The 144179-nt window shown below is 44.0% G+C and overlaps 4 protein-coding genes across 15 annotated transcripts; 2 read left to right on the top strand and 2 right to left on the bottom strand.

Annotated features, from left to right (window-relative positions):
* The first annotated feature begins 51057 nt into the window (after positions 1-51057).
* Positions 51058-62348, top strand: GNPDA1 (glucosamine-6-phosphate deaminase 1). Of its 2 annotated transcripts, XM_043913087.1 has the most exons (7): positions 51058-51211; positions 52078-52207; positions 55444-55545; positions 57071-57253; positions 58234-58418; positions 60057-60231; positions 60915-62348. In XM_043913087.1, the coding sequence occupies exons 2-7, from the start codon at positions 52084-52086 to the stop codon at positions 61013-61015; spliced, it is 870 nt and encodes a 289-aa protein (XP_043769022.1). In that variant the 5' UTR covers positions 51058-51211; positions 52078-52083; the 3' UTR covers positions 61016-62348. The 2 variants fall into 2 exon arrangements, with proteins under 2 accessions (XP_043769022.1, XP_043769023.1); XM_043913088.1 differs by lacking the exon at positions 52078-52207 and having other exon boundaries at positions 51083-51211.
* Positions 62349-74242: 11894 nt separating this feature from the next.
* On the bottom strand, positions 74243-92048 carry RNF14 (ring finger protein 14). 10 transcript variants are annotated; one of them, XM_043913079.1, is made up of 9 exons: positions 91904-92048; positions 89361-89536; positions 87993-88162; positions 86829-86980; positions 83568-84095; positions 82382-82610; positions 78390-78562; positions 77319-77449; positions 74243-75671 (listed from the first exon to the last, which is right to left on the bottom strand). In XM_043913079.1, the coding sequence occupies exons 3-9, from the start codon at positions 88144-88146 to the stop codon at positions 75614-75616; spliced, it is 1425 nt and encodes a 474-aa protein (XP_043769014.1). In that variant the 5' UTR covers positions 88147-88162; positions 89361-89536; positions 91904-92048; the 3' UTR covers positions 74243-75613. The 10 variants fall into 10 exon arrangements, with proteins under 10 accessions (XP_043769014.1, XP_043769011.1, XP_043769013.1 ...); XM_043913076.1 differs by having other exon boundaries at positions 91837-91935; XM_043913078.1 differs by lacking the exon at positions 91904-92048 and adding an exon at positions 91584-91830.
* Positions 92049-101964: 9916 nt separating this feature from the next.
* Positions 101965-114977, top strand: PCDH12 (protocadherin 12). The gene is made up of 4 exons (XM_043913073.1): positions 101965-105416; positions 108418-108515; positions 110615-110766; positions 114128-114977. The coding sequence occupies exons 1-4, from the start codon at positions 102537-102539 to the stop codon at positions 114592-114594; spliced, it is 3597 nt and encodes a 1198-aa protein (XP_043769008.1). The 5' UTR covers positions 101965-102536; the 3' UTR covers positions 114595-114977.
* Positions 114978-119783: 4806 nt separating this feature from the next.
* DELE1 (DAP3 binding cell death enhancer 1) lies at positions 119784-134994 on the bottom strand. 2 transcript variants are annotated; one of them, XM_043913074.1, is made up of 14 exons: positions 134062-134994; positions 133276-133390; positions 133062-133185; positions 131426-131573; positions 129769-129930; positions 129431-129519; positions 129236-129329; positions 126330-126472; positions 125024-125182; positions 124838-124930; positions 122313-122472; positions 121697-121783; positions 121122-121364; positions 119784-120360 (listed from the first exon to the last, which is right to left on the bottom strand). In XM_043913074.1, the coding sequence occupies exons 1-13, from the start codon at positions 134090-134092 to the stop codon at positions 121123-121125; spliced, it is 1647 nt and encodes a 548-aa protein (XP_043769009.1). In that variant the 5' UTR covers positions 134093-134994; the 3' UTR covers positions 119784-120360; position 121122. The 2 variants fall into 2 exon arrangements, with proteins under 2 accessions (XP_043769009.1, XP_043769010.1); XM_043913075.1 differs by lacking the exon at positions 121697-121783.
* Positions 134995-144179: the final 9185 nt, after the last annotated feature.

Genomic DNA, 144179 nt, shown 5'->3' with positions numbered 1-144179 from the left:
TACTGGAGTGGGTTGCCATGCCCTCCTCCAGGGGATTTTCCCAACCCAGAGATCAAACCCAGGTCTCCCAAACTGCAGGCAGATTCTTTACCATCTGAGCAACCAGGGAAGGAGGAAGGAAATCTGTCTGAAGAGATTTTTTAAAAATAAGTTTGAATAGTTTTTAAGCATGGAGAAGTGTAGAGGAGAAGACATTTAATGGCCCCTATTCTCACTGTCTAGATCACTCCTATTGATATTAGATAATTATTATAATATTGGACTAGTAATACATGTATAAGGTTTAAGATTGTAAATATTAAAGTATAAAATAATATAAAAGTATGAAAATATAAAATAAAGTATAGAATAACAAGTGATAACTTCTGTTCAGTTTTTCTAATGGTAACAACTATTAGCTATTAATAATTTTTATGTGTCCTTTCAGAAAAAGTCTATATATGTATACACACATTTTTAAAAACTTACCAAAAAAAAGGAGAGAAATAATGCTCTATGTTATGTTCTGCACCTTGTTTTTTTTCCTTCTTACTAAATAATACATCTTGGCATTCTTTCCTGATTCACCCCATTTGTTTTATCAGCATATGGTTTCCCAACATATGGACATGTCATAATTTAATCAGTACCCTATTAATGTCAAAACATCTTTTAATGACTTCAGTGGGCCTCTTGGCATTTGATAAAGCTATTCAGCAAAAAGAGCGGAGGGACCCTTATTTCATTCATTCACTCAAACTCCTACAGATCCAAAGATTATTTCAGCATGGTCCAGAACATCTGGCAAATACAACTAGAAAGCAAAGCATCAGCAGAACTAGGGGTGGGGGAATGGTATGAAAAAAACCATCTGTAATGCACCAGAGTGAAGATGACGTGCAAAGATCATAAGCAGGTAATGTTGACAGTCCTAGAAGACTCAGTCACCTGATGGGGCCAGGTGGGGTCACTCTGAGTGCAGCACCGCTTCACACAGACTTCTGATTAACATGTCTCAGAAGTCTCTGGCACTGAAAATGCTTTAGTTTATTCATAATGAGTTATTCATGACAACTGCTGAGTCTACTGAGCCACCTGTACTTTCCTATCACCAAGGTGTCTTGATAGTATGCCAATCTATCTATTATCTATCTATCTATATTTTTTAAACTATTCAGGCAAAGAGACTTTTGCTTTGTCCAATTCTAATTCTGCCAGGGATTTGGGATTCTGCCAGGGATTTGGGGTGGTTGTTTCAGGTAAAACTGAAACTAGTCTTATTTTACCACTTTCTAACTGTGTGTCCTGGGCCTATCCTAAGCCTATGAAATGGAAATAATAATACCTAACCCATCAGTTCAGTTCCGTTCAGTCACTCAGTCGTGTCTGACTCCTTGCAACCCTGTGGACTGCAGCACACCAGGCTTCCCTGTCCATCACCAACTCCCAGAGCTTGCTCAAACTTATGTCCATCGAGCCAGTGATGCCATCCAACTATCCCATCCTCTGTCATCCCCTTCTCCTCCTGCCTTCAATCTTTCCCAGCATCAGGGTCTTTTCCAATGAGTTAATTCTTCACATCAGGTGGCCAAATTATCGGAGCTTCAGCTTCAATCCTTCCAATGAATATTCAGGACTGATTTCCTTTAGGATGGACTGATTTGATCTCCTTGCAGTCCAAGGGACTCTCAAGAGTCTTCTCCAACACCACAGTTCAAAAGTATCAATTCTTCGGCGCTCAGCTTTCTTTAAGGTCCAACTCTCACATCCATACATGACCACTGGAAAAACCATAGCTTTGACTACAGGTTGTTGGAATGATCAACTGGGACAATTTATGTCTATAGGAAGACACATGGTCTGCTCCCACTCATGTATTTAAACACACATCTAATATGTGAATCTGCAAAGAGAGATGTCTGGGAAGATGTTTACCAAAATGCTAATCTTGGTTTCCTCTGGGGTTGAGATTTCTTTTTCTTTCTTTTTCACATTTATTTATTTGGTTGCACCAGATTTTAGCTGTGGCATGTGGGATCTTTATTAGCAGCATGTGGGATCTAGTTCCCTGACCAGGGATCAAACCCCAACACCCTACATTGGGAGAGTGGAGTCTTAGCCACTTGACCAACAGGGAAGTCCTGGGGTGGGATTTCTTAAGATATTTTTCCCTTTATTTTTCTCCATACTGCTTGGGTAGCTTGTTTTGGGGAGTTAAGGGGCTTTTTTTGTGTGTATTACTTCATTTTTTACAACAATTAAGAATACTTATTAAAAAACATAAAGCCATTTTCAAAATGAGATAATGCATTTAAAAATCATATATAGTAAGTGCTTAATCAATGATAAATGTTTTACTGTGAAAATCTATCTTGAAAAGATAGCTTTTTCAATTCCAGAAAAATCACAATTTAACTATATTTAAATCTCAGAAAGCCTAATTTTTAAGAAATTAGGAATTAGTCAGTGCTGGGTTTAAATCTTAGTTCTACGTCTCTTTTTTCTCCTTTCAATCTTTTTAGATGCTATATCTTAAGCAAAACACTTTGCCACTTATAACCTTGGTTTCTCCATCTGTAAAATAAAATGCTTCTTCCCTAATCCAATCACCCAAAGTTCTACACAAACTTCAGAACATTTTGTGTTTCCATTTACCTTGAACACACAGAATACCTAGAGTACTTGTGACTGTCACTCTTTAGAGCATATAATAATGGAACCTTGCCATGCCAACACAACTAATTCACTACATAATATCTATACTTCCTTTTCTCTTTACCAGCAGAACTTGGATTTTACCCAGGGCAGCAATGCGCCCAATTAAAAATGCTCACCTCGGACTTCACTGGTGGTCTAGTGGTTGAGAATCCATCTGCCAATGCAAGGGATGTGGGTTTGATCCCTGGTCCAGGAATATTCCACAGGCTGCGGGACAACTAAGGCAAAGCACCACTCCTACTGAAGCCTGCGTGCCCTAAAGCCCATGCTCTGCAACAAGAGAAGTGACCTCAATGAGAAACCCATGCATAGCAACTAGAGAGTAGCCCCCACTCACTGAAACTAGAGAAAGCCTGTGCACAGCAATGAAGACCCAGCACAGTAAAAAAAAAATTAACTTCTCAGATTTCCTTGCAGTTAGGGGTAGCCAAGTGACCCAGTTTGACCAAAGAGATGTAAGCAGTACTCATATTTTTCTTATATAAGGAACTTCTAAGAAAATTGGCATATACCTGATCAAAAGGGAGATACTCATCTGATATATACTCTCTGCCCTTAAATCTTCCCTCTGTTCCCACCTAAAGCATGGAAATGACATTTAGAGGAGCCGTAGCCATCTTTCCAGCTACAAGAGCCACACATTAAGAATGACAGAGCCAGAAAGCAGAAGAAACCAGATCCTTGATGACTTCATAGAGATGCTGTCCTAATCCTGGACCTCATACTCTAAATTTCATGTTGCATTAGAAAAACAAATCTTTAGCAGGTTAAGCCACCGTTGTTGGGATTTAGGTATATGTAACCAAATTGTCAGTTCAGTTCAGTTCAGTTCAGTTCAGTCACTCAGTCGTGTCCGACTCTTTGCAACCCCATGAATCGCAGCACGCCAGGCCTCCCTGTCCATCACCAACTCCCAGAGTTAACTCAAACTCATGCCCATCGAGTCCGTGATGCCATCCAGCCATCTCATCCTCTGTCGTCCCCTTCTCCTCCTGCCCCCAATCCCTCCCAGCATCAGTCATGAGTCAACTCTTCGCATGAGGTGGCCAAAGTATTGGAATTTCAGCTTCAGCATCAGTCCTTCCAATGGACACCCAGGACTGCAGTCCAAGGGACTCTCAAGAGTCTTCTCCAACACCACAGTTCAAATGCATCAATTTTTCAGTGCTCAGCTTTCTTCATAGTCCAACTCTCACATCCATACATGACCACTGGAAAAACCATAGCCTTGACCAGACGGACCTTTGTTGGCAAAGTAATGTCTCTGCTTTTTAATATGCTGTCTAGGTTGGTCATAACTTTCCTTCCAAGGAGTAAGCGTCTTTTAATTTCATGGCTGCAGTCACCATCCGCAGTGATTTTGGAGCCCAAAAAAATAAAGTCTGACACTGTTTCTACTGTCTCCCCATCTATTTCCCATGAGGTGATGGGACCAGATGCCATGATCTTAGTTTTCTGAATGTTAAGCTTTAAGCCAACTTTTTCACTCTCCTCTTTCACTTTCATCAAGAGGCTTTTCAGTTCCTCTTCATTCTTTGCCATAAGGGTGGTGTCATCTGCATATCTGAGGTTATTGATATTTCTCCCGGAAATCTTGATTCCAGCTTGTGCTTCTTCCAGCCCAGCAATTCTCATAATGCACTCTGCATATAAGTTAAATAAGCAGGATGACAAGATACAGCCTTGATGTACTCCTTTTCCTATTTGGAACCAAATTGTAGTCTCAAGCAAATATACCATCTTATAGGGTTACTATGAGAAGTCAAACAAGATACTGTTTGTCAAGTACTCAGCCCGGTGCCTGAAACATGGGCATAACTTGATATTTATTGAAGAGTTCCAATCTTCTTCCTAGTAAGACGGAACTGGAAACTTTCAGAGAGCATGAATTCATAACAGAAAGCTAAGAACTTTATTTGTTCATTTGTAAAGTTCTTAGTGGGCTTCCCTGGTGGCCCAGTGGTAAAGAATCCACCTGCCAAGCAGGAGATGAAAGTTCAGTCTCTGGATTGGGAACATCCCCTGGAGAAGGAAATAGCAATCCACTCCCATCTTCTTGTCTGAGAAATCCCATGGAGAGAGGAGCCTGGTGGGCTACAGTCCACGGAGTCGCAAAAGAGACGGACATGTTAGCGACTAAAACAACAGCAACAAAGCTCTTAGAATGATGCCTGTCACATAAGAAGCACTTTATAAATATTTGATTAAAAAATACAATCCTAAAAAATGATTACTGAATGCCTACAATGTACCAGGCACTATTGTAGATGCTTGGAAATACAGACATGAAGACAACGTTCCTGCTCTTAGGGTACCTTCATTTTAGAAGGAGCAGCAGGAGAGGAACAATATAGAAGAAATGGTCATGAAAATAAAGAGGATGATGTGATAGAGTCACAAGATCTCCTAAGGTGGGGTATACAGGGAAGGCCTCTTATAGGTGGTGACCTTGAAAGTAAAATCTGATCTGTAAGGAGGCAACTCTGTAGAGATCTGGGGGGGAAACATTTCTGACAGAGGGAGGTTTATCAAAAGCTCTAAGGTAGTTATTATGAGTCTGGCATTATGGAGAAAAAGTCAAATGAACTTATCTATGAAACAGATTCAGGCTCACATAGAGAACAGACCACTCTGCTGTAGAGCAGTAATTAACATAACATTGTAAATCAACTACACTGCAATAAAAAACAATAAAATTAAATTTTAAGAAAAAGTAGATTGAAGTATAGCTTATTCAGACTCTTTTGGTAGTCAGAAGCCTACTGAGTTAGAAGGGGTGAAAAAAGTTGACATTTATGCTAAGAATCCAGGATGACAGGACCCAAGGATGAACATCTAGCTGGACCAAATCTGTACTGCATCCAGAGACTTAAATACCAGTAGGACTCCTCATGCTTCATTTACCTCTCTAGCATGGACACGTATTTCATTCTTACCTTCCTCCTGGAAGATCAGCTCCATCTGCTCTTCTGAACCATAGGGCAGAAAACCATGACCACTCATGTTACATGGTATAGCTCCAATCATGAACTCCTCGTTCAGCTTCCCAGGGAAGCTCTCTGATTGACAGACTTGAGTCAGGTCCAGAAACAGCACCAGGGCTTCTGGGAGGCCACTGAACCCTGAGGTCAAGACAAAGGTAGTCACTTGGAAAAAGGGAATCGTTGTGAGCCAGGGACAAACCCAAGAGGTATCTGCCTCACCTCTAGAGCAGCAGTGCCCAAGACAAATACAATACCAGACACAAAGGTAAACCACACACGCTATGTAAAATTTTCTAGCAGACACATTAAAGAAGTACAAAGAAGCGGGTGAGCTTAATTTTAATAATATAGTGACTTAATCCAACACACCCCAAATATGATTACTTTAACATACACAATACGAAGATATTTACATTCTTTTTAACATACTAAGTCTTTGAATCCAGGGCCTATTTTACAATTGAGGCACGTCTCAATTCACATCAGCCACAATTCAAGTGCTAAACAGCCACACCTGGCTGGTGGCTAGTGCAGTGGACGTGTGGGTCCAGATGTCTTGGCTGAGATCTGGTGGAGGCTGCTACCCATGTCCATCCAGCAGGCCCAAGGCTGTAATGATCAAGCACAACCTTCTCTTGCCTTCTGCAGTTGTCATGATTGCGTGTCTGCTCTTGGGCTCAGATAAATGTGCAGGATTAATCATCACTGGCTTTTAGAGTGCACACAGCACAAGCACATTTTGCTGCCAAGTTGCAATTACAGAGTTCTTTCTCTGATGGATTCAGAGTTAATGTCTTTGCACTTCCTTTATTCCAGAAATGAAATTAAAGCCACTCAAACACACACACACAAAAGGCCCACAGCAACCTGCAGCTCCATCAGCAAATTGTTCAGCCTTGGTAGGAAGGTCATTAGACTGGCTTTAGATAGAACCCATAAAGCATCAGGAAAACAGATAAATGTCAAAATACTGATCACTCAGCTATACTTCAGCTTAGCCTACCCAAAGGTAATAAATGCATCTCTCCAAAGGGGGTCTGCTTTCTCTTCACTTTGCTGTATCTACGTACTATAATACCCCTCTTTCATTACATACATGTCTCGCCCAAGTGTTAGGCAACACATATGTAAACAGGTCAGATCTGCTCCATGTCACTTTGATAGGTTGGTTTCTCTTCTATTGATAGATTTTTCAGGTGCATTTTGTTGAAAAGACTGGATGTGACTGATTTAGAAGTCTTTTATTTCTCTGTCTGGAGGCAACTTGTAATGGTGGCCTCATAATTTGGTAGCTATTACACATCAAGCCGATATGAACTTGGGCAAACTTTGGGAGATGGTGAGGGACAGGAAGGCCTGGCATGGTGCAGTCCATGGTGTTGCAAAGAGTTGAACATGACTGAGCAACTGAGAAACAACAATACATCGAGCACTTATCATATACCAAGCAACGTGCTAAATGCTTACACACACGATGTCATTTCATTTTTGCAATGTCATCATACCTATGTAATATTATTAACACACCCCCACTTTCCAGCGAAGGAAAGTGAGGTTTGTGAAAGGTTAAGCATATTATTTGAAGTCATATGACTACAAAGTAATGCAGCCAAGATTTGAACCCAAGTTACCTGATTCCAAGGCTTTAGCTGTTGATGTCTGCACATGAATTTGGCATGGTTTTTGAGATAGAAGGCCATCAAGTCTTGCTTTCAAGGGCAAGCACTTTTTACCAAAAGGCATTTTTGAGGCAGGGTATTCAAGAAGCGAGGACGATTGGAGTGAGGTCACCAGTGGACAGGGCTTGAAGGTAGCAAAAGGAAGCTCCTCTTCTGTGGGAAAAAAAAAGACAGACGTGCCAATGACTTTGAGTGCATTGGGAGAGTGCAGTTGACCAATTTTGGCAAAGAAGAGCTGAACTCCAGGCCTCCTCCATGGTAAACCAGCTCTGACCTTACTCTCTGCAGCCTCAAGCAAAGCCACGTGGCTCCCAGAGATGTAAAGATAATGATTCTGCCAGGCCTCCCAGAGGACCGATTTGGATTAACTAGTTAATGGTTATACACTAGTTTGAACAGGCGAAGGGCCCAATAAAATCTCTACTCAGGCCTTTTTAGCACAGTACTGAGCCCCTGTTGATGACAAATATTAAAGTCAGATTAAGCTCTCTTTAGTTTTATGGCTTAAATTGAACCATTTGGCAGTACTAGGCCAGACAAGCAAAAAACAGCATGCCCACATTAAACAGCCAACTTAACTCTGAGAGACAGCACCAGTAATGTTCTCAGATCTTGAATTTTTAAAAATTTATTTATTTATGGCTGTGCTGGGTCTTGTTGCTGCTAAGACTTTCTCTAGTTGCCGCGAGTTGGGGGCTACTCTTCGTTGTGGTAGGCAGGCTTCTCGTTGAGGTGGTTTCTTTTGTTGCGGATCATGGGCTTTAAGGCGTGTGGGCTTCAGTAGTTGCAGTTCCCAGGCTCTAGAGCACAGGCTCAATACTGTGGTGAGCGGGCTTAGTTGCTCTTTGGCATGTGGGAGCTTCCAGGTTCAGGGATCTCCTGCATTGGCAGGCATATTCTTCACCACTGAGCCACCAGGGAAGCCCAGATCCTGAATTTAATGTTGGTAATTTCCAGTGGAGGGCAGGAAGCAGATCAACATCTGTCGAATGACTAAATACAAAGATTTGATGTTTACTCAAGCACCTACGATGTGCCAGACAGTGGATTACATTTCTCTGATCAATATTTTGCCTGGACATTGGAAATGCTGCCACATCAGGCTGAACATGGATTTTTCCAACAGTAAGTGCAAAACGAGCAGTAAAGCAAATCAGCAAACCATCAATCTTGCTCGATAGCAAACTATCAATTTCATAGAGCAAAAGAGAAACTGAAAATCCAATAGTTGCTCTCTTGAAAGGATGACCCTGGAAGATGGAAATCTTCATTTGCCAAACATAGGGTAAGTAACAGAATTTTTAGGAGCTATTTTGATAAATATAAATTGAAAAAATACAGAATATTTTCATCCTTTAAAAGGACCACATCTACTCAGATTTCTACAAGGCAAGAATAAGTAACTTCCAGTTAGAGATGGAAGTCACATGTCAATAACCTCTCCTTCCCACAACTCTTTTTTTTTAAAGTGAAGGCAAGTTTATCTAGAGAGAGACACATTTCATAGGCAGAATGCAGTCCATCTCAGAAGACAGGAGTGGCCCTCCAACTCTTAACTGAAAAAATGTGAAATGTGCAAGTTTCTGTACAAATAACCAGGCAATTGTCCAACTGGTCTCAAAAGGGGCTAGACCTTGTTAATCATCTAACACCTTACTTCAAGTGAGATAAACACAAGAGAAGTCATTGTCAGTATTGTCTCAAACCATGTTTTATTTATTCATTCATTCTTTTATTCATTTAACTAAAATATATTGAGGGTCTACTGTATGCCAGTACTGTTCTAGACATCAGTGAAGAATGAACAAAACAAAGATCACTTGTCTTCCTGGAATTTACATTTTAGCAACTTCTTTCAATTCACCAACAGAACCCAAGGACACTTCAGTTTGTGGTTTAACAAAATGAAATAGCCTTTTAGGTAGTATTCAGATTTTTTTACATTGATAACGTTCTTTCAGCAAATATTTACTAGGTTACTGGGCTACTCTGGAGCAATACAAATGTGAATGAAGGTAGCACTCTCTGTCTAGATGGGAATATACAGCATTTATAGAAAAAAATTAAGGAATGAAACACCATGAACAAAGCAGAAGGAATGCTGTGGTAAAATCAGAGAAGAATATTCAGCTTCATGGGGGAGGTAACTAGATGGCATTTGAATTAAGATTTAAAGGATGAGTATGATTTGCACATGTAAAATGAGAGGAGGGTTCAACGTACTGGGGTGGAGGGCAGTCTGTAACTGACCAAAAGTAACTGACCTTATCTTCTAATATACATTGTGGTAAAACAAAGTCCAAAAGCTGCTACAGACTGAATGCTTCTGTCCCCCCTAAATTCATATGTTAAAGCTCTAATCCTCAATGAGATGGGGGTTGTGGGAAGTAATGAGGTCCCGGGGGTGGAGCCCTCATGATGGGATCAGTGCCCTTATAAGAAGAATCATGAGAGGTATTATTCTCTGCCGTATGAGAAGACAGCAAGAAGGCGCCATCTGTAAGCCAAGACGAGAGCCCTCGCCAAAACCAAACCATGCTGGAACCCTGGTCTCAGACTTACAGCCTCCAGAACTGAGAAATCTTTGTTGTTTAAGCCACCCAGCCTATGGCCTCTTGTTCAGTTTGACTAAGCAGCAATATAGCAGTCTAAACTGCCTAAGACAAAACCAAAGATTTCAAAGAAGTTTTAAACTTCTTTATCCAAATGAAGTTTTAGAGCATCTGGTGTCCTCAATTCACCTGAACACTCAAGGTCTATCTACAATGAAGTCAAAAGAGTGGAAAATTGATTTTATCTCATATGCCCACTGTGGAACTGGCTGCTAGAAGTGTTATGTTATAAATAATCCTGAGGCTTTATTAAGGTTCAGCAGGAAAGGGCCTGTGATTGATTAGTGATGTCTGCCTCAGGCACAGGATTCAGACATGGTTGTTGACTTGCTTGCCATCCCTGGGTTCAGGTCAGACACCTGAATTACCCAGTGAGGAAAGCTCTGTAATAAAGATTTTGAAGCTGTTTTAGCAGCAGAACTCTTTGCGAAGATGAACTCTTACTCAGTGTTCCAACTTTTTTAATCTTTTTTTGTTTTTTTGACTGCACCTCATGGCATGTGGGATCTTAGTTCCCCAGCCAGGGGTCAAACCTGTGCCCCCTGAAAACAGGAAGTCTTAACCACTTAACCAGCCTTAACAGCCACCCGCCAGGGAAGTCTCGATATTCCAATATTTTGGAATGGGGCTGCCCTCCCTGAAACAGGGAAGGGAGTAGTCTAGAGCCCCACGCACTCACCCTCCTTATCACTCATCAGAGAGGTACTAGGAGCACAGCCTGAACCAATCACCACTTCATGGGATTGTGGCTTTCTGTGTTACCAGAGAGCATTTAGTAATTTGTTCATATGAAATTCCACAAGAGGCATGATCATCATCATTTTATAGATGCTGAGGCCCAAAGAGGTGAAGGGGTAAGCCCCAGGATCCTCCCTCTTATTTAGGCTGGGGTCTCATACGTCTCTCACTCTGCAGCTCCATTACAGCTTGTCTTCTGAAGAAGAGAGCTGAGTTGAACTGAAATAAATGCAAGGAAAAGGGGGATGATCCTGCCCCTCTGTGTCAAATTCTGTCTCACTCTGCCTTCACTGTGTATCAATTCCACAAGCCCCTTCATCAGTGACACATTAGAGGTCTGCAATCTGGAGCCACTCGGGCTCTAGCATGACTCACATTTCCTCCTCACTGCAAGAGCTGAGGCAACCTGAGCACACCCTTCCTCCCCTCTCCTTGGCTGTTCCAAAGAGAACCTGTCATCTCTACCTGGACAAGAGTGTGGGGTGGAGCTGCAAAGGGCTGAAACGGTGGTCAAGGTGAGTTCCCATGTAAGGTGTTTACAAATGACAGCACATTTGTTATCTCACCATGCTCACACATCATCCCCACCAACACTTCCATCCTGGACCGCAGCAGTACCTACCCTCCCACCTCTTCTCCCCTCCTACCTTTTCTCCCCTCACCCACGCTGGCCTCTCTGTAACCCCGTCCATTTTCTGACCTGCAAGCTGAGATCTTTTTTTAACATACGTCTGACTGGGTCACTCCTTTGCTCAAAACCCTTTAACAGCTTCCTGTTGTCCTTGGTACCTGATGAAAAGAGTGCTTACTTGTGAGAGTGTGTGGAAGTGTGTGCATGCATGTATACACACACACTCCTGCAAGGGAGGATGGCTTATGATACTTAAACTGGGACATTACAATAGTATAGGCTCCATTTGATACACAGTAGGGTATATGTCTTGTTCATGTATATGTAGGTCCTGACTCACTCCACTGAGGGACTGGAGCAGCTGGGTATTCAGTGTGCTTCCTGGGCAGGCAACAATGGGAAGCATTCTCAGCTATGCTTTGAAAACTTCAATCCTGTTATATAAACCAACTACAATGCAAAATAATAATAAATGAGCATTTTATTATCCCAAAAACTTCAACAGTAAACTAAAAAATGACCTGCCTGAAGAGGTGCTCTATCACAACCTCCAGAAGATTCCTGGATCAATGAAAGAGTATTCTGAGGCGCACTGGGAGAAACTGAGTCATTACCTAAAGCAGTCAGTGCCAGCCCTCCTCTTCATGTTACTCAGGGACACTTGTTTATTTTTAGAAATCTTCATCATTTTCAATTACACAGGAACTATACCACTGGGGAGCGGGAAATTTCTCCTTTTACCCCTCTTGAGTTCTTGTGGCTGGACTAAAAATAAAATTCACAAGAGATATTATGGGAGAAGAAGAATAAAATTTCATGCACATGGAGGTCCCATAGAAATGGGACCTGAGAAGTGGCCAAAGCAAGCAGCTTTTATAGATTTTACACAAAGAAACAATAATGTGCAAGGAACAAACAGGACAAAGAAAGTAGGTTTGGGGTGATCAATTAGTGAAGAATCTAAAGAGCCAGTTTGGACTTGGGGCAGTAAAGGAGTAACACGGTTTGTATACACAGGCTTCTTGGCCTGACCTCCTATCTTTGGTGATAAGGGCGTTCTTCTACCTCCAGATGCAGGGAGGGCACCTTTCATGTGAGATGGATTTCCTGCTTCCAGGGAGACAAAAAGGAAGTCAGGGTGTCCCTCTTGCATTGACAGTGAAAGTTGCTCAGTTGTGTCTGACTCTTTGCAACCCCATGGACTATACAGTCCATGGAATTCTCCAGGCCAGAATACTGGAATGGGTAGCCTTTCCCTTCTCCAGGAGATCTTCCCAACCCAGGGATCAAATCCAGGTCTCCTGCATTGCAGGCAAATTCTTTACCAGCTGAGCCACAAGGGAAGCCCAAGAATATTGGAGTGGGTAGTCTATCCGTTCGCCAGCGGATCTTCCTGACCCAGGAATTGAACCAGGGTCTCCTGCATTGCAGGTGGATTCTTCACCAACTGAGCTATCATGGAAGCCCCTCTTGCACTGGCTGTTTCTAACGTAATTTTAATTCAAAAGAATCAATATGTCATAGAGGCACATTTGGGGGTGGCCTTCTCTGGACCGCAAAAACATGAATATATTTTTTGCTAGAAAAAATGTTAAACAATATCCACTCTCTACTCAGAAGTACCCACTGTAGCCATTTGGTATTTTGTGTCTTTTGTTTTGTGGGGAAGTTGTTTTTGCTGTTTTCCTACAGGGGATGTATTCTCTTTACTCTACAACCTGCTTTACTCATTTGACATTTTGTCTTGGCCTATTTCCCTTTCCGGGTATGCAGATCTACATTGTTCTCTGTAATCACCACATTCTGATTCCACTGAATGGGTGTACCATACTTTATGGATGGGTTTTCCTCTGAATGATCATTTAGGCTGATTTTCTGATCTTTTGTTATTACACCCAATGCTGTATGTGAAAATTATGCACAGGTAAAGACAAATTCTCTAAAACAGAGAAGAGGAATTTTTGAGGTAAAGCATATATATACACATTTAAAATTTTAAGAGATACTCCCAAATTACCCTCCAAGAGGAAAGTTCAGGGATCTCCACGAGGCAGTGACGCGCTTACACAGGACTGCTGTATACGTACTCTTGGAGACTGTGTGGCCTAAAACTGCAAAGAGTCGGACACAACTGAACTCAACTGAACTGAAAACTGATATAATGTTCACAAGCAAAAAGAGGCATGCAAATTCATATACTAATACAAACTCTAAAAAATGAAGCGCCATTTTCACTGTCATCAGGGATTGGGGGTAGAGAATGGGGAGCATAAAGGATTTGTCAGAAGAGCAACCCCTTCCTCCCCTTTTCCTCCACCAGGCTGTGTTCCTGTTCCTTCCCATTATCTGATTGAATAAAGTAATATGAAGGGAGAGGGAAAGCGGGGTTTCAGACAGGGCAATTGAGAGCAAAAATTGACATGTGCTATTTGACGTTGGGGCTTCCCTGGTGGCTCAGTGGTAAAGACTCTGCTTGCCAATGCAGGAGATGCAGGTTTGACCCCTGGGTCCGGAAGATTTCCTGGAGAAGGAAATGGCAATCTACTCCCATATTCTTGTTTGGAGAATTCCATGGACAGAGGAGCCTGGCATGTTGCGGTCCATAGGATCACAAAGAGTTGGACATGATTGAACAACTAAACAACTAACACTGATTTCAAGAGGCTGCCATCACCAGACTCTGTGAGCAAACTGCCAGTGGCTGGTTGTACTGACCCAGATGGAAGTTTGCATGCCACGGGCTTCTCTCTGGAGATGCTCTGCTCCTCAGCTTGTGATGTAATAAAATCATGAGCATCCTGATTTCCCCAAGTCTTCTAGCCTTCAGACATTACCTTTTCATTCAATAACCAATAAAAATGACTGCTTTCCCTATTTCACATCCTGTGGCAAAGACACCTCCCTTCTCATGATCTCTATGGGTTCCAGGGTTGCTTATGTGTCCCTGGTTACTTCCTGTCCCTGTCCTGTTCCTGAAGCTGCTCCTGGCCTCTCAGCTCTCATACCTCTCTCCATGCTCATCATTGCTGCTATTCCTTCTTTAGTTTTCCCAAATACTGACGTTCTTCTGAAGTTTGTGGGTAAAGGAGAAGGGTCACAACACAATGTCAAACAGAAAACATTACAACAAATACCAGGCACCACTCTTCTGAACAACTCCTTGACCACTGTTCCCTGGGGGAGCTGCTGACTGAACTTCTCAGGCCCTGGCCTCATGGCAACTTGCCAGGTCACTGCCTCTCTCCGAAGGCCCTCTGCCATCTCCCCAGATTTCTTTCAATTGCACCATCCAGGGAACAGCTTCTCAACTCCTACTGCTTTCTTCTTATTCAGCCCCGTAGTGGACTTCTCCTGGTCTTATGGAGTGGTTGACAGGTCCTATCTGTTCACATCCAGGCCCTGCTACCACTGCCTACGTGGCCTTTGGCATGGTACTCAGCCTCTCTCAGCTCCAGTTTCTTAGTATGTGACAGGGATTGCACCAAAGTGTATTTGAAGTGCTTAGCACAGTCCCTGGTACATTAGATCTAGGCATCCATCATGACACCCTCTCTCATGCTGGGAAATGATGCATTGAGGCCTTTACCGCTCAGAAGAGCTGTTACTGCCCTGAGTTCTGCCTCCACCCTGGGACACATGCTGTGCTGTGCTTAGTCACTCAGATGTGTCTGACTCTTTGCAACCCCATGGACTGTAGCCCGCCAGGCTCCTCTGTCCATGGGGACTCTCCAGGCAAGAATACTGGAGTGGGTTGCCATGCCCTCCTCCAGGGGACCTTCCCAACCCAGGGATCGACTAGCAGCTGGCTTTTTAAATATTACTTTCTTTCCTATTAGTGTGTCGTAGAAAAGCTTCCTTCAGTTTAACTCCTTAGGGATGTTGCTTGTGAAATGCACTAGTTCTCAGGGGTTTCATGAGGAATGGTAAAAGAGGTACTTGGGCAACTTAAATGCTCTTCCTCCAGGCCACAAGGCAGAGATTCAGTACAACCTTCCCCCTCTTTGCCCTATGCTACCCATCACTTCATGGACGGCACCTGCACCCATCCAGGGGTTCAAGGCCTGGGAGTCATCCGTGAGTTCACCTTTCCCTTATCTCCTCTCCCCACCCCCATCAGACCCCCAGCAAGCCTTCTTGAGGTTACAAGCAAATTCTCTATACATACCCCTCCCCCAGGCCAGCCCCATGCACCAAGGCCACTGCAGCCAATCCTTGCTGGACCCCTGGCTTCTGCTCTTGCCTTCCTGCATTCCATCGTCTAGCAGGCTAGCAAAGCCATTTGAAAATCTAAGTCAGATCACTTCCCTCTCTTACTTAAAACCCATCAGAGCTTCCTGTTGTTCTCAGAGTACAATCCACGCTCTGGGGAGAGGCTGTGATCTTGCAGCTGCCTCTCAAGCTCCATCCCCCGCTGCTCTCACAACTCACTTCCTTTCTCCTCCTCTAAAACCCTGGAACATTCCTCATACCCTGTGACAACTCCATGGCTCCTTCTCAGCTTGACAATTTCTGCTCAGAAAAACCTTCCTCAACCACCCACTCTAGCTCAGCCGACCCCCTCCAATTTCTCTGTATCATCTTGCCCTGTTTACCACCTTCCAAATCTCTCTGTATTCATTTGTCACTGTATTCCCCCCACAAAACTGTGAACTCCCTGAGGGCAGGTGCTCTGTCTTGTTCACTGTTTTGCCCCCTTCCCCTGGCAGGGTAGGCACAAAATATATACTTATTGAGTGAATGAACAAACATTGATGGACAGATCAACCAGGAAAATGAGGAGGAAATTTCCAGGAGAACATGTGGTCTGTGGAGACACACCGAGGGTGGGGTCCCTAGGGAGCTCTGTCTCCTACTGGAGCCCAGTTCCTCCCTGTGAGACAGGTGTAGATGGGAGCCAGGAGTGACAGCCCTGAACTCTCGGGGGCCTCCGGCGGCTTCCGGAGAGGGCAGAGGGAATGGCTCCCCATCACTCAGAAACGCCTCGACTGCCTCAGGGAAAGGGCAGAGCTGCTGTCTCCAATGCTGATTACCACACAGCGGCTGCCTTCCTCCACCCACCAGAGAGCCCACTGAGTTGCCATAGCAACAGAGGACTGTGCCAGAGTCCAAACAGGGATGTCTGCATCTCCCAGCACGTCTTCTGGGGAGGGTGAGAAGGGGGAGGGGCGGTCAGACCACAGTCATGCCCTGGTTCTGTCCGCCTCTGGTCTGTCCTGGTCTCTAAGCAAATCACCTCCTCTGCCTCTTACCCCCACCTCCCTTCAGAGTCTCCTGCTGTGTTCTCTCTTCTGTCAGGGAAGGAGAAGGGAGGGATGGCCTCATCTTTGTATCCCATCCAGGCCCACAAATTGGCCAGAAGAACAAAGGACAAGGGCTCTCTGAGGGCTCATGGCTCTCAAGACTGCTTTAAAAATGTTTTCTTTTTAAACACCACTTTGTTGGTCTAACTGGTCACCTCCTGGAGTTTTTGAGGCTTTGTTGGCTGCCTTTTTGGTATCCCTAAAGAAGCAAAAACCTCGCTTTTGCTCCCCAGAAGCTAAATGCCCTTTGGAGAAGCTGCTGAGAAGAAGTTTGTGTCACGTGTCAAAAGGATGACAATAGTATCTACCACTCATTGAGTGTGTGAATATATCTCTTCTCTCAATCCTCACAACTGCCTTGGAGGGAAGGTGCTATAGTCTCTCTTTACATGTAAGGAAACTGAGGCTCCCTTGTTCCTGGAGTCACACTGCTGCTAAGAGGCCAAACTGTCATCTGACCACTGCCCTCTCAGATGCTGAAACCCAAGTCGTGGCCGCTACTCTATACTGGGAGGTACCAACAGCTCCAGGAAATGACCACAGTGAGTTCACCCGGCCCCAGCCAACCCCCTTGGGTCCTCACATGGCCCCATCCTGGCCCCAGCGGTCAGCACTTGTTGGCTCAGGCCCCAAGTCGCATCACCCCCACAGGGATCTTGACGGCAACTCGCTCAGAGTGGGAACAAAGGCAGCTTTTTCAGCCCCTTCTTTAGAAACCTTGACTCCACGCCACAGAAGCAGCCCCTCAGATTGGCTGCTACCATGGCAACTGGCTGCTGATCTCTGTCCAATTATGTCAGCCCAGAACTGCAGTGCCTCCGTGTCCATTTCCTGTCCAGCTCCCCAGCCTGCTAGCTAGCCCCTCTGACCTCCAGGCAGCTTTGAATGCCTACGCTTTCTAATTACAGCTGCCTTTCAGTTCCCTAGTCCTGTTGGAAACCTTTGTAATCTGCATTAAAGGACTCCTCCTCCCAAGAGCCCATTTTTCATACTTGGCCTCTGGCTCTTTATTTGTGGTCTATGAAGCACTAATTGTATTACCCAGCCTGGCCCCCAGAATATGCACTCAGTCGATGCTCAGAGAGCTTGGACACAAATTTCAACTGAACTATCTGGCACCAAGATCTTTCTGCTGCAGTCGTGATCTTATATGGGTTTACAGTGGCTTGATTTCAAGTCTGATTTCTTCATTCATTCATTCAGTGAGCCATGAGCACCTAAGTTCTAAGCAATAGGGTTACCATGTTAAACAAGACAGAATTGAACTTTACATTTCCCCAGGGAGGAGGGATGATAAAGCAAACAGGTAAACAAATAAATGAAATTTGTGGAAGCAGGAGCTGTGATGCAGGAGCTGAGGGGCTCCAATCCTAGGCTGGACATTTCCCTTTGTCCTCATATAAGCTCCCAACTTGTGGAGGGAGGGGGCCCTCCAGAGGAGGGGGTGGGCAGATGGTATTTGGTGTCCAGCGGGCACTTCTGGATGAAAGTGGCAAAGCCCACCTCAGGGAGAGGGGTTCTTTTTTGTTTTGTTTTGTTTTTTCTTTTTTTTTTTTCAGGGAGAGGGGTTCTTTAGGCAGTGACACAGCTGTGGATCTGAAGCCTGACAGTTACCAGGACTCCACCCTCACCTTGTGTCCTCTCAGGACATCAGCATCTTTCCTTCTCATTGCAGTGGCTTTTCCCACAAGACAGGAAGTGTGGCTGCTGACATAACCTATGAGTTTTACTTTTACAGCCTCAGTCATGGAAGACAGCCTTACCTCAAGCACTCTTCCATTTCAAGACCAAAACACCAAGAGCAGAGACTCATTGCCCCAGAGAGGTTCCCAGGCCTGGTCTAACCAGTGAAAGCCAAGGATGGGATCAGAGTACGATAAGGAAACTTCTAAGTTCCTGGCTAGTGCTCTGTGGTCGGGGGAAGGCAGACCATCCCAGGGTCTAACCCACTCTTACCAAGTGAGACCCACCACTGTGTGCCCCCCTCCACGCCCTCACCCTCGCCTCACCCCGCCCCATTTCATATTTTTATGGCCTCAATTCTATTTCAGAGAGGAAGCTTTGTGGGTTGTGCCCCAGTTCAGTCCCAGCTCTTAAGGTAACCCTCTGAACTGGGGGCTTCTCTGCCCGCCTCACCTGTGTCGCCCTCATGTGGAGTCCCACCCACTTCATGCATGAGGAACGAGTCACCATCAACACAGGCAGGGACAGCAAGTTTCACTGAAGGTCTGAGGGTGACAGAGACCAAACACCCCATTGTTCAGAATAAGAGCAACCTGTGGTCCGATTCTTATCATCTTCTATCCTTAGAGCTCAGTCTGAGGGTCTTATATGGTTCCCCTCCCTCCCAATCTCACACCACACACCAAGCTCACAGCAGGCACCTGCAATTTCCTTATTACTGTCTATTGCAGAGGTGTTCAGCTATCTGCTTCCACTCAAATCAGGTTCCCAAGCCAACTCTGGATATCCTAAGAACACACTAATGTAATTTGCTCAACTGAAAAATCTCCATGCTGAGCCTACACAGGACAGGAGAAGTTTTGGAACTGCAGTTACTGGTTTAATTTATCCACTCTCAAATGCTTAGGGCTCCCATCCCCAAGGACCAGAGCAAGGACAGGAGGTGGGGGCAGAGGAGTTCACCCACAGACTCCGATTTGACCCCAGGATAAGGCCTGTCCTCCTTCCTCAGTGCTGAGCTCTTCTAAGGCTGACTGGGAAAATTTACATACAGTATATTCCACTAGGCCTTCTTTGAGGTGACGACTTAAAAAAGATGCACAATGTGAGAATTGCCAGTTAAGTTTTATTTGGGGGCCAAATGAGGACTGCAGCTGCGGAGCAGTTTCTCAGAGCTATCTGAGGTGCCATCTCCTAGGCTGCAGACCTCATTTTGTCCCAAATAAAATTTAACTCATGACTCTCATGTTGTGCATCCTTTTAAGGTGACAGAGGTTAGATGGGGTCATGTGCTTGGATGCCTGAGACTTCCTCCAGGGATGGGCTAGAAGGTCACACACTACTCAACACCCAGAGGGTGACACAAAGGAAGGACCAGTGGCTCCCAGCCTGCAGAGGTTGGAATTGCCTTAGCAAGGGATACAAGATCCCATTCAGGGAAGATAAACAGTAACATGGCTCTGTTACCAGGGTTATTGCCCCAGAATCATACCCTCCCTTCCTCAAATAGAAACCAATTACTCTTATCTAAGGTTCAGGAGGAAGCTACAAAGAAGAAAAAAAAAACAACTGGTTAGAACCAACTCAGCCCAAGATGGCAGAAGACTTGACTTTCAGTAGACCGTGAGCCTCTATATTCTCATTTTAATACATTAGCATGCTAAATGGCATATCTGCCAGTGCCACAACAGTTGACAATTGCCATGATAACAACTGAAAAGCCCATACAAGGGCTGAAAAGGAGAGCTGCCTTCCAGATCCAAACCACACTCCTGTTCTCAAATAACTCATGAATATTCCCCCCACTCTTTTTTCAATTCCCTCCCTTTTACCTCAACCCTCCCATATTTGGTGTCTCCTCCGGAAATGGGGTGAGAAGTTGATTTGTGAGAGAGGTTCCTGCTTTTCCATTCTTTGGTTGCTGAATAAAGCTAAAGCTGCTTCAGTCTCAGCATCAGTTTCACTATCAGCTACACGTATCTGATCAGAAAAAGAACCTCCTGGCCAGGACAGAGGGTCGTGCTCTCGGCTAGGACCCCAGCGTGAGTCCAGTCAACCAACGCAGTAACAGGTCCTCCCTCCCACTGTCAGTAATACTACCAGCTGAAAAAGTTCAAATCCATGCCTGCATTTCCAACGCCTGCACTTTTCACCCTCAGTGCTGTGGGGCTCAGTAAATGCTGACCGACTTGCCTCCTCTGCAGCTCTCTATTGGATTTGTAAAGATTCAAAGATGACAGTCATCTGGGAAGATGTGCCTTACATGTTTCCAGCTGCCTGAAGCTGTTTCTGTGAATAATCAGAGCCTTCCCTGTGACCTCAAAAACCTGTGCAGAGGTAGACTGCCCACAAAGGGCCCTCATGCTCAACAGCCTTGACTTAGAGGCTATTTTTAATCTTCTGGAAGGATGAGGGGCAGGGATGGGGAAACCAGCTACCCATGCTACTTTTCTCCTGTACTCCCCCCTAGAAGTTCATATGAGGAGTTACCAAGATCCTGGTGCTCATTTTATAGAAGACTGGTTCCTTCTCATAAGCTCAGGTTCCCTAGAGCCTAGTCTTATTATGGACCCCTCCTGACTTTGTGGCCTGAGCAGACTGAAGATTTCTGGAAATGCATCTGACTTTGAATCTAGGGGATAGAGACATGGCCTTGAGGTCACTTTCCCTCCTTACAAGAGGGAAGAGCAGGTTAGTTGAATGGGCAGAAAACAGGCAACTTGGGTGATCTGTCCTAGCTCTGAGAAAGTCTGACAGTGAGCAGGTCAACAGCATCTCAGAACCTTGCTTTGCTCATCTGTCATATGCAAGGCTTGATAGTTTTCTAAATCATAGCCACTCATCTCCACCTTCATACTTTTTGTCACACCTGTGTATCTCCTGTCCTATTAATCTTTTTTTTTTTCTGAATAATAACTTGGCTCCATGCTAAGCAATACATCCATGAAACCACATATTTATGGTGCCAGTTTTATTTTCTTGACTATGTGCTAAAACAAATATTTATTTTTAATCACACTCACCTGTAAAATCCCTGAAACCATCCTGAGTACCAAACATACGGAACACCCTTCAGAAACACTGGATTAGAGTGCCACTTTGGTTCCTGATATCTTCACCCCTATCGTGAAATTCTAATAACCCCACAAAGGAAAAGCAATTTCAGAAAGAGAAAATACATTATTCCTGAGCCAACAGCCAGCATGATCCTTGAAACAAAATTGCTGTTGTTTTGACAGCTTCTCTTCTGCTATCACAGTTTACAGCACCCAACTCTTAACTCTAACTTCCTGAGTCTGATAAGTGTACTGGCCCCAGCCACTGCACTTCTCTTTGAGTTCCACGTGGTTTACCAAAGGCCTCAGAGCCAAACAGCCCCAGGTCTGCCCCTGTGTCGGTGGTGGGATTGCTCTGGCCCAGAGGGAAAGGGCTAACTCTTCCACTCCCAAGGGGCTTAAGAGTTGGCCTTTCCTCCTGGTCAAGTGATCCCAAGGTTAGAGCAAGTCTTTGTTGGGTTGGCAGCCTCATCTGACTTCCTTCACATCCTCAGTGCTTCCTAGAATGCTGGATGACATAGTCAAGGGGATCCTTGGCTGGGAACTCTCTTCTCTGGTAAGAAATTGGCCAAGTGTGGAAGAGGAGAGCTAGGCAGCCAAGATGGGGAATACAAGATGCTCCCCTGGTGAGAGAAGCCGTCTCTGACATTTGCACAGAGAAACAAAAGCCGAGCAGACCATCAGCCAAATCACCCAGGTTGATCTTTTGCCACCTTAGGGGTTCTCAAATGTGGCTGATCATCAGAATCACTTGAAGGATTTATAAAAAATAAAGCAAAAATGAAGTTCAATGCTGTTACATAACAATTCTCCTAGGGGTTTACTCATGACAAATAAAAACATATTTATAGCAGCTTTATACATAATAGACAAAAACAACCCTAAAAGTCGCCTCAGGAGGTGAAGAGAGCGACAAATCAAGGCACTGCCATATGGTGGATGCTCATGCATGCACGCCTGCTCGGTCGTGTCCAACTCTTTGCTACCCTGTGGACTGTAACCCGCTAGGCTCCCCTGTCCATGGGATTTCCCAGGCAAGAATACCGGAATGGATTTCCATTTTCTCCTCCAGGGGATCTTCCTGACCCAGAGATCGAACCCACATCTCCTGTGTCTCCTGCATTGAGGTGGATTCTGTATTGCTGAACCATCGGGGAAGCCCTGTGGTGGATACTACTCAGCAACAAAAAGTAATGAACTGTTGATGTGATCCATGCAACAGCATGAATGGATCTGGAAAACACTGAAAAGTAAAAGAAAAGAGATACAAAAAAGTGAATACTGTATGATTCTGTTGATATTCAAGAACAGGCAAAACTCACCTCTGGTGATAGAAATCAGAACACCGGTATCTATGCAGGGTGGGGATTGATTTAGCTTTCTAGGACCATGGAAGGACTTCCCTGTAGCTCAAGTGATAAAAGAATCTGCCTGCGATGCAGAAGACCAGGGTTCAATCCCTGGGTTGGGAAGATCCTCTGGGGAAGGGAATGGCAATCCACTCCAGTATTCTTGCCTGGAGAATTTCATGGATGGAGAAGCCTGGCCGACTACAGTTCGTGGGGTCACAAAGAGTTGGACACGACTGAGTGACTAACACACACACAGGACCACAGAAATGTTCTATATCTACACATTTGCCAAAACCCATCCAATTATACTCTGAAGATCTGTGTATTTCACTGTAGATAAATTTTAGCTTAATTTCAAAACAAAACTAAAAAATATATCCACCGACCCCATCCCATTCTCACTGAATCAGAATCTCCAGAGGTAGAATTTGGAAATTTATATTTTTAAAAACGTCCCTAGGTGATTCTGTGACACAGCCTGACTTGGGAACCTTTGGCTCCAGAAGCTTTGGTTGACTCTCTCATTGTTTACCAGATTTAAGGAAGTTCCACTGCTGCTACTATAAAGACTAGCTACAGTAACAGCTATTGCTTATTGAGCACATATTATGCTCTCAAATTCTTCCAACAATCCAGTAAAGCAGGCATCATTTTACAGATTAAAAAAAAAAAAACAAAAAACTGAGAGCAAGAAACTTGTTCAAATCATACAGCTGGTAAGTAGTAAAACCACTTAGCCCAAGTCTTCTTTACTACAAATACCTCATTCTTTCCACCATTCATTCATTCATTCAAACAATCAAAAACAAATAAGTATTGTGTGCCTTCCCAGAGCCAGCCCATCTGTTGGGCATGATGTGGTATCCAACCTCCCTGAGAGGTCTCTAAGAAGGAGTGATGGGTGAGTGAGACGAAGTCTGTAAGGCAGCATTTCCCTTTGCTCTGAAGACTTAAGAAGGAAAAGCGATCCGCGCCTCTTTTGATTTTAATTATTTAGGTGGTTTGGGAAAAGGCAGGAGGTTTATGGCTATATAAGCGGAGCTAAAGGAAGCCTCTGTTGCTTACTTTGGGAACTTTCCAGAAGCTAACACCAATCACCAGTCACGTTAAAAATGGGTTAAAATCATTATCGGATTATGAATAATTCACAAGGCACCCCCTGTTACCCATTACATTTTGTTCTACATAATTGCCTTCTGGAAATCTGCTCCCAGTGAAGGGAATTGGGAGTAGGCATGAAATTGAATATTTCTTCCTTTGACAAGTAAATTTAAGCAAAATTGTGAATTAGTTTCAGTCCACTGCTGCCTACCTCCTCTGAGTTGATAAGACTGGTCTTGTACCCCTGCAAAATAACTGAGCAAGGAGAAGAGTCCAGCTTTGCTGAAAGGAGAGTCAGCTCCAGCTCCTGTTCATTCAGGCAGTGTCCCAAGGGTTCTAAATATTGCAGAGGATTCAGGGTGGGATGGGGAGCTGGAGGAGGGATGTCTGGGGAGAATCAGAGCTAAACCACAAAATGAACTCTGGATAGTATGATTCAAGGATGGGAATAACCACGGTAATAATCTTTTTAAAAAAATTGAGATGTAATTTATCCTTTTAGAGTATACAAGACATTGTACTCTGGCCTCTGGCAACCATTAATCCACTTTCTGTCTCTATAGATGTGCCCGTTTCAGACATTTCATACAAATGGAATTATGTAACATGTGGCCTTTAGTGACAAGCTCCTTTAACTTAGCATAATATTTTCAAAGTTCATCCATGTTGTAGCATGTATCAGTACTTCATTCCTTTTTGTTGCTGAACAGTATTTCATTGTATGGATATACTATATTTTTTAATCCATTCATCATTAATCCATTAATAATTATTATTAATAGATTATCCATTATTAATCCATTAATAGAAATTGGTTTGTTTCTCATTTTTGGCTATCATGAATAATGCTACTATGAACAATCATGTACGTGTTTTTGTGTAAGACTTATGTTTTCAGTTCTCTTCAGTAGATATATAGGAGTAGAACTGCTGGCTCATAAGGTAACATATGTTCAATTTTTTGAGGAAGTGTCAAATTTTTCCACTGTGGCTGCACCATTTTACATTATTCGCCCCCTCCTCCTCCCCCAGCAATGTACAAGGGTTCTGCCCTTTTCTAGCACTACCTTTCTTTCTCTAGCAATACCCTTACTTTATCTTCCTGGTCAAAAGTTATCTGTTCCAAGTACTAGTCACAGCTCATCTAAAAACCTAACCTACATTACTGGTTTCATGTGTCATCTCTCTGGATAACATATTCACAATTTAAGAAAAGTTTCCCGGAGATACAATAATACATTATTCAGGACACATCCAAATTCAAAACATCTGAAGCAGAAAGATGATTTATTTACTTGTATAGCTGGGAAGATAGTAAGGCAGCTTACAGACTCTAAGGGAGAGTTACAGGAGCCAAAGCTTCAGCTTCAAAGTGAATCAGTCAATCTCTTTCTCTCTCTCTAATAACCTAATAGAAAGGTTATTCCCACCCCTACCTTTCTAAGTCTCCCTCTTACTTCTTTGGTTCCCTCCTTCCATGATACTCTCTCCATATCTCAACTCTGTAGCCTCAGCCTGGTCTCATTCCACATCAGGTTCTTTTCGTGTGCAAGAATGATGGCTGCCAGCAACTCAGACTTCCATCTTCCCAGCTTAGCAGCCCCAGGGACAGTTTAGATCTAGGGACAGGGACTCTCTCCTAGCATCATGTGTATTATTTCCATCTGGATCAATCATGTGTCCAGGAAAATGAAATCTAAAGTTTGGCCTACACTGGCTTCACACCAACATCTGTGGCCAGTTCAGGAGGGGAATAGGGAAATAGATGAATAGGGTAGGAGATGAGAGGGACATGCTGGGCAACCAAAAATAATCACTGCCAAAGACCTTCATTCAAAGGGGAGGTGCTAGTGTTAGACATTTCTGGCATCATGGAAATTCCAAGATCATAGGCAAATGGGCCATTGTGGGAGAGGAAGGACCTGACAACAACCCCAGAGCTTATTCTGTGTCAAGAGCCAGCCCTGGTCTGGACAGTCTCCTGGGGTAACAGAGGACACTGCGTCCCTGGAAAGCCAACAGGCACTTTTCAAAATACAGGGCAATACATATCACTGCAGCCCACGTGGAGACTGGGGCAGACCCACCACTTAACCTGATTACCGCCTCCTTGGTTATTTCATTCTGTTGCAATTTTACTTTTTCCAAATGAGTAGAACAGAATCTTTTTTAGAAAATGGAGGAACCTCAGTAATTGAAAACATTTTCTATTTTACTCTTGGTGGGTTCCAAAATCTGAAAAGAACTCTCAAGGGACTTCCAAAACTTCACAAATAAAGTTAAATGGCTATTACGGCCCACACATTCAAAAGAGAAAATGAGCTGAATCTTTAGATGTGAAAATTGGAAGACCCTGAGGGGACCACCTAGTTCCCCTACTCATTTTACTCAGGGAACAGTTGAGGCCCAGAGCTGTAAGAGGCCTGTCTGGTCAAACAGATAAGAAGTGGCAGAGCTACTAAAACCAGCTCTCCCTGCCCATGCCCCTTCTTGACTGGGCCTCTTCTTGTCTGCAACTCTCCCTTATGAGCACAAACTCTAAAAAAAAAAAAAAAAAATTTAGCATTTCCCCCGTGGTATTGTGAATAAGAATCTGCCTGCCAATGCAGGGGACAAGGGTCTGATTACTGGTCCAGGAAGATTCAACATGCCTTGGAGCAACTAAGCCCCTACCACAACTACTGAGCCCCTGCACACTAGGGCCTGTGCCCCCCACCAAGAGAAGCCACTTCAAGGAGAAGTCCATGCACCACATCTAAGGAAAGCCCTCGTTGCAATGAAAGACCCAGCACAACCACAAAAAAAAAAAAAAAAAAAAAAATGGCTCCAGATACATAGTAAGGACATAAGAAGAAGGTGCTGAATGGTTGCAAAGAATTTCCAGTTTTAATTCTTTCTTTGGGCATTGCAGGAATCCAATCTATGCCTGGGGGAGGCTTCTTGCTGAAATAAGCACTGCGGGTGCCATATTCCAGCTGTGAGTCACAAACAGCACAGGAAGCCTCTTAATGAGGTTTTTCTGAGTGAGAGGAGAGTTCTTAAGGGCGAGGAAAGAGGTGCAGACATTTTTGAAACTGCAATAAACAGCTGAAATGAACAGAATCCACTTGAGTACTAGCCACGTGTAATGTCCAATGGGCAGAACAGAAACATTTCAGGCACAATTCTCTCCTTGCACATTTAGAATCCAGTCCCCCAGGACAGGAGACATGCTTCTGGGACATGTTTTGCAGTCTGTGTGTGTGGGTGTCTGTGTGTACACGTGGGCACACACGTGAATTTGTAAGAGATCCCTTTATGCTAAGAGCTCTTAGTTCCTGTCTATCTCATAAGTTGCAAATATTTCTCTCCTGCTTTGTCTTTTAATTTGTTTTTCTCTTCTGAAGTATTTCATTGTCATATGTGATCATATCCATCAATCATTTTTTGTGTGTGGTCTAAGTTTTTGTGTGATGACTCAATGTCCTTCTCTACTTCAGTTTTCATCAGAATTTTTTCCTAATACTTTTGTACACTTAAATATTTAAACTAAAATATTTAAACACCCAAAAATTTCTTTGGGTGTAAAATGTGAGGTAGGGATCTAAGCTTTTACTGGGTTTTTTTTTCCCCTCAAAAATAATTAATCAGTTATCACAATAACACTTGTTGACTAATTCCCTTCACACCCAGTAATGTTTTATAGAGCTGCATGCTGGGAGGATATATACTTCCTTGCTGTTGCTATTGAAAAATACATGAGCAAATTTATGACCCTCTTCCCTTCAAAAGATGGAATTTAATTCCCCTCCTCTTGAGTGTCAATTGCATTTGTAACTTTTAATTGAATAAAGTGTTTTTTAAATCTTCAGTCCCACTTATTCAAGACCCTGACCCCTGAAGCCCTTGAAGAAGCACTGTCTCAATGTAAACCATCACAGGAGGCCAAGAGTTCTTCTCAGCCTCAGAGCAGGGTGTTTCCCGGGGCTTGGGGGGTAGAACTGGCTGCCCCTGACTACTACCACCTGGACCTTCATATGGATCTGCTTTTCCCTGAATCTCGCAAAGTGCCTCTTGAATTGTCTCATCGGTGTCTTGCTATAAGCCCCTTCTCTTAGGGTGCTCAGGTCCAGGCCAAAGGAGTGAACAGGAGGCACAAGCCCCTCTATTTACTTATAGACACTTATTCTCCCTTCACAGAGCAAATGTCCCACATAAACGCATGGAGACCTATAGGGACTACTAGGTGTGTGGATCATCAGCATGAAGAGCAGCTAAGCACGGTGCTCTGCCAGCCCTATTCCTAACCTAACCTGAGAGCCCTCTGGTCTCTCTGACTCTTTGAGTTAGCATTTGTCTTCTCACAGAGCTTTCCTGTCCTTGCTCCAAGTATCCCAAGTTCTTGGGAACCCAGCAGCTCTCCCTCTGCCCCAAAGGAACGTGACCTGGCTGTGCTTTTGCAATATAGATGATCCAGCATTCTTAGGGAAGCAGTGCCTTCTGCACTTTAGACCTAGGAAGGAGTAAGTTCTAGAGAGGATTCTCTTTCCCCTAACCTTCAAACTGGCATTCATTGATAGCAGGTTTTTGTTGTCAAGGGTGGGGAGGGAGCTGCTTAGGGTGACAATTTGACAGCCTTTAAATCATGCATATCAGTCTGTTAACAAGCAACTCCATGGTTAAAGAGACAGAGCCAAAGCAACAAAAGAATTTGAGTTTTCAGCCCCACTTATTCAAGACTCTGACCCCTGAATCCCTTAGACAAGCATCATCTCTGTGTAAACCATCACTGGAGGCCAAGAGTTCTTCTCAGGCCCAGGGCAGTGTTTCCTGAATTGAACAAAGAAGTTCAAACTACCGCACAATTGCATTCATCTCACACACTAGCAAAGCCATGCTCAAAATTCTCCAAGCCAGGCTTCAACAGTATGTGAACCGTGAACTTCCAGATGCTCAAGCTGGATTTAGAAAAGGCAGAGGAACCAGAGATCAAATTGCCAACATCCACTGGATCATAGAAAAAGCAAGAGTTCCAGAAAAAAAATCTACTTCTGCTTTATTGACTACACCAAAGCCTTTGACTGCGTTCAGTTCACTTCAGTTCAGTCGCTCAGTCGTGTCCAACTCTTTGTGACCCCATGAACTGCAGCACGCCAGACCTCCCTGTCCATCACCAACTCCTGGAGTCCACCCAAACCCATGTCCATTGAGTCGGTGATGCCATCCAACCACCTTATCCTCTGTCATCCCCTTCTCCTCCTGCCCTCGCTCTTTCCCAGCGTCAGGGTCTTTTCCAATGAGTCAACTCTTCGCATCAGGTGGCCAAAGTACTGGAGTTTCAGCTTCAGCATCAGTCCTTCCAATGAACACCCAGGCCTGATCTTCTTTAGGATGGACTGGTTGCATCTCCTTGCAGTCCAAGGGACTCTCAAGAGTCTTCTCCAGCACCACAGTTCAAAAGCATCAATTCTCCTGCGCTCAGCTTTCTTTATAGTCCAACTCTCACATCCATACATGACCACTGGAAAAACCATAGCCTTGACTAGATGGACCTTTGTTGGCAAAGTAATGTCTCTGCTTTTCAATATGCTGTCTAGGTTGGTCATAACCTTCCTTCCAAGGAGTAAGCGTCTTTTAATTTCATGTCTGCAATCACCATCTGCAATCATTTTGGAGCCCAGAAAAATAAAGTCAGCCACTGTTTCCCCATCTATTTGCCATGAAGTGATATAGGTTTCCCAAGAGGCAGGTCATGTGGTCTGGTATTCCCAGCTCTTTCAGAATTTTCCAGTTTATTGTGATCCACACAGTCAAAGAGAAATCTGTATGCAGGTCAGGAAGCAAGAGTTAGAACTGGACATGGAAAAACAGACTAGTTCCAAATAGGAAAAGGAGTACGTCAAGGCTGTATATTGTCACCCTACTTATTTAACTCATATGCAGAGTACATCATGAGAAATGCTGGGCTGGAGGAAGCACAAGCTGGAATCAAGATTTCCGGGAGAAATATCAATAACCTCAGATATGCAGATGACACCACTCTTATGGCAGAAAGTGAAGAACTAAAGAGCCTCTTGATGAAAGTGAAAGAGGAGAGTGAAAAAGTTGACTTAAAACTCAACATTCAGAAAACTAAGATCATGGCATCTGGTCCCGTCACTTCATGGCAAATAGATGGGGAAACAGTGGAAACAGTGGCTGACTTTATTTTGAGGGGCTCCAAAATTACTGCAGATGGTGACTGCAGCCATGAAATTAAAAGATGCTTACTCCTTGGAAGGAAAGTTATGACCAACCTAGATAGCATATTAAAAAGCAGAGACATTACTTTGCCAACAAAGGTCTGTCTGGTCAAGGCTATGGTTTTTCCAGTGGTCATGTATGGATGTGAGAGTTGGACTATAAAGAAAGATGAGCACCAAAGAATTGATGCTTTTGAATTGTGGTGTTGGAGAAGACTCTTGAGAGTCCCTTGGACTGCAAGGAGATCCAACCAGTCCATCCGAAAGATCAGTCCTGGGTGTTCATTGGAAGGACTGATGTTGAAGATGAAACTCCAATACTTTAGCCACCTGATGCGAAGAGCTGACTCATTGGAAAAGACCCTGACGCTGGGAAAGATTGAGGGCAGGAGGAGAAGGGGACGACGGAAGATGAGATGGTTGGATGACATCGCTGACTCAATGGACATGAGTTTGAGCAAGCTCTGGGAGTTGGTGATGGACAGGGAGGTCTGGCGTGCTGCAATTCATGGGGTCGCAAAGAGTCAGACATGCTTGAGCAACTGAACTGAACTGAACTGATAGGTTATCAGAAGATACTGGGTGTAATTCCCTGTGCTATGGGGCTTCCCTGGTGGCTTAGTGGTAAAGAATCTGCCTGAGCAGGAGACGGAGGTTTGATTCCTGGGTCAGGAAGATCCCCTGGTGAAGGAAATGGCAACCCACTCCAGCATTCTTGCCTGGGAAATCCCATGGACAGAGGAACCTGGCAGGCTATAGTTCATGGGATCACAAAAGAGTCAGACATGATTTGGCAACTAAAACAAACCAAAATGAAAAGCCCTGTGCTATACAGTAAATCGTTATAACCATAAGTTTGCTTTCTATGTCTGTGAGTCTGTTTCTGTTTTGTATAGACTCATCTGTATTGTTTTTTAGGTTCCACAAATAAGTGATATCACATAGTATTTGTCTTTGTCTGACTTATTTCACCAAGCAAGTATTCTCTAGGTCAAGGATGCCCTTTATAACATAGTTTACAATAGTGAAAAATTGCCAAGAGCCTAACTGCTCAAAAGTAAGGGGATTCCCACACCTATGGTCCATTTACCTTAAACCAAGGAGGCAAGTATTTACAATGGGGAAAAGACAGTCTCTTCAGCAAGTAGTGTTAGGAAAGTTGGACAGCCACATGCACGTCAACTAACTTAGAACATACTCTTACACCATACACAAAAATAAACTCAAAATGACTTAAGGACTTAAATAAAAGACATAACATCATAAAACTTCTACAAAGAACATAAGCAAAACATTCTCTGAGGTAAATCATACCAATGTTTTCTTAGGTCAGTCTCCCAAGGCAATAGAAATAAAAGCAAAAATAAAGTGGGACCTGGGGCGAGCCTGGTGGGCTGCCGTCTGTGGGGTCGCACAGAGTCGGACACGACTGAAGCGACTTAGCAGCAGCTGCTGCAATCAAACTTATAAACTTTTGCACAGCAAAAGAAACCATAAACAAAACGAAAAGACAACCCACAGAACAGAGGAAAGTATCTGCAAATGATGGGACTGACAAGGGGCTTCACTTCCAAAATATGAGAACAGTTCACACCAAATATCAAAAAAACAAACAACCCAAACAAAAAAATGAGCAAAAGACCTAAACAGACCTTTCTTCAAAGAAGACATACAGATGGCCAGTAGATACATGAGAAGATGCTCATCATAGCTAATTATTAGAGAAGTGCAAATCAAAACTACAGTGAGTTACCACCTTGCACCGTCACTGGAGCGCCAAGTCCACGACCCTACTCTAAGAAGTTACTTATGCCAGAGGCTTCCCTTGGGCCAGATTTGGGTTTTAAAACTACTTTTCATTAGATGACCGACCAGTAGCCCCTGTGGGCCTTAGTCTCTCCAGCTAAGAAATTTACAAAGAATTTACCTTAAAGGTTTGTGTGAGGATTAAATGAAACAAAATGTGTAAAGTTCTTAGAGCAGTGCACAGGACCACGTAAAGGCTCAATAAATACTGGCTGTTATTTATAAAGCTTTACGTAGGTATCCTTACTTATTGTCCCTGTTCTTTTCTTTCTTTGCTATGGTGGTAAAATATACATAAAACTTATCATTTTAACCATTTTAGAGTAATTAGTTCAGTGGCATTAAGTACAGTCACACTGGTGGGCTAGCATCACCAGCATCCTTATCCAGAACTTTTTCCACCTTTCCAAACTGAAATTTCATACCCACTAAAAAATAACTTTCTATTTCTCCCTTCCTCTGGTCCCTGGCAACCACCATACTACTTTCTATCTATGGATTTATAAGTCTAAGTACCTAATATAAATGGAATTATATATTTATCGTTTTGTGACTGGCTTATTTCACTTAGCCATAATATTTTCAAGGTTCATCCATGTTGTAGCATGTGTCAGAATTTCCTTCCTTTTCAAGACTGAATAATATTCCATCATATATATATATATACCACATTTTGTTTATACCTGGACACTTGGGTAGTTTCTACCTTTTGACCATGGTGAATAATGCTGCTACAAACATGGGTGTTCAACCATCATTTCAAATCCTTGCATTTAACTCTTTGGGATACACACCAAAGAGTGGAACTGCTAGTTCACACAGTAATCCCATTTTTTTTTTTTTTTGAGGAACTTCCATACTGCATTCCCATAGCAATGCATCATTTTACATTCCCACCACAAGAGTTCTAATTTCTTCCCATTTTCACGGAAACTTACTACTTTTTTTTTTTTAAAGTAACCATCCTAACAGGTGTGAGCTGGTATTTCACTGTGAGTTTGATTTGCATTTCCCTACTGGTTAGTGACGTTGAGCATCTTTTCGTGTGCTTATTGGCTATTTGTATATCTTCCTTGGAGAAAAGTGCATCTAAGTCCTTTGCTCACTTTTTAATTTGAGCTGTTTGTATTGTTGTTCTCAGAGGTTAAAGTGCCTGCAATGCGGGAGACCTGGGTTCGATCCCTAGGTCGGGAAGATCCCCTGGAGAAGGAAATAGCAACCCACTCCAGTATTCTTGCCTGGAGAATCCCATGGACGGAGGAGCCTGTTGGGCTAAAGTCCACGGGGTCACAAAGAGTTGGAAACGACTGAGCGACTTCACTCACTCACTCACTCATAGCAAGGTGTCTTACATGAGTTTATTCCTTTCTTCCCATAATGCTCCCAGAGCCTCCTCTTAACGCCCCAAGGCACCTCAGACTGATAAATGAAATCTGCAACAGTAGCTAGAAACATGAAATAAACAAATGCAGAAAGGGAAGGGAAGGCCAGCTAAGAAGATAAACAAACTAGCTCTAATTCTCTCCAGCCAGTCCTTACTAAATTAGCCACAAAATGTCAGTGCCTCAGATTCAAATGTGAAGTGATTTATATAAATTTCACCTTTGAACCTGACAAGAGGAATGAGTCTTTGCACATTAGGAGCACCCTCCCTGGTCTCCCCACAATGGGACAGCAGCAGCAAGCACCAGAAAACACGAGAAAAAGAGTGAGGGGCCTGGAAAGATGTTAGGTCCTGTGCAAGCAGCTTCCAGAGTGCAGAAACACGTCTGGGGGAAGAAACAGAAAGAGTGATTGCTCCCCCATCACGTTCTCCAGAGGCAGAATCTTAGAACACAGCATAGGAAGGTAATGTTAATAAGGCAAGTGCAACCATGATGAAAAGTTGTATAGGGAAGACAAGTGAGAATAAAATCAGGAGATCCTCTAAAATGACAGCCATCCAAGAGACACTTTTTAAGCATACTTGCTCTTCTGATAGTAACCCCAGCCCTGCCCAGGTTCCCTCCTTTAGAATTTGAATAGGACTATAACTCTACACCAGGAACACACTAAATGCAGACTCCCAGGCACCATATTCAGAGATGCATCCTTAGTGGGTCCAGGTGGGGCCTGAGGATCTGTATTTTAGCTCCGCTGCCCAAGATGAAAGCTGTGTCGATGGCTAGAGCCCATATCTTGAACCCTTCTGGATACTCTCAGTGGCAGAGATTCCCCTGGGCTATCCCCAGTCTGTGGGACAGCCATCATAGTCTCTACTCCCCTCTCCTTCCCCAAATACTGGGAATGATTCCTGTGATGATGAACAGAAAAATTAGGGGACAATGACTTATTATCCCATGACCCAGGACTCTTCCTTCCACAAAAGAATTTGCTAAAAGATGTTTTCACTTTTCAGGTACTTGTAAGTATTTGTTTGCCAGATTAAGAGTGTAAGAACTTTGGCAGATGGCATTCAGGGGAGAGATGGAGAGCATTTAAGATCCATGGCAAACTGTATCTCACTGAGTAATGAAGATAATATCAGAATCACAAGCCAAAGGCACAGACAGAGAATAGGATTCTGTTTACACACTTGTCAAGAACACATCCGTTTATAATTGAGCCAGGCCCTATGCTAAGTACTTTACTTGATTTAAACATATATTTACATAAGTAAACATGAACAAAAGAAAAACTGAGGCTGTATTTACAGATGATTACAAGTCAGTCAAGCAATGTAGCCTTGTGTTTTAGCAAGTTCTAGACAGCCTCAGGTTCAAGTCCTGGCTCTATCATTCATTAACTATATGACCTTAGCAAGGAAGATCTCCAGGTCTTAGTGGGTACATCTGAGAAATAAGGCAGCATGTACATCACAGGCCTGTTCATTCAATTAAAGAAAATGATACGTGCAAAGCTCTTAGCACAGTCCTCAGTCTGTGGTAAAACCAGGTTATAAGTATTTTTAATGGTTGCTATTATCATTGTTGCTGCCTGAGTAGAGTTTGAGTCCCCTATACTAAAGGAGAGCAAGAGTTGAGCCTATAGCCAGTTCTGACTTCACACGTTCCCACCAAGATGCAAAGGAATACAGAGGACACTGCCAGGCCAGTGTCATCACCAAGGTGTACCCAGAGCTGGAAACAACCTGTCACCAGTTATTTATGCCAGATGACTCCCCCTGCACAGACAGTGCATCCTAGAAATTGCAGAGATCCATAAGGTAGATGTGAGGTCACTTTAAGAATGAAAGGAAGTAGTGGAGAGCCCAGTACAGAGTAAATATTCAACCATTATTAGACATTGTTATTATCTCTAATTTATAAGATATCTGCTATGGTGTCTCTAAAAACAAGACCTCAGTAATAGTCATTCGTATTGAGCACCTACTCCAAGAGCCATCTCTTGGGTCTGCATGCTGAATACCTTCACCTTTTCCTGATGACAGCATCTCACTTTTCTCTGGGGAACTTCCTCCCTCCATCCTAGTAGGTAGACCGTCCTGTGGCTCTAGGAGGGCTGCCCATCACAGTGCTCTATTCCAGCTCCTGACAGTCATTACTAAATCATTCCAGGGCTTCCCTGGTGGTTCAGTGGTCAAGAATCCGTCTTTCAATGCAGCAGACCCAAGTTCAATCCCTGATCCAGGAAGAATTCACATGCCATGGAGCAACTAAGCCTATGCACCACAATTACCGAGCCGGTGCTCTATAGCCTGGGAGCCACAACTACTGAGCCCATGTGCTGCAACTGCCGAAGCCCAGGCACCCTAGAGCCTGTGCTCCACAACACGAGAACCCACCACAATGAGAAGCCCATGCACAGCTAAAGAGTAGCCCCTGCTCGCTCCAAGTAAAGTCCACGCAGCAATGAAGATCCAGCGCAGCCAAAAATAAAATAATAAAATTTTTTAAAAATTAAAATATAATAGTTCCTGACTAACCAGCCAGAGGTCACCAAGCAGCAAGGTGGGGCATCCAGAGGACCTGAGGAAGGACTGCAGTTCTTCTGTGTAAGTTTTGGATTCCACCTCAAGGATTCCAAGGAGAGTCAAGGAGAAGCGGGAATCAGTTCTGGACTGGTTGCTGTTTTGGTCTCAGGATTAAGAAAAGCACAGGTTAACTAGGGATGGAGTGCTGTCATGAGGTGAGGGCTCGGAGCAGTTAGTTATTCTCAGTAAGAGATAAGAATAACAAAGCAGGCCTTTGCTTTTGCCTTTTGTCAGAAGTCAGAAAGCAGCAGTCATCCCAGGAGAGGTCATTGCGGCATGTCACAACTGCTGCCGCAGTGGGAGAAACACAAAGCTGTGGCTTTGCAGCTGACTTTATCTCCCCTGTCCTCCCAGCCAACTTTACTTCGCATTCCAAGCTGATTTTCACTGTCAGCCTCAACTGTGGCTTTGTACAAAGACACCCGTCCTCAAAACACTTGACTGTCATTTGCTAGAAAATTATCCTAATGAGAAGTCAATCCTCTGATGACTATGATGGGAAGGAACCCCCTAGTTGCAAAGCTCAAACTGCTGTGATAAGGGAGAACTCTGCCACACCAACAAAGGTTGCAGCTGGATCGTCCAAGGCAGAGCCCCAGGGGAGGCCCAGCTACGAGCTGCTGGTGCCAAGATGCCCATCACTGGCTGGCCTCTCCCAGCCTCCCAGAGGACTGACTGTTTAAGCTATTATTTCCATTCCAGGAACTACCCCAGTCTTTTCCCAGTAATCTGTATTATACCAAGCCACTGAGTTTGTTTCTTACTACCCCAGAACCCTAAGTGGCCTATCTCTGTGAGCCCTGTGTTGGCTGCTGGGGATAGAGAGGAAGAACAGGCAGGCCTACCTGGATGTGCTCACTGACTTCTTGTGACTAAAGGGAGTGATTATTCTCATGACAAAAAGAGTCTTCCCTTTGCAAAATAATTCACTTCTGGGTCCTCCCATCCCTCATTTTGTAAACTTCATGATGGCTTACTCTATCCCCAGTGCCTGGCCCACAAGAAGCCCTCAGTGGATTCACTGAATGAATGATGGATAATGTGATCATCTCCATTTCTAAAGATAAGGAAAATGAAGCTTATAACTCATTTGGTGGTGGTTTAGTCGCTAAGTTGTGTCTGACTCTTGCGACCCCATGGACGGTAGCCCGCCAGGCTCCTCTGTCCATGGTATTTTCCAGGCAAGAACACTGGAGTGTATTGCCATTTCCTCCTCCAGGGGATCTTCCCGACCCAGGAATTGAACCTGGGTCTCATGCATTGCAGGCAGATCCTTTACCAACTGAGCTACAAGGGAAGCCCAACTGCCCCCCAGGGAAAAGGCTCAATCAGTCCAGAAAGAACAGTAAGTGGTAGAGCAGAGATTCAAAACCAGATCAGCTTGAGTTTTCCCTCCACTACACCAACACTATGTTTCCCTTATCCACCCAAAAAAGGAACTCTCCTCTTCTTGGATAGAAGAAATTCCAAGATACCAAGGAAATATTCTAATTTCAAAACATCACACCATGATTTGGCAGGTCCTCTAAGAGCTAAGCAGGATTACCATATGTCCCAGCAATCCACTCCTAGGTATATACCCAAAGACCTGACAACCCTACCCAAATGAGCACATGTACACACATGTTCACGGCTACACAAGGAAACAGCCCAAATATCCATCAATGAATGGATGGGTAAACAAACTGGCAGATGCATACAAGGAATCTGTTATTTAGCCATAAAGAGAAATGAAGCACTGACATGTTACATGAATAAACCTTGAACGTACAGGAAAGACACCACACACCAAAGGTCGCATACTGTATGATTTGACTTATATGAAATAGCCAGAATACATAAATTCACAGAGATAGAACACAAGAGCTGGGGGTTTTCAGGGTTGAGGGGAGGAGGAAATGGAGAAAAACTTCTTCACGGGTAGGGAGTTTCCTTTTGGGGGGATGAAAATGTTTTGGAACTAAATAGAGGTGATGATTACATAACAAGATGAGTGTTCTAAATGCCACTGAATTGTTCACTTTAACACAGTTAATTTTGTTATGTGAATTTTACCTAAATTAAAAAAAAGTCATATTCCAGGAGCTATGCGGACACTTAGGAACACCAAATGTTTCCCAAGACACTTATGCTTGATGCTGTTCATGTGTTGGAGAAGTCCTCTTTTGGAGGAAGTATGGTCAAACAGCTGGAGTACAGACAGCCTCAATTCAAACCCCAGATCAACTACTTACGTCATGAACTTGGGTGAATTTCTAAACCTCTGGATGCTGGTCTTCTCATCAGTAAAACTGGAATAAGAGTATCTACCTTGTTCAGTTCAGTTCAGTCACTCAGTCATGTCCAACTCTTTGCGACCCCATGGATCGCAGCACGCCAGACCTCCCTGTCCATCACCAACTCTTAGAGTCCACCCAAACCCACGTCCATTGAATCGGTGATGCCATCCAACCATCTCATCCTCTGCCATCCCCTTCTTCTCCTGCCCTCAATCTTTCCCAGCATCAGGGTCTTTTCCAATGAGTCAGCTCTTCACATCAGGTGGCCAAAGTATTGGAGTTTCAGCTTCAACATCAGTCCTTCCAATGAATACCCAGGACTGATCTCCTTCAGAATGGAATGGTTGGACCTCCTTGCAGACCAAGGGACTCTCAAGAGTCTTCTCCAACACCACAGTTCAAAAGCATCAATTCTTCTGTGCTCAGCTTTCTTTATAGTCCAACTCTCATATCCATACATTACTGGAAAAACTATAACCTTGACTAGACAGACCTTAGTTGGCAAAGTAATGTCTCTGCTTTTTAATATGCTATCTAGGTTGGTCATAACTTTCCTTCCAAGGAGTAAGCGTCTTTTAATTTCATGGCTGCAATCACCATCTGCAGTGATTTTGGAGCCCCCCAAAATAAAGTTAGCCACTGTTTCCCCATATATTTGCCATGAAGTGACGGGACCAGATGCCATGATCTTAGTTTTCTGAATGTTGAGCTTTAAGCCAAAATTTTCACTCTCCTCTTTCACTTTCATCAAGAGGCTCTTTAGTTCTTCTTCACTTTCTGCCATAAGAGTGGTGTTATCTGCATATCTGAGGTTATTGATATTTCTCCTGGCAATCTTGATTCCAGCTTGTGCTTCCTCCAGCCCAGCATTTCTCATGATGTACTCTTCATATGAGTTAAATAAGTAGGGTGACAATATACAGGCTTGATGTACTCCTTTTCTGATTTGGAACCAGTCTATTGTTCCATGTCCAGTTCTAACTTGCTTCCTGACCTGCACACAAATTTCTCAAGAGGCAGGTCAGGTGGTCTGGTATTCCCATCTCTTGAAGAATTTTCCACAGTTTATTGTGACCCACACAAAGGCTTTGGCATAGTCAATAAAACAGAAACAGATGTTTTTCTGGAATTCTCTTGCTTTTTCGATGATCCAGTAGATGTTGGCAATTTGATCTCTGGTTCCTCTGCCTTTTCTAAAACCAGCTTGAACATCTGGAAGTTCACAGTTCATGTATTGCTGAAGCCTGGCTTGGTAGGGTTATTTTAAGGACTAAGTGAGATAATAATGCATGCAAAGCACTTGAACAATTCCTAGGACATGATAAATGCCCAGTAAATATCAGCTGCTATAATGATGATGGTGGTCTGCTAGAGTGAGTTCACTGCTTCCAACCCATTTTCAAGTTTTCATCATACTTGCTAATACATTTTATGCTACAGAGATGTTTCTGCCAGGAAAGAAGCTATTCTCAGAGCAGACTGACTCCCCAGAGAAGACATCTCCAGCAATGAAATTCCAAATATGTTCTGTAGGACCCTTCCTGGTTTTTAATCTCCATCAGCAGTGGAGAACTCCCAGGAAGTGAGTCCGACACAGAATCATTAGAGCGGTTCCTGTTCCCTTTGGCTGCCTGAGTAATTTAGTGCATTTATTGTTAGCTCTGTTTCTCGGTCATTTGCTACGTGGGATGACACTGCTCCACTCCCAGCCTCAGGCTATTTCCTGTGCTCTGTGATGTGGAGATTTGGAGCTGTGGGAGACATCCCACACAGCTGGTTGGCCAACCTCAGATGTCCACCCTGGTCCAGATGGGTCACTAGGTTCAAAAAACATCCTGTCCACACCCTAAACATATCAAACCTGTGCTTCTCACAGGTCACACATTTGATTTTTAAAAAGTAATTATTTCAAAAATAATTTAAAGTGTTTAATATATAAAAGAATATGTCATGAAAAGGAAGTCTCTTCTGCTCCCTGCCCTTCAGCCTCTCAGCCTTTCAGTTTTTCTCCTCCAAGATCATCATGACTGTTTCCTATATACCCTTCCAGAGACAGGTTGCTCATATAGGAACATATACTTATTCCTCCTTCTATAACGCCCACACATACTCTACCATAAATGATACCTTACAAGGAGTTGGCATCTTGTTTTCTTTTTTGAATACCGTAATATTTATTAAGGAAATTAAATCCTTTTTCCAAAAGACAAAAAAAAAAAAAAAGTCTTCCCAGAAATACAACTATAGGTCTGAATGGCTTCTCTGAGGAATCCTTGCAAATATTTAAGAAAGTGATACCCTAATCATCACATCTTGTTTTCTTTTCAAAAATTAGCTATCATGATAGTATTCATATTAGTTCATGGAACTTGATCTCATTTTTAATGATTGCACTGTATTCCATCTAAAAGGTATCCAAAGATTTATCCAGCCACTTCACAACTGATTGATATTTAGGCTGTTTCCAGTATTTTCCTTTAACAAGCAGGCTACAATGAATGCTTTTCGGGAAGGAAATGAGAATTCAACTTCCTTCTGATGAGGTGTGGCTTCCTCCTCTTCCCTGAGCACTCTGCCTATACAGTTGCCTATACAGACAGGTCGTGTTCATTACTTTGTCCTGTGTCCTGTACTGACTGTCAGGACACCCTGAATGTCTTGTATTCAGCTTTTTCCAATAAAGTACCGAAATACATCAGAGCTATTTTTCCTCCACAGTAATTGGTGCTTGAATCACTTAAATGGCAACACCAGCTGAAAAACGTATCTCCACAAATAAAGATTCAGGCAACCTCCTACGATCTCCTGCAGGTTTGGTGGAGGGAAATAAAAGGGGTCACTGAGAATTAAATGTATTTATTTGCACATTCAGGAAAGGAGAACACTGTTCTTTGGCCATAGCCCCATGCCGTGAACAGTAACCACCGTTAATAAGAAATAACAGTGATTTTTTTTTTTTTCTCAAAACCAGCCAGTCAGCGACACCCTAACTTCAGTAACTATGCTTCTGCATGTGAGCAAATTCAGGCCTGCCCCAAGCCTCCAAAAGCCAGCCAATCAGTGACAGTGTCCATGCTGTTAGACAACAGCCAATCAGCAAGCGTCTCACTCCCAGGACCTTTCTGGAAAGCCAGCCAGGCAAAGGCAGCCTTGCTCCACGGATACATTAACACAGCTGAAAAGTCCTTACATCCCTAAATACTTTCTCTTTTGAAAATCCACCAGACCCCACTCCCGGGCTTCCCAGACGCTTTCATAAAATCAGCTCCGGCTTTGCTGAAGGGACCTTGCCTTAAAAGTGCAGTTCCCACTTTCAGGCAAACAGGAAGTTCACCTTAAAAAAAAAAATCATCAGACGTTAAATTCAATGTATGTTAGTTTGCAGTTTTGCAGCCCTTTTAACAGTTAGACCCAGCTGTTTATAGTGAGAGTTTGAACCTGTGAATGACAGATGTAGTCTGTCACAGCTGTGAGATTATCAATCTCTGATTCTTGCAGTGGTTTTTATTACTTTTTTCAACCTTCCAGAAATATTTTTTTTCTTGAGGTATAAAAGACATATAACATTAGTTTCAGGTGAACAACATAATATTTGCTATCTGTAAATATTGCTAAATGATCACCACAAGTCTAGTCAACAACTGTCACCATACAGTTAGAAAAATTTCTTTCTTGTGATGAGGGCTTTTCAGATTTACTCTTAGCAAGTTTCAAATATGCGATAAAGTTTAAAGTCATCAGGCTTTACATTACATCTCCATGACTTATTTACTTTATTGCTAGAAACTTGTACTTGTTGGCCCTTTTCACCCATTTCTCTTAATCCTTACTCCTTCACCTTATTCCTTAATCCTTAATCCTTCACTCCTTCACAGATTGGCAACCACCAATCTGTGCTCTATGTCTGTGAGCCTGGTTTTTTGTTGTTTTAAGTATGTGTCATAGGCTACTTTGTTTTATTTCAGTTAGCATAATGCCCTCAAGGCCCATCCATTTTGTTGCCAATGGCAAGATTTCATTCTTTTTATGACTGAATAATGTTCCATTGTGTAATCTATGCTGCATCATCTTTATTCATCCATTGATGGACACACAGGTTGTTTCTATATCTTGCCTGCTGTAAGTAATGCTGCAGTGAACACAGGGTTGCATACATCTGTTTGAATTAGTGTTTTCATTGTCTTCAAATAAATACCTTGGGGTGGAACTGCGGGATCATATGGCAGTTCTATTTTTTTTATTTTTTGAGGAACTTCCATACTGATTTCCATAATAGTTGCACCAATTTACATTACCACAAACAGTGCAGGAGGATTCCCTTTTCTCCACAGTCTCGATAACATTTGTTGTTTCCTACCATAACAGCCATTCTGTCAGGTGTGAGATGATACCTCATTGTGGTTTTGATTTGCATTTCCTGATGATTGAGTGGTATTGAGTATCTTTTCATGTACCTATTGGCCATCTGTATCTTATTTAGAAAAAATCTATTCAGATCCTCTACCCATTTTTTATATGGGATTGTTTCAGGCTTTTTTGCTATTTAGTTGTCTGAGTTCCTTATATATTTTGAATATTAACACATCATCAGATATCTATTTTTGTGTATATGGTGGTGGTGATGATGGTTTACTTGCTAAGTCCTGTCTGACCATTTGCAACCCCATGACTGTAACCCACCAAGCTCCTCTGTCCATGGGATTTCCCTGGCAAGAATACTGGAGTAGTTGCCATTTCCTTCTCCAGGGGACCTTCCCAGCCCGGGGATCAAACTGGCATCTCTATATCTCCTGCATTGGCAGGAAGGTTCTTTACCACTAGCACCACCTGGGAAGCCCCCTTTTATGGCAGAACCAAATGCAAAGAATCACAGTGCAGAAATTATTTTTGTTTTGTGCAATATTTTTCTCATGAGAAAAACTTGTATATAAGGCAATTGCAAGTAGAACGCCTTCCAGATGAGACTTCAAAAACAGTAGCAATTTTTTGCGACAGTCTTACTGAGTTAAGTTAATCACACACACACTAAAACCAAAGAGACACAGGAAATTTTTGGAGGTGATGGATAAATCTATTAATTGTGGTGACTGTTCCCCAGGGAATGCATATGCCCATACATACTCATCAAATATATACATTAAATATATGTAGTTTTTGCATATATATTAAAAAGTTAATAATACTAACCAAAACCACAATGATCTGGAAGCAATCTAAGTGCCTACTGACAGATAAATGGATAAAGAAGATGTGGTATATATGTATACATAATGGATATTATTCAAGCATAAGAAAAGAATGAAATCTTGCCATTGGTGACAATATGGATGGACCTGGAGGGCATTATGCTACTTCAGACGGAGAAAAACAAATACTGGATGATTTCACTTATATGTAGAATTGTAATCTAAAAGCAAAACAAATGAACACACTTAACAAAACAAACAGTCATAGACACAAAGAACAAAAGGTGATTGCCAGAGCAGAGAGAGGTGAGAGAATGAGAGATATAGGTGAGGGAGATTAAGAGGTACAAACTTCCAGTTACAAAATAAGAAATATGAAATATGAAATGTACAGTGTGAGGAATATAATCAATAATAATGTAACATCTTTATATGGTGACAGATGGTAACTAGAGTTATTGTGGTGATCATTTTGTAATATACAGAAGTATCAAATCACTATGTTCTGTACCAGGAGCTAACACAGTGGTGTAGGTCAATTGTACTTCAAAACCAAACAAACTCAACATGTACACACTACTATATATAAAACATAATCAACAAGGACCTATTGTATAGCACATGGAACTCTACTCAATACTCTGTAATTACCTATATGGGAAAATAATCTGAAAAAGAATGAATATATGTATATGTATAACTGAACCACTATTCTCTACAACCAAAACTAACACAGCATTGTAAATCAACTATACTCCAGTATAAAATAAAGGGAAGGACTTCCTTGGCGGTCCAGTTGTTAAGACCCCGTGCTTCCACTGCAGGGGGCATGAGTTCGATCGCAGTTCAGGGAACTAAGATACCCACAATCTGCACAACAAAAACATGAATTAATTTAATTTAATTTAAAAAATTTTAAAAAATCCAAACTATCTTCCCTCTTAAAAAAAAAATAAATTACATGTGAGTGACAACCAATTCCAAGATCACTGCTAATTTAGTAAACACATCATTTTTATCATGAAGCTGTGGTTCACCAAAATATATATTTCTATTGACACAACAGAACAATTTTATCTTCAATGCTGGCTATTTTAACTAAATTTATAATTGTGTTTACATTACACTGAGCATGATTTCTCCTTAGCGAAAGTTCAATGGCCAAGGACAAGTTAACTTGGTTGTGACCACTAAGGAAATCATGTTAAAATGTAAATAGGAGTTCTCTGGTGCTCCAGTGGTTAAGAATCCACCTGCCAATCCCACATGCTGCAGGGCAACCAAGCCTGCTTCCTGCAACAACTGAAGCGAGAGCACCTAGAGCCCATGCTCCACAAGAGAAGCTGATGCACCACAATGAAAGAGCAGCCCCTGCTTGCTGCAACTAGAGAAAGCCAGAGCGCATCAATGAAGACCCAGGACAGCCAAAAATAAATATGTAAAATTTTATAAATGTAAATGAAACATATATAGACTGTCACTTTTGGGAATTTTATAAGAAAATCCTGCAAAACAATGAGCTACTAAGAGCCAAATTTAAAAAAAAATAAAAAACAAACAAGAGCCAAATCACCAGGGAAATATAAAGAAAGAAAGAGGTCTCTAATTTAGATGCAATTTATTTCAGATAAACAACAATAAATATGCTTTTAGAGACACTTATCTGGTGGTACAGGAGGTAAGAATCCGCCTACCAATGTAGGGGACATGGGTTCGATCTCTGGTCCAGGATTCCACATGCCAAGAAAAAACTAAAGCCACAACTATGGAGCTCACATGCTGCAACTGCTAAAGCCCATGCAGTTAGAGTCTGTGCTCTGCAATAAGAGAACCCACTACGATGAGAAGACCGTGCATCACAACTAGAAAATAGCCCCCAGTCCCTGCTACTACAGAAAGCCCCATGCAGCAACAAAGACGGTGCAGCCAAAAAAAAAAAAAAAAAATGCTTTTAGAATAAGTATATCTCATGGAGGATTTTCTTTTATCTCAAAGTATATATGCATAAGAAAGTAGAAATGATTCTAATTTAACTGCTATCCTGTTTATATTTCTTAAATCTGGAAACACTATTCTTCCAGCCTCTGTGGCTTCCTGCTTCTGATCATCCCTGTCTACAATGCCACCCTCCTCCTCTTCAGTGACCAAATCCTAACTCTCTTTCAAGGCCCATCTCAAAACTCTAGTAATAATAACGATACCTTAGTGACAGCTAACTCAGTGCCAGGCACTGTTCTAAGTGCCTTACATGTATTAAATCATTTATTCCTCCCTGAGGTAACTACTCTTGGCAATCATAGTACATACCATAAGGTAGGTGTTATTTTTCCTATTTTATGGATGAAGCAATTAAGCAGAAAGAAATTAAGTGACTTCCCAGAAGTTACAATCTGTAAGTGGTAGAGCTGGGAATCAAAGTTAAACAGTGGCTCTGGCCTGCATTCGTGGATATGCCCCAGGTCTCTCCGGCTTTGATCTTCGTGGCTTTCTTGGGGCTCTGAGCTGCTGTCCCATCTAATATCTGAACCACACAATCATGCAGCTTATTATACTGTCATCCTCTTGTGAAGGAGCCTGAAATTACTAAACTTGTTCACATTTCTTCGCTTAAAAGGAATTCTGCAATAGCCAAGAGGTAGAAGCAACCCAGTGTACCTGGGCAGATGAACAGATTAAAAGATATGTATGTATATATGTGTATATACACAACACACACACACAATGGAATAATTTTCAACCTTTTAAAAGAAGGACATTCTGACACATGCTACAATGTGGATGGAACTAGAGGACATATGCTAAGTGAAATAAGTCAGTTGCAAAAAGTCAAATGCCATATAATTCTTTGTATATGAGGGAACAAGAGTAAACAAATTGGTAGAGACAGAAAGTAGTGGCTGCATGGGCTCAGGGCAGGAGGAAATGGGGAGCTGTTGTCTAATGGGTATGCAGTTTCAGTTTTGCAAGATGAAAGAGCTGTATAGATGAGTCGTAAAACATGAGTGTACTAACCATACTGAGCTGAACACTTAAAAATGAGTAAGATGGTAAACTCTATGCTGTTTTTACCATAAACAGACTTTTTAAAACAGAGAAAAAGGAATTTTGCGTTTGCCTTCTTAGTCGCTCCCCTCTCACCTGCTCTCTAGGAAGCCAGTTTTTGGGAGTATCATATCTGGGTTTTTGGAATGAGAGAGAGAGGAAAAGAGAATAACTGGGAAGCCAAACTCTGGTATCTGCATCAAAAAAGACAGAGAAATTTACTGTAAGGAAAAGGAGAATGGATGTTGAAGGAAGGGTGAGGCAGTCACCTGCTTTGGCTGGTTATGTGTGATGGGGTGTTGGGGCAGATTTTTTTAGTTAGGAATTTAGAATGAGCAGTGGAAAAAGATTTCCTGGTTAGCAGTAAAAGGAATGAGGCAAGGAGAATTTTAAAAGGTGCTCTGAGTTCTGATTTGGATTGTCTTTGATATTCCTCTAGAGACCTTAACAACAATTCTAGTTGCTTTTGGTCACCAGACTGTTTCTCTCAATATAACTCTGGTGAAAGAACAACAACAATAATAATAATATGGAATTAAACTGTAAAATGGACAGTATTTGGTTCCTAATCCATAAAAATGACAATTTTTGTATGATTCAACCTAGTAAGTGCTATTTATGGAGCAGCTGCCATGTTCAGGCATAGTTCCAAATGCTTTACATGTGACAATCTATTTTAAACCTCATGATAACCCTATGAAACAGTTACCATGACTTTCCCTACTTCACAGTTGAGGAAACTGAGGCACAGAGATTAAGAAAATGTCCCAGCTAATAAGTGGCTGATCTAGTATCTGAACCCACTGGGCTCCACAGACAATGCTCTGAAACATGTGGAGCTTTGACTTTTATATGCAAGGTACTGAGCTAGGTGGTATGGGAAATGCAAAGATCAGTGAGAAAGTTGTGAGATCAGAAAGAAAGTGAGAAAGAGCTATAGGAAATAGTGATTAAGACATGGCCTCAGATATTGAGAAGACAGCAAGTAACAGCAGAAGTCTTGGCAGGGGATTCACAAACATAGCAGAAGGCAGCACAATGTGGGAAGGTGTGGTCTGAGGAATGGCGAGTCATTGGTGGGTCAGCTGATGCACCTCCAGGCATGGGGGAGAGAAAACAGGGGTTGGATCTCTTGCTCAACATCTATCCACCTATGGAATTTTCCTGAGTGTTAGATATCTACTGCAGCATAACAAATTACTTCATAACGCAGCAGTTTTAAACAACAAATGTTTATTTCCTCACAGCTTCTGTGGGTCAGGAATTCAAGACTGATTTAGCTGAGTGATTCTGGTTCAGGGTCTCTCATGAGACTTCATTCAATATACTACTGATCAAAGTGGTGCACTTGTAACAAGTGATGAACCTACACATTATAATCACCCAAAGTCCGGTTTACATCAGAGTTCACTCTTGTACATTACAAGGCTTTAGACAAAAGTACAATGAAGGACACGTATCCATCACTACAGTGTCATATAGAATAGTTTCACTACCCTATAATCTCTGTACTCCACCCATTCATCCCAGCCTCCCTGTTGTTTCCATTGTTTCCTGTTAATTCCTGGAAACTATCTTTTTTATTGTCTCCATACTTCTGCCTTTTCCAGAAAGTCATGTGGTTGGAATATTATAATAATATGCAAAAATCCTCAACAAAATTCTAGCAAACAGAATCCAACAACATATTAAAAAGATCATACATCATGGCCAAATGGGCTTTATCCCAGGGATGCAAGGATTCTTCAATATTCACAAATCAGTCAATGTGATACACATTAACAAACCGAAAGATAAAAACCATATGATTTTCTCAATAGATGCAGAGAAAGCCTTTGACAAAATTCAACACCCATTTATGATAAAAGCTTTCCAGAAAGCAGGTACAGAAGGAACATACCTCAACATAATAAAAGCCATATATGATAAACACACAGCAAACATTATCCTTAATGGCGAAAAACTGAAAGCATTTCCCCTAAAGTCAGGAACAAGACAAGGGTGCCCACTCTCACCATTACTATTCAACATAGTTTTGGAAGTTTTAGCCACAGCAATCAGAAAAGAAAAAGGAATAAAAGGAATATTATGATATATAGTCTTTTCAATAACACACATTTTAAGTTTCCTCCAGGTCTCATGACTTGATAGCATATTTCTTTTTAGCCCTTATTGTAATTATTGTTTTCAGCCACTAAGTTTTGGGATAATCTGTTATGCAGCAATAGATAGCTCAAAATTCTTCCAGAGTATCCCATAACTAGCCTCAGGGGGGAAAAGATATTTATTTTTGTATTCAGTCATTCACCCAACTTAAACCCAACAGAGTATATTTGGCTTCGGATATGGTTAGATCTAGACAGTTCAACTGATGTCAACCGGGCTTTGTGTCTGTTTTCTGTTGGTTCTACATCCCTCACTGACAGCTCTAAACTTCCCTGGATTTTATTAGAAGAAAGATTCATACAGAAGAAAGGTGTCTTCTTTCTTCTGACCTGAGTCATCTGCTATAACAGTGAGTCATGTTTTTGATCTTAAGTCACAGAAAACTCCACCAGCAGTGGCTTAAATAAATATCCCACACAGATATTTATTATTTCCTTAGAGGAAGTCAGGAGTAGGAGGTCTAGCACTTGTCAAATATCAAAGACTTAAGTTCTTTCTATCCTCCAAGCTAGACTTCATGCTCATTGCCTCACAGTTATAATATGGTTTCCCTAGCTCCAGGCATCACAACTGCCTTCATGACAGGAAGAAATGAAAAGGCGCAGAGACTATACAGATGAACTCATAAACAAAAAAGGTGGGATGAGGAGCTCACTCACAATTCTTTTAATTAGACAACTTTAGTTCCAAAACAAGAGGATGGAAGGATGAGTATGGGTAACAGTTTAAACCTAGGCATGGAGCGGGTGGAGCCTGAGGAGGGCAGAAGGTTAGATTAGAGAGTATTTCAGAGCTCTGTAAGGAGGGGAGGAGGAAATAAGGGGTATTATGGATCTATGATAATATAGTCAGCCATCGGTTTCCCAGGGGATTGCTTCAAGGACCCCCCGCAAATACCAAAATCCACACCAGCTCGTCACTTACATAAAATGACACAGTATTTGCATATAACCTATATACAAACTCCTATATATTTTAATCACCTCTAGATAATTTATAATCCCTAAGACAACCTAAATATTATGTAAACAGTTGCCGGGCACACAGAAAAACACAAGTTTTGCTTTTTAGGAACTTTTAGAAATTATTTTTTGAATATTTTCTATCCAAGTTTGGTTGAATTTGTGCATGTGGAAACATGGACATGGAGGGCTGTTTTTCATTTAATGCTCACAATAGCCACATGAGGTCAGTATTACTTAATTTCCACTCAATTCCCAAGTTCCAGAGAAGAAAATTAAGAATTGGTGAAGGGGAGTCATTGGTTAGAGTCACTCACTCAAGAAGTGGAATTTGGCAAGAACAGAATTCAAACCCAGGCCTTTCTGATTAGTCCCCATGCGGACTCCAGAGTCTCCAGAGTTAACAGACACCTGCACTGGTTCCCTACAGAAAGAGTAACTCTGGGGGGGTGGTGGTGGCTTAGTTGCTAAATTATGTCTGACTCCTGCGATCCCATGGACTATAGTCCGCCAGGCTCCTCTGTCCACAGGATTCTCCAGGCAAGAATACTAGAGTTGGTTGCCATTTCCTTCTCCAGGGGAGCTTTCCGATCCAGGGATTGAACCTGGGTCTTCTGAATTGCAGGCAGATTTTTTAAGGACTGAGCTATGTAGGAAGCCCAACTGTGGGGAAACAGGCCCAATTAAGGTCACTTCCTGGACCTATCAGCCAACTGACTAGCTGCTGACTCAGTTCAGTTCAGTCGCTCAGTCGTGTCCGACTCTTTAGCTTATTATCTAAAATAATAAGTGTTTGGAGATGGGGTGGGAACCTCACTGAGAAACATCTGCAATCCTCAGGCTGAGATGAGATTTCTAACTAAATTAAAAAAATAAATAAAGCAAAACAAACAAAAAAACCCTACACCAACAGTGAAGCCAAAGTACAAGTACCCAGAACTTGTGTTAGCTGCACAGTCCCAGCTCATCAGGGTCTCACCAGAAGATGGAGCCGCAGCGGGGCCCAAAAGGAAAGGGGCGAGCCGAGTCAGGGGAACTGCAAGACACGGGCGCCCAGCTGCCTTGGGATGGCGCGTTCGGCATGTTCTCATTTCTGTAAAATATAAGGATCTTAACGAAAATTCACTGAGGATGTAGTCTAAACTGTTAACACGATTATCTCAGGATGGAGGAATAGAGGAGACCAAGAGTTTACATTTTTCTCTAGTTTATACTGCTGCAAAGATTGATCTTTTTTTTTCCCCCTAGGGGCAGAAAAAAATCCAATTATATTGAAAACAAACAAACAAAAAGCAGTACTATCTAGGTAAAGAAATGGTATCTAAAAAAATAAAGGTCGGAGCCAAGCTCAGCCCTAGAGAAAGCGATTCTGCTCTTCCTTCCCGGCCTCACCCCCAAAACTGAAAACCTGGTCCCAGAACCCCAGCCCGGGGGACTGCATCCCTGGGAGCAAGCTGGAATCCCCCTCCCGTCTCTCTCTCCCACCAAACCAGTCTCCAGGTCCCGTTTCCCACCAACCCCCTCCGCCGCCCCCCCGGGCCTACTCGGCCCGGAACTACTCGGCCCCGGAACTCAGATAAGAGTGGGCGGCCCTGGCCCGCGGGGCAGAATCTTCCGCTGAGCCGCGGCCCCTCGGAATCAGCCCCGCAGACCGAGCGCGCCACCGCGTGACCTGCAGCCACATGACCCGCGCGGGGCGGGGCTGCCGGCGCAGTCGCTGCAGCCGCCGCGGGAGGCATCGGCGTAAGTGGGGAGCGGGGTCCGCGGGGACGCTCTTCGCGGGCGGGGTCCGGGCGCTGCCCAGCCTCTGGTACCCCGGGGCCGGGATTCCCAGCGATCTGCTTGGATCTCCTCCCTGGGAGGGCGATGGGATTGCCATTGGGATGGGGGAAAAACTTCGGTCGTGGGGAAAACCCCATGAATCGCAGACCCAGCCACCTCAGCCTCGGGCCTTCCCACTCTGATTTGACCGCAGTGCTGGGGGAGGAGTAAACGCCCTAATTCCTGAGTTCTTTGGTGGAAACAGGATTCACAAAGCAAGGCCGGCCGGTAGGAGCACCTCTCTCTGGTACTGAGAGAACACACCTCTCCAGTCCCCCACCTACTCTAGTGATCGAAGATGATCGCGTGACCTGTTTAGTGAGGAGTTGTTCAAGGGTAGAGCATAGCATCTAGCCAGGTGAGGGTCGTCAAGAAGGGGAATGGGGGCCTGGGTCGAGCTACAACATACTAGCCAACATATTATGTTGAATACTATGTGGTTTACAGGCGTTTTCTCATTTAATATTCACCATCATGAAATCTCTCAGGTAGGTGCGCTGTTGTCCCCATTTTCACGTTAAGAAAAAACAGGCTCAAAGAACTTGGGTCCTTAACCGAGGTCCTGCAGTGATAAATAGAGGAACCGAGATTAGAACCCAGGTCTGTCCCGCAGCAGCGCCTCCTGCTGGGTGGTGGAGCCACTTGGCCCAGCTTTTTGATATTCCTGTGAACTGAAAGAGCGTTCCTCTTCCTGGCTCAGCCTACGGGCTTACCCCTCCATCCCAACCACCTCCACCCCTTTCTCCTTATGGCTTACCAATGATTCTTTCTGTCACCTGCCGCTGCAGGACACGATGAAGCTCATCATCCTGGACCACTATTCTCAGGCCAGTGAGTGGGCGGCCAAATACATCAGGAACCGCATCATCCAGTTTAACCCAGGGCCAGACAAGTACTTCACCCTGGGGCTCCCTACTGGTGCGTTGTGGAATGGGGAGAGTGGGCAAAGGCATTAGGGGCTCTCAACGGTCCAGGTAGGTAGGCTCATTCAGCCAAGGAACTGCAAGGAGGGCTCTGAGGTACTGCCCCTATGAGTCAACAACTCCCCTGCGCCCTGGGCATACAAAACAGAGGACCTAGCTTTCTCTGGGGTTGGTTTTGTTGCTGCCTGCTCCTTAAGAATCCTGGAGTAGAAGAGATCTTGGTTAGGCATGAAAAACTTTGATTTTTAGGCTATATTCTCTAAATCAGCCCTGGGAGCCAAGTGCCCTTAACAGAATTAAGTCCTAATACCTTAAGACATACATTTTATGTAATGAATTAATTTCTCTGCACCTATAGTGCTAGTAACTAAGCACCGTCTTTGGAAGAACTGAGAAGATAGTCACTCAAAGCAATTCTGTAAGGCTTAATTAAACATAGAACCTAAGTGAAAAACAGTCCCAATTTCTTTGGAGAAAAAATCAGAATGCTGCCTTTATCAGAGGATATTTTGACTCTAGCTCATCAAGGCAAATGTTCTGATTATTTCTTTCAGAGGTGGGGTGGATTTGCCTCAGTGGCCCAGATACTACTGGGTGAGTCTTCAAGCTTTTTCTATATACAGCCAAGTAATAAATATTTTACACTTCATTGGCCATACAGTTTCCACTGCAACCACTTAACTCTGCCCTTGTAGCTCAAAAGCAGCCATAGACAATACATAAATGAGCATGGCTGACTGCCAGTGAAACTTTACCAACACTGAAGTTTGAGCTTATATAACTTTCATATGTCATAATATTCTTTTGTTTTTTAAACTGTCCTTTAATTTATGAATGCTACAAAAGCAGGCAGTATGCTAGATTTGGCCTGTGAGCTGAAGTTTCCCCATCTCTGCTGGAGAGGTTTATGGGAACAGTATATGCAGGTGCATGTGAAACCACTAACATCCTAGACTAGGATGGGGCTACACTAACATCCTGTTTTCTAACTGTACAGCCAGGCTAGATTGGAGTCTGGGCTTCTGCTGAAACCCCTCCCCATTGCCCTGTCATTTGCAAAATAGATCCAGCCCCTCAGAGTGGTATTCAGGGCCATCGAAGACATGGCTCCTTCCTTACTATCACACTTGAACTAGCACAGCATTTCCACGTGGGTTCCTTGGACTATTCCTTCTGTTAGATGAAGCACCAGTCAGGGATTTGGGTGGAAGCTACCAAAACCTACTCTGGCTAATTTAAGAAGAAAAGGAATTTATTGGCTAGATAATGGGGAGCTCACAGGATCAAACCAGTCAGTCCTAAAGGAAATCAACCCTGAATAGTCATTGAAAGGACTGATGCTGAAGCTGAAGCTCCAGTACTTTGGCCACCTGATTCGAAGAGCTGACTCACTGGAAAAGACCCTGATGCTGGGAAAGATTGAAGGCAAAAGGAGAAGAGGGTGTCAAAGGATGAGATGGTTAGATAGCATCACTGACTCAATGGACATGAATTTGAGCAAACTCCAGTAGATAGTGGAGGACAGAAGAGGCTGGTGTGCTACAGTCCATGGGGTCGCAAAGAGCCAGACACAACGTAGTGCCTGATCAACAACACACAGGACTGATGGGAAGGCTAGAAGTTTGGAAAATGGACATAACGAAGTTCAGGGGGAGGACAGGGAAGCTGTGTAGCTCAGGCATAGCTAAGACCATGTCACAGGGCCAGGCTGGTTATTTTGTGTGAATGGGGCTGCTGCTGCCATTCATTCAGCAGATATTTTTCGAATACCTGCTGTATGCCAAACTGTTCTTGATGCCAGATATACAGCAATGAATAAAAAGAACACAAATTCCTGCCTTCCTAAAGCTTAAATTATAGTGGGAGAGACAGATCATAAACAAGTGAATTAGCAAAATACAGAGTAGATTGGATGGTGATAAGAGGGAAGGAGAAAAGGAAGCAGGGAAAGTGATAGGGAATGTCCAGGAAGGGTGGGAGTTACAGTGTTGGATATGGGGGCAGGGAAAGTCTCTGAGTAAAGGCCCTGAAGAGGTGAGTTAGCTGTGCAGATACTGGTAGGATAGCATTGTTGGCAAAGGGAACAAACCCCATGTGCAAAGGCCCTGAGGTGAAACTGCTTGAAGCAGGATTCCTAAGGCAGGTGGGAGGCAGCCAGGGGCCAGGTTATATACAGCCTTTGTTAGGACTGGTTATTATTCAGAGTGAAATAAGAAGCCATTAGTGGGTTATGAAAAGAATGACCTGGTTTGGGTGGGGCTTTTTTCTTTCCATCTTTTTATTTTTAGCAGTTTCACATATTCAGAAAAGCTGAAAGAATAGGTACCATTTACCTGGATTCACCAGTTAACATTTTGCCATATTTACTTTCATCTCTTGTGGCTCATGTTCTCTCTCTATACATACACACACTCCTTATAAGCGACTTGAAAGGTCCAGAGATCCTCTAAGTCTTTAAGTCCTTTAGCACATAACTCCTCAGAATAAGGACATTCTCTTATATAACCACAATACTATTATCATACCTAAGGAAATTAAAAATCATTTCACAATGTCATCTAATACACAAACTATATTAATTTTCCCTCTAATTGTCCACATTTATTATTTGTATTTTTTAAAAAATTAATCCAATGTCCAGTCAGGCTTCATGCATATCTAGTTTCTTAATCTACAGCAGTCCTCTTGCCTCTTTATGGGTTTATGACTGACTTTTTAATGAGACTGCACACAAGAGTTTGCTCCTCCAAGGGGAAGTCTCCCCGAACCCACAGGCTAGCCTGTACCACAGCTGACATTACGTGGTGTAATGTGACCCCTCCCCTAGACAGTGAGCTTCTCCAGGGTGGCTGCTGAGTCTGTCACTTCTCTGCATGCCCATAATGTACCTCTCACATACTGGTTGCTCAGGGAATATCGTACTGGTAATTAAGTCTGACATTCACTCAGGTGCTAATCACAGTCATTTCAATCATCAGTGTTTTAAGTGCTAGGGATTCAGCAGTGAACAAGACAAACATAGCCCTGCCCTCCTGGAGCTTACAGTCTAGGGGGAAAATAGGTTATTAAACCAGCAACTTAATGGATGGCAGTTGGGATTGAGCATTAGGTAGGACTTCAGATATCTGACAGGTATTCCTAGTGTAGCATCCCTCATTCATTCCTGGTTGCCCTCTGGGCTTCTAGGAGTGGGAGGCTGAAGGGGGTTCATTGCTGTGGCCTCTCTTGCAGGGAGCACCCCACTTGGCTGCTACAAGAAACTGATTGAATACTATAAGAATGGAGACCTGTCCTTCAAGTATGTGAAGACTTTCAACATGGATGAGTATGTGGGTGAGTCTTTGTCTTTCACAGTCTTACCTGATTCCAGGAAAGTCGTACTCCTCGCCTTACAGATCAGCCAGGAGAGGATTGGGGACATCTCGGAACCAGTGACATTTGGTGGTAGGCTCAATTGGTGATACCATATCCTCCAGGCCTTGGTTTCTTCAGCTATGACATGAAGCTAATGAAGCTGACTTTTTGGGCTGTAAGCATTAAGTGATATAACAGATGTGGAAGCTTCTTGTACAGAGCAGACACTTGATAAACTTACAGAGCAGACACTTGATAAACTTTAGCATATTGCCCCTCTGTCTCCTCCCCAACTCCATGCCATTTCTTTCTGGAACAAATGGCTGCAGGTGGGATCTGGGGTCCCATGGCTGGGGCGTGTCCCCCAGTGTCTGTGTCTGGACTTTCTACTGTTCATCTTCCAGTCCCCTTCCTGCCACGTATACCGGGAGGGGAGCTGAGACTGGTGTCCGTCCCACTGATGAAAAGTGGCACCTTGGACTCCTGTCACCCTCTGTACCACCTACCATCATCTTGTAATGGTTTCACTTGAAAGATTTTTTTTTTTTTAAGTGTGGTAAACTACACATAACATAAAACTTATCATCTTAACTGTTTTTCTGTGTACAGTTCGGCATTACATACTTCCACACTGTTGTGCAACCAATTTCCAGAACTCTTTTCATCTTGCAAAACTAAAACTCTAGCTATTAAACATCAACTACCCATTTCCGCACCCCAGCCCCAGCCCTTGCTGCTGCTGCTAAGTCACTTCAGTCGTGTCCGACTCTGTGCGACCCCATAGATGGCAGCCCACCAGGCTCCCCCATCCCTGGGATTCTCCAGGCAAGAATACTGGAGTGGGTTGCCATTTCCTTCTCCAGTGCATGAAAGTGAAAAGTGAAAGTTGAGTCACTCAGTCGTGTCTGACTCTTAGCAACCCCATGGACTGTAGCCTACCAGGCTCCTCCGTCCATGGGATTCTCCAGGCAAGAATACTGGAGTGGATTGCCATTTCCTTCTCCATACCCAGCCCCTGAAACATGCATTTTAGACATTCTTCTTGATTGAAAAATATCCTCTTTGGGAGGCCCTGAAATTAATTCTCGCCAGCCACCTGGTGTTCAAGTTGGGGTTCAGGCTGAGCAGGGTGTAACTGGGAATGAATGGTGGGGTAGGAGGCATAGGGTAAGGGGTATGCTTGCTTCCTTCCCTAGATGGACCCAGTCCTTACCCCCCAGGAGGCTAGCCCACCTCTAGAGGCCCAGAATGACCCTGGCCTGCAGCCTCTGGGCATTCCCCTGTGAAAGGAGATCAGAATGAGGGCCTAGTCCCATGGTTATGAGCAGACAAGGATACCAGCTCAGCCTATCCTGAGTGGCTGGAGGTAGGAGGGCTGGGGCTCCAGCCTCCCTGATAGGCTCTTCCCTGAAAGTGTCTCTGGGGGTCAGGACGTATCCTGGCATCTTTGGGAGGTGGACTCTGGCTCAGCCTGGCATGACTGAGTGCAGTCATTGCCCCACAGGCCTTCCTCGAGACCACCCAGAGAGCTACCACTCCTTCATGTGGAACAACTTCTTCAAGCACATTGACATCCACCCAGAAAACACTCACATCCTGGATGGGAATGCAGCTGACCTGCAGGCTGAGTGTGATGCCTTTGAAGAGAAGATCAAGGCTGCGGGCGGGATTGAGCTGTTTGTTGGAGGTGAGCTCGACACTGCAGCAGGTGTCCAGGGTGGCTGGAACACATGAGGAGGACAAGACCCATGCCTGTCTCCCAAACAGCTTCCTCTCTGTGCCAGTGACAGGGGTCATTTGTTAGCCTGAGGTGGCAGGGAAGGCACAGAGTGGGAGCCCCTGCTGCTCAGAAACTGTGATATGGGGCATCTCCTCTTCTTCAGCGTCTTGCCTAAAGTGAGGTATTTGGATTCGGACTCAGATTCTTTCTGTTCCCTAGACAGAGTTTTATGGATCAGTCATGGGAACTGGCTGATCAGTCAAACATTAAAAATCAGAGACTCATGTAGTTCCAAAAGACTCTACCGTCAACCCCTGCACACTATAAATAGCGATTGAACCCCAGAGTTTTGTGACTTGCCCTGGGTCAGCCAGTCAGAGCAGCAGAGAGAGGGTGGGGACCTAGGGTGTCCCTACCCTGAGTTGCCCTCTTACACTTCCGTCTTTCATGGCCTCTGGAGTCACCCACAGTGGGTGGAGGTGGGAGGCTGAAGTTGAACAGTTTTTTACTGCTCCAGATTTAACCCTTCTTTACTTCAAAGTGGGGAGGAAGAGGCTAGGAATGCTCATGTTTTGAGATATTATAAACCTGGCAGCCCCTTTCCAGGCCCTGTATATGTTTTACTCAGTGTGACTCTGTCCAAGCAGTGGGACCCAGGACTAGTGGCAGACGAGAGAAAAGTTACACTTGGATGATCTGGGGGGCAGATGCTTTTTGAACTGCTCACTCCTTAGCTTTCTGAGGGGGTTAGCAAGTTAACAATGTGTGTGTATGCCTCAGCTAGAAACAAGGGGGGAAGGTACCTTAAAGTGTACCTTAACTGAATGAGGTAAGAGACACGGTTTTCAAGGATTTTTTTCAGACCCTAAGTGAGGAAGGAGAGATTGTCCATTCTTGAAGTCTTGGATCCCTGGCACCGACAGGGCTGCCCCGTCTCTCTTGGGCAGGCATCGGCCCTGATGGACACATTGCCTTCAATGAGCCGGGCTCCAGTCTGGTGTCTAGGACCCGTGTGAAGACGCTGGCCATGGACACCATCCTGGCCAACGCTAGGTTCTTCGATGGAGATCTTGCCAAGGTGCCCACTATGGCCCTGACGGTGGGCGTGGGCACTGTCATGGATGCTAGAGAGGTAAGGGTGCAAGGGGATCACAGGCCTTTCACTGGGGTGCTAGACTTGTCTTTTTGCTGTTAATTTTAACTATACAAGTACTACCTGAATTCACTTTTACTAAAAATGAAGACATTATAAATAAGGCTTAAGTCCCAACTGAGACCCTTCACTGTACTCTTTCTTCTCTGGAAGTAACCGTTCCTCCCAGTGTGAGGCGAAACCTTTCAGCAGTGACTGCCCAGGAAGCCGCAGGCTCCTAGTCTCTGCTTACCCAGCACCACTAATGTCAGAATATGAATTTGTACCTGCCCCGGCACTGAGGGGGCCCTCTGGTTCCCTGCAGTTGGTGGCGGTCAGTCACTGCTTGAAGGGAGCTCCCCCTGCAACTGCAAGATGCTTGTGCTTATAGCCCTGTGTGCAGAGATTCATAAATGTGGAGAAGTGTGATGGAAATAGTATCTTGACCTGAATTTAGTGAGTCTTTCTATAGAAATCTGGGTATCATTCGAATTTTTTGTGATTCCAGTTTCCTTACTTTCATTAGAAGCTTTTTCTCTTCATTTCTGATATATTCAGTGAGAAGCAGCTACAGAAATTTTAGCTTCAACTTTCCTTGCCCAAGTCTGTACACAAACATGTAAATCAGTGAAAAAGGTTCCCTGTCTAAAATGAGCTTTTGTGAAATGATCAATGGCAGCAGATTCCTGTTGGGAAACCTTGATCAGTACCTAGGGAGGTCATTTTGCTGGTTTTGGTAAATACTGTGGTTTGAGGGCTTTTCCTGCAGGTGCAGAAAGGACCTGGGGCTGGGAATTCTCTTTTTAAAAATGAATTCTGGCGTCCTGAACAAAGAGTCACATTTCTCTTTGTGCCTCTGTTTTTTCATCTTTCAAGCAAGGAACAGTAGATCCTGCTCACAACTCCATGGTACAAGTGAATTACAATGAAAGGGTGTATGGAGAGCTATTTATAATCACTTTCCAACACTTAATATCTTGATATTTTAAGTGTCGAGGGGAGTCTGTGCCTGTTTTACTTAGGCAAAAAGCATTACTCTAAGTCACATGAGCAGGTCTAATACTCTGAATTGAAAAATGACCTTAGGGGCAGCCTTATTGGGATTCAACTTTAGCAGCCATACAGATAACTCGCACCATTGCTTCCAAGGCCTCCTTGTAGGCAGTGCTGATGGTGGCCCCTCTTTTTCAGTTTGTCACTGAAAACTCACCCAGCCTAGAAGCCCTGGGACCTAGTGTCAGAACAGTTGGGATAAGGTGTGGGCCTCTGTGTGCACGGCACATCTGTCCACAGGGCACTTTCACAGACGTCATCAGAGGTGCCAGAAGACACAATTACGTGGTGGTCAAGAGCACGGACTCTAGGTTAGAAATGACCTGGGGCAGGCTACTTAAACCCCCATCACAGAACCTACTTCCTTATCCTAGAATGTAGGGATACTGACGCTCCCCACTTCAGGCTACTTGTATGATAAAGCACATAGAGGGTGGAGCACAGTGTGCCCTGTGCTAATGACTTACAGTGACATAAAAACAGTCCTTACGATCATTTTGGGTAGCCAGACTAGAATTCAGGTGTCTAGACTTCCAGTTTCGCTGCTCTTTCTCCTCCATCACAGGCTTGTTTTCTGATCCCCAGGTGATGATCCTCATCACAGGTGCTCACAAGGCATTTGCTCTGTACAAGGCCATCGAGGAGGGAGTGAACCACATGTGGACCGTGTCTGCCTTCCAGCAGCATCCCCGCACAGTGTTTGTGTGTGACGAGGATGCTACCCTGGAGTTGAAAGTGAAGACCGTCAAGTATTTCAAAGGTGAGGGTGAGGTGGGTCAGAGAGTAGGTAGCCAACTTCAGATGTGCCAGGAGTGAAGAGTGGATCTAGCTTGCATGCTCTGGCAACTGTAATTCACAACTGTGATTTAAAAAAAAAACAAACCCTCCTCTCAGAATACAGTTTTTTCTTCCATCCATGACTGTAAGGGTCCATTTTTGGAGACCTGCTTGCTCTGAGAAGGAGAAAAGAATGAAATGAAAGTTGGGAGTTCTAGGGTAATTTGGTAAACTCCTTGCAGTGATACTGAGCCTCAGGTTTTTTATCTTTTCAGATCTCATACAGGCCTTTTACTTCTAGTCAAGGCACTGAACTGTCATGAAGATCTTTTTTCTTCTACTTTAAAGAGGACACTCACTGCTTCAAACATGAAAATCCTCATTTACTGAGTAGGCAAATAGGAATTTGTTCTTTGGTGAACAAATGGCCAACTTATAATGGCCAAATGTCCTAGAGACTGAATTTATAAAAGTCCCATGGATTCTAGCATTCAATAGGAATAACAAATTCTTTTCCTATTCTTAGGATGTCTATCATTTGGGCCCACAGAAAAATGATGATGAGTACCAGTTCTAGGACAAAATTTGAGAGCTCCTGGACGTTACTGTTGATAATGGAACTCTGCCTCTACCTGCATTAACAACTTTCGTTCTTATTTTTTGTAGGTTTAATGCTTGTTCATAACAAATTGGTGGACCCCTTGTACAGTATCAAAGAGAAAGAAATAGAGAAAAGCCAGTCTTCTAAGAAACCATACAGTGATTAGCCTGTGCTAATCCTGGTATCAAGTACCTCATTGGGACAGGCAGATCTTTCTGGAAATTGTCTTTAGGATGACAGAATTGTATTTCTTTAATCTAGTATGGTTACTCCAGATAAGTGGGCGAACTGTTCTTGGCTATGCAGCGTGGAGTTTGGTCATGGAGTTTAGCTACTTGTTTGTAACTTACTCTTAATCAGGAAAAAAAAAATCCATAATTTTGATGTCTGCCCCACTGACTAGGGGTTTTTAGCTTTTTGTTCTGTCTCTGACACTGTTCACATGTATACTACATTCCCATCAGTAAGCTCTACCATGTGCACTGATTCTCAACTGGGGAGGGAGTTAAGGGCTTATATATATTGGACAGAACCTCTTTGGAGAGTCTTGAAAGTCCCCCTTGAACAGACCTGCCCCTTATTTGAGAATCACTGTTTTAGATTAAGGAATAAACTAAAATCAGTATGAGGAAGCAGTCCCTTTGGTCAATAACAGAGGCCATGGGAAGGAAACTATCCCTTCCTTTCTTTTCCCCCCACTCTTAGAGTTGGCCCTTCCTTGAACTCAGAGGACTCTGAGGGAGGATTTGGGTGGGTGGGGCTAGAGAGAAGGCTTTCTCTGATAAACTCAGAGCCTAAAGGGACCCACCCACATCACACTCCCCTCCCACAGGGACCTTCCAGCACTGGAAGGCGGAACATTTTCCCCACCAGAGTCCTGTGTTTTGTTCCAGAGTCTCACTGTGGAACCTCTCATACACATGGACGAGGTCCACAGGGGCAACAGACACTGTCAAATTCAAAGCTGTATTCAGCCAAGGTTATGGGGCCAGGGCAAGCAGCTCAGTTGAATTTAGAAACACACAAGTGACATGTTCTACACCCCTAAGAGCTGAGTGCCAAAAACATACCAACTTCTTTTGAAGTTGCCTAATATTCTTTCCCCACATAAAACACCCTATCCTAACCCTCGTGGGCTCCTGTGGCATGGCCTCATGTTTCCACAACATCAGGAAACACAATGCTTTTGCCCCTTTCTCCTTTGTTCCTTGATCACAAAATGAGTCTACTGCTCTTTCCTCTTACTTCTATGCCTTGACGGTTTGGATGCTGCCTCCTCCTCCCTGTTTTTGTGCCAGTTGGAAGCTGCTGCCACCTCTTTTCTGGGAAAGATCTTTCAGAGCCTGGCTCAGGCCTCTCTTTAAGCGCTGTTTTTGGTACCAGTGTTTTACCTTTAGCTTTTATACGTGATTGTGCTGCCATTCGGTTTTAAGCTAGTGGATCAATGGACTTGTTTACAATGTGCTATTTTCTATTAAATCCAGTATTTTCAAGTAAAATGTGTCATTTGTGGACTTCCTCTCCCAGAGGTCAGAAGCTGGCCTGGGTTGATATTTCTATGTTTTGAGAACAGCTAGTGAGTAAAGCATCACACTCACTCCTCATAGCAGCTCAGCAGGAAGTCACAGTCACAGCAACTGTTGATCTCTTCTTCAAACACCAGAGAGGAAAATAACCAAAATATTTCACAAAAATGAGGTGCCTGTGTGAAAAAATGGTAGGAATGAACAGATGAGCAATAAATGGTCAGATTCTGGCTCTGCTTGACACCCAAATGAATATATGCCTGTTAAATAGAATAAGGCAGACTTGTGACCAGGAGGGATGTATCAACCGCAAGGTATGGAAAACAGGTTTTAAGTTTTTTTAAGTTAAAAGTCAATACAGTGGAACATCTTGGGTAAACATAACCAACTGAGGTATGAATAGAAGTTGAGAGACAGGTTTACTTTTTTAACAACTGTTATTAATATATGCGCCCATAGGATTCACTTGTTTTAAATATAAATTCAAGGATTTTTATTAAGTCTGTGGAGTTGTACAATTCCTCACCATAGCCCCTTCCATCATCCCCCACAGCTCCCTAATCCTACCCCAGCCCAGGTGACCACTCATCTGCTTTGTCTCTATAGATTTACCTTTGTTGGACATTTCATATATAAATGGAATCATACAGCATGACATCGTTTGGGTCTGGCTTCTTTCACTAAGCATAATATTTTGATGTTTATCCATATAACATGTAGCAAACCATCCATTCCTTTTTATTGCTGAAGAGTATTTCATTGTATGGATATACCACATTTTGTTTATTTTGTAAAGAAGGGATTACATTATAGGTAGGCAATGTTAATAGGAAAAAAATCAGAATGAAATGAGAAAGGATTTAGTGATGAATGCTAAACGGAGATGTCTATATGAACTCGGGATCTTTAAAAAATATGTCATGGGAAAAATGTCTAAAAGAGTGGGTAGATGTATATGTCCCCTTCATGGATCACAGCCTTGTTGTGGTAAAGGGGCTTGCATAATTCAATGAAGCTATGAGCCATGCCGTGCAGGGCCACTCAAGACAGATGCGTCATAGTGAAGAGTTCAGACAAAACATGGTCCAGTGAGTAGGAAATGGCAACCCACGCCAGTATTCTTGCCTGGAGAACCCCATGGACAGTATGAAAAGGCAAGAAGATAGGACACCAGAAGATGAGCCCTCCCGCACCCTAGGTGAGAAGGTGTCCAATATGCTACTGGGGAAGAGCAAAGGGCAATTATGAATAACACCAAAAAGAATGAAATGGCTGGGCCAAAGCAGAAATGACGCTATGTTGTGGATCTGTCTGGTGGTAAAAGTCAAGTCTTATGCTGTAAAGAACAATATTGCACAGGAACCTGGAATGTTAGGTCCATGAATCAAGGTAAATTGCATGTGGTGAAGCAGGAGATGGCAAGATTGAATACTGACATCTTAGGAATCAGTGAACTCAAATGGATGGGAATGGGCAAATTTAATTCAGATGACCATTATATCTACTGCTGTGGGCAAGAATCCCTTAGAAGAAATGGGATAGCCCTCATAGTCAACAAAAGAATCCAAAATGCAGTATTTGAGTGCAATCTCAAAAATGACAAAATGATATCAGTTAGTTTCCAAGGCAAACCATTCAAAATCATAGTAATCTAAGTCTATGCCCCAACCACTGATGCAGACGTTGAAGTTGACCGGTTCTATGAAGACCTACAACACTTTCTAGAACTAACACCAAAAAAGATATTCTTTTCATCATGGGATTGGAATGCAAAAGTAGGAAGTCAAGAGATACCTGGAATAACAATCAAGTTTAGCCTTAGAGTACCAAATGAACCAGGGCAAAAGCTAACAGTTTTGTCAAGAGAACCTGATGGTCATAGCAAACACCCTTTTCCAACAACCCAAGAGACGACTCTACACATGAACATCACCAGATGGTCAATACTGCAATCAGATTGATTATGTTCTTTGCAGCCAAAGATGGAGAAGCTCTATACAGTCAGCGAAAACAAAACCTGGAGCTGACTGTTGCTCAGATCATGAGACTTTATTGCAAAATTCAGGCTTAAATTGAAGAAAGTATGGAAAACCACTAGGGCATTCATGTATGACCTAAATCAAATTCCTTATGATTATACAGTGGAGGTGATGAATAGATTCAAGGGATTAGATCTGGTAGAGTGCAAAGAACTATGGATGGAGGTTCATAACATTGTACAGGAGGCAGGACCAAAACCACCCCAAAGAAAAAGAAATACAAGAAGGCAAAGTGGCTGACTGAGGAGGCTTTACAAATAGCTGAGGAAAGAAAAGCGAAAGGCAAGGGAGAAAGGGAAAGATATACCCAACTGAATGCAGAGTTCCAGGGAATAGCAAGAAGAGATAAGAAGGTCTTTTTAAATGAGCAATGCAAAAAAAAAAAGTAAAATATGAGAATGGGAAAGACTGAAGATCTCTGTAAGAATATTTGGAGATACCAAGGGAACATTTCATCAAGGATGGGCACGATAAAGGACATAAACAGTAGGACCTAACAGAAGCAGAAGAGATTAACAAGAGGTGACAAGAATACACAGAACTATACAAGAAAGGTCTTACTGACCCCGATAACCATGATGATGCTGGACATCCTGTTGTGTGAAGTCAGGTGGGCCTTAGGAACCATTACTGTCAACAAAGCTAGTGGATGTGATAGAATTCCATCTGAGCTATTTAAAATCCTAAAAGATGCTGCTGTTAAAGTGCTACAAATTTGGAAAACTCAGCAGTGGCCACAGGACTGGTAAAGGTCAGTTTTCATTCCAATCCCAAAGGACGACAATGCCAAAGAATGTTCAAACTACCATACAGTTGCACTCATTTGACATGCTAGCACTATGCTCAAAATCCTTCAAGCTGGGCTTCAGCAGTATGAGAACCAAGAACTCCCAGCTGTACAAGCTGGGTTTTGAAGAGGCAGTGGAACTAGAGGTCAACTTGCCAACGTTTGTTGGCTCATGGAGAAAGCAAGGGAATTCCAGAAAAATACCTACTTCTGCTTCATTACACTAAAGCTTTTGACTGTGTGGATCAGAACAAACTGTGGAAATTTCTTAAAGAGATGGGAATACCAGACCACCTGACCTGTCTCCTCAGAAACCTGAACACAGGTCAAGAAGCAACAGTTAGAACCAGACATGGAACAACTGGTTCAAAATTGAGGAAGGAGTATATCAAGACTGTATATTGTCACCCTGCTTATTTAACTTATATGCAGAGTACATTATGTGAAGTGCCGGGCTGGATGAATCACAAACTGGAATCAAGACTGCTGGAAGAAATATCAACAGCCTCAAATATGCAGATGATACCACTCTACTGGCAGAAAGTGAAGAGGAATTAAAGAGCCTCTTGATGAAAGTGAAAGAGAAGATTGACAAAGTTGGCTTGGAACTCAGCACTAAAAAAACTAAGGTCATGGCATCTTGATCCCATCACTTCCTGGCAAATGGAAGGGGGAAAATTGGAAGCAGTGACAGATTCTATTTTCCTGGGCTTCAAAATCACTGTGGACAATGACTGCAGCCATGAAATTAAAAGATGCTTGCTCCTTGGAAGGAAAGTTATGACAAACCTAGACAGCATATTAAAAAGCAAAAACATTACTTTGCTGATAAAGGTCCTTATAGTCAAAGCTATGGTTTTTCCAGTAGTCATGTATGAATGTGAGAGCTGGACCACAAAGAAGGCTGAGTGCCAAAGAATCGATGCTCTGGAACTGTGGTACTGGAAAAGATTCTTGAGTCCCCTGGACTGCAAGGACATCAAACCAATCAATCTTAAAGGAAATCAACCCTCAATATTCATTGGAAGGTCTGCTGCTGAAGCTGAAGCTCCAGTGCTTTGGCCACCTGATGCAAACAGCTGACTCACTGGAATAGACCCTGATGTTGAGAAAGAATCAAGACAAAAGAAGGGGGCAACAAAGGATGAGATGATTAGATAATATCACTGACTCAATGGACATGAATATGAGCAAACTCTGAGAAACAGCGGAAGACAGAGGAGCCTAGTGTGCTACAGTCCATGAGGTCACAGAAAGTCATGACTTAGTGACTGAACAACAAATATGTATATATAAAACTGATTCACTTTGCTGTAGAGCAGATATTATACAGCTGTACAGCACATTATAAATCAAGTAAATGCACCAATAAAAATTTTAAAAATAGTAATAATAAATTTTTTTTTTTAATCTGTCTTTCCAAGGCCTGTGTTTCCCAGCAGCAGTGTCATCATGCTTCAACCAGCTCTTGTGCAGATCAGGTGGGATGTATACTCCTGGGCCAGATTGGGCCTCTGATGCTACTCAGGACTTCTTGGAGAGAAGCAATCATTAATATATGTTTTGGGCAGCGATCACAGTAGGCCTGGAATATTTTGTTGCCAGAAAACAAGGATGCTTTAAGAATGGCCATCACCAAAAAGTCTACAAACAATAAATGCTGGAGAGGTTATGGAGAAAAGGGAACCCTCCTGCATTGTTGGTGGGAATGTCGATTGGTACCACTATGGAGAACAGTGTGGAACTTCCTTAAAAAATTAAAACAGAACTACCATAAATTCCAGCAATCCCACTCCTGGGCATATATCCAGAGAAAACCATAATTCAAAAAGATACATGCATTCCAATGTTTACTGCAGCACTACTTAACAACAGCCAAGACATGGGAGCAAACTAAATGTCCATTGACAGAGGAATGGATAAAGAATGTGTGGTACATTTATAATGGAATATTCCTCAGCCATAAAAAGAACAAAATAATGCCATTTGCAGCAACACGGATGGGCCTAGAGATTTTCATACTAAGTGAAGGAAGTAAAAGAGAAAGACAAATATAAGATATCACTTATATGTGGAATCTAATTTTTAAAAATGACAAATAACTTATCTATAAAACAGAAACAAACAAAAAAAAAACCAGAAACAGACTCACAGATTTCAAAAACAAACATATTTACCCAAAGGGAAATGTCGGGGTTCTTATTCAGTTACTAAGTTGTGTCCAACTCTTTGCAACCCCATGAACTGCAGCATGCCAGGCTTCCCTGTCCTTTGCTATTTCCCAGTTTGCTCAAACTCATGTCCACTGAGTCAGTGATGCCATCCAACCACCTCATCCTCTGTCACCCCCTTCTCCTCTTGCCCTCATGCCCTCAATCTTTCCCAGCATCAGGGTCATGGTGGGGAGTTCTGACAAAATGTGGTCTACTGGAGAACAAAACAGCAAACCACTTCAGTATTCTTGCCTCGAGAACTCCATGAACACAATGAAAAGGCAAGGGTCGCAGGATAAATTAGGAGCCTGGAATTAACATACATACACTACTATATATAACATAGATAACCAACAAGGACATACTATATAGCACAGGGAAATCTACTGGATATTCTATAATAACTTATATGGGAAAAGAATCTGAAAAAGAATGAATACATGTACAACTGAATTACTCTGCTGCACATCTGAAACTAGCACAACATTGTAAGTAAACTATACTCCAATAAAATTAAAAAAAAAATAAATACAGCTAACTAGAAAAAGGTGAATCTATCTGTAAAACCCTTAGTGTGATACACAAAAAGGAAAAGATAGTATATATATAATTTGTATTTCAGGGGTTGGATGGAATGTGCTTAAAGTTTCATTTAGTAAAAAGTAGCAGCATGCTGACAAATGGCTGTCATGCCTCCTATTAAATACATGTTTAGAAACTGTAGATGGATACAATAGACTAGTCCACTATCTACACCCAACCCTGGTCAATATATCCATGGCTTACTCCCTTATTTCTTCAGGTCTTTGGCTCAAATGTCATTTGTCAGAGATATCTTCCCTGGCCATCCAGTGTAAAGTAGCAATCCTGATTCCCTATGCCTCTCTGAGATATTTTCTGATGCTTCTTTCCAGGGAACTAACATCTTTACTGTGATGAGATGCTAGTGAAAGGTGCAGAAGTTTCCAATAAATAGACTGTGATAGAATCCTTGATCATTAAATAATGGAAAAATAAAACAACGCAGTAATTTGGACCTCAAGAGTGCCCTTAACAACTATTTCCCCCTAGTCCTTTCAGTCTCCTTAAAGAGACCTAACTCATAATGTCTCAGGCCTCTAATCCCTCTTCCTCCAGCTTTTCTCTGACCTTGAAAATAGAAGCAAGTGGTAAAGAACTTCCACAGGTTCCCACCACCACATACACCCACCTGCTAGCCTTGCCCTCAGTTTGCCCTCTTCCTGTGGTTTGTCCCTTGTCCAATCCCTCTATTTGTGCACTAGATCCCTTCTTTTCTTGCCTCCTTGAAGGCATTGCCCCTGCAAGACTCTCCTTTCATACCTACAGCATCAAACTGTCCTGAATCACCCCTACAAGAATACAAAGCAAGCTTTAAAAACAAAACTCTTTACTGTTTGTCCCCTCCTATAATAGCTTCATTCTGATTCCCTTTGCAATAAGAAACTCCTGGAATTATCTATACTCTTGCTTCAATCTCTCTCCAATTCTTTCTTTATTCTCGTATTCCCATTACGCACATTATGCACCTTTTGCAACCGCCTCACAGTTCTTAGATACTCTGTACCTTTTCTGTATCTTTTGTCTTTCATTCCTTTTCCTCTTTAAATTTCAGTTTGGGACATTTCTATTGACATATCTTCAAGTGCAAGGTTCTTTTTCCAGCAGTGTTAGGTCTACCCATGTACCCATCAAAAGCATTAATTTCTGATAGTTTTTATATCTAGCATTTCTTTTCCATTCTTTTTTTAGTTTTCCATTTTTTGCTTATATTCCTCATCTGTTCGTGCACGTTGTCCACTTTTTCTATCAAAGACTTTAGCATATTAATCTTAGTTGTTTTAAATTCCCATTCTGATAATTCTAAAATTTCTGCCACTTCTGAGTTTGGTTCTGGTGCTTGCTTCATCTCTTCGGACACCAGCAAAGTAATTTTCCTTGAGGGCAGGCTTCTGTCCTGGAAACAAATCTCTGGGGTTATTTCAAAAGTTAGTCCCTCCAGCCCACCCCCCATCCCCACCAGCCAATACCCGACAGAAGGAGATTCGTTTGCCATCCTCAGAGTGGCAAGGGGATTGAGCTCCTGGTGGTTAAAACCCACGTATGGATGGGTCCCCTTCAAATGAGCTCCTAGGAGGTTTCTTAATTAAGTTGTAATAATTTATATGGTATGTGTTACAAATTGCTCCCCATACTTTTAAACTCTAACTAATCCACACTCAGCCCCCTAGCAATTCATTTAAAGTCTAATTATTGCCTCCAGCAACTTCTACTTTGGGTAAGCAGATCTGTATTTTCTGCATTTTCCTGTCTTTCTAGTTTTTATGGAAGTTTGCCCTGTGACCTCAATTCTCTGGTGGAGCTAAGTAAAGTTGATTTTCAGTTTGTTCATTTTATTTATTACTGTGAAAATACTCCGCTCTTTCTCAAACACACTCCAGATTTTCATCCCCTCCATTAAAACAGCACTTGCCAAGGTCACCAATGACCTCTAAATGGATTGCCAAGTCAATTCTCAGAGCTCATATTACTTGATTTATTTGCAGTATCTGACACAGCCGACCACTCTGTCCTTCACATCTGATGTGGCTTCCAGGACATCACACTGCTGGTTTTCCTACTTCACTGGTCACTCTGTCTCCTTTGCTGGTTCCTCCTCATCACCCTGAATTCTTAGCATTTGGAGTGTCATAAGATGCAGTCTTCAGACCTCTTCTCTCTTAAAACTCACTCTCTTGGTAATTTCATCCAGTCTTACAGCTTTAAATACCATCTATACATTGACTCCCATATTTACATCTCCAGCCTGATATTTACATATCCAGCCTCCCATATTTATATCTCTCCCTTGAAAAGCAGAATATCCAACTGCCTACCTAACATCTCCACTGAGATAACCATTAGACATAGCAAATTCTTCTGTCCACAACTCAAGTCCTCTGGCAAACTTCTGCTACCTATAGGTTTCTCCATATCGCCTATTCACAAAGACCTAGAAATCGACTCTGATGTCTCATCTTCTCACATTATATGTCCAATCTATCAGGAAATCCTGTTAGTTTTACCTTCAAGTACAGAATCTGAATATCTGTCAAGATTCCAAGTGTTGGTACACTGGTCCAAGGCACCTGCACGTCTCACGTGAGTTACTGCAGTTGTTTCCTAATTAATCTGTTTCTGCCCTTGCTCACCCTGTTCCCTCATACACCAGACACTATCACACTTCAAAGTCCTCCAAGGGCTTCCATCTCAGAGTAGAAGCCAAAGTTCACCCAAGGCCCAAGCAGTCTGCAGCACCACCCACTGCCATCCCACCTCTTAATACTCTCCTTTTCTCAGTCTGCCTAAGTCCTTACTGGCTACCATGCCATTCTCGGAGTCCTCTAACACACTCCTATCCCAAAGGCCTTTGCTTCTGCTGTTCTCTTTGCCTGGACTCTCTTCTCACAGTGTCCACAAGGTTCACTTCCACACTGCCAAGCCTTTGTTCAAGGGCTATGCTGATGAACTCCTCTCTACTCTTTAAAATTCCAGCATCACTCAGCCTCCCCAATAGCCTCCCCTATTCCTTCTTCCAACTTTTCTCTATGGTGCTTATCTTCTGATAAATCATGTAATTTGCTTAGTGTCTGTTTCCTTCCACCAGAATTTTTGTGTATGCAAAAAAATTACAAGGGCAAGGAGGTTTATATCTGCTTTACACCCTATTGTGAGGTGTTTCATAAATATTCATTAAATGAGTGAACAAATACTAAGAAACACAACAAGTTTGTATTGGAATGGGATTGAAATTAAGACACACAATCATCTCATATTTATATGCATTTAGGTTATATTAATATTAGCTTAGTTTGTTGATTCAATGAAGAAAATAAGAGAGTCAAGGAAAAGAAATAACTACGCTGACTGTACTTACCAACTTAGGCATCAGATCTCACTAAGTTTTCAATGTGCACAATGCTCTCCAAAGCATCCTCTGGCTCAGAGAAATATGGTACTATTTGGAGTGGTAAATCTTCAGGCTACTTGAGTAATTATGCAGACACTAGACTATAGGTGCTCAAAGTTGATATTATAAACAGCTTTCTGACCACAACCTCTCAACCTGGCCTGCAGGCCAGTGTTTACTTTTAATGAGCCAAAGTTCAGGGAACACACTACTTAGCCACTCTCACCAATATGAGATGGCACCACAGTTTAAAATTCCTTGGTCTTACTCAGATATAACTTAATTTCTTCACTTCAGTGGTTTCAGGCAAGCACTACTATCAGGGGTGACATTTTAATATCACATCACAATTGGATGTCAACTATGCTTCAAGTACAGTTTTAAGTGGCCCTACAGTCTTTGGTAGTACTGCTGTTCCTGCCTTGCTGGTATCATCAGATGTTATTCTACCTAGCAAAGTGTATAACAGACTGTAATGAAATACAATGAGAAAAATTAAAATCCCAGAAATACGTCTGCTTCTACAACAAAATACTACCCCTGTCATAACCAGTTATTGCATTTATACCATGGGAACTATTGCCACCTGCTGGTGATGCTTATGACTTACTTTAAAAATTAATACATGTTAGGCTCTCCAAAATTCCAGTCAAAATTTTGAAATCCCCTTCTAGATCAGGCAACCATATGAAGGACTTTATGATTATCAGATTTGATTAATTTTCTCTTAAAAATAAAAAGTAGGCATATTAATGAATTTCTAATGTAAATGAGAACAAAAAAAAATGAGAACCCTCTTTTCTAAAAATGACCTTGTTGATAATACTATAGGTCTGGGAATATGGCTGCCAACTGTTTTCTCTCTTACCCATCTCCTCAACAGGAAGGCGTGCAGCCACTAGATGCGCACTCATTCAATTCAGTATTCAGCTGAGGTGGCAGGGCTCATCTTCTCACACTAGTGCAGAGCCTCTGTGAGTCCAGATGACCCACAAGTCTGATCAACTTGTCCAGTGTTTAATGATTTCCTTATGAAACTGAGCAGAAAAATGACCATAACAGGCACACAGCCTAAAACTCCAGAGATAGCCAGTGTCCTCAGAAAAAAACAGAAAAAGATCTCAACCAAAGAAGAATTTCACTGATTTTCTGAGCCTACCTAGAACAGGTAATCAGTCTTCAGGCAAAAATTTTTCGCTTCTGACCAATACAGATGCATTAAGATACAATGTTTATGTAATATTACTAATAAAAATGTGATAGCCGAGAGGAGTCTAAGGAGACAGGATGACTAAAAGTAATATGTGGTATCCTGGATGGGATCCTGGAACAGATAAAAGTGTCTAGGAAAAAAAATAACTAAGGAAATTAGAAGTATAGAGATTAGTTAATAACACTGTTCATTAAGTGTGACAAATGTATCATAGTAATATAAGATGTTAAGAATAAGGAAATGAAAAAAAAAAAAAAGGAATAAGGAAATGTTTCGCCTTCCAGTGCAGGGTTTGCAAGTTCAATCCCTGGTTGGGAAGCTAAAATCTCACATGCCCTGAGGCCAAAAAACCAAAACATAAAACAGAAGGAATACTGTAACAAATTCAATAAAGACTTTAAAAATGGTCCACATTAAAAAAAAAAAAAAGAGTAAGGAAATGGGTGTAGAGTAGGTGGGAACTCTGTACTATCTTTGCAATTTTTCTGAAAATCTAAAACTACTGTAAAACAAAATGTTTACTTTAGAAAAAATGAATGAGACAAGATTTACCTCAAGTGACAAAAGCAGGCACTTAAGTTGATTCAGTCCCAAGCTTTAAAAGTCACAAAAGCTTTATATTGACTTTAAAAGTTATTTAGCAGGTTGTTTTCATTTATCAGTTCTAGATCCAAACCTTTTCTATAAAATCAAGGGATGCACCCTCTTCAAAACTGCTTTAGCAATCTTCAAAGGGATCCTCCTCTGTTCTCTCATTCCCATCAAAAGGACTCATAAGGTCCATATCAATTTATGGCAAATCTCAGCCCAACTGTAAAAAAGGCCTTCATCCTGAAACTAACACAACACTGTAAATCAACTATATTCCAATAAAAATTTTTTAAAAATTCAAAGGAACTTAACAACAATTCACAGAATGAAAATTTCCAAAAATTATACTCATTAGTAATCAATGTGTATGCAAAAAAATTTTAATTGTGCACCATTTTGCCCTATCTGATTGGCAAATTATAAGTAAATTAAATAAATAAATAAAAATAAGACTTTATAAGTCCTACTGTCTTTGTGAAAATTAAAGGGTGAAGATCTTGTACCTAAAGAAAAAACACTCAGTTGAACAAACAAGTCTTTGAGGCTAAGGACCTGTTGTGTTTTTTTTAAATCATAGAGAAAAATCCTGTCATTTCTTTCACAAAACTAAGACGTCTTTCCTACTTTCAATACATCATGAACATAATGTACAACAGCCCCAAATAACCCCTAGCAACATCAAATTAGCCCATGAATCTAAGAGCTTCTGAGAGGCTACCAGTGAAAGGTATGAAATGAACAATCTTACCCAGTCATTGAGAAGAGTCAGTCTTCTTAAATATGTACTATATGTAATTAGTTGTTTTAATTTCCATTTATCTTCAACTTATTTTTTAAGTTAACTTTAGCTCTTATATAAAATGTGCTGAACTGACGTCCATGTAGATTAAACAAAATATGGGCCCTAAAATCTAAGTTCAATCACAAGCTTAGGTAAAAGAGGAGATGCTGTTCCATCACTTTCTTCTGCTCACTTTAAGAATATGTGTTATACACCATATAGTTTTTAAATGTGATCATTGCCTTGGTGACAGAACACACAGCAGCAACTCTGCTCTAATTATAAGACAAGTTTTAAATAATTTTTATTTTTAAGATTTAGCATCCTCATTGACAATCCAGAAACAGTCCGTGCTCTTTGGATACACACATAAAATGGTTAAAAGTGATTCCCCAATTTTCAATGACAAGGTAGGAAAAAAGAACATGTTCACAGCTATAGCTGAATTCTTCTGTCCTTTTTACCAAAAATCTTATTTTGCTACCAACCCACTCACCAAACCATACGGAAAGACAATTTTTCAAAAAGCCAACAAAACTCAAGAACAGGGATCTAGGTATCAAGCCAAAATCATCCCCTGGAACAGTGCTGATGCCAAAAAAAAAAAAAAGAGGATAGGAAAACAAATTTCCATAGCACATTAGAGAAGCCCTTTAAAAAGAATTCAGCAACTTAGCACTGGAACTATGGTGGTGCAGTGTTCAAAACGCAGATAATTAAAGTTCAGCTTGGGAACATATTAGGCTTTCTCCTATCCCAGCAGGGGAAATAAAACTATGAGCTTTTGGAGCTAATATTAAAATTGTCCTTACCAATGAAAGACAGGGCAAGGGTCAACCGGAGAGAATGTAGAACAAAAGGTAGCAAAGACAAGTCGTTCTGAATCTAAGCTCTACTGCCTAGAAGAAACAGCAAAGTTTAAAAGGGCTGAAATTCTTCTAAGCCACTATCAATAAATTCTAGACTTGGCTCAAAACCAGTGGACTATAGACCACTGATAAATATATCAGGTGACCTACAGTGTTTATGTACTAAAAAATATTTTTTAAATTATCTGTAAATTTCTATTCTGAAAAGAAGCAGATCAAAATGACACTGGGCCATCCAATCAGTTAAAGTAAAGGGCTTCCTCCAAATAAAATCAGCAGAAATTCAGGTTGGAAAGAATGTAACATGAAGTAAATAAGATCAGGCTCTCGGCACAATTTTAGTAAGGCTTCTACCCACCCCAGGTGTTAAGGAGTACTACTGAGACAGCTCCCACAGAATGTCTTAGAGGGATGCTTCTCAGAGATAAAAAGGTCTTTAACTCTTGACCCGTCTCTCTTTCCCTAAAGCTTGGAGAAGAAAATAAATATTTAATTTTTAACTACTCAAAGCTTCGGGCACATTGTAATATTAATATTTTCTATTTTTCATTTTCTGAACCTTTGGCTTAATACTTCTTCAATTATGCTGCAATGAAAAAATGTATACATGTGCCTTAATCAGTAGTACCACGTGAAAATAAAACCTTGTTCCTCCATATCTTCTACACAGGAAGACTGAATCAATGGCACCCTAAATATCCTACAAAGTTACTCTGTATACTTGACAAAAGATTAGGGCAAACCATTCCACTTCCATATCTTGAGCAGCAGAAGTTAATTAGTCTTCAATCTCATCTTCCCAAATATCTCCATTAACATCCACAGCATGGAACAACCTGGACGCATAAAACAAGGTGCATTTTAATATACCTGATAGAAACTGAATATAATTTCTTTCCTTTTTTCAAATATATTTTCTGCACTATTCTGATAACATCTTTGTATATCTTTTCCTTTCCTTTAATTATTCTACTGGGAAGGGCTGAAATGTGAATCCCTCTAAACAAGCTATCTTAAAGTTTATAGGAACAACCCTTTTTTAAGGATCCAGACAATTCTCAAGGGCCAAGGAGAAACGATAGTGGGAGACAGGTATCACAAAAACTGACACTCAATGTGTATAATATGTGGAATAAGTCAAGACTGAAAAATTCAGGCAGTCTAGAAGCTACACTCCTTCAAAACACTGTAACTTTACTACACACTAATCACTCCATCCTTTCCATCTTCACCTTGCTTGTACTCTCCACCAGTAGAATGTTTTACAGTTGCCAATTTCTTTTCCTTCTCTTATGTTACTTAACATTTGTATTTTCAACACTTTTATTTCCAGTGGTTCATAGGCAGAGCTGGTTTCTTCAACTCATAGTTTCATAACGTCAAGAACTGATTGAAGGTACCCCACAGATGTCTATTAACAAAGATTATCAACTGATGTTGAAACTGAAGCTGGTGGAAAAAAGAATATTCACATTGTGCCAAGGAATCACCCCACAGATCACTCACTAATAACAAAAGAAAAACCTTACCTTTACAATGGAACAAATGATAGAACTGAACATCATGCTAATAGTGAGAGAGCCTGACATTATGGATCTGACGTGATACAACATGAAGTACACCACCTCTTGTTAAGTATTCCTGTCAAAAATGTTGCTCTAAATCTAGTCAAACTCCATTCTACAGCTAACTTCCACTTTACAGAAAATAGAGAGGAAAGAGAAGCAAACTAAAAGGCACCATGGAGAAACAAAACTCCAGGAGGTAAGGTTATATAGGACAACAGCCTAGACTCTTCAAAAGGTCAATGTTCCACTCCATACAAACAAACAAAAAGTGGGTAATACTTTTCTCTATTATGAAACAGAATCAAATAAAATAATTAAACCTGATTAGATCCTGGTATAATAAAACAGCTTTAAAAGATATTTTGAGGAATAGTTGATAAGTCTTAAATATTTTATTAGATGACAGTATGCCATTGTTAAATTTTTTGAGGTATTACTGTTATGTACAAGACTTTTCTTATCTTAGGAAAGATGTGTGGAAGTATATAGAGATGACACATCATATCTCCAACTTATGGTCAAGTAGTTAAGCAATAAATTTAGAAAACAAATATGGTAAATATTATCAATTGTTCATTTTGGTGAAAGATATCATAGTCTATCCTTTCAACTCTTCTGTATGTTTGAAATTTTTCACTAAAAAAGTTGAGGAGGATAATAAATTAAAGAAAATCTTCAGATAGTATATTTTCATCATAAAACTCATTTTCAAGAAAATGCATATATGGGGAAAATATATTAAAAATATATGAAAGAAAAATATGAAAAATATATGAAAGAAAATATAAGAAAATATTTAAAAATACAAGAAAATCCTCTAAATAAACAAAGTACCAAAGCTAAAACTTACTGGGCTCGTGGTCTGCAAATCAAGTACCCAAAACTGCTGAGACTAGGAGTTCTGTGTAAACGTACCGGTTAAAACACGGGGAAGCAGGATCAGTGAAATGTTTATAAGGGTTTGCTCTGGAAAGAGAACCCATGCAAATCCAGCAGAAATATTGCATACAGCCAGTACATGTCATCTTGTTACATCCATCTAATTTCTGGTGGGAAAGAGAGAAAAATATCAAGGCTGTAAAAGCAAAAGAGAAATGCACTTGACAAAATGATTTGGTACAACATTCTCCTTATCGTCTCCCTTTTCTAATGCAGGGTTGAGAAACACAGGTTAACACACACTGGTAAATATTAATGCCTAAACTCTTTGGCATTACAAGTGAAATACAGGAAATACTTAGATACTAAGCAAAATCTCTTCTGATAAACAGTAAAAACAATCCAAACATGTATATGTGAATTATGTAGTTAGACTGATATGAAAATGTTTGGCTTTAATATGTGGTATTTAAACTTTTTACATAAATCTAAGTAAACATTTGGTACCCAAGTCTCCCATTCTATCAGAGCTGAGGCATGTCAAAGTGGTTAAATAGAAGGCCAGTTTCCTCAATGGAGTAACTAGGGCATCATCATCCAGGTTAGCTCAGATATAATGGATTGGAACAACAGAATCAAATGCAAAAACATATACTTTGATTTTAAACCTTTTTAAGGTTTTGTCAAGAAGCAATAGATTTATCTGTCTATTTTGACTTATATCTGTATTTCATAAGCAGGAACTTGTTAAAAAGATGTGTTAAATTCCAGGATAAATAGTTTGGAGAAGTCAGCCTTTTTTTTTTTTTTAAAATAACATAGATGAGTTGAGTTGACTGTAGCTCTAGTATGGCCTCCTCATAACTCATTCAATTTTGAGGTGGATACAAGGTGAGAAAAACCATCACTGTAGGAAAGCACTCTGAAAAGGGAAGTCTACATATATTTAATATCAGTAACAATAATTAGTAGTAAATTTGAATCTTCCAAGAAGGTTTAATAAATACCAAAATGTGTTTTAATTAGTTCAAAATTAAAAGGCTTCTTGAGGAAATCATAACATGTTTGCAAGTAGGTAGGTCTCCAAGTCTGTCCCCAAACTTTTACCTCAATGGGAGTTCCACAACATGGGCAGCTCTTTGAGTTCTTTTCTAGCCACTCCTTACTTTCCATCTCTTCCAGTGCCTTCTGAATCACCCTTTTACCATACCTCTGTTCCAAAAATCTTTTATTGGCCTCATCTGCTTGCAGGTACTCATTTCGTAAGTCCATTAGTTTTTCTAGAAGGTGAAATGGAAAATTAACTTTTATACAACTTGTAAAGCTCATTAAAAAATCATTAAAAATTATCATAACCTTTGACTATTCAATAATGTTATTCTTGGGATTTTATCATAAGGAATTAATCCAAAGTAAAATTATATGCAAAGAGACACATATAACAATGGCAAACAAATTAAATGTCCAAGAGAATAATTATGTGTGGAACCACTTAATGACATAATATTTAGTTATTAATATTATAATTATAACTTATAATTAGGATGGCTACAACTCAATTAAAATACTCATTACAGAAGCCAGCAAAAAGTATATTTAGGTTGTAACTAGGTAAAAATTACACATGCATGAAAGACAAAGAACAGACAGGAATTCTCCAAGTAGAAAAGCTGGACTTCTTAAATTGACAGAATAATAGCTTATCTTTTTCCTTTGATTTTAACTTATTAATGTTGACATTTTTGTGCAACTAGTACAACTAGTAGTACAGTTTAAAGGCTGACTTATCAAATGACACAAAGGTTGAAACAGACGTTGATTTTCTACTAAGTCAGCATCATTCACCATTTAATAATAAGACCTGCCAAACTAAACAAAAGCACCTTTGATTTAAGGGCAAAGACCAATGGTTCACTTCTGCATATATAAGAAAAAAGCCAGTGAATAAAATTTACCACCAACAGGTAAAGGAAAAGTCCTTTCTACCAACTTTTCTGCTTAATTCTCAACAATCTGGTTTCTACTGCTTTATCACATGGAATGGGCAGCTATTTCCAAAGGCTTTATTTGTCAACAAAGGCTTCTGCTCACAATTCTATTACCTTAACTTTTCAACACAATTAATTAAAGACCTCTCTCAACAATGTTCTGGCTCTTTTACTATTTTACCTTCCTCATATTATTTAGAAGTAGACAACTTCTGGAGCAGAATTATATTTGCATTTTTCCTTCACCTATGAATCCTTTCTCTGTGTTGTTCATTCCCATGACTTCAACACTTCTACTGAGATGCAGCAGACATGTATTTTTAAATCCTTTCATTTGTATTTCCTCTACTAGTTCAAAGCGTTTTTGTATTCCGAGACATCTTAAGGACAGAGGATGCTGCTCGAATGTTCTCAAAATAATAAAATTATTAGTGTATCATATATTTTGTATGGTAATATCTAACATATAGATATAGAGACTAAGAAAGAGATTCCCAATTTTGCTGAAGCCCCCAAAGCCTATCTTTGATTTCTTTCCCAAACATTGTGAAATACCTGGAAGGTACTTTAGCCTCTCAATGATAAGGATACCAAAGTCTCAAGTAAAGGCTTATATTATACTCTGGTAAGTTCTCCATCCCATCTGCCCATAACCTCTACAAAACTCTGCCACAGGTGACTGGAAGTACTCCATTTACTCATTCTCCTGTCAGGGTCCTTTCTTGGAGATGATTCTCTGCTAACAATCAGTAACTAGCAATACTGGCATTAATAGTTACCATTTTGTGGTTTAAAGACTTAAATCTAACACATAACACCATAAAACTTTCAGAAGAGAACAGAGGCAAAACATTTTCTGACCAAAGTAATAGAAATAAAAGCAAAAATAAACAAATGGGGCCTAATCAAACTTAACAAGCTTTTGTTCAGCAGAGGAAAACATCAATAAAAAGAGATGGTTTGGGAGAAAGTATTTGCAAATGATGCAACCGACATGGGCTTAATTTCCAAAATATACAAACAGTTCATACAACAAAACAGGTCAACAACAAAAACAAACAACTCAATGGAAAAATGGGTAAAATAACTATGAATAAATAGACATTTCTCCAAAGAAGACAAACAGATGGCCCAATAGGTACAGAAAAGATGTTCAATACCACTAATTATTAGAGAACTACAAATCAAAACTACAATGAGGTTCCACCTCACAGCAGTGAAAATGGCCATCGTTAAAAAGTCTACCAAAAAATAAATAAATAAATAAATAAAAAGTCTACAAATAACAAATACTGGAGAGGGTGTGGAGAAAGGGGAATCCTCCTACACTGTTGATGGGTCTGTAAAAGGTGCAGCCACTATGGAAGTCACTTTGGATGTTCCTTAGAAAACAAAAAATAGAATTACCAAATGATCCAGCAATCTTACTCCTGGGTATATATCCACGTAAAACTATAATTCAAAAATATACCTGCACTCCTATATTCACAGCAGCACTATTCACAATACCCAAGACATGGAAACTACCTAATGTCCATCAACAGATGAATGAGTAAGGAAGATGTGGTACGTATGTACAAAGGAACACTACACAACCATAATAAACAATGAAATAAAGCCATCTGCAGTAACATCAATGCAGCTAGTGATTATCCTACTAGTAAAGTCATAAAGAAAAAGACAAATACCATTTGATACCACTTATATGTGGAATCCAAAATATGACACAAATGAACCTATCTACAAAACAAAAACAGACTTGTAGACATAGAGAACAGACTGGTAGTTGCCAAGGAAACCAGGAGTGGGATGGATTGGGGAGGCTGGGGTTATGCAAACTATTATATATGAATGGATAAACAAGGTCTTACTGTATAGCACAAGGAACTATGTTCAACATCCCGTGATAAATCATAATAAAAAAGAATATAAATATAAAAAAGAATGTAACTGAATCACATTGCCGTAAAGAAAAAATTAGCACAAATTATACATCAATTATACTTTAAAAATAAAAATAATATACAAATTAAAAAAAAATAGTTACCATTTTGCATTTCACATGCAAAATGCCCATTCTCAAACTTCAGTGAAGAACCAGTTTTTTCCTCCCACTCTGTCAAGGACTTTTGCAAAATATAATCAGATGAATTATTATAAAAATGAATAAAAAGACAAAAAATATAAGCCTAAATTCTTATTGTATTTGATTGACATAAAATTTAGTCAGTGGCCAGCAATAATGAAATTGCTACAAAAGTTTTAAACCCTGACTCTCAGTTTCTGTATTTACCCTGTCACTGACCAGTATAACAGCTATAACAACTTTGAGTAGCACTACAATAGGTCATTTCAAACTTACAATAACCTTATGAAGTAGCTATTATCATCAGCCCTGTTGGTTTGAGAAAGACTAAGTCACCAAAGTCTAGTCAAATTGATGTCAAGGGCCTGATTTCTCAATCCTTATCTAAATTAGAAATGGCTAACAGGTTTCACTTCCTGTGCCTACCTCAATAGAGGGTGGCTTTCTAAAGCACTGTGTTGAGGAAGATTCTGAGGCCTCTTGGGCTCACTGAGAAAGAACTTGATCAAATATGTGCACCATGGAAACAACAGTGATAGCTCAGATGATCTGCATTTGCCAGGATCTACATTATTCCATATTCATAGATAGAAATTACCCTGTCATTCCTTCCATAGAATGCTCCCCCTCGGTATCTGCATGGTTTGTTTCCTTACTTCCTTCAAGTCTACTCAAACCACTCTGCCCACTGGGTTTTTCTAAATAAAATCCCAAATGCCTTCCCCTTCAGAACACTTCAGAGCACACTGTCTCTGCTTTACTTTTTTTTTTACCTCTTCAGCATTTACCACCATCTAATAGCCTTATTTATTTGGTTTGCCTATCTCCCCCATTAGAATGTAAGTTCCATGAGGGCATTTGGTCACTGCTATGTTCCCAGAATGTAGGCAGCAGCTGACACAAAAATATCTGTTGAACCAACAGAGAAGAACACAATTCTTCCAAATTCAGAATTGAAGTGATAAGTCTCTTTTCTAGGGGGTGGGGGAGGGCTGGGAGACTGAGTTCACATGGTTACAACCTACCTGCTGTCACCTTACATGGAGAGACCCCGTGGTAGGTCAGTCTGCACAGGGTACAGAAGGCGAAATTGCAGCTGGAGCAGATGCCCATGGTACAGCCGGGCTCCTGCATCACAGGCAGCTGGCAGGATGGGCGGGGGCAGTACACCACATCGGCCATCAGGTCCAAGGTGGACTGGAGGAGAAGGCGGTCATAACGGGCAAACAACTCTGCTTCCACTAGCTCTTTGACCTTGAGGGAAACATAAACATCGTTAAGTTTGATGATTTCCCAACCAGTTCTGATCCTGAGGGAGATCTTCAGGAAGCAAGCATAAAAACCAGATGAACAGAAAATAAAACTCTATATCTCACTTCAAAATCAAACCAAGTATGAGTGAGTGAGTCAGTGAAAGTGGCTCAGTAGTGTCTGACTCTTTGCGACCCCATGGACTATACAATCCATAGAATTCTCCAGGCCAGAACACTGGAGTGGGTTGCCTTTCCTGTCTCCAGGGGATCTTCCCAACCCAGGGATCGAACCCAGGTCTCTTGCATTGCAGGTGATTTATTTACCAGCTGAGCCACAAGGGAAGCCCAAGAATACAGGAGTGGGTAGCCTATCCCTTTTCCAGCAGATCTTCCTGACCCAGGAATCAAACCAGGGTCTCCTGCTTTGCAGGCAGATTCTTTACCAACAGAGCTAGTATGGGAAGTCTATAGATCTTGACTGAGACGGTGGTTACATGGGTCTACCCATTTGTCAAAACAAAGCAAAATGTACACTTTAAATGAGTACATTTATGCCTCAAAGGAGCTGATTTTTTTTTTTTTTAAAGAAGAAACAACCAAGCAGGCTATCTTTAAAGTCTGTAAACATTTGGTTAATCATCCCAAGGGATAACCCCTCCAGATCCCAACCTCAACACAGACTGGGTAGTAGTTCCCCCTCTTAGCAGATAATACAGAGTAAATCACCAGAATTATTTTTTTAATGCTCATCCTTGCCAAGGACCACCCATTCCAAAGCCAGCAAAGGGAGCATTTACATTTGTTTAGATAAAGATCATGGACAGAATAAAACTGGTGGGCTGGCTCCAAGGCCTCAGACTGCTCTGACGAGCCCTATCAAGAAGTTCCTGAGAGAATGCCTCCCTTTGGAGAGTTGTGAGAGAATTAGGGAGCAGCTGTCAGCGGAGTGAAGAGTTACCTGACCAGGAGTGGCCACTGAAGGGCACTTGGGTTCTGGGCAGTTGAGGCACTGAACTTGGCCATCTCTGATCTGGATTTCAAAGTAGTCCTTGAGACAGGCTTTGCAGTACACATGCCTGCACTCCAAGAAGTACATGCACTCACCACCCAGTTTCTCACAGAAACAGATATTGCACAGGAACAATTTACTATTAAAGCATTTTATCTGCTGAGCTTGATCAAAGTCCAAGATTTCCTGGATCAGACTCGACAATGATTCCACATCCTGCACGGCTCTCTCGTCCACAACTTCCTCTTGGTCTATGTCAGATCCAGTGGCTCCTCCAAAATCTAGCTCTGTGTTGGAAGAAGCTTGAGCCATCCTTCTCTGAACCTTTTTCTGAGAACCCATTGTGAGTTCAAAAGGAGAGACAATATTCAGGTATGCTAAGGTCTCTTCCTTAAGGAACTGCATCCAGGCAAACAGGACCACGCTGCCACGGTGTTCTTCCCACAGGTTGTCTAAGTGCTTGCAGAGAGCAGATAGCTAGGGGAAAAACACATGAGGATGCTGTTGAGTTTGGAAAGATGATGATGCTGTCAACTCCTAATTTACCTTGAAATCTTTTTAATTTAGACCTTTATACTTCCTATTAGGAAGTAGAAAGTATTCTTTTCACTTCTGTGACAAACTGTGCTGCACAATAGCATCAGTGTTCTTATCAAAGTACTTCTTAAACTATTCAGCAACATGAGCCACAGACACAAGGTCAGAAGCTAAAAGAAGCCCCATAAAACAAGAGAAACAGTTAAGAGTCTACCAGATGTAGAACAAGGTTTACATATGGGCTACTGAAATGGAGGAATATTTCTGTTCTTTATTATTCTTTACTTTAGTATTGCTATCTATCTCATGTAGCAGAAGAGATCTAGTTTTAAAATGAACTATTTCTAGTCCTTTGGAGTACTAGCACTGTTGGTACCCTACAATAAAGATTAGCAAAAAACAATTTAAAAATACCATCCAAGCTTTAAAATTAATTCTTTCAGCTGTATCAAGAAGTCAACTTAAGTGAAAAAAATCACTAACAGAATCTAACCTCAGAGCCCTTGTTATTCCAATTTATAAGCTGATTTTTTTTGTTGTTTTTTGTTTTTTTGTTTTTTTTTGTTTTTTTTATAAGCTGATTTTAACTAAGCAATCTGAGCTTACACCAGATCCTGGTTAACAGAGGAAAGCAGACTGATATTGAACCTGGACATGATTACAAGCCCTTAACATGATTTCACTGCCATAGGCAAAGCTCACATTTCCTAAGTTACGCAACCAAAGTTTAAACTATTTTGACTTTTCCTCCTTAAAATTGGTCTGTTCAATTTGAAAGGCAAATATAAGAAGATTTTTAAGTAGAGCTCAGGCTCATAAGCAGCTTTTCTTTTTAGGTAAACATCAAAGAATAAGCCTTCCAGATGCAAATAAATTTTGTAAATTTGACATCTGAAGTGAAAAAGAACCACATTCTCTTCCTTACACTGCGTAATGCTATTCACTAAACTCTATGTGGGCACAAAACTAAACACTGTTCAAGACTGGACAACAAATGCTTTTACACATTTGCATAAATGTGCTTTCATGATCAATAAGAAACCTGATGAAATCTTTAAAATGTAATAAATACTAAAAGGGAAGCTCTGAATGTTTGAGTCACCAAGTCCAAGGAAGAAGTCATTCTCCTCCATCCTCTTTTCTTCTCTAGTCCTTTCTCGAAAGAGGTATCTGAGATGTACATACATGTGAGGAACAAGGGAGGCAGAAAGAGAAGAGCATGAAAGACACTGTTTGTATATATATATTGGAAAAGAAATAGGGAAAATACTAGAAAACTAAACCCACTTCTATCTATCAAACAAATTCAGTGAGGAACAGGTCCATGCGTCAACTTCCTTATCAACAGGAGCAATTCAAAAAGCCAAGGAATCAGGGACCAGTAACAAACAAGAATTGAAGGAAGGAGCATAGGAAACAGATTAAAATGTCAATTATATGGACAAAAATTTACTTGACAGAGAGTCCTACTATAATTTTAGCTATGTAACATAAAATAATGAGCAACTCTCTTCTCCCTACACCCTAAAAGCCAGCATTAAGTAGATGCTATTTGGTTGGAATCTGAAACTCCACATGTGTACACATGCATGAACATAAAGTATCAAGAGCTCTCTGGAGAAATGGGACTATAAATGTCTAGATAATTTAGTCAACTCTGAGTAATCTAAATATAAATAATCCACTGTCTTGCATGTGTTGCCTCTGACAAAGATATTAAAATGCAAGGTGAAACTCCTTTTTATTCTACATGTATTATTCTTTTTTAAAAATTTAATTTTGTTTTTAAACTCGAAGTTCAATTTAACAAATGCACTCTCATCTAAGGATTGGCCTGGTGATGAACAGTGGTAGGAATGAGAATTACATGATCAAAAAAGAAAAACTGACAAGCTGTTCCTTGAGGTCAAGTAACTCTGACAGCTTTTGTCTTAATACATCAGCCTATCAATCTTCATCATGACTTCTAGAAAAGTACCTGCTATTGATCCATTATCTACTCCAGAATACATTATATTAGCTTCAAACCATATTTATGTCTCAATCAAGAGCTGACGTTGTTACTAGAAAAGGATATATGACTCAGAGGAAATGAAAGCTCGTAATATAAGATCTCAAGCCTTAATGAGATATCTACAGGAATCATATGCACTTTTATTTGTGTGCATTCACATTACGTGAGCACAGTCAACAACTGTTGCTAATACACAGACTTCTACAAACAAAAGCGCTCTTATGTGTTCTTAAGGAATGTTTATTAAAGCTACATTAACTCAATTTTAGTCCTAATTACAATTAAATCTTTCATTTAAGGAATGGATAAAAAAATAAAAAGCAATACCAACATCTGAGGAAAATGAGGATGACCTATAGTCTCCATTACAATACAGATTAAATGGGAAAATAGCAAGAAAAGGAGAGAAACAATATACTTGATTAAAAATTACTCCTACTGCAATTCAAAATGATTAATCATTCTAATTATTGCCATTCCTTTCTAAAACACCAAACATTTTCAACTTATTAACATTACAATTCATGAAGGGGAAAAAATTACAACATCAAGCCCATTTGTTCTTCATGCACTGAATTCAAGATCATCAAGGTAGTCTTCAATTAAAGATGATTTTTTAAGTTTCTAAAAATGGATAGAAATTAAGTTTCGGGTCTAACCTGAGTTGGTGACAGCCATTTGCCACTAAGAGTGAATGAAGGTGGGGAGGAGGATGGATAATCTGGTGGCAGTTCAAAGTTCAGCACAAGTGGAGGCAGAAAGCAAATGGTGTATTCAAAGCCACTATTCTGGAGACACTCATTTGAATTGCCTGAACCAAAAACAAAGATTAGAAAGGATCAGCTGGTCAACACTTGAGTGTCCATTACTGCTGAGCAGTGCTCAAGAAAAACGTAATGCTTTAGTTGAAGGGATAAAAACCCTCCCCCAAAGCACTTTCTGTTCTTAATTTTACTTTGGAGCCACCACCTTAAAAAAATTTATAAGCCCTTAAAAAAATCTACTAAGCATCATGAAATTTAAAATGAAGATATACAACTTATTCTTGCTACACTTCTGAGTATAATTCCTAACACTAGTGAGCAAGTAATACACAATGTTTTCTTTGTTGTTTTTTATAGTAGATGATTAAAGACACAATCTAGAGAAAAAGACATTATTTCTATCAAAAAGTCATGACCTACTTAGACAAGCATGTGCCAACTCCAATGAATCAGAGTTGGGAGAATCTATGCCAATGCAATGATCTCAGGCTGAGGGCAAGCTACAACACCCTCACAATCAAAGTTTCATTTTCAGTTATCACACTTCCTTTCTTTACTTAAAGCTATTACACTAGAAACATTGAGAAAGTGTTCATGTCTTCTGTGAATACGGTATCAAAAGTACTAGTTTTTAATTTTTTTCTGAAGCAAAAGGTCACAGAGTAGTAGTGTCATGTGTTTATGGTGGTTGAAAAGATTCTAGAAACCAAATAGTATTAACAACAACCAAATCTTTCCAAGTGTTTTCACATATATTATTTCATTTTCTATTTTATTACCCCTATTTAACAGCCAATGACTCACAGCTGATGAACTGCTAGTTAGATGATCAGGAAGCATGAAATATGCAGGATAATATTTGTGATCAAAAAGGCAGAGTTAAATTGAAAATTGTTCATCCTTTATTTTCAATTAAAACAGAAACAGGCATTAAATCTGTAATACTACCATCTATCACTAATGCCTATAAACACAAGATGATAAATAACTTAGGGTACACTAAGAAATTGAGAATAACCTTTATCTAGAAAAAATCTGTTTAAGAGAATATTAACTAACCGCTCACAAATATCTTGAAATTTTGTGGTAAGTCCAAATGGATCCTGGTTTCTCCACCTTGGACAGACTCTGCTTTTCTAAATTCATCTCCATCATAAATACTTGCCAGGGCCAGCAATTCATCCTCCTGAGCTTCTCGGTCTTCTGACGACATTTAATTTTCTGAGGAGCTGAAGACAATCATTCAAGTCAGTTAAGAACAGAAAAGGCACAGAGTCTGGAAAAGTCTAATGGCCCTCCCCCTTAACCCCATTCCCCCCTAAAGAAAGTTCCTCAAAAACAACTGCAAAGAGTTAATCAATATTCTCACTTTTCTATCTAACTAAAAGTGACAGGCATATCTAACATTCCAGTAGATCAGCACAGTAACAGCCTTTTTCAAAAAGGACAGCTGTGGTTCTTATAATTGCTGACTTTATCAGTTAGGTATGATTTAGAAAAGAAAGCACAATAAAAAATTTTTTCAAGGACAATTCACAAACTACTTTGACTTGCTCTCTAAACTTAGAAAAGTGCCTTGCTCACAAAAGCAGTCAAGGTATATTTGATATACTTCTTAAAAATAAATGAATTTTTTAAATCCACAGGAATCTCTACGGCAGGTTTTCTCAGCCTCAGTGCCACTGACGTTTTGGAACAGACAACTGTCGTGGGAGGCTGTCCTGTGTATTAGAGGACATGAATCTGCATGTCTGGCTTCAACCTGCTAGATGCCAACAGCACGCCTTTTCCTCAAGAGTTGTGACAATCACAGACATCTCCAGACATAACCAAATATCCACCACCACCCTGCCACTGGGGAGGGGGAAGAAAATTGCTCCTACTTGAGAACACCCCCTCTAGAGACTGTTACAAGGATGAAAACATGTGAGACATAACTGAGGAAGCAGCAAAACATTAAATTTTTGAAATAATATCAAATCAATTTTAAGATTTACCACTATTTTAGGTAACACCAACAGTGAAAATATGCTATAATTAAACTGTACAAATGCTTTTTAATTACAGCAACTGAAAGATACACCACAGTCAGATAATTCAAACATGCAAAAAATATGTAGTAAGAATCTGTGAAAATTACTTTAATAAAACAACCACCAAAAATTACCATTCTATCGATTAAAATACTAGACTATAACTGTATTTGCAAATATGCTCCCTCTTGGTTCAAATATTTTCTAAATTGGAATGCACAAAGAAAAGTTAGGATGTGGTTTTTCACGTTATAAAAAGGTGACACTACAAAACTCAAATTCATTTAAAATGATTCCATTTTCAAAAAATACATTTTCTAGCAGATGATAATGGTTCTGCTTAAGCTGTGTCCCTAAGACATAGTGATATATTCTATTTAAGGTCAGTTAGTACCTGTTAATAACAACTAGAAGAAAAGGATATTAGCACTGGAGTTTGTATTTCAGCCCCAAGTTTGGAACTCATGCAAATCTCATTTATTCTTAAGATGATGGAGATGAGACTGCTGAAGGTGGATAAAAGGCCAAGATGTAGAACTCATACTAGATATACTAGAGAAATCCTGCCATCTGCAGAAAAAAAATACAAAAGATGGTGTTAGCACCATCTCCAAATTTAAATTCTGAATTTCTGTAACCACCACTTAAATCAAGCACATCCTAACACACAGTCAATCCTATTCTACAGCTGCATATTACTCACCTAGGTCAGCCTAACTGAGCCACGTGGTTCAAAGGACATGTTCCCAGTAATCAGAGTGCCCTTCTTATCTGACTGCCTTCAGCCCTGGGAGGAGCTGAGAAGACCAAGGTCATACGAGATGACAGCACAACATGCCCCCATAACAAACCACTTCCTTCGGTTTTCTTGTTTTTGTTTTTCCTTTCCTCTTCCACTTCTTCTATTCCTTCATTTCCTACCCCTCCAGTTAGTCCTTTTGTCCGCTAATGAATTAAGCCTGCCAGGGACACTCAACATTAGGTTAATTTAAGCAAGACAGCAGGGTAATTAAAAACAAAATAATAAAAGTGCTCACACACAAACATTTAAGTCCTATTCTAAATGCTTTACCAGGCTTCTTCAACTGGGAATAAAGGAGAAAGGGAGACTGGTCAATAGATGGGTTCTGGAGAATGCTATGAATACCTTAAAATATGCAAAAAATTTTTTAAAAATGCAAAAAAAATAAAACAATAATTTTAAAACCATATTTTTAGATGTGTGACTCCCAAATAAGCTAACAACGAAATTTAGGATCAATTTACAGAAGGAAATGGCAACCTACTACAGTACTCTTGCCTGGAAAATCCCATGGACGGAGAAGCCTGGTTGGCTGCAGTCCATGGGGTCGCGAAGAGTCGGACACGACTGAGCGACTTCACATTCACTACTATGTATTATGTACTATATACTAAGTCTTTTCACATCACCTTACATAATTGTAAATGCTTTTTACCACCTGTAGTACATGGTGATAAAGTAATTAAGCTTTTTGTTTCTTCCTGTTCAAACATTATAAATGAGATGAAATGAATTTATACCCAGGCTATACCCCAGAGCAATTCAATCAAACATGGGTCATCCAAGTTCGCCATGTTATTCTAATGTGCAGCCAGGATTAAGAAACTCTACTCCAAGCTGTTTCCCACTGGCAGCTCCTCATGACCCAACTCACCAGACCCCAGCTTCTGAAGCTGCCATAGGTCCCAGTCCCTTAATTAAAATTGCTGACATAAATTTCTTTGAGTCTACTCATTCAGTCTTCAAGACCCACCTCCAAAGCCCCTATTCCATGTAAAACTTCCAATTAGCATGTCTTTCTTTAAAAATCCAGAAAACTTTTTTTTATTGTAACTTTCCTATGACATTATCACACCCTATCCTGCATTACAGTTTTTCTTCTGAACTTGCGCTTCCTCTCTGACTAAATTAGTTCCTTAAGGGCGAGGATCAAGCGTCTTGCCTCTGCGTATATTGCTCTCAGAATCTAGCAGTGCTTTAGGTTAGACATTAGAAAAAGTGAGAACTGAACTGGGGTGAGATGTGGTTGCTGCAATGGGAGACTAGAATCAAGGTTCAGGGACTGCACCGCCACATCCCACCAGGAGCACGTTGGGTTGGTCGTCACAATAACAGCAAAAAGAGTGAACTCTTCCCATGTGTCAGGCATTGTGGTAAGCCCTTTAAATGCACTAACCCGTTAGATTCCCACAACCCCATGAAGAAAGTCCTACTCCTATTTACACTAAACACAGAAAAATGACATTTTAAGTCCACGCTGGCTCAAGATCACAGAACTAATATAAAAATAAAACGGGATTCAGACCACCTTGTTTCTTCAGCTGTTAACACAGGAACAAGAATAAACCCCGGTGTCACGAGACTAGAGAATTCAAGTTTAATATTACTTTCAGGCAAACCGGAAACCGCTACAAGAGTGAGGGAGGCCCCTCCTCCGCCGGGTTTCCCTCGGGCCTGGGAAAATCCTACTCATTCTCCCAAGCCACAGCATGAAGGATTCAGCCATGGGTGGGGAGTCGGGGGTGGTCAGCACGCCGCTGCCATGTCTCCACGGCTCACTGCGGGGCGTATGGAGTCGTTGTTTGTGCGACTCACCTACAACTGGGTGGCAGGCCCGAGCCCTGCTACCTGCCCCAGCGCTTGGAAACGGAGGACGCTGCGCGCGTGTGAGCCCGCCCAGGGGTCTCGAAGGGGCAGGGCCTGGAACTTCCCCTTCCTCCTTTGGGCACCCCGGGGACCTTAGCCGGGCCGGGTCCCGGGTCTGGGGAGTTGAAGCCTGCTAAGCAAGCAGTCCCGGCCCGGCCGCCCTTCTCTGCCTCGCGCGCCTGGGGCGCAGTTCCCACTGTACCTTCCGGCTGCCCCACCGCGCCGGGCTCAAAAGTTCCGCCCTCCAACCTAGCTCCGGGTCCCCTCACCTCCACTCGCTGGCCCCGCCTGAAGACGCCCGGCTCAACCGGCGGACCGCCTCTTCCGTCTTCGGAGCTGTCAGCTGAGCCGGGCGGATCTGGCTGGGAGGCCTCGGAGAGAGAAGGGCTCTGCGCAGACGCCGTGACCGCCCCCGCCCCTCGGCCGCCCCCCGCGGGTCAAACCGGCGCTGCAGCCGCGACCACCGTCACTGTATCGCTGCCCACCACACTTAAGTATGCCTGTGGAGACGTTGACACAAATGCAGATTCTGGGGTCCCTGCTGGGAATGTGCGTCGGAATTAGAATTTCTACCAATCACTAGAGGTAAATCATGAGGCAGGGAAATACCTGGGGTAGACCTGCTCCCCCAAGTAGAGAAAGCAAGCCTTTTCCCCCTCCCGGGATCCCGGTCTCAGAAATGCTACCTATCTTTCTGGCAGCTCCACTATGAAGGCATTCACTCATTGGTCATATTGTAACAGTAATAACTACCGTGTTGATTAAGCATAGGGATGCTTCAAGTCCTGTATTCATGGTTTTATGTAAATTTTCACTTCATTATAACCTTATAATTTAGATACTATTTGTTATTCCTGCTTTACAAGTGAGGAAATTGAAACTGAGAAAGGTTCAAGAATTTACCAAAGCGTATAGGCTGAGTGGGAATTAAAATTACATGTCCCCTACCTCATGCCATATGCAAAAATTAACTCAAAATGTATCAAAGACCTAAATGTAAGCAATAAAATTAAAACATCTCTTAGAAGAAAATGTCGGAGTAAATCATGAACTTGGATTATGCAATAGGTTCTTAGGAACAAAAGCACAAGAAATAAAAGAAAAATAAATTAGATTCATCAAAATTAAAAATTTATGTGCTTCAAAGGACATTATCAAGAAAAGACAACCCACAGGAGAACAAATTTGAAAATCATATGTCTGATAAAGGTTTAAAAGCCAGAACATATAAAGAACTCGTACAACTCAACAACAGAAAGACCGATAACTCGATTTAAAAATGGGCAAAGGATGAAAAAAAAAATAAAATAAAATAAAAATAAAAATAAAAATGGGCAAAGGATGTAAATAGACATTTCTCCAAAGAAGATATACAAATGTTTAGTAAGCATGTGAAAAAAGGCTTGTCATTAGTCATCAGGGAAATACAAATCAAAAACCACAATTAGAAGCCACTTCACACTCACTAGAACCTCTGTAATAAAAAGAAAAAAAAAGTTTTAATCTCATGATACAGAGAACTGTTTGGTGGTTTCCAGAGGCAAGAGGTGGGCAAGTAGGTAAAGACACAAACTTCTAATTATAAAATAAATAGGTCACTAGGATGTTATGGAAACCATGGTGAATATAGTACATAATTATATATGAAAGTTGCTAAGAGAATAAATCTTAAATGTTTTCATCACAAGAAAAAAACCTGTATTGTGTTGGATATTAACTACACTCACTGTAGAAATCATTTCTCAATACATACATATATTGGATCATTATGTTATACACCTGAAACATAATATAATATAATGTTGTATGCCAATTATATCTCAATAAAGAATGTTTAAAAAGAAGCCAGATTATAACAAGTGTTGGTGAAGTGGCAAAGAAATTGGAATCCTCATATATTGATTCTGAGGATGTAAAATGGAGTAGCCACTTGAAAACAGAGGTCTGCATTTTCATTTTGCACTGGGCTTCACAAATTACATTGCTGGTCCTGCAAGCAGAAGAAAGGAAAAGCCAAGTGGGAAAAAACTGGGTACTGGAGGGGCTTCCTGACTGCCACAGAAGGGAAATTTTTGAAATGCAAATAATCAGTCCTAATCCTCTGTACTATAAATCTTGACTGTTACAGAACAGAAACCTAGCTATCTCTGTAACAGACATCAAAACCAGAAATGTACTCCTTAAAAAGACAAAGGAAGGAAGAAGAATATCTGAAGTCATCCACTAATATTGTTCATATTCAGCCAAAGGAAATAAAACCAAGAGTGAAACCCTACTGCAGAGTGCTCAGAGACGAGATCATGAATGCAGCCAGAGATCTCCCAGCTGCTGAAAGCGAGGGATACAAAGAACCAAGTCAGGAAATTCTCACAAAGTCAAAAGTAAAAGGTGATTGTGACATCATGTCATGGCTGCATGTCAGAGGTCACAGGACAGAGGGAATAGAAAAATTTCAAAGCAGTGTTAATAGTTCGGATGAATGTTTAAAGTGGACTAAGCAGAGTCCACTTTGGAGGTTAGGTTTAGATAAAGAGAATTTTTTACTTAATTTTCTTTTTAGACTCCATAAGATTTTTGTAGCTTTGGTTTTATGTGCCTGGTCTTGCATCATTTAAATTGCGCTTTCCCTACATGCCTAATCCTCTGCCGTGCTAAGCATTTTACGTGCATTGTTTCATTTTTACACCTAGGACCCCATGACCAAAGTAATCACATCTCCCTGTTTTACAAATGAGGAAATTGAGGTGCTAAGGGGTAAAATGATTTTACCAGTGTCATTCAGTGGTGACCTATAATATTAGGACCAATTCCTCATCAATCTGACCCTCTCATGTAGTTTGTAAAAGAATTAGGGTTTGTTGAAACAGAAATACAGACAGAATAAAGTCATTCTGGCTTTAAGAATTAAAAGAGAAGGCCCCAGGGAAGTCAGGATTACGGTTTATGATGTCATGATAGGTAGAATGAAAATACAGAGAGAAAGACATCTAACTCCATCCCCTGTCCTCATGAACACTAGATGATGATGGAGTCCAGGGCTAGGAGAGAATGGGATGTGTGACCTAGACCAGAGGTCAAGACCCCGCCATTGGGTAGAAAAGCAAAAGTGAGTCACAAAATATGTCTGGTCTTGTAGGGACTAGCAGGCCTTCCATCAGGACCTGCACTGGTTCGTCCATCACTGGCATCCAATGGTGTCCAGAGCCTTTGCTGAGCTCGTCCCACCTGCCTGGGCGGGGAGGGCAGCCTCCTTTTCAATGGCCATCTCTCTCAAGCATTCCTGAAACAAGCCTTGACATATAGAGGGGCAGCGGTGTGGAAGGGAAAGTCTTGCCCCAACTCTGGGACAGGACTGGATAGTAGCAGGCCTCATCCCAGTGCAGAAGTTTCATAGCTGATCTCCTGTCGTTATATACTTCCTCACTCTGTGGATCTCAAAAAATTTACCACTATCACCTGGAAATCTGAAAAACTGGTGTTTCTTTAAAACAGGGGCTTTGTACTCAAAAATAAAAATTGAGAGCTAAAAGCATAATTATAAATAATTAACAAGCGGAGCACTATTCATGTCCCATGCCCCACTCTAAATGTTCTGCAAGGACTAAGCTAAACATGACAGTAACCCTGTAACGTATTACCATCATCATCATCCCTATTTTAAAGCTAAGGAGACTGATCACAGAGAAGTTAAGTGGCTTGCCATGGTCACACAGATAGGAAATTACAAAGCCAGGCTTTGAACCCAGGCAATTGGAGTCCTGAGCCCACGTTATTAACCCTAATACTATGCTTAGATCAGGTTAACACTTTGCCCAAGGAAAGTGCTCAGGTCTGTGAGGAGAAATAGCCAGACTAACCAATGTGGCCAGCTTCCCTGGTCAGTACAGCTCAAACAATACCTCAGGTCATCCCAGGGTTATATAAAAACAGACTCCTAAAAAGGCTTGCAGTGGCTGACAGTATAAAAATGTTTTCTGTGCTTCTGATCCAAGGTAAAATTTGATTTACAATAATAGGCACAGAATGATCATGTTTATACTTGCAACCTGGCACTTTATTATTATTCCCCTGAATAACAGTGAAAAGAGTTTTGTAACCCCAAGGTAACATGGCACTGTAAGAAGGAAAAAGGGGTGAGATTTAGCAGCAGCTGCCATCATAAATCAGCATATGGCTGTTTCTCTCAGAGCTCCGGGCTCAACTCTTGGCTGTCATAAACTTATAAAGGGGAGCCCCATGAGAATTTATGTAACGATGGGAAGACTCATTTTCCTTCCTGCAAGAATCTTTCTGAAGCAAGGTGAGAATTAGGCTGATTAGATTCTATGTGAAGAAAGAAAACTAAACCAATGGTTTAGAGGAAAGGAAAATATGGGTCAACTTTAGCTATTTAGCTACTTCTCTTGCCAAAAAAAAAAACTGACCTTGCAAATGGAGAAGAACATGCTGAATTCCACCCAATAAATGAGTGACCGGATGACCAAATAAATTAATGAATGTGATCCAAGCCTCCTCAGGGGTAGTTCTTTTAGTGTGAGAACAGTTACATCCTAGAATCACCCAGAAATGCTGAATACATAACAAGGCCAATCAACAGAGTCAGCCTCTGAATATTCATGTACAGATGATGCTCCCAGTCAATATGTTTGATTTTTGTGTTTACTGATAGATTTTCAAATTCACTGTGTAAACCAAAATTCTAAAAATAAAAAGAAGAGGAAAAAGGAAAACAGAGAACTTGTGGTGAGGTCATACTTAACGTCTGGATAGGATTGCCAGATAAAAATACTTAAAGTTTTTTCACTATCTGAAGTTCAAATTTAACAGTCACTCTATATTTTTAAAAAATTTATTTATTGGTTGTTCTGGGTTTACATTGCTGCACGGGCTTTTCTCCAGCTGCGTCAAGTGGGGGCTACTCTCTAGTTGCAATGCGTGGGATTCTTATTGCGGTGGCCACTCTTGTTGCTGAGCGTGGGCTCTAGGATGCTTGAGCTTCAGTAGTTGTGGCTCCCAGGCTCTAAAACACAGGCTCAATAGCTGTGGCACAGGGGCTTAGTTGCTCCATGGCATGTGGAATCTTCCTAGATCAGGGATCAAACCCATGTCTCTTGCACTGGCAGGTAGATTCTTTACCACTGAGCCCCCACGGACGCCCCCACCCTATATTTTTATTTGTTAAACCTGGCAACCTACTTCTGGGCTAAGAACCCTAATTAGAAGAGAGGGCTGAAGAGAATATTTGGTGGACATGCCCACACCTGGGAGTCAGAAGGAAGGCAAACCAAAGGGAGAATCAGAGAAGCAGGCAGAAGAGCCTGCAGAAATATGGAAGAACCAGTGTGCACAGAGCTTCTGCTGAGCATTGATACAGATATAGGAGAAAGGTGGGGACCAGGAGGATGCTTGGTGAGAAAGGCCTGATGGCTGCAGAGTTCGCCCTTACCAGGCTGTTAGTGCTTCTAAGAAGCTCTGTGAGCCTGTGAGCTACAACTACTGAAGCCTGCGCATCCGAGAGCCCATGCTCTGCAACAAGAGAAGCCACCATAATGAGTAGCCTGCACATAGCAACAGAGACCCAACACAGCCAAAAATTTTTAAAAATAAATAACAAGTTTAAGAAGCTCTATGTCAGTGGTTCTCAATGAGGTTGGGGTGGAAAAGGGGTGTGTGGTAGAATGACCTATAGTATATCAGAATTGAAACCTACATGCTGGAAGTAGCCCTCTTCTCCTTTGAAGATTAGGGAGAGAGACATAAGTGTAACCCTTATTAACTCAGAATTTATGTGGTCCAGTTTTGGGGGCTGTGTTGTGGTTACTAAAGCACAAAATAAATTATAAATCCTTTCTTGCACTTTTCTTGAAAACCATGAAAGAGTTTACAACAGTTTACAGGAGTTTACTTCTATAAACAGGAGTTTACACAGTTTACAACTATCCATCAGAAAGTCCTTATCATCAACCTACTTCCTTCACAGCCTCAGCTGTTCTCTAAGGTACCCCCTCACAATATCCTCAACCTTCAGCAATTCCCCTCCCCCTCATCTATTTTCCCTTTTATTATATAGATCAGTTAGGCCTCTCTTCCCAGCAAAAAGGTCCGATCGACTTACCCAATCTGGTCCCAAATGATATGAAAGATGAAGCGTTTTCAAAGAGAGGGAAATAGAGCTGGCAATTATAAAATTCTCTTTGGCAGTCTGGAAAAAAGAAAAGTATGAATTGCCCTGTTCCTGGTATTTTGAAAAGCTTTTCAAGTGACTATGATACGTGGACCCTTTTGAGAGATACCAGTCTTGATCAAGACACAAAACCTTTCCATTTCCTGAAAAGTCCTCTCTTAGCAAATTTCTCCCTGCTAAGTATTCTCTCTACAGTGGGCCCAGAAATCCACCCAGTTGGGTGGAATTGGACATCTGTGATCTGCCCCCAACAGAGACCACAAACTGTGGGGCAGAAACAGGTGACCCAGAACAAGTCCTTGAGTCTCCCAGTCAATGCCTCAGGCTAGAATGCCTCCAACTTCAATAAGGTTTTGCTGGGAAAAAAAAAAAAGAGGCAAATCTTAGGTGGTCCAGTCACCTCCCCAACCAGAAAGGTCTTGAGAATGAAGCCTCCCAGCTTCTAATGCTACTTTGGTGGTGCATTGATTTGGTGATGGTGACTACGGCAGCAGGTGGGCAGATTCACAGGGTGCCCTGGGGGTGGGCAGCCAGCCCAGCAGGACATTCCTAATGTGGGGAAATGATCTTAGCCTTCGTCCAACTGGTCTTCAAGTCCCTTAAGTGTCAGAGTCCCACCCTGCTGGTCTGACCCCTCAAGGTTCTTCAGGACCCCAGGTATTTAAAGAGATCCTCTGATCCCTGACCCTTCCCACTTCACTCTCCGACCTCCCCCTATAGTGATGGACCCAAGTGTAAGCAACCCAGAGGCTGGTGGTGAACAAGGCCTCCAAGCAGGAAGCCCAAGCCTGCCCTCTTTTTAAAAATATTTCAGACTTAGGGATTTGAAACAACTTCTGCTTCTTTGAATCTATTTTTAAGACTCAGGGTGATGTAGGCTTTCCAAACAAATTCCAGTTTTACCCCTTGACATGTGGCTGCTAAAGATCAACTGACCCTGCAGCCAAAAAAGAGGAGGAAATATTACTAAATGGGGACCTCATTCCTAGAGACAATAGCCTTTAAAAGCTCTGGTGCTTCCTTTGCTGCCTTTGGATTCTTAAAGGGTTGTCTTAGCTTCCTGCCCCCGACATGAGTAAAACAAACAGAGAACAATAATAAACCACCTACGAAATCCAAAGGTTTTCATGACCTGTGAGTTCATTTTTTGCATCCATGGGTCCCAGTCAAGGCCACACACACACACACACACACACACACACACACACACACACAGATGCCCTTTGAAGAATACTCAAATAAGGGACTTCCCTGGTGGTTCTGTGGTTAAGACTGCATTTTCAATGCAGAGGGCACAGGTTTGACCCCTGGTTGAGGAAGTAAGCAGCATTCCCCCGCCAAAAAAAAGCTCAGGTAAAATCTTGAATTCTATTATCTCTGTGGGTGTTCGGCCACAGTTGGCTTCCCACTAGGAGAAATGATTATCACCCGGGTATAGGTCCTTCCGCTGTACTGCACATAGCACAAGAACAGGGGTCTGGAGCTGTGCTGCTACTGCTGCTAAGTCGCTTTAGTCGCGTCCAACTCTGTGCGACCCCATAGACAGCAGCCCACCAGGCTCCCCCATCCCTAGGATTCTCCAGGAAAGAACACTGGAGTGGGTTGCCATGTCCTTCTCCAGTGCATGAAAGTGAAAAGTGAAAGGGAAGTCGCTCAGTCATGTCCGACTCTTAGCGACCCCATGGACTGTAGCCTACCAGGCTCCTCCGTCCATGGGATTTTCCAGGCAAGAGTACTGGAGTGGGTTGCCATGTCCTTCTCCCTGGAGCTGTGGACATTTGTGAACTCCAGCCACCCACCTCCCTGCCTCTCTGCCTTTGGCCACCAGATGGCATTCTGCAAACGTTCTCCGCACCAGAGCTTCCTGTACCAAAGCTCCCCTGCATTACTCCCAGCTGGCCGCCTTTCCTCCCTCTTCTCCGTTCCTTTGATCCATTTCCCAGAGTGCAGCCTGTGGGGCTTTCTGGAAGGCAAATGTGCATGATCCTGGGCAAGTTACCCAATCTCAATACTCAGCTTTTTCACCCATGGCCTGTTGTGAGGGTGGCGTGGGATGATGTATGTGAAGCACTCAGCACAAGGCTTGGCGGGTAGCTGCTGTTTTCATCATGCAGCTCAGAGCCCTTCCAAAGCTCTCCATAGCCTATAGGACAAAGTCCAAGTCCTTAGCACAGGGCCCCAGGCCCGCCATCATCCAGCGGCCCCCGCTGACATCCCAGCCCAACTTCCTCTTCCTCTGTCCACAGACCCTCCTGTAGGACCATAAGGAGCCAGCTCACCCACCTCAGGCCTCTTCCATCCTGCTCCCTCCCCCCGCCTTGCCTCCCTGCTGCCCACCCACCTCCTCTGGCTCACTCCTCCACATCCTTCTGGGTGCATCTAAGGGTCCTCCAGGAGGACCTGGATCCAGAGCCACTCCACTGGACCCACTTCTTTCATTTCCCCACCTTGACCTGAAACTACGAGTCCCTTGGGGGTCACTCTGTCCTGCTCACTGCCTTGCACATAGCAGGATGAGTGAGGGTCAGGCAGTGGGGCCACCATGCAGGCTACCACCAGAGGACCTGGGGCCCACATTGGCTCTCTTTGCAGGACAGGTAGCCTGGGCCTGCACCCAAGCTGAGGACACCCTGGGAAGTGAGACTTCCTGGCGGAGAAGACAGAGAAAAAAGTGAAGGGACAAATGCAAGACCATCTTTACCATTTGCACTCAGGGTATAAAGCCTGGCAAATAATACCAGGTAAATTAGACCCATGTAATGAGTGCTTTCTCTGTACCAGGCACTGCGCTGAGCCTTCACTTTTTTCATCTCATCGAATCCTTACCACAAACTCAGGAGATGCAGGATAGCCATGCTCTACTAGAGAAGGAAACTGAGGCCCAAAGAGGTTATGTGACTTGTGCTCTGTCTCCAAGCTAGTGAGTGCTCTGTCTGCCTCCAGAGCCAGGATTCAGACCCTGTGGATTGGATTCAGACCCTGTGCTGTTGGGAATCTCCAGGGAGTAAGGGGCAGGGGGTAGGGGGTGGAAAAGAAAGTACAGAGGGGAGCACAGGTGATGCTTAGGCCAAGGAGGTCCTCATCACGCCATCCAAATGGCCACAAGCCTCCAGGCCAGTGGCCTGACTGGAGTGACTTTTGTCCCAACAGGCACCTCCAGCCCTAAGGGCTGAGCTGCAAACACCTACCTAGGCAAAGTTGGCCCTTAACTCCCAGCACATCAAATGCTTTACAAACCTCTGGACTCAACCTCAAGGTAAAGGGCAAGACTGGACAATGGTGGGGCAGCAGCGACAGGAGGAAATGAGAAGGAGCAAGCCACCTCAAGGCCACCCAAGCCAGCTGCGCCCTTGGCCCCCTCCTGGGTCTCATCTCTGTGACATGACTCTTGGACAAGAACTGCAGTGGGGAGTGAAGAATTGGAGGAAGGGAGGGAAAGGGAGAGGAAAGTGTGGGAGAGGGAAAGATATAAAAACCTCCAAGACCAAGGAGTGGGAGGCTGGGGGATTCCCCGGGATAGGAGCTCAAGCTGGACCAGATGTGGAGAACAATGGGCCGGCAGGCTGGGGAGCCAGAAGGGAAGGGGGAGGGAGGGTGCACTGTCGGGTCAGAGAGGTCATTGTGCTTCAGGAGCCAAGGCCACGGGCACCTTTACGGTCCCGTCTGTGTGGGCAAGGGACTGCCCCACGGCCAGTGCAGGAGCCAGAGGCAGTCCCAAGGCAGGCCAAACTGTGCAGACCACAACACCCACCTCCAGGAACAATGTCATTGCCCATGACTCGGCCAGGCTCTCCACGCACAGTCCATTTCATCCCCAAGATTTCCGCCTGAGAGGTCTACTGTTCTTATTCCCATCTGCACTTGCAAGATGAGGCCCAGAGAGGCTGAGTGACTTGTCCCACATGACCCAGCTGGGAAGTTGCAGCGTCAGAATTTGAATCCAGGCAGTTCGGCTCTGATGGCCACTCTCTTAATCAGCTCCGCTTCCCTTGAGACAAAAATGGGTAATGGGGGCAGAGTCAAGACTGAGAGGTAGACAATGGTGGGAAAAGAGGAATGGGAGAGGAATAACGGGAGACGAAGGAAACAAGGAGAGACAAGGAAGGAAGAGAGGCCGAGGCGTGACTCGTCCAGGAGGGGCTCAGGCTCTCTGCTTACTTGGCCACAGCAGGGGCTCCCCTCCCCTCAGCGGCTGCCTTGCCACATGGACAGCACCTTCCCATCCGGCCTGTCCCCAGCCGCATCCTCCTCAGCGGCAGGCCACTCAGCTTCACGGAAACTCTCTTTCTCTAATTGGCATAGAAACTCACAGCCCTCCCTTTTCCTGTAGGTGGGGTTTCCATAGGAAAAAGCTGCTTCTCTGTTTCCCTGGCCTAGCAACTGTTTGGAAGTCAGATCCCCACATCCTGCTTCACTGGGTCAAGTCCCTCTTGGACCGACTCTTGTCCATCACTGGCTGACGGGGACCCACAGTGCCTCTGTACCGGGCCTCCCCTGGTAATTTTACCACATCGGTCCTTGCACCTCTCACATCTCTTCTGATGAAGATGGCCTTTCTTTCTGTTAGTTCCATTAGCTAATGATGGGACAAGGCTGTGCCAACAGGGCTGGGGGCAGGAGAACGGGGCTAATCAAGCCCCTCAGGAAACACTGGAGGACTCGCCCAGCCCCTGAAGGTCTCTAGCGGTTTCTGGATCTAGCGCACTCTGGCGGTAAGCATGATGCGACTTCTGTCACTTCTTCTGGGACTTTTGGGGCCAGGTGGCTACTTGTTCCTTTCAGGGGATTGTCAGGAGGTGGCCACTCTCACTGTGAGATATCAGGTGGCAGAGGAGGTACCGGCTGGCACCGTGATAGGGAAGCTGCCTCAGGAACGGGGCCGGGAGGAGGGGCCTGGCCAGGCGGGAGCTGCCTTCCAGGTCCTACAGCTGCCCCAGGGACTCCCCATCCAGGTGGACTCTGAGGACGGAGTGCTCAGCACAGGGAGGCGGCTGGACCGGGAGCAGCTTTGCCGGCAGCAGGATCCCTGCCTGGTGTCCTTTGACGTGCTGGCCACAGGGGAGCGGGCGCTCATCCACGTGGAGATCCAGGTGCTGGACATCAATGACCACCAGCCGCAGTTTCCCAAAGGTGAGCAGGAGCTGGAAATCTCTGAGAGCGCCTCTCTGCGCACCCGGATCCCCCTGGACAGAGCTTTGGACCCAGACACTGGCCCCAACACCCTGCACTCCTACACCCTGTCTCCCAGCGAGCACTTCGCCCTGGATGTCATTGTGGGGCCCGATCAGACAAAACATGCAGAACTGGTGGTGGTGAAGGAGCTGGACCGGGAAATCCACTCATTTTTTGATCTGGTGTTAACTGCCTATGATAGTGGGAATCCCCCCAAGTCAGGCACCAGCTTGGTCAAGGTCAGCGTCCTAGACTCCAATGACAACAGCCCTGTGTTTGCTGAGAGCTCACTGGCCCTAGAAATCCAAGAAGACGCTGCCCCTGGTACTCTCCTCATAAACCTGACCGCCACAGACCCTGACCAAGGCCCCAATGGGGAGGTGGAATACTTTCTCAGTAAGCACGCGCCTCCGGAGGTGCTGAACACCTTCAGTATTGATGCTAAGACGGGCCAGGTGACTCTGCTCCAGCACCTAGACTACGAGAAGAATCCGGCCTACGAAGTGGATGTCCAAGCAAGGGATCTGGGTCCCAATCCCATCCCAGCCCACTGCAAGATTCTCATCAAGGTTCTGGATGTCAATGACAATGTCCCAAGCATCCACATCACGTGGGCCTCCCAACCATTGCTGGTGTCCGAAGCTCTTCCCAAGGACAGTTTCATTGCTCTCATCATGGCCAACGACCTGGACTCAGGAAACAATGGTCTGGTCTACTGTTGGCTGAGCCAAGAGCTGGGCCACTTCAGGCTGAAAAGGACCAATGGTAACACATACATGCTGCTAACCAACGCCACACTGGACAGAGAGCAGTGGCCCCAATATACCCTCACTCTGTTGGCCCAAGACCAAGGACCCCAGCCCTTATCAGCCAAGGAACAGCTCAGCATTCAGATCAGTGATGCCAATGACAATGCACCTGTGTTTGAGAAAAGCAGGTACCAGGTCTCCACTCGGGAAAACAACCTACCCTCTCTTCACCTCATCACCATCAAGGCCCATGATGCAGACCTGGGTGTTAACGGGAAAATCTCATACCGCATCCAGGACTCCCCAGTTTCTCACTTGGTAGCTATTGACTCAGACACAGGCGAGGTCACCGCTCAAAGGTCACTGGACTATGAACAGATGGCAAGCTTTGAGTTCCTGGTGATTGCAGAGGACAGCGGGCAGCCCCAGCTCACATCCAGTGTCTCTGTTCGGGTCAGCCTCCTGGATGTCAATGATAATGCCCCAGAGGTGATTCACCCCATACTGAGTAATGGGAGAGCCAGCCTCTCGGTGCTTGTAAATGCCTCCACAGGTCATTTGCTGGTGCCCATTGAGAATCCCAATGGCCTGGGCCCAGCAGGCACTGACATACCACTACAGGCCACCCCCAACTCTCGGCCATTCCTTTTGGTGACTATCATAGCAAGAGATGCAGACTCGGGGGCAAATGGAGAGCTTCTCTACACCATTCGGAGTGGGAACGAAGCCGGTGTCTTCGTCCTCAACCCCCACCTGGGGCAGCTGTTCATCAACATCACCAATGCCAGCAGCCTCACTGGGAGTGAGTGGGAGCTGGAGATTGTGGTGGAAGACCAAGGCAGCCCCTCCTTGCAGACCCGAGCCCTGCTGCAGGTCTTGTTCATCACCAGTGTGGACCACTTGAGGGATTCAGCCCGTGAGCCAGGGGCCCTGAGCACATCGGTACTCACAGTGATTTGCCTGGTTGTACTGCTTGCCGTCTTTGGGTCGATCTTGGCTCTGATCACGTCTATCTGCCGGATGGAGAAAAAGGACAACAGGGCCTACAACTGTCGGGAGGCTGAGTCCACCTACCGTCACCAGCCCAAGAGGCCCCAGAAACACATTCAGAAGACGGACATCCACCTTGTGCCTGTGCTCAGGGGCCAGGTGGATGAGCCTGGCGAAGTCGGGCAGCCCCCCAAGCACGTGGGCGAGGAAGCAATGATGGAAGCAGGCTGGGACTCCTGCCTGCAGGCCCCCTTTCATCTCACACCGACTCTGTACAGGACTCTGCGTAACCAAGGCAACCAGGGAACGCTGGCCGAGAGCCGAGAGGTGCTGCAGGACACTGTCAACCTCCTTTTCAACCATCCCAGGCAGAGGAACGCCTCCCGGGAGAACCTGAACCTTGCCGAGCCCCAGCCTGCTGTAGGCCAGCCCCGCTCAAGGCCCCTGAAGGCTGCGGGCAGCCCCACAGGAAGAGTGCCTGGAGACCAGGGCAGCGAGGAGGCCCTGCAGAGCCCACCAGCCTCCTCTGCAACCCTGAGGCGGCAGCGGAATCTCAATGGTAAAGTAGCCCCTGAGAAAGAGTCAGGCCCCCGTCAGATCCTGCGGAGCCTGGTCCGGCTGTCTGTGGCCGCCTTTGCGGAGCGGAACCCTGTAGAGGAGCTCACCGTGGATTCGCCTCCTGTTCAGGTACCTCTCTCTCTGGTCACCCCTGGACCACCATGAACAGCATCAGACCCCATTACCCTCACATACATTCCTTAGGCTCACCAAGTACCTTAGGATGCATTTGGGTGCAGTGGTTCAGCTCTGGAGTCAAAAGAATTTAGCTGTGTGATCCTGGACAAATGACTTACTGTCTCTGAGCTTTAGTTTCCTTATCTATAAAGCAGGGATGACAGTAAGAGCATCTGCCTCACAGAATTGTCACTTAATTCCTATTGAGCACTTACTCAGAGCACCTGGCACAAGCAGACACACAGCAAAGGCAGTGATTAACAGTACCTGCTTTCATCTCATTTGGGCAATTTTCCCTGTGAAGCAAGCTGGCATGGGCATTACTGCCCCCGGGTCTCAGGGGCTGCCTGAGACCCCAGAGCTTGCCAGCTAGGCCTGCTGGGTAGGGCAATGGAAACAACCTTGGGACTTGGGAGTTTGGCAGATCTAGGTTCAAATTTCAGCACAGTCACTTTAGGAGCTGGGCAACTTTATATTATTTTCTTCATCTATAAGATAGGAGTTGTGATACCAAACTTACCTGTGTCTACCTCCCAGGGGGTTGAAGATTAAATGGGAAGATGAATGGCTGTGTCCAGTGACCTAGGGTTTACTGGACACAAATGGGAAAGCTTTTTCTGGGATGGGGCCTGATCTCACACCCATGTCAACTCCTCTGAACCCCAGATCATTTCCCTGTGCCCAAGGCACACTTCTGTCGTGAGCCAGGCCATCAGCTCATGTTTCCTGCAGAGCAAGGACACAGCTTCCTTCCCCCACCTCTTCCCCAGGAAGCCACCTGGAGGTGGCCCAGCTGCTCTTTGAGGAGTCCTGCCCTGGCTCTATGCAGCCCCAGAAGTGTTGCCCAGAGTCATTCATTCATTCACCTATTCATTCATCAAATGCTTATTGAATAAACTCTTTGTGTTAAATATGGTGCTGGTGGTTGCCAGAGACAGCAGAGAGCAGGCCCTGTGGGTGACCATATTGAAAGAGAGAAGGGCACCCAGGTGAGATCGACTTAAGGGTAAGAGGCAGCTTGCCTAATGCTTGTGTCTTTCCAATAGCACAGTGCTGCAGTGGAGTCAGATCTGGGTTCCAATTCCATCCAGCCCTGCCTCTAATTGCTAGATAGCTCCTGTGAGTCTCAGGTGCCACATCTGCAAAATGGGTATAAGAGCATCCTTTTCCTTGGGTTACTAAAGAATGACCTGAGATTAGATACCACTGGACAGTTCATAAGTGCTTATCCTGAGATCTATTACTAAGTGATTTATAGACTTTCACTCATTTAATCCTCATATACACAACCAACACATGACCTGGGTCTTGTTATTATCCCCTGATTTATTGCTGAGGAAACTGAGCCTCAGGATTCCTTAAGGTAGGATGGGAAATGGAGCAGGGGAAGATTTAGGATTTGAACCTGAGTCTGACTCGAGTCTGATTCTAGCTGTGAAATGACCCTGAATGACAGCACATCACCTAGGGGCTGGCACTCAAGGAGTGTCCCTGAAGTATCGACTGTCACTCGAGAAAAGGGAGACAGATACTTTAGGAGGGCTTCTGGGCCTGGGCCAGGAGGTGGGAACGGCCCTGAGGTGGGCAGTGGGGCCCTGACACTCCCAAGTCACAGTGAAACCCCAGTCCCAGCCACCTCCCCTTCCAGACCTCCTCTGAGGTCAGCCCTTTCTGTCACAGCTGCCCAAAGGGCGGAGGGATCTCCTCAGAGGGGAGGTAACCTGGGCCCGGGAGGCAGACACAACATTTCTAGGAGTAACAGCCCAAACCCCTGGACTCTGTGGAGCATTTTAAACTTTCAAACCACCTAATTAATCCTGACAAGCCTGTGAAGGAGGCTGGGTAGTATATTTAGATTCACCTTAGAGATGAGGAAACTGAGATCTGAGTACCTCTAAAAACCTGCCTGTCATCACACAACAAGCTAGAAACAACTTTGACTTGGTCTGTTGCCTCCCTCATAAGAGCCTGTGCGGCCTGGCCCTGAACATCTCACCCACCCCTGTTCCATTCACCAGCCTTTCTGAAACTCCACTGTCTCCTCTGGCCTTTCAGCTTGAGCACCTTCTGACTGACCTTTCACCCCTCACCCAGACCCTCACACTCTCTCCACTTGCTAACCCTCTATGGAAACTCCAGGTCTCAGTACAGGGGCCTGTGATGCAGTATGAACAGAGAAAACATTTGTTGAAATAAGTGAATGACTTCCCCCTGTAGCTACACCCCCCAACACACACAACTCCTTCCTTGTTCTAAATTGGGTGAGGGGCTTTCATCTGCTCCACTTGACCTCTATCCTTTCCCAACTCCGATGTAACCCCCCATAGTAGCCCACATGCCCTATCTCCCCTGACTGTCCTCCCAGGCAGACTGGGAGTTCCCTGAGGGCAGCGACTGGGCCATGATCTCATTCTTACTCCCATAGCAAGCACAGGCCCTGGCACAAACAGGCCCTCATTAAATACTTGTCGAATGAATGAAAGGATGAATAAATGATTCAAAGACACCCTCTGCCTCCTTATAACATAGTTACATCTGACCCACCAACATTGGCTGAGTGTTTGAATACTGCTGAAGAGGGGGATACAACACTTTAAGATGATCCTTATTAAAGTAATAATACATTTATAGTCAGGAAATGCCTTTTCCACACCAATCTCACAGTGTCCACCGGGGGCCGGTCTCATGGGGTCCCCCAGAGGACCCTTATTCTTTCTCTCGGACACCCAGGTCCCGGGAATCTGTAGTTGACACAAAGCCAAGCAGGGAACCTGCCTGCACATGTCCCTGCCTCCGTCACCATCACCGTTCACCATCCCCCAACCAATCCACAAACATCTGAAGCTGGAGGAAAGACTATAAAAAGAAAGCGCCGGCATTGAGGGAAACATCCGGTGAGGAAGTGTGCTGGGTCGGAATTGTGTGGAGTCAACAGATTTTTCCTGTCTTGTAGCAAATCTCCCAGCTGCTGTCCTTGCTGCATCAGGGCCAATTCCAGCCCAAACCAAACCACCGGGGAAATAAGTACTTGGCCAAGCCCGGCAGCGGCAGGTAAGCAGCACGTAGCCCCAACTCTGGTTTCTCAAGCCCCCTCCCCACCAGCCTGCCCTCACCCCTGCAGCCTCTGTGCTGCAAGGAAGGGTGAGCACATTCCAGATGCTGCTCCCCTGGGAGACTGCAGCGAACAGCATCCATCCCCCCACCCAGACAGATTGGTCCTGGAGCTACTGTATTAATAGTATTTACAGGACCCAGAGTCAAGGAAATGACTTCATCCCCGAGGCTCTATCTGTCCTCTGACTTCAGAGGGACTAGACTATGGACTTTAAATCTATAACGTTCAGCCTTCTTGCTCTTGACCCTTAAATATAATATGAAGGTTCCTGGCTGAGGATATGGGTATGTGGGTGTGTTTCTTTGGGCTGTCCTAGAATTAAAGAGACCTCAAGAGGACAACTAATTTAACTCCCTCTTGTTACAGACGGAGAAACTGAGGCTCTAAGTAGTTTGATCCTACCCAGCTACGTAAACTTGAGTAAGTCAGATCAAGCCTCAGGCCTGCAGTTTCTCATCTGTGAGATGGAGGTCGCCACTTCCTTGTAGTGATGGGGTAAGAATTTAGTGACCACAAGTGTTCTAAGCCTGTGGCCCAGTGCCTGGAACAAAGGAGGTATACAAACAATGCTAAGTCCTTTCCCCTTAAAGTGAATTTGCTCAAGGTCAAATGACCAGTGAGTGGCAAAGCTGAGGCTGGCTCTCAGGACACTGACTTCCAGTTCAGTGCTCTTGCTGTGACAACTTATAGTCATTTTGTTTGGTTGGTTTTTGGCAAAAATAGCTAGAAATGCTGTAGAGTAGGGGTGAGCACACACACTCCAGAGTCACCTCAGCCTGCCTTTGAAATCTGACTTCATTACTTAACCTGTGAAAACCTTGTGCAAGATGCATAATCTTACAAGTCTTGGTTTTCTCATTTGTAAAATGAGGATGATAACAAGAGAAGCCCTTACAGAAGTGAAAGGTTTGATGAGAAGGCGAATATACCTTGCAAAGCATATGTCTGACTCAGAGTAATTGCTCAATAAACATTAGTTGTTGTCATTACTTGCAAACTTGCCACCTTCCTGCTGAAATGGCCATAGAGAAAAAGCAGCAAGGACTCCAGGCCTTACAGGCTGTTAGGGAGCCTTCCCAGATGCTGGGATGAGAAGCCAGGCCTGCCCACTGTGCCGAGGTAGTCCCAGGAACTGGCCTCCTCAGTGATAGAGAGGGGCCATAGGAGGAAAGGCCAGGGAGACAGCAAGAGATCCCATAGTAGACTCTTAGTAGTTTTGGGATGCCTTACCTCAGCTGCATCCTCTATTGACCTGCTCTTCTGGTCTGGGATTTAGCCTCAAACAAGGAGGAGGGAACATTCAGTCATTCAGTCCACCAGGTATTTATCAAGCACCTACTATGTGCCAATCTCTGTTCAGAGCACTGGTAAGAGAGCAGGGAATGACGCAGACAAAAATCCTTGCCCTTGGAGACCTCCCTGATGGTCCAGTGGCTCAGACTCCGCATTTCCAATGCAAGGGGCTCAGGTTCGATCCCTAGCCAGGAAACTAGATGCCACATGCTACAACTAAGACCTGGAATAGCCAAATAAGTAAATAAAAATAAATGCTAAGAAAAAATAAAACCCTGCCATCACTGGAACTCATACTTGGATGGAGGGATGGAGAGATGGAAGGGTGACTGCGCTGAATCAACCAAGGTTTACTAAACTCCTACTCTGTACTAGGTAATGAGAAGGAATGGAGGGACAATGGTGAATAATATCTGTGCATTCAGTCACTTCTGTTTGCTGAGTGCTTACAACACTGTGCTAAGGCCTTTACCTGTGACACCTCATTTTACTCCCACAATGCCCTGTAAGGGGGATGTTATTTATTGCTCCCATTTTACAGAAGATGAAACAGACTCAGAGTAGGCAAGAGGGCTGGGATCAAGAAACCCAGGTTGGTCTGACTCTGAAGCCTGGGCTGGGAACCCAGTTCAGTTTGCAGATGAATGAATGCTGGCATTAATAGCAGAATATTCATAAGCAGGAATGAATGAATTTGTGTGTGAATTTCCTCACTGGTGGAATGGGTTGGCTTCCTTTGCAGGAGTGCAATCCCAGACACAGATGGCCCAAGCACCAGGGCTGGTGGCCAGGCAGAACCAGACCAGGAAGAAGGACCCCTGGACCCTGAAGAGGACCTTTCTGTGAAGCAGCTGCTAGAAGAAGAGCTGTCAAACCTCCTGGACCCCCACACAGGTAGGAACTTCCCAGGGTCACCCTGACCGCACTTCTGCCCCTACAGTCTCTTCCTGTGCCCAGGCTTCAGAGGGCTGCTCCAATCCACTGCAGGGAAACACAGCCAGTCTATTTCTGGAGAAGACTATCAGCAACATTTTTTACTTCCCCTGGAGCTTTAGGTCTTCATTTGTTTAAAGACCAGATTTGCCTTTGATTATGCATTTAAAAAGTCATCAAAGAATAGTGAACAATTACTGAGCTCTTGGTGTGTGCCAGGTACTAAGGAAGCATCTTGTAGGCATTATCTCAAGTTAAGCTTCCACACAGTTTTCTGAGGTAGACATTAGGAGTTCCAACTTAGAAATTAGCAAACTGAGGCTCAGAAAGTAACACAGCCTGCCCAGAATCACCTAGCTCATCAGTGATGGAAGGGAAGTCAACCTGGGCCCACCTACCATTAGGGGACCTCTCTTTACTTCCTACACCACTCATCTGCATTTCTTTAATGTGTTTGAAGATCTCTTTACCATGAGAACTCAAGAATCTGCTAGCACCCCCATACCTCCCCCCCAACACACATCAGTCAGCCTCCTTCAAGTAACACACACTAAGTCTGACCTACACTGTGGTTTTTCTGTGGCACAGTTAATAATCTATTTCTCATCTGGACATATTCTGTGTGCTGAAGGCATGGCAGGGATTTCCCTTTCCTTGGTTAAAAAAATATAGCTAACATTTATTGAGTGCTTTCTGTGTGCTAGTTCCTCTTCTAAGTGCCTCATGAGAAAATCTTCTGAGATTGGGACTATTCATTATCCCCATTTCATAAAGGAAAAAAAAAAAAACAACTGAGGGGCCAGGGTTTTAATAATTTTCCCAAGGTTGTGTAGCCTATGGTTATTAACCCAGGCAGTGTGGCTCTAAATTAAAATTAAGTAAAATGAAATCTAATTAAAATTAAGTAAAATGAAAAATTCAGTTCCTCAGTCATACCAGCCATGTTTCCAGGGCTACATGTGGCTAATGGATATTGCTTTGGACAGCACAAATACAGAGAACTTTATAGGACTGCATTGTCTAGAATGTAGAGCTATGAGGTCCATTCCAATAACCAATAGCCATGTGTGAAAATGGCTGGACCAGCTGAGATGTGATAGAAGTATAAAACACACTCCAGAGTTTGAAGACTTAGTATGAAAAAATAAGCATCTCATTAATAATTTTAAAAATATTGATTACATGATAAAATGATATTAAATATAAAAAACTTACATGAATTAATTTCACCTTTTCTTTTTACTTTTTAAATCTGGCTATTAGAAAATTTCAGATGACCTCAGTGCTGGTGTTATAGCTCTCTGCCCCAGCTTTGTTCGGGAACCTGTGGGCTTCGTTCCCACGTGGTCCTGATTCCTCATAGCACAGAGGGCAAGGAGCACAGGAGGATGGTAACAAGTCGGGGAATGAACAGCACAGCAACCGTAGCGGAGCCTGCGCTGCCCACAGGGTGGACCGTGATGGGGCTACTGGTGAATGTGCCCGACACTGGGGTCTCAGCCGCACCAGATAAAAGCCCCGCCGGAGGATGTGATGATGATCATATTTTATTGGCTGCGTGAGCTCATTGCATCCTCATAGCCACCTACAAGATAAGTGTGACTATCTCACCACTTTATAAGAGAAAAAAAAGAGGCTCAGGGAGATTAAGCAAGTTTTCCAAGTTCACACTGCTCATAAGCTGCAAAGCTAGGAAATCAAACCCTGGTCTGCCCAGTGCCCACCTGCCTCGGAGTGAATTCACCATCATGTTTCAGCCATTCTCCTACACTCCACTGATTTTCTCATTCTAAGCTTCATTCCTTCTGAAGCTCTCTGACCCTTGTACAAGGAAAAGCCTGATTCTGTAACACCAGAAGAGTTTCAACCTTATTACCCCAGAGTCTCAGGGAACTAAGGTTTACATTTCCCAAATGTCCAGGGTTAATATTTATGTTCATTCAATCATTCAATAAACATTCACTAAGCCCTGGGTGTGGGCTGGACCAGTAGGAAAGGGGCTGACCCTGCCTCACAGCCTGCCTAACCCCGCACTGACAAGGCAAGAACAAGACTCATTTATCAATAGAAACAGCATTTAGCTGTATTTTGGAATAACTGTTCAAAATCACAAAAGTAATATTTGGTTAATAGAGACAAATGTAGATAAACAAAAAGGGAATAAATCATTTCTGCCCGGGGCAATTTCAGCTAACACTTTGACTTATCCCTTTCCAGTCTTTCACTCTATGCACAGATTTTAAACCGGCTCACCTTAAGTATTAAATACATGTTAAAGTAAATGTTGTGCTTTTTTTTTTTTTAAAGATACAGATGCTTAACCACAAGGCCTATGCTTTGTCTCCTCTGCCCTGGCCTCTATCACTGGGCCTGGGACTGGTTTCCTAAGACAGGATTTTCTGTTGAAGAGATGGCAAAAGGAGAAATGTGATGGTGGGATTTGGGGTCAGGGGGACACTTTTTCACTGCCCTGTCCCTTTCCTGGGACAGCTCTTAGGCGGCCAGCCCCTTCACAGGGTTTCCTGCAGCTTGAGAGGCGAAGGTTGCAGTGTCAAGAGCATGCGGTGTTGAGAGTGAGTGACAGTACAGACCTTAGCAGGCCAGGGAAACCAGAACCACAGGTGAGCACCTAGCATCCAGGGAGAGAGGAAGGGCAAGCTCTCCAGACAGTGGGTCTCAGTGGTACAGTTACAGGGGGCTTCCAATCATCAGACCTGTGGGTCAAATCTGGCTTTGGGTGCCTAGTAGATGAAGGACTGAACTTCCTGGAACTTGTTTCCTCATCCATAAAATACTCTTGACTTCAAAGGTGTGTGTGGAGGTTAAATGAGATAATTATGTAAATTTCTTGGCACAGAAGTACTTAATAAGCGGTCACTATTATATTAGTATTATGAATAGGAAAGGAAGGCAGCACCAAGCCAGGAACTACAGCATTAGCTAAAAAGGGGAATCCCTCCAGCGCCCCCATGCTCAGCTAGTGGTGTCTGTCCTGAGGGAGTGAAAATCCGGGCTGTTCAGGGATGGATGGAGGCCACCTAAACCCGAAACGCCCCCGGAGACTGGGAGATGCTTGAGAAAGAGGCCAATTTCTAATTCTAGGCCTTCCTCCTCCCGCGGCCGCGTCCTCACTCCAGCTCACGAGCGAACCTCAGTCGCTGCCTTCCTGCCTTCCGACGCGCTTCCCTGTCAGAGCCTCTTCCTTCCCGCCCCCCTCCGGCCGCCCCATCGGTCCCCCCCCATTTCCCTTCCCTCCTTTGTCTGGCGCCCCGCCCGTCCGCCCGGGGCTCCGCCCTCACCGCGTCCCCTTCGCCCCCTGCAGGCCTGGCCCTGGACCGGCTGAGCGTCCCCGACCCGGCCTGGATGGCAAGACTTTCTTTGCCCCTCTCCACCAACTACCGTGACAACGTGTTCTCCCCGGACTCTGCGACCTCGGAGGAGCCCAGGACCTTCCAGACGTTCGGCAAGGCGCCCGAGCTGAGCCCGACAGGCACGCGGCTGGCCAGCACCTTCCTGTCGGAGATGAGCTCGCTGCTGGAGATGCTGCTGGAGCAGCGCCCCGCCGTGCCGGTGGAGGCCGCCTCCGAGGTGCTGCGGCGGCTCTCCGTCTGCGGGAGGACCCTCAGTCTAGACCTGGCCACCAGCGGGGCCGCGGGCTCCGAAGGCCCCACGGGCCTAGCTGGAAACAAGGGGGCCGAGAGCAGGACCAGCAGTGGCAGCAGCAGCAGCAGGGGCCAGTGGATCCAGGAACCGGGGACCCCGGGAGATGTTAGGAAGCCCAGGCCCTGAGGATTCTGGGACAGGAGCTGGTGTCTCTGTCTTTGAACTCACCGACCAGAGGTGGCCTGAGAACTTTAGGGTGACGGAGGCTGCCCCACAGAGCAGGCGGGAGCCCCAGGACAAAGAGCTGGCTGACCAAAGCAACCCGATGTTAAGTGCTGGCTCTACCGGTGGAATTTTTGGAGGAGGGAGGCAGTTTGTGGCTAAGTGTTTGCTGGCAAAACACATGGAAGAAGGGCACAGAGGGTTAATCCTCTTTGCAAAACAGATGCCAAGGAGCATCCCAAGCAGGAAGGAGGGCCTGGTTGCACACTGGAGGGTTGGGGACTGGATCCTGGGGCAACAGGCAAAGCTCTCTGACCTACTAATAAAGGAAAAGTAGTGGGTGGTTACCCTGTTTGCACCTGTCAGGAGGGCAAGGGAGGAGGGAAGAGCAGAGTGAGGGTTCTTTGTCATCCAGTCGCTGGCCGGAGCATCACCGTGGGCCAAGATGGGAGGGTGTACAGTGTCAGGTCAGCGGTGATGGACACAGGTACACTTGACCCTCACTCCCCTATTGCTACAGTACCAAATAATCCGCTTCCAGCTGAAAATTAAAGCTAAGAAAAGCATGAGTATTTATAGAGTATTAACAGGGGCCAGGCACCAGTCTTTACAATAGGATTTAATTTCATTTCCTCACAACCCGAGGAGGGGAGGTGTTATTATCCCCATTTCAGATACAAGGCCATGGGACTTGGGAGAAGCTGAGTGTCTTGCCCAAGATCAAGCAGAGAAAGGAGGCAGAGCCAGAAATTGGAACTAGGCTTGTCCAACACCAAAACCCATGCTCTTGACTTTGGCACTAGACTGCCAGCCAAGGAAAACAAAGGAAGAGCTACCACAGGTGGGCTTTTGCCAGAGTGGACTTGCCTGAAATCCCCTCAGGAAAAACATTGAAAAGTATATTTCCAAAGCCTCTCAGGCTGCACATCTCTGCTCTTCTGAGCACAGAATGAGAGGGACTTGTCACTGACCTGATGCAGGCTGGGCCTCTGCAGACTCCTGTCCTTCCCTAGCAAGCAGCCCTTCAGGTGCAGAAGTCATCTTTCCAGACCCACTGATTGTGGGTAAACCTTCCTCTGTCACAGCAGTGAATTCAGGCCCTAGAGGACAGTGTGTGAACTGGGTCTATGAAATTGACACTGACAGCAGCAAACCTTCCAGGGGAGGAGGGGATGAAAAAAAACAGCAAAATATTTTCCCAAGGTTTAGTCTATTCAGCTTCTCAACAATGTGGAGGCTCTCCCTGATACTAAAGAAAAAAATTTCTGTGCCTCTCCTTTCGTCCTTTTCCGGAGCTCAGAACACATGTTCACTGTTCACTGAAAGGTGCCAACCATACTCCCATCTAGGGATAATGAAAATCATCCATACTTGGAATGTCGTGAGGCATCATCATTACATTATCCCATTTTACAGATGAATAAAATGGGGCCCCCAAAATGCTTCAGGAGCTCTGGGAGCAGGGTCTCTTGGTCTCTGACATCTCACTCCAGGGCAGAATAACCTCTTTACAAGATCTATGATTTGCAAGCTGTTTGGTTCCCCAAGCCAATGAAAGAGGCTGGGGGACACCAAGCAGGTAGGGTCTCCAATCTGAGCAGCAAGGCACCTGGCCCAAAGTAACACTTGATGAATACTTGTTGAATGGAAGAAAAAATGAAACAGTGGGTACAGAAATGCTACAGGATTCCCTTTTCTCTATATTGGAGCTCCAGGTATAAGACTTCATTAGAAAAGAGAGAAAAAAAAAAAAAACAAACAGGTTCCATTACATGAAAACAGTCTGAAAACCATAGCACTGGAGTAGACAGTGCTCACCCCCAATCACTAGTGGATTTTCAGTGCAGAGCTGATGTTGGGAGATGGAGAGAAGAGATGAGAAGAGGAGATGACCTAAAGAAACTGGAACCATTGCTCACAATTGGATCATTGCCTCCCTCTAGTTCAAAAGACCTAAATCTGTAGTCCTTGGAACCCCTGCATACTAGGCAAAACTTTGTGTACAGGCTTTTTTTCTAGGCAGAAGATACAGAGTTGTCAGATTTTCAAAGGAACATGTGACCTATAAAAAAGGTAAGCAGCACTGCTCTAAATCACTAAACCTCCACAGACAGGCAGTTTTAATCACAAGGAGTCTGAACGCTTTATTGCCAAAGAAATAGCAAGGCAGAAAGGACTGACTGGCCCAGAGCCACACAGCAGGCTTGTGGCAGAGCTAGCTTCTACATCTGAAATTCAGATGATGTTCTTTCTGATATATCAAGGGTCCTTAACCTGAGGTTCCTGGTCGAGCTTTGGGATCTAAGGATCTGCTGAATGGCATGCAAAATTGGGAGGATGCGTACTTTCCCATGAGAAGGAGACAGTGCTTTCATCTGATTCTCAAAGGGGTCTGTGACCTAAATAAGATTAAGGACCACTGTGATCCTCGATTCCCCACAGAATCTGGAGAACTTGTAGGTAGAGCTGTTTCTGAGGCAACCGACCTTTGATCAGGGCTGGGGTGCATGTTGGTGAGCCTTGGTGCTCTTGCCCAAATCTTGCAACCCCTCCAAGGTCTGATGCCAGCCCTTTCCCCCAAGAAACAGTTGAGAGTGAGACAGTGCGTATGCTGATAGAACTAAGTGTGCTGAACGGAAAGGTTACAGAAACTTCTTGACATCAGCTGAGATGTCAGAGCTGAGGCTTTGGACATGCTCAAACATCTTTCACCAAGATGGGCTCTGTCCCCCGGGAGACTGAAGGAGCAGGCGAGCTAGCGAGCACTCAGTTAAATGTCGTCTTAATTTGGAAAGCGCAGGGGGACATTTTTTTCTATCAATAGTCAGCCATTCTCCAGCACTAGGAGCGCCACAACGCAGTGCTCACTTGGAGCCCGGGGGCAGTTTCGAGATTGACAGGCAGCCTCCCTGTCTGTCACCCAACTTCAGCTTGGCAGCTCACTGACCCTACCTCTCCTCTGACTGAAATGAGAGGGATATGGCAACTACCACCCTTGGGACTCTGGAGAGAACCGAATCCCCAACACAGCAAGACAGGAAGGGGAGGGGAAGTTTCAGCACAGGCTCAGCCTGGCACGCAGTGTGCACCTAGAAAATAGGTCAGTATTTTCTAGTCCCGACTGAGTAAGTGGGTACAACATAGTGAGTCAGGGGTGGGAGGCATGATCAGAAACATTCATTCAACAAACATTTTGTATTTATGAGTAATTACAAAGGGTCAGAAGTAGCACTAGGAATGGCAGTGGGGGGAGGGGTACACAGACTCATTTAAATATTTTAAAGCAATTCCTATGTGTTGGGTAGTCTTGGCACTGGCTGATGTCAGGTGGAGAGAAGATAATGCATAGAATCACTCATTCACTGAATGAAATTTACTGAACATTTGCTAAATGCCCTGTACTGAAGATAGAATGAACCAAACAGTGTCTGCAGTTTCAGTGAAAAGTTAAAGTGTTAGTCATGTCTGACTCTTTGTGACCCCATGGACTATAGCCCACCAGGCTCCTCTGTCCATGGAATTCTCTAGGCAAGAATACTGGAGTGGGTAGTCATTCCTTTATCCAGGGGATCTTTCCAACCCAGAGATTGAACCCGGGTCTCCTGCACAGTAGGCGAATTCTTTACCGACTGAGCCACCAGGGAAGCCACAGCGGCAGGGCCCTCTGAAAACAGCGTCTCCAGATAAGGAAACTGAGGCAGCAGGGCCTTGGCAAAAGGGCTCACTACTGAGGGCACCAGGGCTCCAACATTGGGTCATTTGGACCCAGGTTGGCCCTGCTAACAGGGGCCACCTCCCTAGCCTCCCCTCACATTTCCTTTCAGGGCACTGACAATGAGTCATTAATAGAGGAATTTTAATGGCAAAAGCACAGCGGTTCCAGGGGCTGCGAGGAAGCCCATCCCCTGGGGCTGTACAGAGACCGCAGGGACTGAAACAGCCGAGGATTTTTGGTCCCTTGACAACATTCCTCTCAAGACTCTCCATCCTTCCTTCTCCACAACGGGAGCTTAAAAATATCCCCCCTCTGTATCTGGCATGCCACATTGGATTAGTACTTAATTTGTAACAACCGAGGTGGAGGGAGAGCCCTACCTGGCCATCACCACAGGAGGCCCAAGGTCCCCAGACTGTCTGAACTGCCCCTTGGCCCCAGGCATGACCAGAGGAGCTGATAATCAGAGAACCCCCAGGGACAAAAGGAGGGTAAGAGGCTGGGAAGCGTGGCTCCATGGAAAGGCAGGAAGTGACACTTTACACAGGGGTGCCCCAGGAAGGCTCACCAGCTATTTGAGGGGAGCTGGGCTCTGCCCAGCTCTATGAGGGGAGCACCCGGTTAACCAAGTTCTTTACTGCAGGACTTCTTGGAACCTTGAATATGCTGATGTATATTGTGAATCTATAAAAAGGGGATGTCTAGTGCAGCATTTCCCAAACTTATCTGACCACAGAAACCTTTTTTTTTTTTTTTGGCAGAGAGATGAGTGCGCTGCCCAGCTTCCAACCCTGAGCTTTAACCAGTGTGTATCTTGAGCCCTTACCTGCACAACAGGGCCTCATGCTAAGTGCTGAGGATACTGGAATCCAAAGAAAAAGTCCCTGCTTCCAAGGAACCATCTGTGGGAGGAAGTCACAGGAGGGGACCAGGAGGGTGAGGCCCGTGTATAGGGCAACCCTGGAAAGTGAGTAGAGGGCAGGGGAGACGCAGGAGCTGGAGGAAGCTTAGGGCTCCAGTGGCGAGACCACTAGAAGTGGGAGGGGGTGTGGCTGGCAGAGAGAGAAATGTGGAGAACTCCCCTCCCCAGATCCTCCCCACTTGGAGCTAGCCATGCTGGGTGGTCTTTTCCATTTGAACAGTTTCTAGGGGCTTGGTCCTCAGTCTCTTCCCACCCCGCACCCTCACCACATCTCTGCTATTGAACTTGGGCTAACATCCAGAAGCCGGGGAAGAGCTATGCACAAATTCAGTAATTGGAGTCATTAGCGTTGACTCAGAAATCATTTTTTTCTATGTCGCTCTCTTGGAGAAGCTTTTAAGACCCTTTAAATTGGTTAATGGAGAGTTTAGATATGAGAATGGAGCCTCAGCTTTCAGCTTCCCCTGCCCGTCTCCCTGGCTTTCCCCAACATACTCAAGGGCAAGAGTGATGAGATAATCTCCAGTATCTCTTTTATTAAACTCCCATCCATTTCTGGCACAAACCTTTCACAAACGAGGATCTCGAAATCTACACTCTCTGGTACCAAGACTCCTGGGGCTCAATCTCCCTCCTGTCGGCAGGACGAAAATAAGGCTTTCACATAAAATTTCAGTGAGAACTGTGCGAAAGAGCCCTGGGCCAGGGGTCAAGAGGCAGGATCCTAGTCCTGGCCTGATGACTCACAAACCCATGGAAACAGGGCATAACTCTGCCTCCTCGGGCCTGAGTGTGCACCAAGGGCCTTTCGCAGTGAAATGTCCCACCTCAGCCCTGGCGGGTAGGAGGGCAGACACCGCTGCCCTTGGTCTATAGTTGAGGAAACAACACAGTGAGTCAGGCCACTGCTTCGAAGGGATGTGGCCAGAACCTGGGTCTTTATACACTTCCCTCTTCTTGACTGTGCTGGCCAGGTACTTAAGGTTCTTTGGGGAGGCAGGTGGATAACTGGCCTCTTCTTTGGGATTCAAGATGTGGTATCTCTCTGAGAACTCGCAGGCTCCATCTTTAGGGCTGAGTGAAGTGTGGAGGCCTGAAAAAGTCAAACAGTTACATCAGGCATTTGGACACTAAGCTCCTTCCTTCTAAATCAAAGGTGAAATGGAGACAATTGTGGATCCAGTGGAGATGAACAAAAGCAACATGATTCAGCATTTCCTGAGCTGTAGGCGTTTGCGGAACCACCCCATGACTTTTGCCACCTCTTGGGATCTGTGCTCCCTTTATGCAATGTCAAAGGTTTTTCTCGAACTTGATTCACTATTTTTTAATATCTGTGAAACTATAATATGCTAATCACATTTTATAATATATCTTAACAATACAAATACTAAAACAAAAAGATATTAGTTTGAATGCTACCTAAAATCCTCTTGTGAACCACCGGAGGCACACACATCAGATGCTGGCAAAAAATGATGTAGTCTGAACCTGAGGAAACTGAGGCCAGGCCATGGGGAAGGGAAGTGATTTCTCAAAGACAAAGGCCAAGGCGAGGACCAGGGTCTCTGGCCCCTTCAGTATAATGTTTTCCCCAGGTCAGTGAAGGAATCTTTTATGCACAGACCAGAAATGACTGTGAATGCATCCACAGCTCATTTGTGGGCCTCTGAGAAATGATTGGAGTCATCTATTAGCCATGTACTTGAAATGGCTCAAAAACCTACACTCCCACGGAATTTCCACCCCAGAAAGGGATACTGACACCCTATTTTTGTTGCCATCTCACCTCCTCCCTGCCCGCCCCGCCCTCCAGCACCAGTGAGAGGTCCTGGTGACTGCATCTTATCTCACCTTAGCCAAAACCCAGTCTGACGAGACTCCTTTCCAAGGGGTAGGGGTGTCGGGGGATGGCCCTGCTGGGGGCTCCAGGGCTGGCTCGGAGATGCCCGCTTCTACAGAGGAGGCCAAGGTTCCCTGTGCTGGAGGCGTGTGGCAGGCAAGAGGCTCCTGCCAGCAGGCTCCTGTTCAGGCTGCAGAGAGAGGGGCTAGAAAACGACTTCAGTCCTCTCACTGCTAGGTCGCTGGGCCCTGGGGCTGTGAGGAGAGGGGAGAGCAACTCTTACCTTGTGTTCTTGGACTTCTACTTTGGAGCAAGGGTTTCTTGAAGGACTTGGCTCCCCTGGCATTGTTCACCAGGTCAGCCAGAGTGAGTCAGGGGTGAGCAGGGCTCCCAGAGCCCTAGACCGTAAGTTAGGGCCTGGAGGCAGCCTCAGGAGAGTGTCTCTCCTGACGAGTCATCTGAGAGGCCACCATGTATTCAACACCTACTATGCGCCAGGCTATGCTAAGCCCTTGGCTGTCGTCTCATTTAATCCTCAATGAGTTTCCAGAGATTGATTCCAAGATGGCAGAGTAGAATGACATACCCTCATCTCCTCCTGTGAGAGTACCAATAACTAGCTGTTGAACAATCATCGACAGGAGGACGTGGGAACCCACCAAGAAAAGATATCCCACATCCAAAGACAAAGGAGAAGCCGCAATGAGATGGTAGGAGGGGACACAATCACAATAAAATTAAACCCCATACCCGCCAGGTGAGTGGCCCACAAACTGGAAAATAACTGTATCACAGAAGTTCTCCCACTGTTGTGAAGGTTCTGAGCCCCTTCAGGCTTCCCAGCCCACGGAACTGGCAAAGGGACTGGGAATCCCCAGGAAATCTGACTTTGAAGGCTGGTGGGATTTGATTACAGGACTTCCACAGTACTGGGGAAAACAGAGACTCCACTCTTAAAGGACAGAAACAACCTAATGAGTTTTCAGAGGTGAAGAAACAGAGGTGCAAGTACATGCAATCCAAGTTCAGTGACAGAGCAGGGGTTAAAACTCAGGTTTGATCTGTCAGACTCAAAAAGCTGGGCTCGTACACACCACTGGAGCAGGAAGTAACAGAGAGACAGAAGGCTACCGTCACCTGCTTCTCTATCGCAGCGTACGGAGCTCAGGGAGGGACCTGATGGCTGTGATTCTCGTCTGTACCTGCTGCCTCCGTGGAGAAGAGGGCCCGCAGCCTCTCCTGGGCGGGCGTGTTCCCCAGAGCTGCTGACTGCTGGTAACATCTCATGGCCTCTCCCAGACTCCTCTGTACCCCAAGGCCCTTCTCATAGCAAATTCCCAAGTGGTATCTGCTCTGTGAGTCCTAAAGGAAGACACGGACAGGAAGGACTGAGAACTGAAACGCTGGGCAGGAGGAAGGTGCAGCAGTCAGCAGGCTGGCGCTTCACGCCCACAGGGTCAGGCCCAGCCCCGACTCCCTTACTGGACCAAGGGATCTCAACTCTGAAGAGCCAGAGACCCAGAACAGAGGAAACAGGGATCCCTCCACCCAGAGTGATTCCAGCCAGAGCAGTGTGGAAACTTGCTGAGGATGGTACTGAAAGTGTGCAGAAGCAAAGTCTATGAGAGGCACTCAGTCCTGCTGTGGGAGCACAAGGAGTCAGGCCCCTAGGTTTTCCTGAAAGAGCCAGGAGCTGTTTCTCCTGATAGAGGGTAGAGGCTGGGCTTCTGCAAGCCCTGTATGCCTTCCTGATCTCTACCTGGACGGTTACAAAGCCTACGTTACTGAGAATGTGTTCCTCCTCCTTTGAAAGGTTAAAACGCTTTTATCCCTTTGCCTTTGGCTCTGGGTCCTCTCTCTCTCTCTCGCTGAGAACTAGCAGTATCAGGTAGGCATTAGGAACCCAGTCTGTACAGCCAGATTCCTGAGTTCCAGTCTTGGCTTCACCACTTCCCAGCTGTGTAACCTCAGACATGACAGTCTATGTCTCTGTGCCTGTCTCCTCATCTGTAAAGTGGGACTAATAACAGCACCAACCTTATTAACTCTGTGATTAAGATTAAATGTGTCAGTACATGCAAAGTGTCTAGATTAGTGTTATTGTTATCATACTTGTCACTGCCCACATCAATACTCTCTCCCTCTCTATAATAAATATTTTCATTATATTCAGTCTCCTAATCATGGTTCCATTTCTCTTCTGCCTTCTAAAGTCAAATTTCTGGAAAGTTCTGTAACATGTAGACCAGAATCTTTGTAATAAATACAGTAGACTCATGGCTACAGGCCAGGTTAGAACACAGTCAGGTCAAAATACCCATGCTGTTATGCACGTATGTGTTATACAACATCCCTTTGTGTACTTTTCCACCTGGCCTGCTGGGTGACTAACACAGGCCAGGGTGTCCCCAGGATTGTCCCTCACATGGTCCCGAGGCCCACCCAGCTCTAGGAAGGCTCTGCAGTTATTTCATGGAAAGGCAGGCACAGAGGCTGGTACTGTTTGGTGACACTGGTCCCCTTTTGACAGGTACTGCAGATACTTTGGGCTTCCCATGTAGCTCAGTGGTAAAGAATTCGTCTACCAATGCAGGAGAGGTGAGTTCAATCCCTGTGTTGGGAAGATCCCCTGGAGTAGGAAATGGCAACCCACTGCAGTATTCTTGCCTTGAAAATCCCATGGACAGAGGAGCCTGGCAGGCAAGTCCATGAGGTCACAAAGAGTCAGGCATGACTGAGCATACATGCCACCGCCGCAGATACTTTGGACAACACAGAGTGAACAGAGTGAAAAAGGAGTATATTCTGATGCCCAAGAGCTCACCGAAGCCATCACCATGTTGGCCAGAAAGCAAAGAGGAGCAGCAGCCCTTATGCAGGGAAATTCTAGTACATGGCCACTGCTGGCTTTAAATCAGGGCTCCTGGTCCTTCAAGATACAACTCAAAAAATATATACACTGGTCAAAGACACTTGAGGATACAGCAGACCCACAGATGTCTTTTCAGTGATTCAGTCACATAAAGCTTTGAAATTTCCTGCATTAAAAATATCTGTTTAACTCAATATTTCCTGAACCTAACTGAACATTTTTTCCTTGTATTATTTATGCTAACACTCTTTGGAACAGACTCTGGGTCATGCTACCTGGATGCCAATCCCTACTTCATAGACAACCAGACATCCTCTACTCCCAAAACTGCTCAATGTCTTCACCTCACCTGTCTTCTGACTTCCCTAGACTAAGTTCCTTGTGATGGTACACCTTTTATGTGTGCGCTTTTCAAAGTGCTTTCACATTTATTATCTCAGTTAGATCCTGATCCTCACAACAACCCTGTGAAGCAGTAGGCAGGTCCGGCAGGCATTATTACTCCAGTCTTAGAGATGAGGAAAATAAGTGACCAGTCCAGTAGTATGCTAGTAAATGTCTCACAACTAGCTCTCTAAAGGGAAAAGCCCAGCTGTGTAGCATTTGGCAATTCCATGGTGCTAATGCTCCCCCCACAGCTGATTTCAAACTAACGACAATTCTTCTACGCTGGTGTGAGCTGATACCAGCACACCACTGGACCTGCCCAAGGGGCACGCAGTAAGTTAGCGAGAGTTAAGGCTTAAAGCCGGCCCAATGCTCCTGTCAACCTTCTTCTAAGCACGGTACCCATTCCCAAATCCCTTCCTTTATCCAATTTGATCCCCATCATGCCTGGATATGGAGACCTCATACCCCATTGTTGGCTGCAAGCCAAAGATATTTCACAGCTCTCTGCTCATCCACGTAGGGCTCCTTGGTAAAAAGCACCCCGAGGAAAGCTTGGGCCTGTGGTCAAGGAGGAAGGAGAAAGGTATTCTGGTTACTGCCTAGTTCCACATGACCCAAGTACCCAGGAAAGACCCTACCAATGGCACTCACCTCCCGTAAGCCTGAGTCTGCAGCCCGCTTCAGCATGGACACTGCCCTCTGCCGCTCATGGTCCCACGAGGAGCCAGGGTCTTGTAGCAGGCACCTTGCATAACGGTACTGAGCAAGGTTGTGGCCCTGGCTGGCAGCCAATTGGTAATAAAAGGCTGCCTGGGGTGAGGGGAAAAACATCCAGTCAACTGAGAACTCTGTAGGCTGCATTTTTTCAGAATGAAGTTTTAAAAAATTATTTTAATTAAACAATATATAATCATTATATCAATAGATTAGTCAGAAAATACAAATAAGTCAAAAATAGAAACAAAATTCCAAGAAATCCTGCCTTCTGAAGATCATTCTCTGTTAATATTTTAGTGTACAGCCTTCCCCCATATGCTATAATATTAACATATATATAGACATTATATATGTATTCACACACACATATCTGTGTGTGTGTGTGTGTGTGTAGGGATAGAGAGAATTACACTTTTTGTAACCTATTTTTTTTTTCACTTAACACTACACCCTGGTGGCTCAGTGATAAAGAATCCACCTGCCAATGCAAGAGATGCAGGTTCGATCCCTGGTCAGAGAAGATCCTACATACTGCAGAGCAACTAAGCCTATGCGCCACAACTACTGAGCCGGTACTCTAGAGTCCTGGAGCTGCAATTACGGGAGCCCATGCACCCCAGAGCCCATGTTCTGCAACAAGAGAAGCCACCACAATGAGAAGCCTGTGCACTGCAACAAAGAGCAGCCCCCGGTCTCTGCAACTAGAGACAAGTCCATGCAGCAATGAAGACCCAGCACAGCCAAAAATAAATAAATAAAATAAATAAAACTGTTAAAAAAGCTGCTAGTTTAAAAAAAGTAATACACCATGAATACCTTCCCCTGTAAATAAATCTAGATATAGTACATCATTTTTAAGGCCAACATAGATGTTACTAACCAATTCTCTATTGGGGGAACTTCAAATTGCTTCCCTTTTTTGGGCCATCATATACAATTCTAGGAAATAACATTCTTATGTACAACATCTTTGCCTACCCTACTTTTTAGAATTAATTAATCCATTCATCAAGGTAACATTCTAGGTCATGAGGATATAGCTGCAAAGAAGAAAGACAAGGTCCCTGGCCTTCCTGTGTTTGGAGTTTAAATTCTGAGAAGCTGGAGACATTTATTTTTCCCTCCTGGCTTGGAGAGAGAAGCTGGACTTTCCCAAGCCCTGCCCCCTGCTCATTTCTGGAGGTCACTATGGGCAATGCAGCACATGCAATGGGCCTGGACGCAGGAGGAGGTGCAGTACCTTGCTGGGGTCCCTGGGGGTGCCCCTGCCATGCTCGTGACACAAGCCCACGTTGTACTGTGCTTTGCTGTAGCCGCGGTCCGCTGCTTTCTGGAAGTAAGAAAAGGCTGCCATGTAGTCCCCATTCTTCATGTTCTCTGTCCCTGTAAGAAAGCACAGGGTGTAAACACAGCTTCCTCTGTGAACTTCCCCACATCCTTAGTCAGATACCCAGAGGCTCCTTCCTTTCTTTTTTGTGCTAGACACTTTGCATGTATGTATTTCCATCCTCTGAATATTTCACTGATTTGCCATAGACATCCGTGGGTTCTGCCCTCCTGTACTCCATCCTTCTCTTGGGAACAGCATCCTAATTTCCCTTTGGGAACAGTCCTCCCCCTAGTGCTGTCAATCAATGTACCTCTGCTCTTCCCAACCAATGAGACCCTCTCTCAGGAATCTGAATCTTGATCTGGTTGCAACAGGAGAGAGAACAGCTCCTGCAGGTTATTCTGATGGCAGCGCTCTGCAGACACTGATGCTCAGTTATTGCCCCCTAGATCTCTGGAGCCTCTCTGATTCCTGTCCTTTCTGATTCTTTGGCAGGAATCCATAGATCCCAATAGATTCCTTTTGTGCTTAGGTTAAGCAAAGTGGGTTTAGGCTGCTTGTCACCAACATAACGTAACTGATACAGCTGATACTGTTAATCCTGCTTTATAAGGAAACTGTGAGAGATAATATAAGAGAGCTCAGCTCCAAAGCCCGTGTCCTTTTTATTACCCGAACAAAAAGGAAAACAGGGAAAAGGCTGGGCACAGCCTACTCTCAACTCTGTTTTTCCTGCCTGGGATGCCTTTTTCTGCCTCCATCATCAGGCCATCCCAACCTGTTTCTGCTCTAGAATCTTCAGACCACACTCAGGCTTTAAACACTCTTCTGGCACTTACTTCATATATAAGCCTTTTTCTAGGAACTAAACTGTTTTGAGAGTACAAGCCCTGTCTCCTCAATTAGACTGTAAAATCCCAGAGGCAGAAGCAGAAAAAGAATATAGAAGAAATAACTCTGCATAGGGTGAAAGCTCTATACAAATGCAAAATATGATTATGGCTTACGCTCCCTTTGTGCTCTGCCACAGTGCTGAGCACTTGCTGAATAAATGAATATGTATATGAAGGAAGGAATGGGCAAGAAAATTCTCAGAAGACTGTCTGCCCATCAAAAATCACAAAAAGCTAATGAGGTGGAAGCTGGGTTCCATTCAGCCAGCAGTGAATGAGTCACCTCCCGGCTGCCTGAAAACTCACTGTCGAGGGTTCACAGAGCCCTCTGTCCTTGAGGAGGAGACTCCAGAGGGCGAAGGATCCCACCCTGTCTCCATTCCCCACACTGGCTCCTCTGCCTCTAACCTAGACCAAGTCACCATCATGTTTTGTTTAACCATCAGCTCCAAGCTAGTTTCCTGTTTCCCTTCTGGCATTCCTATGATCCACATTTGTCTACACAGCAGGCAGAGATTTTTTTCTTTTTTCTTTTTTAATTTGGCTGTACTTAAATCATGCAGAATCTAGTTCCCTGACCAGGGATCGAACGTACGTCCCCTGCATTGGGAGCACAGAGCCTTGATCTCACTAGACCACCAGGCAAGTTCCACAGGCAGAGAGATCTTTGAAAAAGTAGATCAGATCACATGACTGCCCACTTCCTGCTGCAGTACAAAACCCTCCAGTGGCTTCCTGTCTCACCCACTGTGGCTCAGAAGCTCTGATCTGATCTGGCCCCTGCCTGTTTCTCTAATTTCATCTCTTTCTGGTCTCCTGGTGACCCCAGAGCTCCAGCCACATTCACGCTTTTTTCCCTTTAAACAAACAAAACTCAATCCTGCCTCAGGACCTTTGCACTCGCTATACCCTCAGCTTGGAAAGCTTTCTCCAAATGGAAACAAGACTGGCTTATTTTTGTCAGCCAGGTCAAGGATCTTTCCATCTGTGATTCAGTCAGGTCAAGGCCTTCCAAATCAGAGCCGCTCCTTGCCCAAGTCACTAATGCATCCCCCTGTGTAATTTTCTCCATAAGATTTATCATCAACTGAAATTCTCTTTTTTGTTTGTCAATTTATTGTTTTTCTCTCCCTCAGCTCACACAGCAGCTCTATGAGAGTAAGGACTTTGTTTTGTGAATCACCGTGTCTCCAACAACTAAAACAGGGCTTAGCAAAGGTGACTGCCTAATACATCTGTACTGAATGAATCCCAGCCTTTCACCCACAGGCCCACTAGACTCCAAGAGATGCTGCCGGGGATCTGGGTCTCCACATGAGAAGGCCTGAAACAAGCCAGGTCACTGTGGAGAATAGGACAAATGTTGGACAGGTATCTGGGTCTCCAGACGTGGGTAAGTAAGGGCACTTGAGGGCCTGCACCAAACCTCAGAAGACTGTGTTTGCCTAAGTATGGCAGAAAATCAAAGTGTCATCCCAAGATTTTTCTCCTTCTTACACAGTAACAGAATTTCCAGGTAAGCATATGGTCATTCAACTAATGGCTACATTTCCGAGGCTACTCTGAGACTACATATAACTTCAAGTCTTCGTTCTGGACAATAATGTGTGCAACTTCTAAGTTGTGAAGGAGTGGTTTTTCAGCTTTCTCACCTTCCCCCTTCCAGCTGGCTAGTATTTGCGTATGAGGCAAACTGGACCTTTAGCCTGTTTTAAGAATGGCAGAACCACTGGACTGAGAATAGGTCCCTGACACGACTGAGCCATTATGCCAGCTTTGGTCAACATACCTTGGAGAAAATAAACTCTCTCATGTTTATTTATGTTATTATTAAACCATTCGCTGCCCTGACCTTATTTGACCTACCCCATATCTTTCCCATTTTCCCATCTGCCTTCCTTGAGGCAGGGTCCACCCAGTTACCTAGGAAGTTGAAAGCGATGGAAACACTGAGCTGGAAGAGCTGCTGAATGGAGGTCACGGCCTCCTCGAGGGAAAGTTTTGATTTCTCTTGTTCCTGGGGAAGAAACATAGACTCATCATGGGACAGTTCCCTGGGAGGAGCTGCCTGTTTAAGGAAATGTTATGGGGATCCAGGTGGCCACATCTGGACAATACCTGCTTTTCGTCAGTGGGTTGAGGTTGGGCCGGCTTCGGCTTGGACTTGAAGCTACTGCTGGCATGCAGGAAGCTGATGTCACTGGGATCTGTGAGGGAAAGGGCAAAGGAGGAAGGTGTTATTTCTTTTTTCTCCCACTCTCCTAGTGCCCCCAGCCTTCCAGCCAGCACCATTGCCAAAAACCAAAATAATTCCAAATTGCCCCAGAAAGCATGAGGACTCACAAGAATGACAATTCCCTTAGCTGGCATACGCAGCAACAAAAGTCCACCTGCCCAATTCCCCACCCCCACCCCACCCCGCCACAGCCTTCTGCTTTTAGTAGCTGGGGCCATACCTTCCTCAGAGGGGTCCTGATGCCTAGCTGCTCTCAAAGAGCTGGGTGAAGAGATGCTCTTGGGCTGAGTGGAAGGTTCTTCCTGGCCCAGTCTGCATTCCCCGAGGCCAGTGTGCCTGGGAGCTGGGCTATCAGAGCTAGGCAGAATGTGTCTCCGCAGTGCTAGAAAGAGCCAGTGAGAACAGTCATATCAGAAGGCGATCAGTTCAGGGCTTGCCTGGCGATCCAGTGGTTAAGATTCTGTGCTTCCAATGCAGGGAGCGTGGGTTTGATCCCCAGTCAGGGAACTAAGATCCCACATGTGATACAGCCAAATAAATAAAATTAAAAAAAAGAGAGAGAGAAGGGGATCAGTTCACCCTACTGGGACTGACTGAGCCCTCCCTGAGATTTTAGGGACCAAAGGAAGAATCTGGAAACTCCTGAGAAATGTCCGTCACATGCCTCCTCCTCCATTTCCTTGGCTGGCTTCCCTCCACTGGGGTGGAAAGGGGCCCACATTTCTGCTGATACCCATATCCCTCAAGCATAAATCTCTCCTCGGCTTCAATTCTTTCAGCCACAGGGAGGCATCTACTTTATTCACTCTTTAGCCTGGCACTTAGCACTTGGTTTGATGGTAATATTGATAATGATTGTAGTCATAATAATAAAGGCAAGAACTTAAAGTGATACTTACTGAGTGCTTACTACATGCCAGGCACTGTTCTAAGTTCTCCACATGTATTGACTCATTTAGTCCTTCCAAGAAACCTATGGGGTGTGTTTTATTATTTCCTCATTTTACAGGTGAAGAAACTGAGGCACAGGGAAGTTAAGTGGCTCATCCAGGGATTTCCCTGGGGGTCCAGTGATTAAGAATCCACCTTCCAATGCAGGGAACACACATTTGATCCCTGGTCTGGGAACTAAGAACCCACATGCTCTAGGGCACTGAATACTGCACACAGCTAAAAATAAGTAAGTTTGTTTTTTGTTTTTTAAGTGATTTGTTCAGGGACACAAAACTAGTTTCAGCAGTTCTGGGCTGGAATCCTGACAGTGTGACTCTAGACCTGTAACCATTACACTGCACTGCACTGCCTCTGTACCATGGCACATGACAGCCATTCAATAAGGTGGCTCAGTTGGTAAAGAATCCACCAGCAATGCAGGGGTACTGCCTGCAATGCAGGAGACCAGAGTTCGATTCCTGAGTTGGGAAGATCCTCTGGAGAAGGTAATGGCAACCCATTCCAGTGTTCTTGCCTGGAAAATCCCATGGACAGACAAGCCTGGTGGGCTATAGTCCATGGGGCCGCAAAAGTTGGACACAACTTAGTGACTAAGCCACCACCACAAAGATTCACCTTTTAATGACTGACTAACCAGAGAATAACCTAACTGGCTGAGAACTGGGCAGGGAGCCATACCTAGAATTTGGACCCCCGCATGGCTCCCTCCACGGAAGGTGAGGGGAGGACATGGGAGGACCCTGGAGGCAGGTGTGGCCCACACCCTGGGTGGATAGAACTTCCTCCCATTCCCCTTCCTCTGACTGCAGATAGGAAAGGCAAGGAGCCTCTGATGGCTCTTTTCCTGAGGAGTGTCCAGAGATGCTTCCTGGCCCAGAGAAACTCCCAGCCCAGCCCTCCTATCCCTGGGACCAAGAACTCACAGGAACAAGGGTGCCTCAAGGGAGATGAGAGGAAGCGGTCCAGCGGACTGTACCAAGAGCAGCGCTCCACTCGCCAAGGTCCTGCTGGAAGGGACGTCTGGAAGTGGATCTGCCTCGCCAGCTGCAGGGCCAACACGGCCAGAGTGCCCTGGGGAAGACAGCATATTATGGACACAGCTCTCCATCGATCAACTCCTACAGTCCAATGTCACTCCCTCGATAAGCCTGTCCTGATTTCTGGCTGTGGCCGCTTGCCCACTACACACTCTCACAAGCACCCAAACTTCCCCTGTGGAACGCAGATCACACTGGTACTTAAACAGTCATCTCTGCAATTATCCATCAAGGTCTGTCTCTCCTGTTAGTCTCTAAGCACTACAAGGGCAGGAACCATACCTGTTTTGCTCACCGATGTATTCCTAGTAGACCACAGATATAGTCTAGTAGATATAGACCTATCTATCTATCTACACATATAATCTACTAGATACAGGCACCTAATATATATAGCACTAATAAATAAATGTTGAATAGATGCATGAGTGAGTGACTGAATAAACAAGGTCAGGATTTTTCACATGGGCAGTAGTGACAGAGCTCAGGAGTGACATCAGGACCCCTGAGATCCAGACCCAGTTTCTAGAAGGACTCACTACAGGATCACCCTAGGGTTCATATCATTGACAGAATGGGAAAACACTCGCCTCTCCAGGATGTGTTATGCCCCTAGGCCACAGCTCCCCAGAGAGAAGTGCCCTTGGTGTGGAGACATTCCAGGCTCAGCTTTGCTGATGACACCAAATTAAAGATTAAACACCTGAGGCTCAGAGAGGTCAAACCTCCTGCCCAAAGTACACAGCATGAAAGTGAGAGGGATGAGAAATGATGGACATGAGAATGATGTGAGTGTCAACTTCATTTAGGGTATCTTAAAAACAGAACCTGAGAGGCAAAGATTCTGCCCTGATAGACCTCCTGTCAGCTCATGTTACTAAACCTCTGCCTTTATAAATCAGAGTCAACAAATATTTACTAAGTACTGTTACAGGTTAGGATGTGTACTAAGTGCTTTTACAAGCTATATTAGATACAGCAACCAAGGTACAGACCATAGTAGCTAACAGCATGAGCTCCAGAGTAAAATCTGGTTCTTCTACGTAATAGCTGTGTGCTCATAAGAGTGTTACCTAAACTTTCAGAGCCTGAGTTTCCTCATCTATAAAATGAATATTATATTTCCTCTGTAAAGCTTTGTAAGAATTAAATAAGATAATCTACAGAGAATCTATTAATAAATTAAAAGTTAGCTATTTAGTAATATTTACCTGGGAAGTGTCATGAAGGTAAGAATCATATCTACCTTGTTCTCTGCTATATCCCTAAGGCCTAGCAAAAAAATGCCTGACTCAATGAAGGTGTTCAATAAATGTTTACTGAATGAAAGGAGGATTATATACATGGGGAGCAGGGGGAACAGGATCAGCAATATCTCCCCAAATATGCTCCAACACCATGGGTTATTCAAATTTTGAGTGTGGGCACATTGATGCCCTAGTTCTTGTTTCTAGGCTACACTTCCAAACAGGATTATTCTCATCCACCATAAAGGTCAAGGAAAGGACCGGGGAAGCCTTACCCATGATATGGCATCCCACAGTGTGTTCCGGGAGCCATGAGCAGACATCCACTGGAAGGCATCCTTCCATCCATGGGACTTTGGGCCCCTGCTTGTGCCTGGGCCAGGGCAGTGGGGGCTGGACCTAGATGTAACAGAGGCTATCAAGTTCTGGCCTAAGTGAGGGTGGAGGGAGACCAGGGAGCACATGGGAGACAGAATGGCAGTATCTCACCTGTCAAAACTGGGCACAGGAACCAGCAGATTGGAGGAGGTAGCCTGAGGCCCATCTGGGCTGGAGGACTTGGGGGTCACCCCAGGAAAGCCAGGTCCCAGGAGACGGGGAAGAGCTGTACAGAGCAAGGATCAGTCACTTTGACATGAATGGGATTGAGGCAAGGACGTATCCACCAGTCTTCCCTCTGACCCTTGACAGAGCCCCACCCCAGGAACCCCAGGAAACACTGGCACTTGCTTCTGCAGAGGTTCTTTAACAAGGATACACATAAGAATCTTTTGCCTACAACAGATTCCAGCGTGCCACCCCAGAACCAAACAAACCAGGATCATTCAGGGTTGAGCTGTTTTGAAAAAGCTTCCTGGGTGATTTCTAGTGCCCTTCTGATAACCACTACAACGTTCTAAAACGACCATTCATTCAAACAGAAACTCTCGCTCAGTTTGGCGCTCTTGGTCTGTATAATAATCTCGCGTCTTTCCATTGGCTCCGCCTACTCCGCTCATCTTTCCAGGACTCTGCGCACTGTCTCCGGTTACCTGACTCCTCCCCTTCCAATAACTCCACCAACTCCTAGGCTCTACGCTCCACCTTCTTCCCACTAACCACACCTCAAACTCCAAAGACCCCTTGACACAGATTGTAGCCCCGCCCCTTACGACTCTGCCTCTCCTCCGCTCTAGCACCGCCCACTATTGCTTTCAGCTTGGTCCTCCTGGCCGCTCCCTCCTCAGTTCCAAGTCTCAGGTGCGGTTTAAGACCCGGGGCTCCGACGGCCCTTACCTCGGCCCAGGAGTCCCGGCAGCCGCCACATGTCGTCGCCAGCACCATAGAGCTCGCGGCTGAAAGAGGGAGGCCAAACCACGGGACAGCGGCTAGAGTGGCCGCTGTGGCGCCCTCCGAGTGGCCGAGTCCCTTAGGAAGCTTGCCGGCAGCCAATTAGAAGGGAGCCCAGCCGGAAGGACGGCAATCAGCGAAAGGAAGTGGGGGTGTAGGCGTATTTGGGGGTAGCGGAGAGGTGAACTGCGACAAGGGCACGGGGATGTGGGCCCAGCATCCCGTAGAAGAGGTGTCATTTGCTGGCTGCACAAGAAGGATCACACAGAGACACGGGGTGGCAGGTGGCGAAGCTGAACCGCCTCAGAAACAGGACCGTTGAGAAGCGGGGCGAGAGCGGCCTCCGTGGTGCTTGACGACCTTGCAGACCCCTGGAGGCTCGAGGGGGAACAATCTTCCCCATGCCCCGAGGCTAGAGGAGGTGGGGACTCCAGACCCAGTGGGTGGAGGAGAGGAGCCTTAGGTTGCGTCGGAGTAAAACAGTAGTCCGAGCTTTCCGCCCAAGGCCATCAGCTTGGATTTGCAGACCCGGCTCGACTTGATGGGAGATCAAAAACTGCACGTGGGGTTCCGGTTCGGCTCTGGCTCCGCTTTGTCTCACTGTGTAGCCCCCGGCCGAGCCCCTCCTTTGTCAGTGCCTCAGGCTGCCTCATTATAGGGTCAGATGGAGTCATCTCGCCTGTTCCTTCCTGGTTTGACAGGAACAAATTTCTGGTTTGAATTGCTGCTTTCAAAGAGGAGACTGGCCCCCTCCTGGCCGCCTGTTAATCAGAGCTCTTATCTTCAGTCTAAGCCAGTGTTATCTGTGTATTCTTTTGTTGGGCAAAGAATCAATCCTCTTTTCCCACAGTTGAATCCATGAAATAAAGGATCTCAAATTCAAATGTAAGTTGCTCACACTTTCTCCCTCCACCTTTCTCCCTGGCAGGTGACTGCTGGGTTGGTGCAAGTCTCTATCTGAGGTAAAAGAGTACCAGGGTGGGGGGTACATACCTTTAGACCCAGGCATGTGTTATGATAGGTGTATTGATTTGTTTGGCAAATTTTGAGCCATGTGTCAGCCACCGTCCTAGAATCTGAGAAGACTGATGAGTAAAAGGCATTTATAGCCTCCAGGAAGACATGGTCTAGTATTTTAAGAGTGGCCTCTGAAGCAACCCACTCCAGTACTCTTGCCTGGAAAATTCCGTGGACTGAGGAGCCTGGTAGGCTACAGTCCATGGAGTCCCAAAGAGTCAGACACAACTGAGCGACTTCACTTTCCCTCTCTTTTCTGGAGTTCCACAAATGGTTCCAATCCCAGCCTCCTTACTTCCTGTTTCGTATTCTTGGGCAGTTTACTTAACCACTTTAAATCTTGGGTTCTTGATCTATAAAATAGGAAAAATAATAACCTCATGTAGTTGTTGTGAGGCTTGAATAACACATTTTAAATGTTTAGTTCCCAACAGATAGTAAAAGCCTAGTAAGTTTAAGTTGGTGTTAATGCAGCAATAGAGGAAGTGAGTAGGCCAAAGGCATAGACACGTTCCAATGGAAGCATGAGCACTGGATTATTGGATACCGTGGGAGAATTCAGAAAAGGAGTTGCATTTGAGCTGGACCTTTAAATACGAGTAAGAATTCACCAGGTGAAGGGAGAAGGGAAAAAGGCTTGCAAGCACAAGAAACTGATAAAGGCCTAGAAGTGCGAATGTTGGGAAACTTCAGAAATATGCTCGCTTTGGAATTTGGGGCAGCCACCTTTCACATTCCTTGTGTCGCTGCATCAAAGTAAAATAACAAGCGTGCTGGTTCGGGTTTCTTCTTCCTCCAGAACTTCTGCCTCGTTCCTTTCAGCGAGAGATGAGGGAGAGCTGGTTTCATTCCTTTAAGGCTCAGCCACCTCCATTTCTTTAGTGACAACTCCTCAACTGTTCGAGCCCTTGCTGTTCTCCACTTTTCCCAATTCCTGTAGCACTTAGTTTCTTACCATACAATTTAGCAGTAATTATATGTTGTCCTGTTATTTAATTATCTCATTTGTGTAAGTCTAGTCTCCCCTGTTCTCTCCCTCAGGGCAGGGATGGCATTTTCCCATTTTGTGTCCCACATAAGGCTTGACACAAACTGTCAACCTACAGAAGGTGTTTGAAAGATACCCATTGAGTTGACTAGACACTTCGTGCTGATGATTATTTCAGACAAGACCACCAGACCTCAGTCATGGGATTTATTGATTTGAGCGGAAATGTATTCGTTCCACATACACTGAAGGCCCTCCGTGTTTAAAGTGAGTTGAAAAATTTTGAAGATGATGTCTAGTTCTATTTGTAGAATGGCATTTCGGTGTCTCTTGTCGCTAGAAGCCTGTGAACACTAACAGACCATTTGAGTGAGGGGTACTTGGCGAGGGCAGCTGCAGTCCTCACTGATATGCCAGATCACCTATTTAGTGCTGCCCAGGGGAGTACTATCAGGGATGACACCTTTGTTCCCTTGCCTTTACCTTGGCCTGAACTTCCAGGCCCAAACCATTAGCCTTTCTCTTCTGCTCCCAAGGTTGCTCTGCAAATCCTTCTATAAAATTAAGCTATCTCACTTACATTGGGAACTTACTGCCCAGATGTCCAGTTAATCACCTTTTCTTGATATCATTGTATAGTCAACACACTGAATGTTCTAGACATTTGTTGTTGCCTTCATTCTGTAGATGTTCTTAATTTGCATTCATCAAATATATGAGACCTTATTCTGTGTTGGGGAATGTCCTGAGTATATAACAATTTTTAAAAACTGGATGTGGCCCCTGCCTTCATGGAATAGTCTGGCAGGGTAAGCAAACTCATAGACAGTTAAAATCCCAAATTGTCCTTTAGTTATATATTGCAGCACAGCAAACTCTCCAAAATTTAGTGGCTTAAAACAATCATGTTATTATCTCTCGCAGTTCTGTGAATTGACTGGGCTCAGCTGGGCAATTTTGCTAGTCTCACTTGGGATCTGTCATGACTGAGGTGGCAGTCAGATGGCAGCTGGGGCTGGAGTCATATGAAGGCTCAACTAGGCCTCTTTCTCCATGTAGTCCCAGGGCCTCTCCAGCTGGGTAGCTGAACTTCATAAATAGTGGCTCAGAGCTTTTAAATGTACAGAAGTGGAAACTGCCAGGCTTCTTCAGGCTTAGTCCTAGAACCTACCCTGGGTCACTTCTTCACTCTGGTGGTTAAAGCAATTCACAGGGTCATCTGAACATCAGTGTTTGAGGGGGAAGACAAAAGGGCATGAATACTAGGGAATGTAGGCAAAGTACAGAGTGCTATGGGAACACCCAGGGGAGGCTCATAACTTAGTTATGGAAGTCAGGAAAACTTACTGGAGGCAGTGACCTCTAAACTATGAAACTGAATGATGAGGCATGGAAACTAATCAGATGAAGAAGGGATGGGAAAACACAATTCAGGAAGGGTAAACAACCGGTATGAAGGCCCAGGGAGGCAAAGAGAGCAAAATTTAAGATCTATAGGCTATAGCTAGGGCAGGGGTGGTATGGGATAGCAATAGCCCTTTAGTCTGAAGAGGTAAGTGAGACCAGATCACAAAGTCTTATATAGTCCCCACCCCTACCCCATGTCTCAACTCTGTCTGGAGAGCATCCAAGAAGGAAGGATAAGCATGATCAGGCCTGCCTGTAGGATATTAAAAGACTGTTGGCTGCTGTGTGGGGGATGGTTTGAAGAAAGTCAAGCCCTCATCATCATCCCATCCCTTCTAGCCAGTGACCTCACCCTCATCACTGAGAAGGCTGAGTCATCACCTGAGCACCAATACCAGTTCTTTTTGCTTTTTGTTAGTAGGAATTTGTATTATCAAAAAGTGCAAACTCCTTTGTGTTGTGCAAGTTGGTTTTTTTTGGCCATGCCTTGTGGCATGTGGGATCCTAGCTCCCCAACCAGGGATCGAACCTGTGCCACCTGCATTGGGAACTCAGAGTCTTAACCATTGGACTAAAGTGAAGTTCCTTTGTGTAAGTTTTTGTTTTCATTTTGTTTTGTATTAGGGAAACAACAAACAAACAAAAACATGTCACAGAAAGCCTGCTATTCCCAGTAGGATCTGGACATGAGGTTGGCCAGGTGGTCAAACAGTTCATACCTAAGTGTGAACTGTGTTAAGGAAGAGCTCGTCTGCTGAGAGCAGGGACTGTGCCAGGCTCAGTGATTCTTCCCCTCACTTAAGAAATGGTCTGTTAAAGGAAAGCCTACTCCAGTAAAAAGTCAAATGGTACTTATACAGCTTATAACAAAACCCTGCAGACCCGTGCCACACACAGCTCCCTACCCTCTCATCCTACTACCTAGAGGCAACTGTTTTCAACTTAAAATTTCAGGAAGAGCACAGAAGAACACTGGAATGGGACTGACTGGCCTCCGATCCATCTCTCCTACTTACTAGCTGAGTGACCTTGGTCAAGTGAATTATAATCTTTTATCTTGGTTTCCTCATCCGTAAGACGGGAATGACAGTTGTAACCCTTCTCATGAGGTAACACATCATTGACTGGCACATGGTCAACAAGCAGTGATATGAAGAAGGCTCTAACTTGAAGAGCTGCTATGAGCACAGATGTGGATGTTTAGCTGCACACTGTTCAAATAAATGTAAGGCATGAATGTGAGTCGAAGGAAATGACAAGAACACAGACTCATTTGAAGAGGTCTGTCTCTTTTCTTTGTCTTAAGGCCAAACTTTGTGTTTGTTCCTAGTCCCATTCCCTTCCTGTCTCTTCTGGAACCTTGTCTCTATAATTATCCTGACCCTCATGACAAGCATATATCTATTAGTTTTTTTCTTTCTATGAAATATACACAGGCCTTTCCTATCTTGGAGAACATCCTTTATTTGATCCTCCTGTGTTTTTCAGCTCCTATTTCATTCTCTCCACTGTCAGATTTCTTAATTAACACACACATTGCCTCCCATTCCTTCCTGACTCCTTCACTTTTCAGCTGCCTCCCTGCTTCCATCACTGTTCTTCTGACACAGCTGTCACCAGGGTCATCAAAGACCACCTCATTAAGCACCCTTGGGCCTTTGCTCAGTCAGCCTCCTTGACCCTGAGTATTTGACTCAGTTGACCATCCACTCCTTAACTCTCACATGCCAAATTGCTTCATCATCTCTCTTATTTCTGTCAACTGTATCATTTTCCCCAACCATTCAGGAATAAACCTTGAACTCAGGGTTCGTTCAGCTCCCTTCTCTGCCCACCCCCACATTACTTTTGAGTCTTACTGCAAATATTAGAAACTCGTTGAAGCTAGCTTTCTAGAAAAGTCTAATCAGAATATGGAGGAGTGGGGGACAGCTAATGGAGCCCCAAAGGCAGGATGCAGCTGGATCCCAGGAGAGCCCAGGACTGTAGACTTGGAGTCCATGGAGTGAGTTTTCTCTCTAGATTTCTCCAGAAGGAGACTTTGGGGATGATTTGCACCCCAGAGTGTCACAAGTCACAAGTCCTGTAAAAATTGCCATCTTTCGTGTCAGGTCCTTGAATCTGTCTCCTCTCCAGCTTCCCTTGTACTGGATCTCCTATGTTTGTTTATCTCCTGATTACTGTTTCTGCCATTGCTTCTTCCTCCTGACACTGAGTAACAGCACTAACCACATTTCAGTTCTCTGTCCATTGCTCTTTGCTTGACTATCCTGGGCTGCTGACTCCTAAACAGGAGTAGAGTGGTTAAGAGCTTGAATTCCTGAGTCCTAATGGCCTGGGTTTGAATCCCCTACCACTTTCTTTGTTGTTGTTTGTGTTGTTTGTTTTTATTTATTTACTTTTGGCTGCATCTAGTCTTAGTTGCCCCAAGGCATATGGGATCTTAGTTCCTGGACCAGGGATTGAACCCATGCCTCCTGCAGTGGGGGTACAGAGCCCTAACCACTGGACCACCAGGGAAGTACCCCCCAACCCCACTTTATAGTTGCGTGAACTTGGGAAAGTTACTTGAATTTTTGAGCCTCAATTCGTTGTCTGCGAAATGGGGATAATATGGGTCCCTTCTTAACAGCGTTGATGTGAAGATTCACTGGGCAAGCACACACGAAGTGCTTACCCCTGCACACGGAAAGGACTCGATAAATGGCAGCTATTATCAGCCTTACCCTTGTTCTCTTTCCTAACATCACCAGCTAGTCTCTTCCACTGGATGTCCTGCTGTGACCTCAGGTCCTCCGGTCAGAATTTGCAGGAGCCATTGGTTGAAAAGATGCAGCTGGAGGAGGGGGAAGCTGAAAAAGAGGAGTGGTCTCATCAGATCCTCAAAGGAATTCTGACCTAGCTTCAGCCAGGCTCAAGCAGATAAGACTGAAGAACAGTTCCCCTGTAACCCCTCCAAAAGCTGGCTGATTCTTGGAATCCGGGAGAACAGGCAGGGCTGCCTTTAAGAAAGCAAATGAAGGAGGTGAATCCAGCCTTTAAGGAAATAAAAAAAAAAAGCCCCGGGGGTGGTGAGAGGAAAAGCAGCAGATCAGTGGAGCTTCAGGGTGGGTGTGAAAGGTGAGAACAACACCCTCAGGGCGCTGAGCTGGCTTAGGCTGGGGCCTCCCTCCAGAGCTGGGGCTCCGCAGCACAGAAGCCAGAGGCACTCCTGTTTTTAGCTGAGCTGTTGCACGTCCCCTTTGCCATCCTGTGAACCCTCCTCATTAAGCTCTTGTGTGGAACAGGGTGTACGGCTTTCACATGCCCCTCAGCCTGGCTCCCACCTCCCTCTCCGCTGCTTGGGTGGCGGGATTTCTACCAGCAGGAACGTGGTGAGGGGCAGTGCCCCTCTCTCACTTGGTCCAGAACCAGAACTGGGGTCGTGGGCGGGAAGAGGAACCTCACCGAGAGCCCTTTGCTTTGAGGCAGAAGGCCAAGTAGTTAAGAGCTCTGGGCCTGAAGCAGAATGCACCCCTCTTTGAATGCCACTTCTGCCATGGCTATCTTTGTGATCCCAGGCAAGTTGTTTAACCTCTATGCTTCATCTGTACAATAGGGATGATAATTGCTCACTTGCTCAAACATGTCCAACTCTTTGTGACCCTTTGGACCGTAGCCAGCCAGACTCCTCTGTCCATGGGAGTTTTGACTCAGGAATACTGGAGTGGGTTGCCACTTGCTCCTCCACTTCCTGACCCAGGGGTTGAACCTGCATCTCCTGCATTGCAAGAGGATTCTTAGCCGCTGGGCCATTGGTGAAGACAGGGATGATAACAGGCCTAGCTAATAGTTGTGAGTTTTAGTAAGATAATGCAGGTCAAGCATGAAGTTTAGTCCACTTAGACCACCTGGAACCAAGGGTCCCATCCTTGTAGACAGTCTTCCTCATCCCCCCCACACACTCTACCCTATCTGTGTTGTCCTCTATTTACATGTGTGTCTCTGCTATGGGACTATGAGCTCTAGTAGGTCAGCAATAGAATTGTATGGATCTGTACCCTTGGCGCCCTGCTTAGTAAATACATTTATTGTTGGAAGGAAGTGGTAAAACAATATAGAAGATTCAAGATTCTCTGGTCTCAGAGTCCCATCATTTCACCATAAATAGAGGGCCTACATCAGTCACTGTCCTGGGGGCTGGGGATTCCACAATGAATGGAACAGGATGAGCTCCAGGCCTCATGGTGTGAACTGTCCAGGGAGTGATAGACATTAAACATATAACAAAAATTATGATATATTACAACTGGAGCATTGCTAGTAAGAAGCCAGAGCTGCTATGAGAGTATCAGAGCAGAGACTACACTTGAGGGTGGAAATGGAGAATCAGGAAGTTTCCTGGATGACATAACAAGTAAACTGAAGCCCTAATAATGGGCAGCCTGGGTTGAAGTGGAAGGTGGAAAATAGCCTTCCAAGCACAGGAAACAGCATGTGCAAAGGTCCTGAGGTGCAAGGGAGCTAGGCTGCTGTGCAGAAGTTAATGACTGGAGCCTAGGATGGAGTGGTCAGTGGCTTCTCCAAGGCCACAGAGCTTGGAGCATGGATTATGCAGAGCTTTGTAGGTTATGATGAGAATCTAAGCCTTTATCCTGATGATAATAGCTAACATTTATTCAATCTTATGTATATTTGTACTGAATACAGCACTTTATGTGTGTTTTCTCATTTACTTTTCACAGTCCCCCAGGAGGCTGGTGATATAATTCCCATTTTACAGATGATGAAACCCTGGCTCAGAGGTTAACTTGTTCAAGGTCATCCAGTTGGCAGTGACCGATATGGGATTTGAACCATCAGGATGCCAATGCCTGCCCTCTTAATCCCTGCGTGGCCCAACCTATGGGCTAAACGGTGTCTTCGATCCGTGCGCTTCATTCTCAAAGCCTACATTTTATTCTCAGCATGTCCCCAGTCCTTCTCCCCGGAACTGGAGGAACTCACGCAGAGGCTCGCCCAGATGAGATGAGCTCCCTGGCGGTGGGCCGGACTGCGGGTAGGGGCGGGCACCCAGCCGCCTCTGCGCAGGCCTCCTCCACCCACGTGAGGGGTCGGGGCCGCGGGCGCCTGGAGTCGTGGAGCGCGGCCGCAGTGCGGTGGGCACTGGTATGTATGCTACCGTGGCCGCGGCGGCCGTGAAATCTGGAGGTACTGGACCCCAGAGAGCCGCGGGGGTGTGGGGAAGGAGGGGCGCCCCTCCGCGTCCTGCTGAGGGCCCTCTCTCCCGGCGATGCCCCCCGTAGTCCGGATCACGTTCCCTCCAGCCTGGAGGGGGAAAACAGCGTTCATTTCTGATTAAAAAATGACTGTTTTAAAAATGGGTTTCATTCTTTCTCTCCGTCCTCTCCCAGGGCTAGAAAGGGACGGAAAGCGACACCGAGAATCCATTCCAAATGAGCAGCCAAGAGGAGACGCGGCAGCTCCCAGAAGTTGATGTTTCGTTTTTTGACATAAATCTTTGCACTCATATGGGAGTTTTCATTGATTCATGTTTCCATCTGCTGAATTTCCTTTTATTTATTTAATACGGCTTTTTGGGGAAATCTTACTCCGAAGCTCTGGAGGAGCATAAACTGTGCCCACCGCTGTACCCCTCCCCCCTCCTCCAAACCTTGGCTGCCGGAAGGAAGGGAGTGAGCGGCACCCCGTGGAGAAGGCAGCGGCAGGTCCTCTTCTGGGGGGACTGGGGCGGGGCAGGAGCCCTAGGCCCCATTAACAAGGCTGTTGCCCTGCTTGGTGCCTGCAAACCCGACAAAGAAACGGCAGGAGAGACTCCAGTCTGTTCCTTCTCCCTCCTGCCCACCCACAGTACTGCCCTCCCTTCACGCCAAGACACTTATTCTCCATCTAACAGTAGATGTCTGCATTAAACATATTAAAGAGTATCTCTTCCTCCCCTCCACCTCCGCCCCTGCACACCCCACATCAGTAGTGATTCTTAGAGCTTCACTTCTAGAGTCAGACTGCCTGAGTCTGAATCCTGACTTCACTTTGTAAGGTGGATTCTTGAGCACCTTAACTACTCTAAGCCTCTAAAATGAACCTGTAAAACTACTCTGAGCCTGTAAAATGGGGATGATTACTGTTTCTTCCTCAGATACAGTTACATTTTACAGATGAGACACTGATGCTGAGAGTAGTTAAGAGATTTGCCTGACTAGCTTGGAGCCAGGACACAGTCCTATGTCTTTCTGATCCTCACCCTATTCACTCCCAACTCTTGCCCCACTGTTCCTCCAGGTTTCTCAGGATAGGCCATTTGCAGCAGAAAGGGGACACCCTCTTTTCCATGAGGCAGAAGAAAAGATTAGTAGTTATGGTTCAGGATGTCTGACATCTTCGAACAATATCCCTCTAACCTTAGAACACAGGCCCAGATTTGGGCAGCACCTACAGGGCATCTCATCCTGTCTTCCACCTAATCCATACAGACTTTCCCCACAGATAGAGAAAACTCACTTCCTTATAGCCCCTTCTATTTGAGGGTGCCTCTAGGTATCAGGAAACCCACAGACCCTTGAATGGGACTATTTGAATGTAACAAATTATGATTTCCACAGACCAAGCGCCTTAAGAGCCCTTGTTGCTAAGACCCAAGGCTGTATCTCTG

This window comes from Cervus elaphus, chromosome 9 (assembly GCF_910594005.1).
Source record: "Cervus elaphus chromosome 9, mCerEla1.1, whole genome shotgun sequence".
Taxonomy (NCBI): Eukaryota; Metazoa; Chordata; class Mammalia; order Artiodactyla; family Cervidae; genus Cervus; species Cervus elaphus.
This window is presented reverse-complemented; position numbering and strand designations above follow the sequence as displayed.

Bases quoted from the DNA above. Each gene is read 5' to 3' on its own strand.
- DELE1 (XM_043913074.1), bottom strand. From the start codon at position 134,092: ATGTGGCGGCTGCCGGGACTCCTGGGCCGAG. The intron at 131,574-133,061 runs GTAAGGCTTCCC...TGTCTTCCCCAG, and splicing joins TGTGGGATGCCATATCATGG to GGCACTCTGGCCGTGTTGGC. The intron at 129,520-129,768 runs GTATGGCCCCAG...TTTCCCTCACAG, and splicing joins TCAGGACCCCTCTGAGGAAG to ATCCCAGTGACATCAGCTTC.
- GNPDA1 (XM_043913087.1), top strand. From the start codon at position 52,084: ATGAAGCTCATCATCCTGGACCACTATTCTCAGGCCAGTGAGTGGGCG. The intron at 57,254-58,233 runs GTGAGCTCGACA...TCTCTTGGGCAG, and splicing joins GATTGAGCTGTTTGTTGGAG to GCATCGGCCCTGATGGACAC. The intron at 58,419-60,056 runs GTAAGGGTGCAA...TCTGATCCCCAG, and splicing joins CTGTCATGGATGCTAGAGAG to GTGATGATCCTCATCACAGG.
- RNF14 (XM_043913079.1), bottom strand. From the start codon at position 88,146: ATGTCGTCAGAAGACCGAGAAGCTCAGGAGGATGAATTGCTGGCCCTG. The intron at 86,981-87,992 runs GTTAGTTAATAT...TTTTTGGTTCAG, and splicing joins TTTCAAGATATTTGTGAGCG to GCAATTCAAATGAGTGTCTC. The intron at 84,096-86,828 runs GTTAGACCCGAA...TTTTTCCCCTAG, and splicing joins AATGGCTGTCACCAACTCAG to CTATCTGCTCTCTGCAAGCA.
- PCDH12 (XM_043913073.1), top strand. From the start codon at position 102,537: ATGATGCGACTTCTGTCACTTCTTCTGGGACTTTTGGGGCCAGGTGGC. The intron at 108,516-110,614 runs GTAAGCAGCACG...CTTCCTTTGCAG, and splicing joins GCCAAGCCCGGCAGCGGCAG to GAGTGCAATCCCAGACACAG. The intron at 110,767-114,127 runs GTAGGAACTTCC...CGCCCCCTGCAG, and splicing joins CCTCCTGGACCCCCACACAG to GCCTGGCCCTGGACCGGCTG.